The sequence below is a fragment of the Mobula hypostoma genome, chromosome 3 (assembly GCF_963921235.1).
Source record: "Mobula hypostoma chromosome 3, sMobHyp1.1, whole genome shotgun sequence".
Taxonomy (NCBI): domain Eukaryota; kingdom Metazoa; phylum Chordata; class Chondrichthyes; order Myliobatiformes; family Myliobatidae; genus Mobula; species Mobula hypostoma.
The window spans coordinates 128,625,920-128,770,098 of record NC_086099.1 but is presented as its reverse complement, the minus strand read 5'-3'; the positions used below and the strand labels follow the sequence as shown (position 1 = coordinate 128,770,098).

Below are 144,179 nucleotides of genomic sequence, written 5' to 3'. Positions count from 1 at the left end.
GCCAGCTGAGCCCAGGACTTGTGTAAGGCAGCATCGACATGCCCTGTAGTAGTGACATATGGAGCCACTACCCCCTCTTAGAGGACATCTATAGAGAGGAATAAACAGTTGACGCTTTGGACCGAGACCCTTTGTCAGGACTGATGACAGTCTATTCCTCCCCATGGATGCTGCCTGACTTGCTGGGTCCCTCCAGCAGTGCATGTGTTACTCTGGATTGCCATGGGTAGCTGGGTGGTGTTACGTCTCTACCAAAGAAGGTATAAGGCACTCCTTCCCTCTGCTAGCCTACAGGTTACCCTTAGGCAAGGTGTAGCACCTGCTTAGCCCCCTGATCAAGGTCACATGGAGGCATAGGATCAGGTGCTGGATGGTCGTATGAGCAACTGGTGCATAGCACAATTCCTGGTTATGTGACCACTGACGCCAGGCAGGCAATCTCTGAAGAGTATTGATAATGGCTGGGGTCACCCGTCTTGTAAAAACACCGCCCAGAAGCAGGCAATGGCAAACCACTTGTGTAGAAAAACTTCCCAAGAAGAATCATGATCAAAGACCATGATTGCCCACGTCATATGACACAGCACATACTGATGATGATGACTTTTCGTGATCTCCAGTATCTGCAGAATCTCCTGTGTTTATAACAGCAGAGCAGATAGGAGCAGGTTTGGGATATGTACCCTCTCAGTCAGATTGTGCTTACTCTGAAGACACATGCTGCAACACATACGGGAACCTGGAGAAACAAACATCTAGAAGGAGGACTTCTGATGCAGGTTTTTGACCCAAAACATCGAAAATTCTTTTCCTCACACACATGATGGTTTCTTCCAGTAGAGGTTTATTTACTCTGAACTTGGCCTCCACCCCATTTCGCTGCCTGTTCCTTATAATACCTACATCCACTATGTGTCCAGTAGGACTTACAAAAAGTAATGGATACAGCCCAGTCCATCACAGGAAATTCCTCATCATTATTGAGCACATCTACACAGATCGCTGTCACAGGAAATTCCTCATCATTATTGAGCACATCTACACAGATCGCTGTCACAGGAAAGCAGATCCATCATTCACGGACCCCCACCATCCAGGCCATGCTCTCTTCTCACTGCTGCCATCAGGAAGAATGTACAGGAGCCTCAGGAATCACACCACCAGGTTCAGGAGCAGTTATTACCCCTCAACCATCAGGCTCTTGGACCAGAGGGGATAAATTCTCTTGCCCCATCACTGAAATGTTCGCACAACCAATGGACTCACTTTCAAGGATTCATTATCTCATGTTCTTGATATTTATTGCTTATTTAATTTTTATTATTATTATTATTATTATTGGATTTATATGGTTTATTGTCTTTTGCACACTGTATGTTTGTCCATTCTGTTGGGTGTGGACTTTAAATGATTCTATTGTGTTTCTTGGATTTATTGAGTATCCCCACAAAAAAATGAATCTCGGTGTTACTATATATGTATTTTGATAATAAATTTACTTTGAACTTTGAACTTTAATCCTCTAGCATAAAATGCCATCTATCTTGGCCTTAAGTTCAAAGACTCAGTTTATCGGCTCTCTGGTGTAGAGAGTTGCAGGGATTCACGACCCCCTGGGAGAAGACATTCCTCCTCATAAGATCATAAGACTATAACACATAGGAGCAAAATTAGGCCATTCAGCCCATTGAGTCTGCTCCACCATTCCATCATAGTTGATCCCGGATCCCACTCAATCCCATATATCTGCCTTCTCTCCATATCCTTTGATGCCTGACCAGTCAGGAAGTAGCCAACTTCCACCTTAGATATACCCACAGACTTGACCTCCACTGCAGTCTGTGGCAGAGCATTCAACAGATTCACCACTCTCTGGCGAAAAAAATCCTCATTACCTCTGTTCTAAAGGGTTGTCCCTCAATTTTGAAGCTGTGCCCTCTAGTTCTGGATACCCCCCACCACAGGAAACATCCCCTCTACATCTACCCTGTCTATTCCTTTCAACATTCGGTAGGTTTCAAAGGGATCCCCCACCCCCACCGCCCCGCATTCTTCTAAATTCCAGTGAGTACAGGCCCAAGGCTGCCAAGCACTCCTCATATGTTAACCCCTTCATTTCTGGAATCATCTTTGTGAACCTCCTCTGGACTCTCTCCAATGACAACACATCCTTTCTGAGATGTGGCGCCCAAGACTGTTGACAATACTCCAAACGCGGTCTCACTAGTGTCTTATAAAGGCTTAGCATTTTCTCCTTGTTTTTATATTCTATTCCCCTTGAAATAAATGCCAACAATGTATTTGCCTTCTTTACCACAGACTCAACCTGTGTAAATTAACCTTCTGGGAGTCTTGCACGAGGATTCCCAAGTCCCTCTGCACCTCTGATATTTGAACCTTCTCCCCAATTAGATTATAGCCAGCTCCATCTTAAATGAGACAGCCTTTTAATTCCGAAAGTAGCCCCCCCCCCACCCCGATACTAAACTCCTCAGGAAAGTGAGACATCCCCTCCTCGCAGCATCTAAAACCCTGGCATTTTCAGGTGCCATCCGTTTGTCCCCATCCAATGAGAGGTAGTTAGGAGAGGGATGGAGGGGAGACATCAAATGCAGTTGGTCACTGTACAACGATAAAGAACAGAATAGTTGTTCCCTTCTGACACATTTCCTCATGAAATGACACGCAGCAGCTATATTTCATTAGGTCCATCATGGGCACCAACCTCCCCAGCATTGAGGACATCTTCAAAAGGCGGTACCTCAAAAAGGTGGCATCCAACGTTAAGGTCCCCCGTCACCCAGGACATCCTCTTGTCTCATTGCTACCATCAGAGAGGAGGCACAGGAATCTGAAGACACACACTCAACGTTTTAGGAACAGTTTCTTCACCTCTGCCATCAGATTTCAGAATGGACGATGAACACAACCTCTCTATTTTTGCTCTCTTTTTGTACTATTTAATGTACTGAAATATACAGTGGCTTCCAGTTAATTAAGCTATCGGTTAATTGGGGCAGCCACTTACTTGCGACAACTCATGAAGGACAAAAACTAATCGAGAAAATAGCCAAGATTCCTTTCATTTATTTGGGACTCTATACCACTTAATAGGGGCAGGAGACTGCTGCCGAACATCTTCTAACTTGAGTCTATCGCATGTCTGCCGTGTGGCTGTTAGACACTACACCCTGCTATAGTGAACAGTTTTTAAATACCATCTCTACATGTTTGAGTTTAAAACGCAGTGATTTTGTCACTGATAATTTGCTAGTAATAAACAGTAAAACAATTGTCTTTTTAACTATTTCCATGAAACTTTGGATAATTGGGTCAGCCACCTAATTGGGCCAAAATGTACTGGTCCTGATGTGTCCCAATTAACGGAAATCCACTTTGTATGTATTCCATCCTCTGAGCTTATTTGAAGGTTACTAAGACCTTTTAATAAAAATTTACTGCTATTTTATCGATGTAATTTTCTCTTGAAAAGGGCAGAATCATGATGTCTACCAGTCCCTTATCAAGCTCTCGAATAGACCTCTCATACACTAAAAGATACACATTTCAACTGCTAGTCTACCTTAATGAGACCATTGGACCTAATCTGTCTACTTGCACAGCACTTCCAGCATAGGTGTAACAGTATATTATACATTCTGTTTTCCTATAGGTACTAAACAAGTACCGAAGATCTGTGCTGATCAACAGGCTGAGGTGTTCTCTGAGATCTTCGGCAGTCTGAGGTACCCACCTGCTTCAAGCAGACTTCAATTACACTTACTGGTGCCTAAGAAGAACGTGGTAACCTGCCTCAGTGACTATCGTCCAGCATCACTTGCATCCACAGTGATGAGGTGTTTTGAGAGGCTGGTGATGAAGTGTATCAACTCTTGCCTGAGAAGCTACTTAGATCTGCTCCAATTTGCCTATTGGCATAACAGGTCCGCAGAGGATGCCATTTCATTGGCTCTTCACTCAGCCCTGGAACATCTGGATAGCAATGACACATACATCAGGATGCTCTTTATCAAGTACAGCTTGGCATTTAATACTAACATTCCCTCAACACCAATCAATGAGCTTCAAGACCTCAGCCTCAATACCCCCTTGTCCAATTGGATTCCCGATTTCCTCATATAAAGACCCCTGTCATTTTGGATTGGCAACAACATTTCCTCCACAATCTCCATCAACACAGTGCACCATAAGGCTGTGTGCATAGCCCCTGCTCGATTCAGTTTGCAATTATGACTGTGTGGCTAAACACAGCTCGAATGCCATATTCAGGTTTGCTGACAACAACAGTGTTGTGGGCCAAGTCAAAGGTGGTGAAGAATCAACATTTAGGAGGGAGATTGAAAATCTGGCTAAGTGGTGCAACGACAACAAACTCTTGCTCAATGTCAGCAAGACCAAGGAGCTGATTGTTGACTTCAGGAGGAGGAATTGGAGGTCCATGAGCCAGTCCTCGCCAGGAGATCAGAGGTAAAGAGAGTCAGCAACTTTAAATTTCTTGGTGTTATCATTTCAGAGGATCTGTCCTGAGCCCAGAATGTAAGTGTAATTACAAATTAAGCACAGCAGTGCCTCTACTTCCTTTGACGTTTTATGAAGTTTCAGTATGATGTCTAAAACTCTGACAAACTTCTATGGTAGTGCGGTGGAGAGTATATTGGTTGGCTGCATCACAGCCTGGTATGGAAATACCCATGCCCATGAATGAAAAAGAATCCTACAAAAAGTGGTGAATACAGCCCAGTCCATCATGGGTAAAGCCCACCCAATCATTGAGCATATTGACACAGTGTAGTGTCACAGGAAATCTGTATCCATCATCAGGGAACTTCACCACCAGGTCATGCTCTCTTTACTTGCTACTGCCATCAGGAAGTGGGTACAGGAGCCTCAGGACTCATATCAGCAGGTTCAGGAACAGTTATTATCCCTCAACCATCAGCCTCTTGAACCAAAGGGTTAACTTCACTCCACTTCACTCATCCCATCACTGAAATGTTCCCAAAACCTAGGGACTCACTTCCAGTGACCATTTATCTCATGTTCTCAATATTTATTGCTTATATACTTGATATTACTATAATTATATATTTTTTTCTCTTTCTTTTTGTATTAGCACGGTTTGTTGTCTTTTGCACACTGCTATCTTTAATTGATTCATTTATGATTATTGGATACAATGAGTATGCCTGTATGAAAATGAATCCCAGGATTGTATAGGGTGAGATATATTCAATAATGAATTTACTACAAACTTTTGAACTTGAATAAACCATTCATAAGCTAAAAGATGAACTTTTGACCTCCCAGTCAACCTCACCATGGCCATTGTACCTAATCTGTCAACCCTCTCTGCACATCCTCCATAACTGTAACGCTGTATTAGGCATTCTCTTTTCCTTTCCACGATGCACCTCTATATGTATTATCTGTCTGGATGACCATGTAGCACAAAAGATTTTCAGTGCATTTTGGAACGTGTGACAAAAAATAAACCAATATCAATACCTTTCTCAGTTTTCTCCACGAGTCATTCTTCCTGTTGGCCCTGTGGGCACTGAGATGTCACTGTTGAAATGCAATTGAAATCAGGGGAGACAGACGAAACATTGGGAAAAGAATCCCACCCAACTGTGGTGGCTGAAATCAGCTAACTCAGCAGATGGAATCATAGAGTCGTAGAGCACTATACCACAAGCAGAGGCTCTTCGGCCCATCTAGTCCATGCTGAACTATTGCTTTGCCTTGTCCCATCGACCTGCACCTGGACAATAGCCCTCCATACCCGTCTCATCCACGTATTTATCCAAACTTCTCTCAAATGTTGCAATTGAACCCGCATTCACCACTTCCACTGGCAATTTGTTCCACACTTGCACCACCCTCTGAGTGAAGAACTATCCCATAAGGTTCCCCCTAATTGTTTCACCTTTCACCCATAAAGGTAGTCATAGCCGAAGGGTGGTAGTGGTAGTGGGGACGAGCTCCCACTGCTAAACAAATGCTCTTCATGGTGTGCGTCTCAAACAGTCTCTGACGCTCAAGTCCAACTCCTGGCCTTCACGTGTGGCATAGTTCTTATGCCCGTTGGAGCTGTTCTCACTGACAGGAGAAGGGGCAAAGGCGGGCCACTGGTACCTTAAAACCAGCTGCTCCGGGCTCTTTAACCATGGATGGTAGCTCATCTAGGAGAGGGAAAACTCCGATTTCAAACCTCCGCTGCCTTGTGGCAATACCCGCTCACGGGAAAGGCTTTGGGAAGAAACCCTGAGGAAAACTCCGGAGTCGGAGACCCGAAGGCGGCTGACTGCTGTACCCAGCACCGGCACGGCAACTCCTGCGATGCTGCTGGCACCAAACTGTACCAACTTTCGTCGTTCCTTTGGACCTGTCATCAGCATGGGGGGGGGTGTCCCACTGCATGGGCAACAGATGGGTCTCCATATCAACTCTGCCCTGGGTTGCGCCCTGGAGAAGCCACTCCCCAGAGACTTCCAGAGGCGCAATACCTATGGTCGACCACAACCGACGGAGGCCACACACACCCTTAACCCATGACCTCTAGTTCTAATCTCACCCAACCTCAGTGGAAAAAGCCTGCTTGTATTTATCCAATCAATAGAAACATTGAAAACTTACAGCACAATACAGGCCCTTTGGCCTGTAAAGCTGTGCCGAACATGTCCTTACTTGAAAAATTACCTACAGTTACCCATAACCCTCTATTTTTCTAAGCTCCATGTACCTATCCAGGAGTCTCTTAAAAGACTCTACCGTATCCCCCTCCACCACCATCACTGGCAGCCCATTCCACACACTCACCACTCTCTGCATAAAAAACTTACCCCCGACATCTCCTCAGTACCTACTTCCAAGCACCTTAAAACTGTGCCCTCTCATGCTAGCCATTTCAGCCCTGGGAAAAAGCCTCTGACTATCCACACAATCAATGCCTCTCATTATCTTGTACAACTCTATCAGGTCACATCTCATCCTGCGTCACTCCAAGGAGAAAAGGCCGAGGTCACTCAACCTACTCTCATAAGGCATGCTCCCTAATCCAGCCAAGATCCTTGTAAATCTCCTCTGCACACTTTGTATTCCTCTATCCAATCTCCCGTCATTTTCCTATGCACCAGCTGCTGTGGAAGGAGCTGAGCGAGTGGGTCAACTTACTGTGTGGCTCCTTCAATGATCAGATTGGAGGACCGTGAAAGGAACTACAGAAGGAGTGGGAAGCAAATGTAGATCAGAGTGAGTCCTTCGAATCTGCTGAGGTACTCCTTCAGACTGGGAGACAACTTGCTTCCACGACAGGTCTGTGGGCCATGTTGGTGATGGGCTAAGTACTTCAGGGGTTTTCAGTCCCAGTGCTCTTGGTGTAGAGATTTGATCTGCTCGATTCCCCTCCAGTCTGAGTCCGCAGGGAACAAGAATTTTGATGGGCCAGTCAGGAGTCACTTTTCCAGGCACTTTCCCTGTCCTGCTTATTAAGAAGGAAAGAGAAACCTTTGTCTAATGGATGGTTAGTGTGGACTCCATCCTCTTGTACTCTTCAGTGATGAATGGTAGCTAACTTTTTGAATGTTCATACACACAAACATTGTCTGCTTGCTCTAATGACTGTGTCAGACTTATACAGCACAGAAATAGGCCCTTCAGCCCATCTAGTCCATGCTGACTGAGGATCCTTCTCAAGGGAGTCCTAGTTCTCTACATTTGGTCCATAATATTTCCTATCCTTGAACCAGTCCAAATGCTTTTACAAGTTGTAATGAGTAGTGTAAAAATATAAATATAAATAAAAAAGTAATGAGGTACTGCTCGTGGATTCAATGTCCATTAAGAAATTCTGTTCCTCCTCCCTGATGGTAGCAGTGAGCAGAAAGCATGTCCTGGGTGATGGGAGTCTCCAATGATGGACGCCACCTTTTTGAGGCATCCCTCCCTGAAGATGTCCTGGATGATGAGAAGGCTAGTGCCCATGAAGAAGCTGACTGAGTTCACAACTTTCTTCAGCTTCTTTCGATCTTGTGCAGTAGCAACACCCCCCGCCAACGCCCCCCCCCACCCATACCTGACCATGATGCAGCCAGTTAGAAAGCTCTCTATGGTGCACCTGTAGAAATTTGTGAGTGTCTTTGGTGACAAACCAAACCTTCTCAAACTCCAAATGAAATAAAGCTACTATCATGCCTTCTTTGTAACTGCAATAATGTGCTGGACCCAGGATAGATCCTCAGAGATGTTGACATCCAGCAACTTGAAATTGCTCACTCTCTCAGCTTCTGATCCCTCTCTGAGTACTGGTGGGTGTCCCCTCATCTTACCATTTCTGAAGTCCACAATCAATTCTTTGTCTTACTGACATTGAGTGCAAGGTGGTTGCTGCGACACCACTCAGCTAGCTGGTCTGTCTCACTCTTGTACGCCTTCTCGTCGCCATCTGAAATTCTGCCAACAATAGCTGTGTCATCAGCAAATTTACAGATGACATTTGAGCTGTGCCTAGCCACACAGTCATGGGTGTAGAGAGAGTAGAGCAGTGGGCTAAGCACACACCCCTGAGGTGCACCAGCAATGATTGTCAATGAGGTGGAGATGTTATTTCCTGTCCACACTGACTATGGTCTTTCAGTGAGGAAGTTGAAGATGAAGTTGCAGAGGGAGGTACAAAGACCTAGCTCTGGCAGAACCGTAGGAATAATTGTGTTAAACACTGAGCTGTAGTCAATAAAACAGCATCCTGATATCGGTGTTTATATTGCCCAGGTGAACCCAGGCTGCGTAAAGAGCCATTCAGATTGCATCCACAGTAGACATTTTGTGGCTTTAGGCAAATTGCAGTGGGTCCAGGTCCTTGCTGAGACAGGAGTTGATTCTAGTCATAGCCAACCTCTCAAAGCACTTCATCACCATAGAAGTTAATGCTAATGAATGGTAGTTGATAAGTCAGCTCACCCTGCTCTTCTTGGACACTGGCATGAATGTTGCTATTTTGAATCATGTGGGAACTTCAGACAGTAGCAATGACAGATTGAAAATGTCTTTGAGCACACCCACCAGTTGGTTGGCACAGATTTTCAGAGCCCTACCAGGTACTCCATCGGAGCCTGTCAACTTGCAAAGGTTCTCTCTCTTGAAAGACAATCGGGTGTTGGCCTCCAAGACAGAGATCACAGGGTCACCAGATGCTGCAGGGATCCTCATCATAGTCACAGTCATAGTCATAGTCATACTTTATTGATCCCAGGGGAAATTGGTTTCCATTACAGTTGCACCATAAATAATTAAATAGCAATAAATCCATAAATAATTAAATAGTATTATGTAAATTATGCCAGGAAATAAGTCCAGGACCAGCCTATTGGCTCAGGATGTCTGACCCTCCAAGGGAGGAGTTGTAAAGTTTGATGGCCACAGGCAGGAATGACTTCCTATGACGCTCTGTGCTGCATCTCGGTGGAATGAGTCTCTGGCTGAAAGTACTCCTGTGCCCAACCAGTACATTGTGTAGTGAGATGGGAGACATTGTCCAAGATGGCATGCAACTTGGACAGCATCCTCTTTTCAGACACCTCCGTGAGAGAGTCCAGTTCCATCCCCACAACATCACTGGCCTTACGAATGAGTTTGTTGATTCTGTTGGTGTTTGCTACCCTCAGCCTGCTGCCCCAGCACACAACAGCAAACATGATAGCACTGGCCACCACAGACTCATAGAATATCCTCAGCATCGTCCAGCAGATGTTAAAGGACCTCAGTCTCCTCAGGAAATAGACATGGCTCTGACCCTTCTTGTAGACAGCCTCAGTGTTCCTTGACCAGTCCAGTTTACTGTCAATTCGTATCCCCAGGTATTTGTAATCCTCCACCATGGCCACACTGACCCCCTGGATGGAAACAGGGGTCACTGGTACCTTAGCTCTCCTCAGATCTACTACCAGCTCCTTAGTCTTTTTCACATTAAGCTGCAGATAATTCTGCTCACACCATGTGACAAAGTTTCCTACCGTAGCCCTGTACTCAGCCTCATCTCCCTTGCTGATGCATCCAACTATGGCAGAGTCATCAGAAAACTTCTGAAGATGACAAGACTCTGTGCAGTAGTTGAAGTCCGAGGTGTAAATGGTGAAGAGAAAGGGAGACAAGACAATCCCCTGTGGAGCCCCAGTGCTGCTGATCACTCTGTCGGACACACAGTGTTGCAAGCACACATACTGTGGTCTGCCAGTCAGGTAATCAAGAATCCATGACACCAGGAAAACATCCACCTGCATCGCTGTCAGTTTTAGCTGTAGTTTTATTCTCTCTTTCAAAGCGAGCATAAAAGGCGTTGAGCTTGTCTGAGAGTGAAGTATCACAGACATGTTAGATTTCGCTTTACCCTTGGAAAATGACTACGGGAAATCACCTTATCAATGCCCCTCATAATTTTATAAACTTTTGTGAGCTCAGACCTCAGCCTCCTTCCCTCCAAGTAAACAGCCTCAGCCTGTACGAGCACAAGAACCTCTGCAGATGCTGGAGATATTGAGCAACGCACACAAAAAGCTGGCCCAAAACATCGACCATTTATTCCCTTCCATAAATACTTTATAATTGGGGCCAAGACATTTCTCCAGCATTTTGTATGTGGTGCCCAGCGTGTAGATTCTCTCATAACCCAATCCCACCTGTCTGTTAACCACATCCTTCCTATCGGAATTGCGCACAATATCCCATGTGCAGTCTCACCTATGTCCCATGCAGTTGTAACATTATGTCCCAGCTGTTGTACTCAGTGCCCCCTTCATCTCCCCTTCACACCCTCTGATGAAAGCAGGCATGCCATATCCCTCCTTCATCACTTCAACCTGTGTCGCCACTTTCAGGGAATTATGTCCTGAGTTTAGGTGGTCGTGGTTCCCGAGGAGAGGCGATGAAGGCTGTTCAATTTCAATTTCCCTTTCATCCTGTAGATTAACCCCGTTCCACTGGGAAGCCTGCTGAAATGGCGTGACTGTCAAATCAGGTGTTGAGGGGGAAATCAAAAGAGAACAAAAGGCCAGCTGTAAGCATTTAAAATCTCAATGACATTTAAACCTGAAGGAATAAGATCTACATGTCCCACAGCTAATTGATAGAGAGTTTCGACCTGAAACTTCAACGATTTCTTTCTTTCCAGATTGTTTGCTGCTGCAGATAACTTTCCGTGTGAGATATTATTTTGGCAAAAGTATGCCCTACCCTGTGGCAATGTGTTGACTTTGCACTTAGCACACAAACATCATGTCAGTTATTGCATTTCTGCACTGGGTCAGACAGCAAGGTGCCTCTTTCACCAATGTAACAAATGTCACTAACTATTGCAAATGCCCTCTGGAGACATGGCACTGTTATTGCAAACACACTGGTGAACTCCGTTAGTCTCATCATCGTTCCTACCATTCATTGTTCAACTTGTTGCTCTTTGTGGATCATGCCTATGCACAAACTTATGTTTGTTTACTTGGCAAAAGATATTTCGTGTCAAAGTAATTAATGCGTTCCTGTACATGGTTCTAGCTCCATAATCAAGTTTGCAGATGACACCACGGTGGTTGGCCTGATCAGAGGGGATGACGAGGTCCAGCACCTGGCCGCGTAGTGTGCCGACAACAACCTGGCCCTTAACACCCAGAAGACCAAGGAGATCATTGTGGACTTCAGGCATGCTAGGAGCCACACTCACGTCCCCATCTACATCAACGGAGCTGTTGTGGAGCGTGTATCAAGCTTCAAATTCCTTGGTGTCCAGATTTCCGAGGATCTCACCTGGTCTCTGAATTCCTCCATCTTGATCAAAAAGGTGCAACAGTGCCTTTATTTCCTGCGGAGCATCAAGAAAGCTCACCTCTGTCCCAGGATACTGACAGACTTTTACCGCTGTACCATTGAAAGCATGCTCTCCAACTGCATCTCAGTGTGGTGTGGCAATTGTCCTGTATCGGACCGCAAAGTGTGTGATGAAAACTGTCTAGCGGATTATCGGCACCCAATTGCCCACTATTGAGAACATCTACCATAAACGCTGCCTGGGCAGGGCAAAAAGCATTATCAAAGATTCATCTCACCCTAACCATGGACTTTTTACTCTCCTCCCATCCGGTAGGCGCTACAGGAGCCTCCGCTCCCACACCAGCATGCACAGGAAGAGCTTCTTCCCTGAGGCTGTGACCCTGCTGAACCTCACGTCACAGCGCTAAGCAGTATTGCACCCATATTGTACTGTCTCAGTACTTTTATATTTGTGTGCTGTAGCACTTACTTTTTATTCGCAGTTATTTTGTAAATAACACTATTCTTTGCATTTCTGGTCAGATGCTAACTGCATTTCATTGGCTTTGTATCTGTACTCGGCACAATGACAATAAAGTTGAATCTGATCTAATCTAATTACAGTAGTTCTGTAGTTCTATTTGAAGTGCTCTAGGAGGTTTCTAATAAGAGGTAGAGGCTTATTTGAGGCAGATAATTAAAGTCTAAAGCTTCAGTGTATGTTATGATTGAATGACAATGTATTCCTGGTGTCTGAAAGTTCTAAGGTTTTCTGTAAAAACTCTTCATAGACAGTATCAATAAATTGGAGTTTCAGTTTGAATGGACTGGACAAGTTGGCCTGTTTGATTATTGGTGAAGAAAGCAGTTTGGTGAGTGGCTCACTGTAGGAATGCGTTCACTGATGTGGTTTGTGTGTTTAATACTCTGTAAACTCACTGCCAGAGAGTCAGATTTCCCTTTTCTAATTTGGTGCCCTCTGAATGATGCGGTGAACGTGAACTGTTGCCGGATACATCCTCCTATTTTGACAGCAGCAATCCGGGTCCCATTTTCTCCACACGTACCCCATGGAAGCGACCATGGGGAGAAGGAAGAATGACGGACCGAGCAGAGGTCCCCAGAATGGCGTCCATGGACCTTTCGGGTTAACGGTAGGGGTCCAAGGCATAAAAAAAGGTTGGGCACCCCGGAATAGGGCAAGCAATATAGACAAGTCCTCACAAAACACATCTAGAGCTCACAGTATTTCCCTGAAGAGCTAGTCTTAGTAAAGACACGATAGTAAAACTCTAATAACTGGATGGTGGGCAGCCGTGCTTCCCTTTACCATACCACTGCTTCCTTTAAACTCATCCAGTGCACTGCTGAATGTATGATACTATAGTGTGACAGCTAATAGACAGTGAGTTAAAAGTGTATTCGGGTATGAATAGCAGGAATATCCAATGGTCCAGAAAGTGTCGAGTCCAGCTCCACCAAAGTCCCAAGGGCGTCAGATTATTGTTGCTTTATTGCAGTCAGAGCCCGTGCCTCACGTACTGGGTAATGCTGAATTATGGATCTCTGCTCTGAGTATTAGTGAAATATGGCCACTGTCCATCAGCACGGGTTAGAAAGAGTGAGAGTATAAAAACAAGATGGTTATGACGAGCCTGTTTAAATCATTAGATAATCTCAGCTTCCGTGCACTATTCTTAGCACCAGACCTTGGGAAAAAATGTCACAACCTTAAAAATGATGCAAAGGTGATTATACAATTATTAGAACGGGGACCAGGTAGTGGTTACAGAGTCAGAGAAAGGTATGGCACAATAACAGGCCCTTTGGCCCATCTAGTCCATGCTGAGCCATTTAAACTGCCTAGTCCCATTGACCTGCAGCCTGACCATAGCTCTCCATACCCTTCCCATACGGCAGAAGATGAGGAAAGATGTGATAGAGGGAGTGAGGGCATTCTTTTCTGGCAGGAAGATTGATATCAAAGCCTTTGAGGTAATTGCCCAAAGAACCAAGGAGGGATGAAAAAATAGTAGCACAAGTTCTTATGATCCATTGTACACCATTGGAAAAATAGGCAAAAACAGATGAGACCACAGAATGGAAAGGAAAAGAAAATCATTGCAAGGCTCAGCAAGGATTCCTGTCAAAGAGTTAGGATCTGTACAATGGTCAGAATTGTGTCTTTGTGAGCTGCAAGTTCTACAGGGACTCCTTGGTTTCAGTAATGAAAAAGCATCTGGAGATGAACTTACCACAGTGAAAACTCAGCCAACAACACTGTTAGCTGGCATTTTCGATTTTCCTGTCAGATTTGCAGCATCTCTAGTTTTTTTTTGTTTCCTTCAACAACTGGAACCCACGGCTTTCAATTCAGTGAGCATTCATCAGTGCAACCACGGTATTCAAAACATATGATAGCACGGTGGCAGAGTTAGTTTATAAAGTGAAGCCTAGCATTACTGGAAGCGAATTCAGCAATTTACTCACTTAAACCATGTCCCTGAGACAAAGGGACGCAACCATAAATTAATGAAAGTTAACTCTGGGGCAGATACTAGAGAGTGTTCAAGATTTGGAATAAAATTCGGTCAAAAAAGTGACAGGAGAGTTCAGAAAAGTTCAGGTAGATTGGGAAAATTAATCAGAATGTGAAGACGATCCCATATTACAGTGGGTTTGCCTTCCCAGAAACCGCCATAAAAGAGAAAGCTACATCGTTCACAAAGGAATGCAAGATTAAAATTAAATGAGAAATAAACATTGAAAAACAATCTGTGAGATCGAGTTTTATTCCGTAACTCACATTTAGGACAGTGATATGTGAATTCCGTAAAGGTGAATTTCCACTACCCAACTGGCTGATATACGTTATTTGGTTACCTGGCAGAAGTTATTACAGGAGTGCGTCATGTGGGACATTCAAGTGAAATGGAAGTAATGAAGTTCACTAGTATGAGGCTGGTTGAATTCCTCTTTCATCTCCTCCCTGAAACCTCGCTGACTTTGTACAGTGCTTATGTACTCAATTAGATTGGTCAGTCAGAGTGCTGAAGATTTGGAATAAACTTCGGTCAATGAGGTGTCAGAAGGGAGTCTGAGGGCTGTTCTGTAAAGTTTGGATAGATTGGCGAAATTAAGTGTCTTCACTTACGGCACTGTAACCACTTTGGGTGGTTGTTGGCTTCAATGGCAAGACATTTGTCAAAAGGGATTGGAAAAACTAGTATGTTTCCTTCAGGGAGGAGAATGGAACAGAATCAATGGAGTGTCTTTACTATTGTAAATTTCTTCCTTTTTTAAGCTTAATGGGCATCAGTTTATTTTTCCTGAGTGGGTGAGGGGGGGAACTTGGTCTCTTATCAGTGGGGACTGAGGTCAGAAGTTGTCGGCCTCTTTACCACAGCTTTTCACATCACAGAGATCAGTAGTCCCTCTAGCCAACATGGGATTTCAGATAATTAGCGCTAATGTTTGACTTCCTACGTTTGGGCAATAACATATCCTGTTTGTGTTCCACCCTGAGATCAGTCAGAGTTCTATCTGATGGACTGGGTGAGTTATATTCCAGTTGTTTACTCCATAACCCCGTTTAATTTGAACAGTGTCTCTAAGGTTTGAGTCACGCAGAACAAACAGGTTTCCAGTGTTGGTCCCTATCTACAATCAATGGGATCTCAGTTGAATGAGGAGTCAGAGCCTCAAAGGTGACATGCCTGGCTTTGGAATCTGCATTTGAGGGATTTCCAGAGCAAGCACAAAGGGGCTAGAAACTGTACAACTCATTTAACAGCAGTAAAATAAAAAAATTAGCAAAATCATAGCAAAGCCATTTCCCTCCTTTCATGTTGTCATACTTGTTCCTTCAAGCATTCTGTTTCTTGCTTCATCTCAAAGTATCTGCAGTTTCTTGTGTCTCTTCCGACTTCTGCACCTTGGCTTTAAAATGCTTATTCAAGCACTTACTGAGTACTGGCCTCTGTGAACCCCTCAGGTTATGTGTTCCGGGTTTTCAACCATCCTCTGGGTGAAAATGTTCTTCCTCAGATACCCCCAGTTTGCCCCCTCTCTGATCTTAAACTGACGCCATCGGATTACAGACACCTCTGCTCAGGGCAAGAGGTTCATCACCATCTCTCTTATCTAAATCCTTCACAAACTTGAAGACATTAATTTGGTCAGCCTCAGCCTTCTCCGTAGCAAAGTGCAGGAGGAAGTGCCTGGTCTGGCCGGAGCCTTAAAACATGGAACAATACTGTCATGGTCCTATCTGGCAATTCCCCATCTTGCTATTACCTCCTTAATTGGGCCTTAAATCCCCTCATCTGATTTCCAATCATTCCCAGTTCCACTAATTACAACACACCTGGTTCCCATGAGCGAACGTAGGATAAAACTCGGGCAGCACAGCCATGCTTTGCCAGTTTGTTGGTCGACTCTAGTGAGAGTAAATCTCGTTTCCTGATTCCTTGGAACTGTCAGTTCTACGCTCTGTATCATTTCCTGGATACTCTATGTAAACCTTGTCTCTGTGTAAAGACTCGCCTGGATACCGGTTCCCCGTTCGCGGCGGTGCTAACGCCTCACGGCTCTGCCTCCACACCTGTGTCGATGCAGCTGGGTCGGAACCGACTCTCCCTGGCCGAACCACTTCCGAGGCGGAGAGCTGGGGATTGTTACTATTGCAGCCAGCCGGGACATTTCCGGGATACCTGTCCTCTGCGGCCAAAAGAGAGCTCACCAGTAGAAAGGGGGGCCTTGGTGAGCCGGATAACACTCCCTTCAGTCCCCCAAACCCGGATGCAGATCCCAGCTACCGTGAATTATCAACAACAGTCCCTGTCCCTATCCGCCTTGGTGGATACCGGTGCCGAGGAAAATCCGGGCCTCCCAGGCCGGAATACCTTAGGAGCCATAAAGTAGCCCTCTGGAGGCCCAGGCGCTGGACGAAAAACTGCTGGCTCAAGTTACCCACCTTATGCCACCCCTGACCTTGATTCGGTCATCGAGAGGAGGTACGATTTAATCTCATCCATTCTCCTCAAGCCCCTATAGTTCAAGGATATCCCTGGCTGAACCACCACAACCCCTACATCGACTGGTGTACCAGGAGGAAAGCCAGCTGGAGCCCGTTTTGCCACGCCACCTGTCTGTGGTCGGCTCCATCCCCTAGGGAGGCTACCGTGACCCCGCCAATACAACTCCAAGGAGGACACTTCCAGCCCAGAGACTGTCCTCCCACCATCCTTTGTGGTGGCAATCCTCACTTGGGAGATTGAATCCATAGTAAAGGAAGCCCAAAGGGGTGACCCTGACCCCGGCAATGGACCTGCCGATCGCCTTTTTGTGCCCGATTCCGTCAGACCTCAGGTTCTCCGGTGGGGGCACACAGCTCAGTTCGCCTGCCACCCCAGGAGTGATCAAACCCTGGCTCTCCTGAAAAGACACTTTTGGTGGCCTTCCATGGAGGCAGATACCCATTCCTATGTCTCTGCATATTCCGTCTGTGCCCGTGGAAAAGCCTCCCATTGGCCACCTGTGGGATTACTTCATCCCCTGCCTCTCCCTGGTCGTCCTTGGTCGCACACCACCCTAGACTTCGTCACCGGTCTACACCCGTCACACGGAAACACCACCGTACTCACTGGGTAGACTGTTTCTCCAAGACAGTACACTTTGTAGCCCTCCTTAATCTCCCTTCTGCTCAGGAACCGCAGAACTTCTCGTCCGCTATCTCTTCCGCCTTCACGGAATCCCCATGGACATCATCTCCAATCGAGGTCTCCAATTCGTCCCACAGGTATGGAAGGACTTCTGTCAAGCCTTGGGTGCCTCTGTCAGCCTGTCATCCGGCTTCCACCCACAGACGAACGGGCAAACGGAACGAGCCAACCAGGACTTGGAGATGATGCTACATTGTATTATAACCAACAACCCGTCTACCTGGAGTGACCACCTCGCATGGGTTGAGTACGCCCACAACTCTCTGGTTAGTACTGTGATCAGAAGGTCTCCCTTCAAGTGCTCCATTGGGTACCAACCCCCGCTGTTCCCTGCGGAAGAACAGGAGATTGCGGTGCCATCTGTTCAAGCCCATTTCGATCGGTGCCGCAAGGTTTGGGAGGACACACGCACGGCCCTGTTCAGATCAGCCGATCACAATAAGGGGATTGCTGATCGACACCGGACTCCTGCGCCTGAGTATCGACCTGGGCAGATGGTGTGGCTCTCATCCAAGGACATCCCTCTCAAAAACAAGCCTAAGAAACCTGCCCCTCACTTCCTGGGACCTTTCAAGGTCGAAAGTATCATCAACCACACAGCAGTCGGACTTAAACTACGAAGATCTATGCACATCAACCCTACTTTTCATGTTTCCCAATTAAAACCACTTTCCGTCAGCCCCTTGTGTCCTCCGACCGAAACCCCTCCACCCGCCCGGATCATCGTCAATGATCCGGCATACACCGTCCGGCGGCTACTAGATGTGCGCTGTCAGGGCAGGGGTCTCCAATACCTGGAAGACTGGGAAGGGTATGGCCCAGAGGTGCATTCCTGGATTCCCCGCTCCTTCATCCTGGACCCCTCCCTCATCCAAGACTTCCATCAGGACCATCCAAACAAGCCTGGAGATTCACCTGGAGACTCCCATTTGGTGGGGCGGGGGGGGGGGTACTTTCATGATCCCATCTGGCAATTCCCCATCTTACTATTCCCTCCTTAATTGGGCCTTAATCCCCTCATCTGATTTCCAATCATTCCCAGTCCCACTAATTGCAACACACCTAGTTCCCATGAGTGAACGTAGGATAAAACTCAGGCGACACAGCCATGCTTTGCCAGTTCGTTGGTCAACTCTAGTGAGAGTTAACCTTGTTTCCTGATTCCTTGGGACTGTCAGTTCTAAGCTCCACATCATTTCCTGGATACTCTATGTAAACCTTGCCTCCATGTAAAGACTCTCCTGGATACCGGTTCCCCATTCGCAGTGGTGCTAACACCTCACAAGTCTGCCTCCACACCTGAGTCCTGCACTTGGGTTCGTCCTCAGCCTCATCTTTGCAACAAATACAGCACAGGAAGAAACCTTTTGGCCTACAAAGTCTGCGCCAACCATGATGCTAAATTAACTGAACGTATCTGCGCGTGATCGATGTCCCTCCATTCCCTGCACGTTCACGGGCCCGTCTCAGTTTTTCTGCTGTATCAGTTTCCACCACCACTCCTGGCAGAATGTTCCAGCTACAAACTACCCTCTGTGTAAAAACCTTACCCTGCTCGTCTCCTTTAAACTGTCCCCTTTCATCTTAAAAAAAGATTATTTCCCTCATTTCACCAGAAAACTTATGGGAATACTTCATAAAATTCCCTGATGCATTTTCTGTACCATTTGGTTTATTATTGGCTTATTTGGGTGGCAGTGTGGAGATTTGTCTCTACCAAAGGAAGTGTAAGGTGCTCCTTCCCTCTACTAGCCTGTAGGTCACCCTTGGGCAAGGTGTGGCAGCCGCTTAGACCCCGATCAGGGTCACGTGAAGCCATGGGAACAGATGGCAGATGGTTGTATGAGTGTCTGGAGCATATCTCAAGTCCTGGTTATGCGACCACTGACACCAGGCAGACAATCTCTGAAGAGTATTGATAATGTCTGGAGTCACCTGTCTTGTTTAGACACCGCTCAGAAGAAGACAATGGCAAACCACTTCCACAGAAAAATTTGCCAAGGAAAATTACAATCGCGTAAAGACCATGATCGCCCACATCATACGGCAAGGTACGTAACAGTCATGATGAGTATAGATTTAAGATGTCAGAAATCTTTTCGCCTTACATGACCCTAATCAGTGGGCTAAGCAGGTGCTACACCTTGTCCAAGGGTGAGCGCAGGCTAGCAGAGGTAAGGAGCACCCTACACCTCCTTTAGTAGAGACATATCTCCACCCTACTACCCAGATATAGCTCCACCCCCACCACCCAGAATTTGAGCTACAGTCCACATTCAGCCAGTGTATCCTTTGAAGTAGTTTGTCACTGACTCACACACCAGAAGAGTGGGCCTCAGTCAGGACAGTATAACAACTATCCTCCCACTGATGTTGTGAAATCTAATGGGAACCGAGACCAGGAAGATGTACAGTAAAGCAGCCGACAATGGCTTATTGGTCTGAACAGCTTGTCAACACTCAACTGGGGACTTCTTCAATTCACAACAACGTCAAATTACAGTCGTTAACTTTCATTCATTACCTCAAGAAAGACATTAATCGTTGTTCAAGTCACTCCTTAATGACTAATTACAAGGCAAGTGCCATTTTTGTTCAGCATGAGTAATGATTGGCAAATGAACACAGCTCTGTGTGGGAAACTTTCTCACATTAATCACCAGTTTGTCACAGTGTTTTCTTAAATAAGCATTCTGACTGTCAACATTGCAATAAATTATCTCTAATTTAGTTTTCCAAGCTGTTAGTGTATTTTCAGTTTAAAAGATGGCAAAAGGCTAATTATAGCACAATTATTTCTCTTTATTAAAAGAAAATTGCAGATGAAATTTACTTGCTGCATTTTAAATGACAGGGTAACACAGTGTAACGAATCAATGCGTGATGTGAGCTTCAGTTGCCTGCTTTTGTTATTTGCAAAATCTGTTTTTTTTTCCCTTGTACATCAGGTGTTTGATGGTCTTTTTTAATGGGTTCTATCGGGTTTCTTTGTTTCGTGGCTGCCTGTAAGGAGATGAATCTGAGGTTCTATGTAATGTACACCCTTTGATAATAAATGTACTTTGATTTTATGAAGAAGAAATGTAACATCGACATCAACAATTGGGAAACCAGTGCCAAGGACAGGAAACTCTGGCAAGCCATCATCTGAGAAGGAACAGCAACTTTCGAAGCCAACAGATGTGCAGAATTAGAAGAAAAGAGAAGAACATGGAAAGAGAGGCAGCAGCAACCAAAGCCCGATCTGCCATCTGGAAATACCTGTCCTGAATGCGGAAGAACTTTCAAAGCCAAGATTGCACTCATAAGCGACTTGAGAGCCCATAAGTAGATCAACACAACGAAAACCATCATCCTCAACCTCGAGGGATGGCCACGACGACGACTTTGATTTTCGCTTTGATTCACAACAAGGGGTGGGGGAGGGGAAGCAGGGAGGTGATAGGCAGGAAAGGTGAAGAAGGAATAGGGGAAAACACAATGGGTAGTAGAAGGAGGCGGAACCATGAGGGAGGTGGTAGGCAGCTGGGGGAGGGGGCAGAGTGACATAGGGATAGAAGAAGGGAGGGGGAGGGAATTACCGGAAGTTGGAGAATTCTATGTTCATACCAAGGGGCTGGAAACTACCTAGACAGTATATGAGGTGTTGCTCCTCCAACATGAGTTTAGCCTCATCATGGCAGTAGAGGAGCCCATGTATGGACATACCTGAATGGGAGTGGGAAGCAGAGTTCTCTCCTGCCATGATGAGGCTAAACTCAGGTTGGAGGAGCAACACCTCATATACCGTCTAGGTAGTCTCCAGCATCTTGGTATGAACATAGAATTCTCCAACTTCCGGTAATTCCCTCCCCCTCCCTTCCCCAACCCCTATGTCACTCTGCCCCCTCCCCCAGCTGCCTATCACCTCCCTCATGGTTCCGCCTCCTTCTACTACCCATTGTGTTTTCCCCTATTCCTTCTTCACCTTTCCTGCCTATCACCTCCCTGCTGCCCCTCCCTCACCCCTTTATCTTTCCCCTTACTGGTTTTTCACCTGGAACCTACCAGCCTTCTCCTTCCCACCCTCCACCCACCTTCTTTATAGGGCCTCTGCCCCTTCCCTCTACAGTCCTGAAGAAGGGTTCCGGCCCGAAACGTTGACTCATCGTTTCCACGGATGCTGGCCATCCTGCTGAGTTCCTCCAGCGTGTTGTGAGTGTTGCTTTGACCCCAGCATCTGCAGATTATTTTGTGTTTTTGACTCTGACTATTTGTTGGAAGTGGGCAGAACAGGGAGAAACCCAGTTTCATCTATTATGTACTGTACATAAATCGTCTTTCATCTACTTCTGTCAGCTTAGAGTGTTGATAATTAGTTGACTGTGGTAAGCAGAAATACTCAATTCACTCAACTACAATATCTGTCTATCAGAATAATCAGAGTTTCTGACCAAGGAAGAGGCACTGAACCTTGCTAGAAATTGAGAGCATCAAAATACTGAAAGTGAAACTATCAAGTTTGCCTACAACTTACCTGCACAACAACCACGAGGAAATCTGCAGACCGTCCTGTCTCCATTTCTGTTCACACTGCACACGTCAGACTTTCAGTACAAATCTGAGTCTTGTCGCTTGCAGAAGTTCTTTGATGGCTCTGCTGTGGTCAGGTGTACCAGAGATGGGCAGGAATCGGAGTGCAGAGAAGTGATGGACAAGTTTTTGGAGTGCAACAGGAGGACACCCATCATAGTACAATAGTCTCTGTTTTATTAGTACATTATTATTGTACATTACTACAAATTATCATGCATTGATACATTATTATTGTGTATATTATGCTGTGCTTTATTATTAGTTAAGTCTGCACATGTTGCTGTGACAACAGAAATTACCATTTGGGATCAATAAAGTATTTTTTTATTATTGGATGCTAGAAATCCAAAGCAACAGACATGAAATGCTGGAGGAACTTAGCAGGCCAGGCAGCATCTATTGCAAAGAGTAAACAGTCAATGTTTTAGACTGAGTCCTTTCTTCTCCTGGTCCCACCTTGTTAGAGATAAGGTTCTGATGAAGAGTCTCAGACTGAAGTCCACAGGACTATAAGGCCATAAACAATAGGAGCAGAATTAGGCCATCTTGTCCATCACGTCTGTTCTGCCAAATTGACTGTTTTTTCCTTTCTGTAGATGCTGCTTGACTTGCTGCAGACTTCCCCAGCAGTTTTGTGTGTTAGTCAAGATTTCTACACTCTGCAGAATCTCTTGTGTTAGAGATAATCCCTCCCTCCCCACCCTCTCTACCATTTAAAGCGATTTGTCTTCTCCAATTCCCATTCTGAAAAACATCCTTTTTTTCTCTTTCCACTGCCTGACCTACTGAGTGTTTCCAACATTTCTGCTCTCATTAAACTATAATTCTGCATAGACTAGGTGAGGTAAGTAAGCAATTTATGGTTATGGTCTAAATTTTGATGGCACAATTTAACAGTGCGTGTACTTCTGCTAAGTTTTATTGGTTATAACAAATTTATACATCGTTGTGGGTGGCAAGATTTCTCTACCAAAGGAGGTGCAAGGTCATCCTTGGGCAAGCTGTAGTACCTGCTTAGCCACCTCCCTCAGGGTCACGTGAAGCCATGGGATGAGGTGGTGAATGGTCGTATGAGCAGCTGGTGCATATCACAAGTCGTGGTTATGTGACCACTGACGCCAGGCAGACAGTCTCTGAAGAGTACTGATAATGCCTGGGGTCACCCGTCTTGGAAAGACACCACTCAGAAGAAGGCAATGGCAAACTGCTTCTTTATAAAAACTAGCTAAGAACAATCATGGTCATGGAAAGACCATGATCACCTACATCTTACAGCACAGCACATACGAATGAATGAATGATACGTCCCAAAGTCAAAATAAAATATTCAGTCCAAAAATAAATCTGGACTAGAGGAGTTAACCTCTGAAGTTATCTTTCATTCCTTAATAAAAACAGGCAATGCTTGAAATACTCAGCAGGTCAGGCAGCATCCATGGAAATGAACAAACAGACGTTTCAGGCCAAGACCCTTCATCAAGACGCAGTCAATGGAGGGAGGCTGGTTTCATACTGGACAGATCTGGACCTAAAACATGAACTCTGTTCTTCTCTCCACAGATATTACCTAACCTGCTGAGCATTTCAACCATTGTCTATTTTTAGAGACACAGGAGACTGCAAATGCTGGAATCTGGAGCAACATATTAGAAGCTGGAAGAACTCAGTAAGCACCTATGCAAGGAAATGAACAGCTGCTGTTTTGGGACAAGACCCTTCATCCGGACAGCTTATACTTCGGATTTTGAACATCTGCTGCGTTTTTCGTATGTTGGTGTCTCTTGTCTTCTCCACACCCCAAGGCTGCATTAAACTGGAACTATACACTCAGTGGTCAGTTTATGAGGTACCTCTAGTCTGTGGTCTTCTGCCGCTGTGTGCCAGCCTCTTCAAGGTTTGATGTGTTGTGCACTCGGAGATGATCTTCTGCACACCACTGTTGTAATGCATGGTATTTGAGTTGTTGTTGCCTTCCTGTCAGTTTGAATCAATCTGGCCATCTCATCTGACCTTTCTCATTAACAAGACTTTTTCACGCACAGAACTGCCACTCACTGGATGTTTATTGTTCTTCACATCAACCTCTGTAAACTCCAGAGACTGTTGTGCATGAAAATCCCAGGAGATCAGCAGTTTCTGAGATACTCAAACCACCCCGTCTAGCATGTGGGGATACAGCATCTCATTGAAACCTACCGAATGTTGAAAGGACTAGATAAGGTGGATGTGGAGAAGATGTTTCCTATGGTGGGGGTATCCAGAACTAGAGGGCACAGCCTCAAAATTGAAGGGTGACCTTTTAGAACAGAGGTAAGGAGGAATTTTTTTTAGCCGGGGGTAGTAAATCTGTGGAATGCTCTACCACAGACTGCAGTAGAGGCCAAGTCCGTGGGTATATTTAAAGCAGAAATTGATAGTTTCCCGATCGGTCAGGACATCAAAGATATGGCAAGAAGGCAGGTGTGTGGGATTGGGTGCGATCTGGGATCAGCCATAATGGAATGGCGGATCAGACTCATTGGGCTGAATGGCCCGATTGCGCTCCTATGTCTTATGGTCTTATGGCATCCACAATCAATCCAGGGTCAAATTCACTTAGATCACATTTATTCACCATTCTGATGTTTGGTCTGAACAACAACTGAACCTCTTGGCCATGTCTGCAGGTTTTTATGCATTGAGTTGCTGCCACATGATTGGCTGATGAGATAATGAGCAGGTGTACAGGTGTACCTAAAAAAGCGGCCACTGGGTGTAACTGCTACACTGTAAACGGATCAAAGTGCTGGCTGTAAGGAATGAAGCAGAAATCCACACAAACTTCTGGAGGAACTCAGTAGGTCAGGCAGCATCCATGGAAATGAACGAGCAGGCGACGTTTTGGGCTGACACCCTTCACCAGGTCTGGAAAGGAAGGGGGAAGGAGCAGAAATCCAGCCGGGAATTGCTAGAAGGAAGGACATCAGTGAACAAATGAAGGAGGAAGAGTCCATGCAGCCTAAATGAGGCTCAGTGAGCAGTACTGACAGCTCCTATTGCCATTGTCACAGCAGTACTCTCGTTCCTCCAGAGGACAAAGCAGCATTTGAAGTGATTCACTCCCTCTCCCTCACCTTAGCCCTCACATCCCGACAGCCTAACCCATCCACCCAGATGTTACAGCAAAGACCAGGGGCGGGAACAGACCTGTCTGACTCAGGACAATAATAGTTTTAAAACCAAACATTTCCTGCTAATACCTTCCTAACCACACACACCCCTCCACCCCCACTGTCCTCTTTCCCTTCTCCCTGAGTGCTCACATAACCTGAGGGAGCAGTGAAAGAAAACTATGAAAATGACATCCATCATTAAGGACCCCCGTCACCCTGGACATGCCCTCTTCTCATTGCTACCATCAGGAAGGAGGTACAGGAGCCTGACAGCCCACAGTCAATGATTCAGGAACAGCTTCTTCCCCACAGCCATCAGATTTTTGAATGAACATCGAACCCCTTGTCCATTCGTCCCCCCCCATCCCTCCCCACCATTCTCCCCCACCCCCCCCCGGCACTTACCCTTGTAAGCGGAACAAATGCTACACATGCCCTTACACTTCCTCCCTCACCACCATTCAGGGCTCCAGACAGTCCTTCCAGGTGAGGCAACACTTCACCTGTGAGTCAGCTGGGGTGATTAACTGCGTCGGGTCTCCCAATGCGGCCTTCTATATATTGGCGAGACACGACGCAAGATGGGAGACCGTTTCGCTGAACACCTACGCTCTGTCCGCCAAAGAAAGCAGGATCTCCCAGTGTCCACACATTTTAATTCCATGTCCTATTCCCATTCTGATATGTCTATCCACGGCCTCCTCTACTCTCAAGATGAAGCCACACTCAGGTTGGAGGAACAACACCTTGTATTCCGTCTGGGTAGCCTCCAACCTGATGGCATGAACATCGTCTTCTCTAACTTCCGTTAATGCCCCACCTCCCTCTCGTACCCCATCCGTTATTTATTTATTATTATTATTTTTTATTTCTCTCTCTCTTTTTTCTCCCTCTGTCCCTCTGAATATACCCCTTGCCCTGGTTCCCCCCCCCCCGGTCTCTCTCCCCGGACCTCCTGTCCCATGATCCTCTCATATCCCTTTTGCCTATCACCTGTCCAGCTCTTGGCTCCATCCCTCCCCCTCCTGTCTTCTCCTATCATTTTGGATCTCCCCCTCCCCCTCCCACTTTCAAATCTCTTACTAACTCTTCCTTCAGTTAGTCCTGACGAAGGGTGTCGGCCTGAAACGTTGACTGTACCTCTTCCTACAGATGCTGCCTGGCCTGCTGTGTTCACCAGCATTTTTTGTGTGTGTTGCTTGAATTTCCAGCATCTGCAGATTTCCTTGTATCGAACCACTCTGTAGTTATTCTCTGTTTGCACTACTTAATTTAATTTTTTATATATATATATATATATATATATATATACTTCTCACTGTAATTTACAGTTTATGTATTGCAGTGTACTGCTGCTACATAACAAGAAATTTCATCACATATGCCAACGATATTAAATCTGATTCAGATTCTAAATCTGACCCTGTGCCGAGGAGGATCAACGGTTCCTCGCCAACTCCCTCGGTCATCAGAACTAATCCAGGAGATTACGTTTACTGCATGCACTTTAGCCATTAATCCATGGCCCTTGTACATTAAGTGATCACTGGTGCAGCCAAACACAGTGCCAGCTGCCCTTTGTAAGCAGGCAATGTGTCACCACCCACATCCACATGGGGCTGACTCACAGCTGCTACCAAAACCCCCTATCCCTGGAAGAAAACTCCCTATTATCTAATTTATTTCCAATCAGGCATAGTCTAATTCCCTGGAACTCCTCCAGTCTGTTAACCTGAATTAACCCAAACCAGCAGGCAATTCAGTCCTACAAGTATCCTTCCTACTGTTTCTGATTACCTCCATGTCCAGAGAAGGTGGAGGGATCAGATACAATTTATAGGAAGGATGTGGAAGTTTAGAGAGGGTGCAGAGGAGATTTACCAGGATGCTACCTGGATTAGAGAGCATCTCTCATGAGGATAGGTTGAGAGAGCTAGGGCAGGGGTCCCCAACCTTTTTTGCACCACGGACCAGTTTAATATTGACAATATTCTTGTGGACCGGCCAACCGGCGGTGGAGGGGGGGGAGAGATGTTCAAGCAGGGTTGCCAACTTTCTCACTCCCAAATAAGGTCAAAAAAGTAGCATCAAATGCGGGACACTTGTGTTTACCCCGGGAAAGACTACCATGACCATGAAGCTTTGTGTGGGCACCTGTGTGTGCATGCGTGACGTGTGCATAAATGATGTGCACATGTGTGTACGTGCTGATTTTTTCTACAAATCGGTTTTGGCTTAATCTTCCCGATTCTGTTAAGTGAAACTACGCTGTACATACATTATTTCTGCTTTATATAGGCTGTGTATTTATCATATTATTCCTGCTTTTACCATATGTTCGTATTATTTTAGGTTTTATGTGTTATTTGGTATGATTTGGTAGGTTATTTTTTGGGTCTGGGAATGCCCAAAAATTTTTCCCACATAAATTAATGGTAATTGCTTCTTCGCTTTACGCCATTTCGGCTTTAGCAGGGGAAATACAGGACAAGGGCGGTCTGTATGGGACAAACCAATTTAGCCCAATATACGGGATGTCCCGGCTAATACTGAACAGTTCGCAACCCTATGTTCAAGTTCAACAGTGTGTGACAGGGAATGAGGAAGGGTGCAGCTGACTCATATCATCAAATCATATTGTTTCCTCGCAGCCCGGTAGCACATGCTTTGTGGCCCAGTGGTTGGGGACGGCTTTTTCTCTTTGGAGTGAATGAAAATGAGATGTGCAAAATGATAAGAGGCATAGACCAAGTGAGTAACCAGAGACTTTTATCCAGGGTGATAATCCAGGGGGCATAATTTTAAGGTGATTAGAGGAAAGTATAGAAGGGATGTCAATAGTAAGGTTTTTACACAGAGTGGTGGAGAAGGCAGATACATTAGGGACATTTAAGGGGAGGGGGGTTAAAGGCAGATACATTAAGGACATTTAAGAGACTCTTAGGTAGGCACATGGATGATAGAAAAATGGAGGGCTCTGTAGGAGGTAAGGGTTAGATTGATCTTAGCATAGGTAAGACATGGCAGGCATCACGGATCGAAGGGCTTATACTGTGCTATAATGTTCTATGTTCATTTAACAGAAATTTAGACAGTCAATTAAATAGGTAAGGTATAGAAGGATACTGTGCTAATATACGCAAATGAGATGGGTTTAGATGGACAAGAAAATTGGAATGATTCTGGAGATCAAAGAGCCTGTTTCTGAGCAATACTGCTCTATGATTTTATAATGTTATGACAATGCCGAAAGGCACCCAGAATTAATATAAAAGACAAAGATGATACTTTGCTTAATTGTTGGATGGAGTAATGGCACAGATGTGACCTGCCAAAGGGAAATGAGAGCAAAAACAAAAGAGACAAGAGGATCAAATGAGTCATTGAATCATACAACAAGGAAACAAACCAGTTAGCCCAGTGAATCCACACTGATGAGCAAGCATCATTTATTCCAATGCATAGGGGACAGGGCATTGCCTAGAACAGTTCAAAGTTCCAAGTAAGTTTATTATCAAAGCACATATATACAACCTTGAGATTCATTTTCTTGTGGGCATCTTCTGATGAGGACCGTCTCATGGACCTCTGGTTTCATCCTCCTGAAGTCAATAATCAGCTCCTTGGTCTTACTGACATTGAGTGAGAAGTTGTTATGGCACCAGACAGTTCCTATATTGGGCACAGAGTACAGGAGTTAATGATGCAGTTGTATAAAACATTGATGAGGCTGTACTTGGAGAATTGTGTACAGTTTTGTTCACGTGTTTTAGGAAAGATTTACCTGGATGCTCTCTGGTCTTAGGGTGCCTGAATTACAAGCAGGGGTTGTTTAGACACGTGCTTTATTCCGTGGAACATAAGAGATTGAGGGGTGACATGATCGAGATAGCTAAGATGATGAGACACATAAACAGGCTGAAAGAACATAGTCTTTTTCCCAGGGAAGTGGTGCTAAAACAAAAGGACAAGGTTTAAAATTAGACATCGGGGAAAGCTTCCTCATGCCAAGTGGGGGACGGACTTGGAAAGAGCTGCCAGAAATAGTGGTTAAGGCACATTAGCAGAAACATTTAAAAGTCATCTAGGTAAATACTTGGATAGGAGAGGTTTCCTTAAGCAACCCCATTGACTTCCTCCGCTCACTCTCTCCCACCCCTGAGGCACAATCCACCCACCTACACCAAGAGGAGTTCACAGGAATCAATTAACCAATCAGCCAGTTTGTCTTTGGGATGAGGGAGGAAACCCACACTTGTACTGAGAATGTGAAACCCTACATGCGAGCACCTGACGACAGGTTTGAATCCGCTTTGTTGAAGCCAGAAGGCTGTAATAATGTTGCCCTTGTTATTAATCTGCAAAGTACTGAATAAGGGCTGGAAGCCAATTCAGTTGTAACAACAAAGGGGATTAAACATTTATTATAAAGGATTCACTTCCAGGAAGGGAGTGGGGGGCACAAATGAGGTCCTTGGGAATGTGAGTAGCTTTTGGTGGGCTACAATCAGTGCAAGAGGTCGTTCGTTGGTGATACAGTGCAAGGTTTAAAAAAGTTCGGGTGCTTTCAAGACTTTTCAGTGGGCTGCAATCATAGGAATTACACCTGACAACAAAGATCGTGCTTCCTGAATACTTTAGGGTGTATTGTATCTTATGGATTTTGGGCTGTCATTCATGAAACTCACCATGAAATTTCCTTATCACGCACAGTTCTTTTGAAATTGCCTATATTTGTTGTTTCAATTCATAATTCAAGTCAATTAAAATGTTGCCCACAACGTAAGCTGAAGAGTATTCTATCTTGTCCAGGTGTGCCTGGGCATGACAGGACAGGTCTTAATAGGCTATAAAAGCATCATGTACACACTATTCTATACATTGCATTCACATGTATATTGGTTTGTGATCATGTCGATGCCTATGCTTATTGTATAGCAAATTGGGTGTGGTTATTATAATAAAGTATTTGTATTTTCAGGAGTACTTGTGATAGCAAAATGTATTGCCAATGTTGCAACAGCTGCAATTCTTTCTGTTATATTTGTGCTGAGTTTACGCTTAAATCTGAAAGACAGGGCATGAAAAATGATCCAGCGCTTTCCTGGTGTATATGACAAATAATTTTTTTTCAGTCTTCCTGCCAGGTACGGGTATCAATTTTAGCCAACATTTCGATGACAAACTCTGCCATCTTCATCAGGGATGATGCCTGGACATGTCTAGTCTGGTGGTATTTATGCCCCCATTGTCTGTCTCTCCTGATTGGTTAGTCCTCAAACAATCAGGTTTCTGCTGTTCCATCTTGTTTACAATTGAATTCCAGTTCTTACTTAGAGAAAAACCTTTGTCTTTGTTAAATATTTTTTTCCTCTCGTTTTATTTCAATATGAAGTCCTAGAAGAGTTTATTCATGACACTTTGTATTAGGAAAGATAATAAGTTCTACTTTTGGTGTTAAATTGGCGACCAAGACAAAACCTGAGCTCCTCATATTTGTAGTGCAACATGCACTGTCGATCTTAGAGCTTGGCTCAGAGGTATTTGGAAGTCAATGCTGTTCACTGTCCCAATGATATGGCAAGAGATATGTGACAGGCTGCTACTTGTCCTGATGCACGAGCCATGAATGGAAAATGACACTGATGCTGATCTAGTTTTGAACCCTTTACGTTGAGTGAGCTCATCTGATAACTCACTCCGAATTAACTGACCTGGCCAGAGACTTGGGTTTGTCAAAATCAAAAACAGAATTACTGGGTTTGAGACCGCAAGGATGGAAACTCCTGTCACTAGCCACAAACATTTCCGGGAAGGATTTCAATATTCCATGAAGAATGTTTCCCAGAATAATTGATGCCAAAGTTAAGGAAGGCATTTTTGTTGGTCCACAATCAATCAGGTCATCAATAACAGACAATTTGAAGAACTTCTAGTGGGACTGAAGAAAATTGCATGGAAGGTATTCAAGGATGTTGAAAATTTTACAGAGCACCAAACTATGTGCAGCTAGTTGACAACATGCTTCAAGCATACAAAACCATGAAGTACAACATGTTACTCCTGCATTTTCTGCATTCTCATTTAGACTTCTTGGCACTGTCAGTAAGCATAGTTGAATGCTTAGATGCAAAGCATCATTATGCAATTAAACACATTATATTCAATAAAAGTTAATTTATTGTTTCTCCAAATTCCTACATGATACAGGTAGTCTGAAATTATATTTGTGTTCAGCTTCAAGGGGAGAAAAAACCCAGAGGACATGGGTTAAGGGTGAAGGGGGAAAAGTTTAAAGGGAACATTAGGGGGGCTTCTTCACACAGAGAGTGGTGGGAGTGTAGAATGAGCTGCCAGACGGGGTGGTAAATGCGGGTTCATTTTTAACATTTAAGAATAAATTGGACAGATACATGGATGGGAGGTGTATGGAGGGATATGGTCCGTGTGCAGGTCAGTGGGACTAGGCAGAAAATAGTTCGGCACAGCCGAGAAGGGCCAAAAGGCCTGCACAGTGCTGTAGTTTATCTATGGTTTCTATGGCATATTATAAACAAAAAAAAATTCTGAGGAAGCAACACTTTCGAACAAAACTGTTGTCCAGTGTTATTAGACACTTGGCAGTGGCCAATAAGAGGAAGTGATATGTAAGTGGAATGGTCATTGTGTGAGTGAACAGTGATAGTTTGGTGAAGCTTTCACTTAACAGGCTTAAGTGAGAACAGGCTTCGACAAGCACAGGCGGAGATGTAAGTATTCAGTAAGTATTTTTTTTCTGTTAGTACATAGCTAGTGTGCTGAGAAAGGGGACCAGAGTTAGTGGCGTGTTCCTCATGTGAGATGTGAGAACCCTGAGAGGTCTACAGTCTCCCTGGTAACTACACCTGCGTAAAGTGCACTGAGCTCCTTAGAGACCGTGGTAAAGAACTGAAGCTGCAACTCAATGACCTTTGGCTCATATGGGAAAATACTGAGGTGAAAGATCAGCGCCACAGGGAGGTAGTCATCCCTAAGTAGCAAAAGGCAGCTAGTTACCTGGGTGACTGTCAGGACAGGGAAAGGAACAGCCAGCCAGTGCAGAGTAACCCGAGGCCATTTTCCTCAAAAGTAAGTATACCACTTTGGAGACGGTTGGGTGGGGGCGGGGGGTCAACCTGCCAGGGAGAAGCCGCAGTGACTGGGTCTCTGGCACTGAGTGTGTGGCTCAGAAGGGAAGGGGCGTGGAGAAGATGAGTGCTGTAGTGATAGGGGATTCCATAATTAGAGGAGCAGACAGCTGATTCTGTAGCTGTGAAAGAGACATCCAGATGGTACGTTGGCTCCCAGGTGTCAGGGTCAAGGTTGTCCCGGATCAGACCTACGCCATTCTAAAGAATGAGAGTGAACAGCTGGAAATCGTAGTATCTGCAGTATTGATACCAACAACATAGGTCAGAAAAGGGAGGAGGTCCTGAAGAGAAAATATAGAGAGTCAGATAGAAACTCCAGGGTAGTAATCTCTGGACTGCTGCCTGTGCCATCCGCCACTGAGGGCAAGAATAGGATGATTTGGCAGATGAATGTGTGGCCGAGGAATTGGTACAGAGGGGCAGGGCTTCAGATTTCTGGATCATTGGGATCTCTGTTGCAGAATGTGTGACCTGTACAGAAAGGACAGGTAACACCTGAACCCAATGGGGACCAATATCTTTGTGGGCTGAAAGAAGCAGCAGAAGGTTGTAAATCCAGTCAGCTCCATCTTGGGTACTAGCATACAAAGTACCCAGGACATCTTTAGGGAGCAGTGTCTCAGAAAGGCAGCGTCCATTACTAAAGACCTCCAGCACCCAGGGCATGTCCTTTTCTCACTGTTACCATCAGGTAGGAGATACAGAAGCCTGAAGGCACACTCTCAGTGATTCAGGAACAGCTTCTTCCCCTCTGCCATCCAATTCCCAAATAGACATTGAAGCTTTGGACACTACCTCACTTTTTTAAATATACAGCATTTCTGTTTATACACATTTTTAAATAATCTATTCAATATACGTAATTGATGTACCTGTTTATTTATTATTATGTTTTATTTTATTTATTATTAATTTTTTCTCTCTCTGTTAGATTATGTATTGCATTGAACTGCTGCTGCTATGTTAACAATGCCGGTGATAATAAACCTGATTCTGATTCTGATTTTGATTCTGATTTGCTAGAGTTGTTGGGTTTGGTTTCAGCTAATTTGACAGGGGGATGAGAACCGGAGTGATAGGGTTGATGATGGGGCAGTTGGTATACAACTAGATGCAGTGTGTAGTGAAACTGTGAGGAAGAACAGGCAGATGACAGGGCAAAATTGCAGTCAGTGGGATGTGTTAAAGTGTAACGGGGGGGATTTCAAAAAGGTGATCAATACAGGACTGTTATGTTTGAGTGCACGCAGTTTACGCAGTAAGGTCGATGATCTTGTAGCGCAGTTACAGATTGGCAAGGTATAATGTTGTTGGTATCACTTGAGTTGTGGCTGAAAGAAGATCACAGTTAGGAGCTTAACATTCAAGGATACACACTTCAATGAAAGGACAGGCAAGTAGGCGGAGGGGGTGTGGTGCTCTACTGGTAAAAATGAAATCAAATCCTTAGAAAGAGGTGACATAGAATTGGAAGATGTAGGTTGAGTTAAGACACTGCAAGTGTAAAAAGACTTATATATAAGCCTCTGAAAAGTAGCCAGGACATGGGTTAGAAATTACAATGGGAGATAGAAAAGGCATGTCAAAAGAGCAATGTTGAGATAATCACGGGGGATTTCAATATGCAGGTAGATTGGGCCTATTTTTGTGCTGAGTATGACCCTATGAATCTTGCAAGGACATCAGAACCAGGCTAAGTGAATTGTCATGTGTTCAAGAGCTCTGACTCAAAGGGCCCAGATACCTGCAAGCACCCACAATCTCCCACCTCACCACAACGAGATACCAGAAGCTGTGCAAGGTTAATTGCACCATTTGCACCTATTCAAATGCAAATTCATAAATGATTCATATGAAAGAAGGTCACTGAAATATTTAGCATTTCAATAGCTGTGGTTTACATCCCCCATCCCAGTCCATGGAAAATATTGAGCCTATTTCTATGGGTGTTAATGTTTGTTGAGTTTTTTTTCCCTCATACAGCAGTGGTGATCTTCCACTGATGTTAATGCCAAGCTGAAGAATATCAATTGGTGCTTAAAAAGATAGAAGACAGCATAGAACAGACCATATTTGTTATCATTAACACAGGAGATTCTACAGACGTTAGTAATCTTGAGTAACGCACACAATATGCTGGAGGAATTCAGCAGGTCAGGCAGCATCTATGGGGAGGAATAAACAGTCAAAATTTTATCAGGTTGGAGACTACCCAGACAGAATAAGATCTCATATTCCGTCTGGGTACTCTCTAACCTGACTGCATGAACATCGATTTCTCCAGCTTTTCTGGTAATCTCTCCCTCTTTCTGCTTCTCCCCTTTTCCATTCCACATTCTGCACCCCTCATGATTTTATATACCTCAACCATGGCCCATTCTTCTCTTCTTCATGTCCAGGAAAAACAGACCATGATTTCTGATCTCTCTGCATAACTAAAACACCAGGCAAAATCCTGATGAATCTTCACTGTACCCTCTCCAGCAGTGTCAGGTCTTTCCTATAGCATTGACAAGAACAGCAGACCCGTAATGGTTCAAAGTGGAAAAGAAGATAGATAGATAAATATGTTATTGATCCCAAAGAGAAATTACAGTGTCACAAGTATTACAAGTTCACAGATATAAATATTAGAAGAGAAGTAAGAAGAATAAGTGGGCATATGGCCTAGTGGTTAAGGCATTCGACTAGCGATCTGAAGGTCATGAGTTCAAGCCCCAGCCGAGGCAGCGTGTTGTGACCTTCAACAAGGCACTTAATCACACAGTGCTCTGCAATGACACCGGTGCCAAGCTGTATGGGTCCTAATGCCCTTCTCTTGGACAACATCGGTGTTGTGGAGAGGGGAGACTTGCAACATGGGCAACTGCCGGTCTTCCATACAACCTTGCCCAGGCCTGTGTCCTGGAGAGTGAAGACTTTCCAGGCACAGATCCATGGTCTTGCAAGACTAACAGATGCCCTTATTTATTTAAGAAGAATAAACAAAAAGTAAGTTATCTTAAACAGTCTAACAGGAGGGGGTTGTCACTTCCCCAGCTATAAGTTGACTCATTATAAAGCCTAATGTCCGAGGGTAAGAGTGACCTCATGTAGCACTCTTTGGAGCAGCCCAGTTGTCTTAGTCTATTACTGAAGGCAGCTGTGATGATATTGTGGACGTTGAGGTCATGTGTTGGGGGCACACAGACACAGCAGAAGGAACGAAACACATCACAAACCAGCCAGCCAAATGTCCCATTAAGGACCTCCTGCTCCAACCGTGGAAGAGTCATCATTTCCATGAGAACCCCCAAAACAAGAGAGGAAATAAAATAGAAAAACAGGAGAAACAGCAGATGCAGACTGCATCCTCAATTCTGAAACTGACTCCTTTCACCTTGGGCCATGAACTTATCAATCACCCCTCGTAAAGGTAGTAGCTCATTTCCCCACAGCGAGTTCCTGGAAACAGTAATGAAATAATGACCAGTTTATTTCAATGGTACCAGCCAGGATAATGGCAGAAGTCTTTGGATTGTATTGGACTGCCAGTCTACGTTTTGGGCTTCAGTCTTTGGAGTGTGCCTTGAGCTTCTGATTCAGATGTGAATTTTTTTATTACCTACAAAGTGTGGCATAATAAAACACCAATCTCGTGAAATAGGCAGATCGGGTTCTAGTAAAATTATTTGTAAACTTTTTCCAATGTGCATAAGTTTAGAGTTCAAAGAACATGCATGCCACCATATACTACCCCCGGATTCATTTTCTTGTGGGCATTCACAGTAAGTACAAAGAAACACAACAGAATCAATGAAAAACCAAACACAGCAAAGGCAGACTAACAACCAATGTGCAAAAACAACAAAGAGCAAATGCAAAAAGAAAAAGCAAAATAATAATAATAAATATATAAGCCATAAATATCGAGAACATGAGATGAATAGTCCTTGAAAGTGAGGCCATAGGTTATGGAATCAGTTCAGTGTTGGGGTGAGTGAAGTTGAGTGAAGTTATACCCTCTGGTTCAAGAGCTTGATGGTTGAGGGATAATAACTGTCCCTGAACCTGGTGGTGTGGGACCTGAGATTCCGGTTTCTCCTTCCTGATGGCAGTAGTGAGAAGAGAGCTTGCTGCTTTCCTGCAAATGCACTCCTTGTAGATGTGCTCAATGGTGGGGAAGCTTTACCTGTGATGGACCGGGCTGTTTCCATGTTCAAGGGCATTGGTATTTCCATACCAGACTGTGATTCAACCAGCCAGTAGACTCTCCACTATGCATATATAGAAGTTTTTCGAAGTTCTATATGACATGCCACACCTTCACTAACAATTGAGAAAGTAGAGGTGCTGCTGTAGTACTTTGCAATGGCAGTTATGTGCTGGACCCAAAATAGATCTCCTGAAATGATAATCAAGTCAAGTCAAGTCACTTTTTATTGTCATTTCAACCAGAAACTGCTGCTACAGTACACAGTAAAAATGAAACAACGTTCCTCCAGGACCATGAGGATTTTAAAGTTGCTGACCTGTTCCACCTCTGAACCCCTCATGAGGACTGGCTCACGGGCTTCTGGTTTCCTCCACCTGTAGTCAACAAGCTGCTCCTTAATCTTGCTGGCATTGAGTAAGAGGCTGCTGTGGCACCACTCCACCAGATTTTTAATTTCCCTCCTATATGCTGACTTGTCGCCACCTTTTATTCTACTAACAAGAGTGTTGTCATCTGCAAACTTAAGTACTGCATTGGAGCTGTACACAGCCACACAGTCATAAGTGTAAAGCAAGTAGACCCGGGGTCTAAGCACACAGCCTTGTGGTGCACCTGTGCTGATGGAGATTGTAGAGGAGACGCTGTTGCCAATCTGAACTGACTGGGGTCTGCAAGTGAGGAAATTGAGGTATTGAGGCCTCGATCTTGGAGCTTATTGCGTAGTCTTGAGAGTATGATAGTGCTGAATGCTGAGCTGTAGTCGTTGAAGAGCATCCTGATGTATGCATCTTCACTGTCCAAGTATTCCAGGGTTGAGCGAAGAGTCAATGAAATGACATCTGCTGTTGACCTGTTGTGACAGTAGGCAAATTGGAGTGGATCTAAGTTGCTCCTTAGGTAGGTTTTGATATGTTTCATGACCAACCTCTCAGAACACTTCATCATCGCTGATGTAAGTGCTGCTGGATGATAGTCATTGGGGCAGGTTGCCACATTGTTTTGGGGCACCGGTACAATTGTAGCCTGCTTGATGCAGGTGGGTACCTCAGACTAGCGCAGCGAGGGGCTAAAGACATCAATAAACACTCCATGAGTTGATTAGCACAGGTCTTCAATATTCGGCAGGTACCCCGTCTGGGCCAGAACTTTCCGTGGGTTTACCCTCCTGAAGGATGCTCTCAAGTCATAGGGTTGCTGGGGGCTGGGCTGTGGGAGTTTGTGAGGGCTCCTCCATGTTTCGATGGTTAAGCAAGCATAAAAGGCGTTGAGCTGCAACCTGGTTGTCACATATGTCACTTGGTTCCACTGTAGGAGATATTAGATTGTAAACCCTGCCACAGCTTTGGTGATTCAAGTTTAATCTGGAATTGCCACTTCATATGTGAGATGGCTTTCTGGTGATCGTACCTGGATCTCTTGTACTTTACTTGGTTGGCAGACCTGAACACCACTGACGTGGCCCTCATCAGATTGCGACCTCTTGGTTCATCCAGGACTTCTGGTTGAGGAATACTGAATGATATAAAGTCCATAACACCATGGGGTACTCATTCAGATCTTCTGATGAGCCTTGAACATGTCCTTGACCGACTCAAAGCAATCCCGTGGCCACCCCTGTGTTCACATAACATAGTAAATAAAAGCAGGATTTAATTCATCCGGCCCTACGTACCTGCTTTACTATTTAGCAAGGTGGGGGCTGATCTCCATCAACATCACATTCCCTTGCAATGAAATCCAGAAGTGCTGGAAACATTCAGCACGTCAGTGCTCATCTGTGGAAGAGAAACAGAGTCAATGAATGCTTCAGGTCAAAGAACCTTCATCAGCACTTCACGCCTGTTCTGTTTGTTTTTAGATATTCAGCGTCTGCATTTCTAATTTTGACTTCTACCATTTTTGTTGCCCTCCCCACATCCGTTCAGCGGAACGGCACTGGGGTCTGGTGACTCGTTGCAGGATGCTCTCACCAGATCCACTCCTTCTTTCTATAATAATTCCAATTTCTGGTGCCCTTAATCTCCAGAAGTCTATCTATCTGTAGAACTGATACAACAAATGAGCTCGCATAGGCTTCCAAATATTCACCACCTTCAACATGAAGAAATTGCTCGTGTCAGCTCTGAACAGTCCTACTCCTTATTCTCCTTGGTCCCAGGCCCCTAAATCAGGCTCACATCTACCCCGAGAAGGCATCTTTAATCTTCCTACATCCCAGTGTGGGCCAATGGTTCAGCACAGAAAGGGTTAACAAATGCAATTAGATTGCCCACCTCATTTTACTGATAAAGCACAGTCAGAGTACTTAATGGGTTAAGGCCGTTTATTCCTGTTTAGGCTGCAGAAGGGAGCGCTCTCAATCTGTAATTCCTGCTAATTACTCTTGCGGGCCAACCCACTACTGTCACTGGATTGAATGCGTGCAACTGGCTTTAAGCCAGCAAACCACCTCAGCCCCGGTCGCAGACACAACAGGCATTTAGTTCAGATAGTTCTCTCTTCACTAAATGTCAGCTCTATAGGAGCCACCTTGCTGCACAGAGCAGGGTGAGCTGAGGGGTTAGTGAAGCTCTTAAATAAATGAGGAAGCTGCTGATTATCCCTGGTCATGGCTGCAGCCTAGGATTCTCTCTGCTGCATCAAGGGTACATGGCAGTAGTCAGTGTGGAACAGTTGTGCCACACTGCAGTCACACAGAGAAGGAGCCCGTCACAGAGCCAGACCTTCAAGTTGAGCCCTCTTCGCCTGTCAGTTCACCGGCTGGATAGCCTAACATTGTGAAGAGATCTCTCCTGGGACTCTCAGCACGCCGGGTAGGTACAGACAGCATGTCATTCTAAAAAATCTCTTCTTGGTAAAACGCATCCCATTTATTTACAAGGTTCGGACCGAAAGGGATTTCAGTCTCCCGACTGGAAAGACAGTTTTCATTGTATGTCTGAAAATATTGCCAATATTTGGATCACTGCAAAATGTTTAAGATTTAATTTTCTCATAAAGTGCTTAACAAGGTTGTAAAGGAGGTGCTGGAGTTGCAGTGGCATGTATGATAAACATGAGAAATTCTGCGGATGCTGGAAACCCAAAGTTAACACACAGATAATGCTGCAGGAACTCAGCAGGTCAGGTAGCATCTGTGCAAATGAACAAAACTGTCAACTTTTCAGGCTGAAACCCTTCTTCAGGACTGGGAGAAGGGTCTCGGCCTGAAATATCAACTGTTTATTCATCCTCATAGATGCCGCCTGACCGATCGAGTTCCTCCAGTATTTTGTGTGTGACACATATGATGTTGCTGACTGGAATGTCTATGTGTACTGCAACAAGAACATGGTGAAACACAAGCAGAACACCACATTGATTTAATGGGAAGCACAGGCTTAATGAGAAATGGCAGGAGACAGACTGAATGCTGCGCATTGTTGGGAGGTACAGGAGCACAGATTGAGTCATACACTGCTTCATTGGGATGCAGGGTGAAGAATGGTTAACCTCAAACTGAGGAAAAGGGTTTGGTGCTTGTGGGATTGTCTATAAAGTGAATATCAGGTGATTGGTGTAAGTGGGAAGACTGTGGGAAGCTTTTAGGCTGTGGGTATAGGAGTACCTCTCTGTACAGTGTGTGTTTACACAGGAGTACCTCTCTGTGCAGTGTGTTTACACAGGAGTACCTCACTGTGCAGTGTGTTTACACAGGAGTACCTCTCTGTTCTGTGTGTGTTTACACAGGAGTACCTCTCTGTTCTGTGTGTGTTTACACAGGAGTATCTCTCTGTACTGTGTGTGTTTACACAGGAGTACCTCTCTGTACTGTGTGTTTACTCAGGAGTACCTCTCTGTACATGAGTACCTCTCTGTACTGTGTGTGTTTACACAGGAGTACCTCTCTGTACAGTGTGTGTTTACACAGGAGTACCTCTCTGTTCTGTGTGTGTTTACACAGGAGTACCTCTCTGTTCTGTGTGTTTACAAAGGAGTACCTCTCTCTACTGTGCATGTTTGCACAGGAGTACCTCTCTGTACTGTGTGTTTACACAGGAGTACCTCTCTGTACTGTGTGTGTTTACACAGGAGTACCTCTTTGTACTGTGTGTTTACTCAGGAGTACCTCTCTGTACATGAGTACCTCTCTGTTCTGTGCGTGTTTACACAGGAGTACCTCTCTGTTCTGTGTGTTTACACAGGAGTACCTCTCTGTTCTGTGTGTGTTTACACAGGAGTACCTCTCTGTTCTGTGTGTGTTTACACAGGAGTACCTCTCTGTACAGTGTGTGTTTACACAGGAGTACCTCCCTGTTCTGTGTGTGTTTACACAGGAGTACCTCTCTGTACTGTGTGTGTTTACACAGGAGTACCTCTCTGTACTGTGTGTTTACTCAGGAGTACCTCTCTGTACATGAGTACCTCTCTGTTCTGTGCGTGTTTACATAGGAGTACCTCTCTGTTCTGTGTGTGTTTACACAGGAGTACCTCTCTGTACTGTGTGTGTTTACACAGGAGTACCTCTCTGTACTGTGTGTTTACTCAGGAGTACCTCTCTGTACATGAGTACCTCTCTGTTCTGTGCGTGTTTACATAGGAGTACCTCTCTGTTCTGTGTGTTTACACAGGAGTACCTCTCTGTTCTGTGTGTTTACAAAGGAGTACCTCTCTCTACTGTGCATGTTTGCACAGGAGTACCTCTCTGTACTGTGTGTTTACACAGGAGTACCTCTCTGTTCTGTGTGTGTTTACACAGGAGTACCTCTCTGTACTGTGTGTGTTTACACAGGAGTACCTCTTTGTACTGTGTGTTTACTCAGGAGTACCTCTCTGTACATGAGTACCTCTCTGTTCTGTGCGTGTTTACACAGGAGTACCTCTCTGTTCTGTGTGTTTACACAGGAGTACCTCTCTGTTCTGTGTGTGTTTACACAGGAGTACCTCTCTGTTCTGTGTGTGTTTACACAGGAGTACCTCTCTGTACAGTGTGTGTTTACACAGGAGTACCTCCCTGTTCTGTGTGTGTTTACACAGGAGTACCTCTCTGTACTGTGTGTGTTTACACAGGAGTACCTCTCTGTACTGTGTGTTTACTCAGGAGTACCTCTCTGTACATGAGTACCTCTCTGTTCTGTGCGTGTTTACATAGGAGTACCTCTCTGTTCTGTGTGTTTACACAGGAGTACCTCTCTGTTCTGTGTGTGTTTACACAGGAGTACCTCTCTGTTCTGTGTGTTTACAAAGGAGTACCTCTCTCTACTGTGCATGTTTGCACAGGAGTACCTCTCTGTACTGTGTGTTTACACAGGAGTACCTCTCTGTACTGTGTGTTTACACAGGAGTACCTCTCTGTTCTGTGTGTGTTTACACAGGAGTACCTCTCTGTACTGTGTATTTACACAGGAGTACCTCTCTGTTCTGTGTGTTTACACAGGAGTACCTCTCTGTTCTGTGTGTGTTTACACAGGAGTACCTCTCTGTACTGTGTGTTTATTCAGGAGTACCTCTCTGTACTGTGTGTTTACACAGGAGTACCTCTCTGTACTGTGTGTGTTTACACAGGAGTACCTCTCTGTACTGTGTATTTACACAGGAGTACCTCTCTGTTCTGTGTGTTTACACAGGAGTACCTCTCTGTACTGTGTGTGTTTACACAGGAGTACCTCTCTGTACTGTGTGTTTACTCAGGAGTACCTCTCTGTACATGAGTACCTCTCTGTTCTGTGCGTGTTTACACAGGAGTACCTCTCTGTTCTGTGTGTTTACACAGGAGTACCTCTCTCTACTGTGTGTGTTTACACAGGAGTACCTCTCTGTACTGTGTGTTTACACAGGAGTACCTCTCTACTGTGCGTGTTTACACAGGAGTACTTCTCTGTACAGTGTGTGTTTACACAGGAGTACCTCTCTGTACAGTGTGTATTTACACAGGAGTACCTCTCTGTTCTGTGTGTGTTTACACAGGAGTACCTCTCTGTCCTGTGTGTGTTTACGCAGGAGTACCTCTCTGTACTGTGTGTTTACTCAGGAGTACCTCTCTGTACATGAGTACCTCTCTGTTCTGTGCGTGTTTACACAGGGGTACCTCTCAGTACTGTGTGTTTACACAGGAGTACCTCTCTACTGTGCGTGTTTACACAGGAGTACTTCTCTGTACAGTGTGTGTTTACACAGGAGTACCTCTCTGTCCTGTGTGTGTTTACACAGGAGTACCTCTCCGTTCTGTGTGTTTACACAGGAGTACCTCTCTGTACTGTGTGTTTACTCAGGAGTACCTCTCTGTACATGAGTACCTCTCTGTACATGAGTACCTCTCTGTTCTGTGCGTGTTTACACAGGGGTACCTCTCAGTACTGTGTGTTTACACAGGAGTACCTCTCTACTGTGCGTGTTTACACAGGAGTACTTCTCTGTACAGTGTGTGTTTACACAGGAGTACTTCTCTGTACAGTGTGTGTTTACACAGGAGTACCTCTCTGTTCTGTGTGTTTACACAGGAGTACCTCTCTGTACAGTGTGTATTTACACAGGAGTACCTCTCTGTTCTGTGTGTGTTTACTCAGGAGTACCTCTCTGTACATGAGTACCTCTCTGTTCTGTGCGTGTTTACACAGGGGTACCTCTCAGTACTGTGTGTTTACACAGGAGTACCTCTCCGTTCTGTGTGTTTACACAGGAGTACCTCTCTGTACAGTGTGTTTACACAGGAGTACCTCTCTGTACAGTGTGTGTTTACACAGGAGTACCTCTCTGTACAGTGTGTGTTTACACAAGGGTACCTCTCTGTACAGTGTGTGTTTACACAGGGGTACCTCTCTGTCCTGTGTGTGTTTACACAGGAGTACCTCTCTGTACTGTGTGCATTTATGTCAAATTCGCCTCCACCCTCTATTTTAATCAGGTTTTGGGGATCAGGACATCGCCGTCTGTGGCTCAAGATATATTGTCCATCCTTAAGTCCTCTTCAGAAGCTGGCAGTGAGACATCTTCCTGAAATGTTGCATTTCTTCTGCAGTGTTGATGTGTAGAAAATCTCAGGACTTAGTCACTGCCATAAGAGTGGTAATTTTACCCTGAGACAGTGAATTTTCCTGACGAAATTGCCTATATCTGTTGGAAGAATTGACACAGTAGGCTTCAAGGCTGAAACAATGAAGGTCATCTAAATCCAGAGGGGGGAGTTAAAATTTGTTACACAAGGAAGCATAATGCAGGTTGGGCCTGTTGTCTGAAAATAATGGATTGGCTACTCAGACTGAGATGAGAAGAAACTTCTTTACCCAGAGGATAGTCCATCTCTACCTCAGGGGAATGCGAAGGCTCAGATTATTGAGTACATCCAAAGGAAAGGTTGATTGGCTTTTCAAAAAAAATATATTGAGGGAATGAAAAGATGTGAGGTTACTGCAGGGAAGTCGTGCCGAGGTCAGAGACCAGCCGTGAATGTCGAACAGGAATAAGGGAGTGAGCAGCTTCCTTTGCTTCTTGGCTTACATTCTGATAAGACCAGTCAATATCCTGTTTGCATCAGCCCCTCTTGCTTTAACGTGTGCAGATCCAAAGAGCCTTTCAGGTGAGCTGTGCGCACATTTCCAGGTTTACACACCAGCCATGCCTGCTTGTCATCATTAACAGTGTCCCCCAACTGGATTTCTTGCCGCTTTCCAAATCACATCTCGCTCTCCTGGGAGCTCCCCCCCTTAAGCAGCTCATCCTGTTCTGTAGTTTAACCAATGGTGGGGTCAGATTAAAGTTTAAGCACTTCAGACCATGACCATCTGCTCCAGATGAACTTGGAGCCACTGGAGAAGATATCCATATTTCATTGGGTTGAAGGAAGGGGCATTTGGAGGGAATGAGATGTCCTTGGGGCCAGGCAGCTCCAGAAGACAATTATTTATTCCCAGCCAATGTACTGTTCCTGCTGAAATGACACAACAATCAAATGAAAATGATGCAAACTTCGTATATGTGGAAGAAAAACAGAAAATGCTAGAAACACTTAGCATGCTAGGCAGTATCTGTTAATGTTTTAGGTCAAGGACACTTAAAATCTAAAGTTGAATGGCCAGCAGACTTTGCAGTAAAGGTCAGACAGGTGAAGGACCAGGAATCATGGCAGAATATTTTTCTGCTTATTGACTGCTGTGTTTGGTGAGAAATTGCCACACTTTGAGTATAAGACAAACGTGGTTTCAGGAACTTGAAATAGCACGCGGGATTATGCCCTGAATTTGTGCTGTATACCCATGAGGAGTGGCAGAGGCAGGGCTACTCTTTGACAGAGTTCTTTTCACTCCAGTGAGGCAGCTCCGAACCCTTGCCCACGTGGTGAATGACCAGGGTAAAGGAAGACATTTGGGGTGGGAGAAGTGTTGGCTTGAGGGTGGCATCAAAGGGAGATAAATCATGAGGAACCAAGCCTAATTCTTGATAGAAAAGTAAAGGAGAGGGGAATCATGATTGGGGAAAGAGGAGAGGGAGTGGGAAGTACCAGAGAGACATTCTGTAATGATCAATAAACCAATTGTTTGTAATCAAATAACCTTGTCTGACATCTCAGGGCTGGATATGTCTGCACCCGCATCACCCTCTGCCCCTGGCACTCCTTATCTGCCACCTGTCCCAAATCCACCCAACCCTCCCGCCCCCACAGCACTCCCCCCTCACCATTCCTGACATTGAAATTTACATACTTGCTCTCCACCCTATGCTGACAAATACAGTACAGTGCAAAGGTCTTAGCTATATATATGTGCTTAAGACTTTTGCACAGTACTGTAGTGTTAGTGATCTACCAGTCAGAGCTACAAGCAGGTGAAACTCAGAAATAAGCCTTTTTGTATGCTGTCCGCAATGAAGAGTTTCACGGGACATTAGGAAGAGGGTCAGAGTGATTGCTTGTTCACAGGCCAGGTCCATATTTACCCTGACTGCTTCCCCCATCCACTAATTAATGTCATTAATTTTGCAAACTCAAACATATTATGTTGCTTGTTAAAAGAAAATCAACATCTCACAGCTGTTCCAGTGAGTGATCACAGGCTTGTTTCTCCGGAAGTACCCACCCTGTACAATTAATGAACAATCTGTCTTCTCCACTCAACAAAATGCAGGCTCTGTAGCGTTTAGAAAGATAAGGAGCCTCATATGATTCAGAATACCCCCAGTTTATTACAACTAATGTGAAGTCTTAGAAAATTTGTAGTGTAAGAAATTTGCCATATTCACATTCAGAATTAGCCAGTGAGTGGTGAATCTGTGGAGTATGTTGTCACTGGCAGCTGCAGGGGTCAAGTCATTGGGTGTATTTAAGGTAGAGGTTGGTAGATTATTGATTATTCAGGACATGAAGGGATATGGGGAGAAGGCAGGAGAGTGAGGCATGATGAAATGACAGAGCAGACTCGATGGGCCAAATGGCCCAATTCTGCTCCTATATCTTTTGGCCTTATGGTCTAAATGGCAGATGTTGTGTTCCTTGTAAAGAATTGTAGGCTATGTGTATTTTTAGTGATTTTACCTATTGAAACCCATTAATTTCAATAACAGGTGAAAAGTAGTGGAACTTTGAAGACTACTGATAAGTCTGCAATCTTTCTTTGGAGCTCTCCGTTTATCTAATGTGAATAGAGATGGTGGAGCCGTGATGTGAACAATGGCTTCCCACCAGCCAGTAATGCACACCTAGCCATCATGCCTGGGATCTGCATCCCCATAGGGAGAAACAGTCACCCACCCCTTTGCAGACTGTGGATGTGGAGACAGGTGCGAGGGCCCTTGTCTCAGTTTACCTCCAGCAGCTGCATAACAAAAGACTGATTTACGGGCTGCTTCAAGGGACACACACCAAGACAGACATCAAATGTTGCTGGAAGGTCATTCGCTCGATGAAAGACGCCCGTTGGTCTGCCTGAAACTTGCTGGTCTTCAAGCACAGAGACATGTCCTTTAGGAAATTCGGCCGACTAACACAGTCTCGGCTGCTGGAGTGCAAGCTGAGGGATGCACTGAAGGAAAGGCCCACAGTGTTGGCTCCTTCTGCTTCCTCACAGGGAGGGGTTGTTTCAGATGGGAATGCCACTCAAGCATTGAAATAGTTTATCATTCCAGGGGGCCACATGAGTACCTATGGTACTATGGTTTCAAAAGAAAATAAGTGTGTTATGCTTTGTAGCTTCAAAACATTAAACTAATTCAAAGGAAATGAAGAGAGCTGGGAATGTGAGTCTTTACTTTAAATGAGGTGCGTGTGTATCACATGGTAGTGTGATGACATATGCAATTCATGTATTTATACATATAAGCTGTAATGAATTACTTAAATGAACAAGAATGCTGACTCAAACAATATATTTACAATATTACTCAAATACTACTAAAATATTGAAAATGCAACAAAGTAAACACTATTGAATACATTGACCACAAATGCAAAGGTTTTTTCACTGTTTCTATTTTTGTATATTTATTTTTTATTCTGATTAGTTTGATTTTTGATAAAATTTCATTCACACATGTTGGAGCACGAGTGCAACAAGATCTTCAGAGTGTGTGTGAGGCTGTTTTCAGAGGACAGAAAGGGACCCTGCCCGACAAGTTTCTAGCCCACTTCTGGGGGCTTGTTTAATCCTCCTTTAATTTCTACACCCTTCCCCACATGCCCGGTGCCAGCCCTTATCACACCCTGCGAACTCAAAACCATTCCTTGATCCTTTAAGTACACCTCTTTTCCAATTGTCCATCCCCTAAATTTCGGGCAGCACAGTAGAGTACTTGTTAACACAACACTTTTACAGTACCAGCGACCCCGGTTCAATTTCCGCCACTGCTTGTAAAGAGCTTGTATGTCCTCTCCGTGACCAAGTGGGTTTCCTCTGGGTGCTCCAGTTTCCTCCCACAGTCCAAAGATTGGTCGGTTAATTGGTCATTGTAAATTGTCCTATTCTACACTGTATCAAATAAAATACATAAAAACACATTAATAAAGGTATCTCCATCGTCAGATAGCAGCACCTACCTACCTACCCAGCCTCCCAAAAATTGCAAGGTACATGAAGGATAGAACTTCGACTCATCTGTGGGTCTATTCAGTAATACCTTACTTGTATTACATAACTTCCCTTTGACATTAAGAGTCTATTCAGCCCATCAAGTCTGTGCCAGCCCTTAGGAGGACTCCCATTCATACTATAGCCTGCTATTTCCCTGTAACCTATTCTCTTCTCACTTGTCCTCACTCTCCACCCACCTGTACCGGAGGGAAACCTAAAGTGGCCAATTAACTTTCTAATCCGCAGGTTTTTGGGAAGGTCATGGGAACTCCACCCAGTCACAGGAAGAGTGCGCAATCTGTACACAGACAGGACACAAGGTCAGGATAAGATTGCCAAGGCAACGAGGCAGCTACAATTAGAGCTGTGCCTCTGTGATACAACCTTCACTCCTCCCCCGTAGCCCATGCGTATTATACACCCTTGATGACAAAATTTAAAGGAATATTTTGTCTTGTATGTTTTACCCTCCATGTAACATAATTATCTCTGAGCGTCCTTCATATGATAATAGTTATCAGAGCTAAACATGTTGATCCCAGCGTGTGATCAACATTCTGTTAGGTTGTTAGAAAGCATCAAAACAGATCGGACAGATTTTGACACGGCATTCATTTTCTCCTAATAAATTCTATGTGTCATGTAGAAGTGTAAATTTATTCCTGAATCATTATCTTTTTTTTGCTGACTTTACTCGGTCATGCCCTGTAGTTTTTACAATTGCTTCAGAAATTACCATATGATTTTTGCATTGAAATGTCTTTACTAAAGACCTGCAAATGATTATCAAGCAAGAGAAAATCTGCAGGTACTGGAATCCAAGCAACACACACAAAATGCTGGAGGAAAAGGGTGAACAGTCAAGGTTTTGGGCTGAAACCCTTCGTCAGGACAGACTATGATCACTTTAATGTCCTGCTTTAAATTGGGCAATTGAATTCATGAGGCCCTTGATAAGGGCCTCCTCAAGGTTTTTTTGGTAATTTATCTCCCTTCCTCTCCTTTATCTTTTTTACCCTCACCTTCTAGCTATTCGCCTCCACGCCCCCCTCACCTCTTTATTCTGACATCGTCCACTTTCTTTTCCAGTCCTGACAAGGGGTCTCAGCTCAAAACATTGACTGTGTTCATTTCAACACATGCTGCCTGATCTGCTGAGTTCCTTGTGTGTGTTGCTGTGGATTTCCAGCAGACTAGCAGACTTTCTGGTGTTTAAGATAAAATCATTCCATTTAATGATTGTCACCAATTGCTTGCGTAATGTGATTGGCATTTCAATTAATTTGCTTTTCACTAATTTGCTTTGGCTACCTGGACCAATCAATATTGTAATAAAAATAGAAGTTAGGGGAATCATTCAGCAGTCCAGGCAGCACCAGGGTGAAGTGAAACACAGATAATGCAGACGTAGAGGTTTTCAGCCGATCATTAATGGGTTGATTATAGAGCTTGTTCCCGCACTGTGTTAGTCTCTGACTTTATGACGCTGAGTGTGTCCTGCAATTCCTGTTCTATCTACACTTCTCATTGCCTCAATAAAACAGTCAGCATAATCAAAGACATAGACATCACCCATCCCAGATGTTCTCTCTTCTCCCCTCTTCCACGGGGCAGAAGATACACTGGTCCGAAAGCACGGATCACTTGGATCAACCCTGCTGTTATAAGAATTTAAAATTGATAAGATGGAATCTTAATTTCACAAGCTACCTCATTTTGATCTTGCATCATATTGTTTACCTGCACTGCCCTTCCTCTGTAGCTGTATTTTGCATTCCATACATTTTTACCTTGTTCTTCCTCAATGTTTGGGTGGCAGGGTGGAGATACAAGTCTACCAAAGGAGGTGTAAGGTGCTCCTTCCCTCTGCTAGCCTACAGGTCACCCTTGGGCAAGGCGCAGCACCTGCTCAGCCTCCCAATCAGGGTCGCATGAAGCCATGGGAGCAGGTGGTGGACGGCCGTATGAACAGATGGTGCATATCATAAGTCCTGGTTATGTGACCACTGACACCAGGCAGACAATCTCTGAAGAGTATTGATAATGGCTGGGTTCTCCTGTCTGGTAAAGACACTGCCCAGAAGAAGGCAATGGCAAACTACTTCCACAGAAAATTTTGCCAAGAACAATTATGGTCAAAGACCATAATTGCTTACATCATATGACAACTTGACTTTCCTCTGTGTGCTCCAGATACCTCCACCTTCCAAAAATCTACAGTTAGGTGGGTAAGCTATGTTGGCAGCAGAAAATTAATGGCAATTGCAGGCTGCCCAGCAAAATCCTCACTGATTTGACTTGATGCATTTCACTCTGTTTCAATATACAGGTGATCTTTAAAGACCTTTTTATCTTTTTTCAGTAGCTAGCATTGTACTTCTTTTTGCACAAGAGATCCTGCAGATGCTGGAAATCCAAAGCAAAACACATAAAATGCTGGAGGAACTTGTCAAGCCAGGCAGCACTTATAGAAAAGAGTAAACAGTTGACGTTTCAGGCTGAGACCCTTCTTCAGGACTGAAAAGAAAGGGAGAAAATTCCAGAATGAAAAGTTGGGGGGAGAGAAAGGATGATAGCTAGAAGATAATAGGTGAAGCCAGGAGAAGAAAGGTAAAGGGCTGGAGAAGAAGAAATCTGATGTGAGTGGACCATGGGAGAAAGTGAAGTAGGAGGGGCACCAGGGAGGTGACCGGCAGGTGAAGAGAAGAGACAGGAGGCCAGCGTGGGGAATAGAACAAGAAGGAAGGGGCAGGGTTTTTTTTACCAGAAGGAGAATTAAAAGTTCATACCATCATTATACTTCTATTGCCAGACTGCTTCCTGAACGGATCCTTAGTCCTGGTCCCCAGCAAGTTGTGGGAGGAGAGAGACAACAGGATGGATGACTGAGCCACAGAGAGATGGAAACAGGTTCTTTCTGTCCATCAAGTCCATACTGACCATCTACACCAATCCTACATTTGTCCTATATTTTATCCTCCCCAGAATATACTGGAGGAAATCTTCAGCCAATTAACTTACCAATTTACACATCTTTTGAGTGAGTGTGAAAACAGAACCGCAGGAACCCTGCGTGGTCACATGGTACAAGCTCCACACAGCCAGCAGCCAAGGTCAGAATTCAAAACATGTGTCATGCGTGCGCAGCTCTACAAGCTGTTCCACACAACGGAGAAATAGTGTGGGGGAAAGCATCACCCATAATATTACCATACACGTTACCTGGAGCAAGCAATGCATACAGAATTCTGGAGGAACTCAGCAGGTAAGGCCACATCTATGGAAATGAATAAACAGTCAATATTTTGGACCGAAGAATCTCAGCCCAAAACGTTGACTGTTCATTCATTTCCGCAGGTGCTGCCTGACCTGCTGAGTTCCTCCAGCGTTGTGTTGCTTTGTATTTCCAGCGCTTACAGAATTTCTCATGTTTAGAACAAGTAAATGCAGCTCTGGACCATTAAACAATAATTGTTTATGTCTGACAGGAAGTGCTTTACTCTAGGAGTGATCTTACACATGGCAACTGAAGATAGTTGGTGAAGTCAAAAAGCCTGCAATTGATTACCTGTGGTAATGGAAAGGTCAACAGGGTCAGTTCTGAATGGATCAATTAAGACGTGTTGATTGACCTTCCTCACGTTATCAGTACTTCTAATCTGTTTTGTGGTTTTAACATTACAACAGCCCATACAGTTCACATTGCACTGTCCAAATGCAAATTCACTCTTGAAGAAATGCAGACCCCAGGAACTCCGATGGCAATGAAACCCTACTTTTGCACAGGAGATCAGGTCCTTTAATCTGATCACACCTCAAGTATGTCTGCACTGCTTGCTTTCCATTGCAGGCTGCTGATAATCTTTACAACTGCTATGTGTGTGCCCTTTAAAGTTTAAAAGCTCAGATACAAGACAGATCCTCTTCAACTCACCATGACTCTTGAGCCATTAGAAAATGCAATGGTCCATATATTATCCCCCCGAGTATAAGTGGAGGGGTGTGTGTTGGGAGGGGCGGACGAGGTGGTGTTCGGGAGGGCTGCAGCTGACTATTAGCTGGAACCGGAGGCCCTGTTCACCTGGTGGAAGGGGGAGGGCAGAGACAAGGCCTGGTCCCGTTTCAGAAAGCATTCCACAGTCCACATGCAGTGAACGCCTGCCTGTCGGTACTTGCAGGCTGGCCTGTCATTTTAACATGCAGCAGACACGCAGAGATACAACTCAGGATGGATTGAGGGAGAATGCTTTCCCAGGTGCTTGCTGTTGCTAAAACAGCACAGTTTCACCAAGGCCATCACATCGGACGGGCAGGGTCTGTACCCAATATTGAACCTTAGACTTGTACTGTCTACTAAAGGAAGAGGGTGTTGTGCTGGCAGAGGTTGCCGTTCATTTGCATTCCAAATTTTTCTTCAAAGGTAATAAAGCTTCCACAATCCTTTCACATAATGCATTCCAGTTCATAATACCTCTCGGTGTAATTTCAATAATTGTTGTCTGGTCACTCATCCTCTTACTACTGAAACCAGTTTCTCCTCCAATATTCTTTCACAGGCTTTTCTTGACATACCCTACACAAGGATTAAGTTGAACATTGCATCCAGTTTTCTCACCATCATTATGTGCTGTGCCGTGTGACGTGGGCGATCATGGTCCCATGACCATGATTGTTCTTGGCAAATTTTCCAACAGAAGTGCGGCCATTGTCTTCTTCTGGGAAGTGCCTTTACAAGACAGGTGATCTCCAGCCATTATCAATACTCTTCAGAGATTGCCTGCCTGGTATCAGTGGTCACATAACCAGGACTTGTGATATGCACCACCTGCTCATACGACCATCCACCACCAGCTCCCATGGTTTCACATGACCCTGATCATGGGGATAAGCAGGTGCTACAGCTTGCCCAAGGTGATCTGCAGGCTAGTGGAGGGAAGGCGCAACTTACACCTCCTTTGGTAGAGACGAATCTCCACCCCACCACCCAGTTTTCGAGTCAAAGTGAAAAGTGGAGTTTATTGTCATGTATGCACAGGGGCTATGGTACAGCCTGCCTCACTCTACCTCACACACCACCAGCTCCACCTCTGACATCAATCAGCTGTGTGTGGCTCCGTCGGTCGCAGTCGACCATGGATTCTGCACCTCTGGTAGTCACTGGTTTGTCGAGCAGCATCGTCTGTGGCTACTGAGGCTGATCCTGGGACGGCAGGCTCTGCCACGGTTGCTGCATGTGTAGGGTGTCGTGGAATTGTTGTCCACTGTGCTCTCCGTTTAGCTCTCCACTCCTCAGACTGACTCTGGATCACTCTTTCGCCTTGCTCTAGGTATTGCTGAGGAGTACCTCGCCATTTGTTGCGGTCATCTGCTGTATCCTCCCAGCACTCTGTGTTGATTTTTAAGGCTTTCATGTCACGCTTGCAGAGGTCCTTGAAGCGAAGCTGGGGTCTACCAACGTTCCTCTTGCCTGTTGCTAGTTCTCTGTAGAGGATGTCCTTTGGCAGTCTACCATCCTTCATATGACAGACGTGGCCCAGCCAGCGCAGTCTGTGTTGTCTTAAAAGCATGAACATATTGGGAAGTCCAGTGTAGGAGAGGACCTCGGAGTTTGGGACTTTGTCTCTCCAGGTGATACCGAGGATGTGGCGATGTTTTCACCTGCGCAGACTATCGAGTTTCCTCTCCTGCTTGGAGTAGATGGTCCAAGTCTCGCTACAATACAGGAGGGTGCTGATAATGCATGCATTGTGCACTGCAGTCTTGGTCTTTGTAGCGAGTTTAGGATTCTCCCAGACCCACAAGGAGGGTCAAGCAAGGATCAATGCTGCTTTGCCAATACGCCTATTGATCTCAGCATCGAGGGAGAGAGTGTCGCTAATGGTCGACCCCAGTATGTGAACTCGTGGACCACTTCTAGATCGTAATTGTCGATGGTAATGACTGGTGTCTCCACAACGTTCTGGGCAAGGACACTTGTTTTCTTTCGGCTGATGATAAGCCCGAAGTCCTTGCATGCCTTAGAGAAGCGGTCCATGAGAGTTTGTAGTTGTTGTTTGGTGTGCGAGGTTATAGCAGCATCATCGGCAAAGAGCATGTCACTATTAAGATCGTTCACAGCTTTGTTCTTGCTGTCAGGTGCGCAGGGTTGAACAGCCGCCCATCAGACCTGGTGTGCATGCAGATGCCTTCTGTCAACGTCCCAAACGCGTGCTTCAATAGCAGAGAAATGAAGATACTGAATAATGTTGGGGCCAACACGCATCCTTTTTTGACTCCACTACGAATAGCGAAGGGTTCTGATGAGCTGCTATCATACTGAACAGTAGCCCTCATGTTGTCACTTGATGATACTTTGGAGTTTCAGGGGACAGCCAATCTTGAGGAGAATCTGAAAGAGCCCATCCCTGCTGACTAGGTCGAACGCCTTGGTCAAGTCGATGAAAGCATAGAGGAGTTTCTGTTGTTCCCTGCACTTCTCCTGGAGTTGACAGAGTGAGAAAGTCATGTCGACAGTTGACCTCCTTGCGTGAAAACCACATTGGGACTCAGGGTAGACCCGTTCTGCTAGAGTTTGTAGAACGTACCAGAGTTACACGGTCAAAGACTTTGCCAACAATACTCAGGAGGGAGATACCCCTGTCGTTGTTGCAGTCACTCCTATCATCCTTGTTCTTGTACAAAGTGACGACTTTGGAGTCGTGCATATCCTGCCTTCTTTCCTTCCAGCACTGACGGAGGACCTCGTGTAAAGGTTGGAGGAGTGAGCTCTTGCAGTGTTTGATCAGGTCTGGAGGAATCCCATCATTGCCAGGAGCTTTCCCTGGGGCCAGACTATCAATTGCCTTGCCGAGGTCTTCAATGGTTGGTTTGGAGTCGAGTTCATCCATGACTGGTAGACAATCGATGGCATCAATGGCTGAGCTAACAACAACATTCTCCCTCGAGTAGAGCTCAGAGTAGTGTTCTACCCAGCATTCCATCTGCTTGCTTTTATCGGTGATTATTTCACCGCTGGATGACTTCAGGGGTGCTGTCTTGCTCTGCAATGGGCCAAGGGCCTTCTTGATGCCATTACACATTGATCTGATGTTGCCTGTCACAGCTGCTGTCTGAACGTCCTCACTGAGCTGGAGTCAGTACTCATTTGTGTACTGCCTTGCAGTCTGCTGCACTTTGCTTCTAGCAGCCTGAAGTGCCTGGAGTGTTTGGTTGGATGGTGAGCACTTGTACTCTGTGAGAGCTGCACGCTTGGCTTCGATGACAGGAGTCATGATGTTGGACTTTGCCTCCAACCAGTCACTGCTCTTTGTGGTCTTTCTTCCAAAGACAGAGAGTGCTGATTCGTGGATGGCGTTGCAAAGGTATGACCATTGTTCTGTTGCAGTATCTCCTTGTGAGGAGGTAGTTATAGCACCCCGTATGGACTTGGCAAACTGGTCAACCTTTTCTGACTGTTTCATCTCTGTTGTGTTGATGTGAGGTTTTCCAGTTTGTTTGGAGTGGTGGATTTTCTTCAGACATAGTTCGACCTTGCAGCATACCAAAGCTTGATCCATATCGTAGTCTGCACCATGGTATGAGCGGGTGATTAGTACAGAGTTGATGAAAGAGTGCCTGGTGACGATGGTGTCTAGTTGGTGCCAGTGTTTAGACCATGGATGTCGCCATGAGACCTTGTACTGCGACTTCGTCTGAAAGTAGGAGTTACACACATGTCATAGATAGATAGATACATACATACATACATATACTGTATTAATCCCCAGGGAAATTTGGTTTTGTTACAGCCACACCAACCAAGAATAGAGCGTAAGTATAGCAATACAAAACCCCCCAACAATCAAACAACAAAATGCAAACTATGCCAGATGGAAAATAAGGCCAGGACCAGTCTATTGGCTCAGGGTGTCTGACCCTAGTGACGATCATGTCTAGTTGGTGCCAGTGTTTAGACCGTGGATGTCGCCATGAGACCTTGTACTATGACTTCGTCTGAAAGTAGGAGTTAGTTACACACATGTCATGATAGGAGCAGAACTCCAGGAGACGTTGTCCATTGTCATTTATTTTGCCAATTCCAAAGTGGCCAAGACAAGACGGCCAGGAATCGTTATCGGTTCCCACTCTGGCGTTAAAGTCACCAAGGAGAACGAGGTGCTCATCACTGGGAATATTCCTGACAACAGCTTCTAATTTGTCGTAGAACATGTCTTTTGCCTCAGGGGTGGAGTTCAAGGTTGGGGTATACACACTGATGAGAGATACTGGGCCATGGCTGGTGTGTAGGCGGGGAGTCATAAGTCGTTCTGATCCATTTTCTGGTGGCTCCACCATTTGCAACAAAGAGTTCCTAACTGCAAAACCCACTCCATGCTCGTGGGGCTCGTCTTGGTTCTTTCACTGCCAGAAAAATGTGTAATCCCTTTCCTTCAGTGTACCTGAATCCGCAAAACATGTTTCTTGTAGGGTAGCTATATCTACCTTAAGCTTTAGTAGCTCATTGTTAATGACCGCTGTTTCTCGTGCATCTTCGATATCCTTGAGTTTTTGGTCAAGTCCAGTCACCATTGTGCGGACATTCCAACATTCCAACTTGAGAAGTGTTGTCTTATTTGATTTGTTTTCTTTCTTGTCTGGTGCAGTAGTCACAGTCAGCTCTTCGTGGAATAATCCATTATCCCCATGCACCCAATGAGGAAGACTGACTGTGGTGGGCAGCACCTTATTGGCTGGGGGCTGCCCAGTTTGAGGTGGGCGGTAGCTGTCCAGTGAAATGCAATGGTCTCTCCCACCGTCGGAAGCAACCCCTGACGCCATGCTCTACGCCAAATAAGCATTATGACTTATAACCGGTAACTACTGCTTCCCGTGTTTGTCCGACGCTATAAAGTGAAGCTGGAGTGGCCTCTCCAGGGCGCAAGCCAGGGCAGAGTTGATATGGAGACCCGTCTGTTGCCTGTGCAGTGGTACTCCCCTCTCCATGCTAATGACAGGTCCAAAGGAACAACGAAAGTCTATACAGTTTGGTGCCAGCAGCATCGCAGGAGTTGCCGTGCCGGTGCTGGATACAGCAGTCAGCCGCCTTTGGGACTCCCACTCTGGAGTTTTCCCTTGGTTTACTGCCAAAGCCTTTCCCATGAGAGGGTATAGCTGTAAGGCAGCGATGGTTTGAAATCAGAGTTTTCCTCTCCTAGATGAGCTACCATCCATGGCTATGACTACCTTTGGAACGTAACTTCAGCTACCAATGCAAATATCCTGTGCTGTCCATATCCTGTCTCACAAGTCACGATCAGAGTCCTTTATCTCATACTGCATTGTCTCTCAGTTCAGAAAAAGTTCAGGTCTAAAATTTGTGGACATGCACTCCCTAATTCAGTATCCTTCAGCCCTCTTATGGACCCTGGGCTTTGGGATTCCCTCCTCTATCTCTCTTTCCTCCTGAAAGGCCCATCTATAACCCAATTGTTCATCAATTTCCCTCATCTTTCCAAAAATAGCTCAATGACAAATTTTCTTTGAATCACTCCCCAGGTCCATGTTACCATAGTAAGTGGATTTGCATAACCACAAGCTGTTGTATGGATTTAACACGCAGATTCATTCCAGCACCTTTTCCTTCTGGTTTGTCTGACACTGTTTAGTTATTTTCACATGCAGACTTGACAAACCATCAAATAGAACATCAGACAGCGGTTCCCAACCATTTTTATGCCATGGACCCCGACCATTAACCCCATGAACCCCAGGTTGGGACCCTCTGACATAGAGCAGTACAGCACAGGCTTTTGACCCACGGTGTTGTGCTATCAATTAAATTAGTAATCTAATGGCTAACTAAACTCATCTTTTTTGTGCACACCATTGCCATATCCCTCCATTGCCCTCACATTCATATGCCTATCTAAAGGTCCCTAAAGTATCTGCTAATCCTGGCAGGGTCCTAGTAAATCTCTTCTGTACCTGCTCCAAAGCCTTGTCATCCTTCCTATAATGGGGTGACCAGAACTGCATGCAATACTCCAGATGCTGTCAAACTAGAGTTTTATAAAGCTGCAACATAACTTCCTGACTTTTGAACTCAGTGCCTCAACTAGTAAAGGCAAGCATGTCCTCTGCCTTCTTCACCAGCCTATCACCTGTGTAGCCACTTTCAGGGAAGTATGAACTTGGAACCCAAGATCTCTCTGCTCAGTGACTTTGCTAAGAGCCTTGCCCTTAATAAATGTACCATCTCTTTACACTTGACCTCATGAGGTGTAGCACTTCACATTTAGCTGGGTTAAACTCTTTCTGCAATTTCTCTGCCCATGTCTGCAACCGATCAATATCCTTTTGTATTCTTTGCTAATCTTCTATGCTATCCAGAACACCACCAATAGTAGTATCATCTGCAAACTTATTAACCAACCCACCTACAATTTCATCCAGATCATTTATAGAAATCACTAAGAGCAGAGGTTCTAGTTCGGATACCCGAGGGACACCATTAATTGCAGACCTCCAGCTAGAGTAAGTCCCTTCAACCACCGCCCCCTGTCTTCTGTGGACAAGCCAATTCTGAATCCAAGCAGCCAATTCATTATTAGTCCCATGCATCTTAATTTTCTGGATGAGCCTCCCAAGAGGGTCCTTGTCAGATGCATGTAGGCATCATCCACGGCTTTACCTTCATCAATCACCTTATCAATAAAACTCAGGTCAAGTTTGTAAGACACAACCTATCTGCACAAAGCCATGCTGGTGCTCCTATCCAATCCCTAAGAATTCTCTCCAGCAACTTCCCTACCACTGACATGAGACTCACCAGTGTATAGTTTCCACAATTATCCCTGGTTTCCTTTTTGCATAATAAAACAACATTAGCTCCTTGCCGATCCTCCGCGATCTCACCTATGGCTAGAGAGCACACAAAAGTATTGGTCAAGGCCTTCAATCTTATCTGTTGCCTCTCTCAATAACCTGGGGATATCCCATTAGTTCCCAAGGACTTATCCACCTTAATGTTCTTTAAAAGACTCTACACTACTTCGAAATGTATATATATATATATACGCACTACTTATGCTGAGCACTGATCTTCCTATCCTCCACATCCTCCTCTTGGTAAATACTGATGTAAATTACTCATTAATGACCTCTCCCACATCCTTTGCATCCAAGCAAATATTCCCCCCTTATCTCTGAGTGGTCTACCCTCTCCCTAGCTGTCCTCTTGCTCTTGATGTATGTAAAGAATGCCTTGGAATTCACCTTAATCCCATTTGCGAAGGACTTTTCATGGTCCCTCCTGGCTTTTCTAATTTTCTTTCATTCTTTTCTGGTTTCTTTATAATCATCAAGAGTTCTGTTTGGTTCTGGCTTCCTAAGTTTGACATAATTTTCCTTTTTCTTGACTAAATTCATCACCTCCCTTGAAATCCAAGGTTCTCTTACCTTGCCATCTTTATCTTTCCTTCTGACTGGAACATGCCTGTCATGTTGGTCTTAGAGACCAGTTGGTCTTAAACACCTTCTGCATGTCAGATGTGGACTTGCTCAAAAACAGCTATTCCCAATTAACTCTCTCTAGTTCCTGCCTAATACTGTTTTAATTTACCCAGCTCCAATTTAATGCTCTCCTGCAAGGTCCATCCTTAACCTTATCCATATCTATCTTAAAATTTAAGGAGTTGTGGTCACTGCTCCCTAAGTGTTCACTCACTGAAAGGTCGGTCACCTGGCCAGGCTCATTACCCAACACCAAGTCCAGTACGGCCCCTCCTCTCATTGAACCATCCACAGATTGATTTAAGAAACCTTCTCGGATACATGGAGCAATTTTTTCCCCCATCTAAACCCCTTACACTAAGAAGGTCTCAGTTTAGAAACATAGAAAACCTACAGCACAATATAGGCCCTTAGGCCCACAAAGCTGCGGCGAACACGTCCTTACCTTAGAAATTACCTAGGGTTACCAACTGTCCTCTGTTTTTCTGAGCTCCATGTACCTGTCTAGGAATCTCTTAAGAGACCCTATCGTATCCGCCTCCACCACCGTGGCCGGCAGCCCATTCCACGCACTCACCGCACTCTGCGTAAAAAAAAAACTTACTCCTGACATTTCCTCTGTACCTACTTCCAAGCACCTTAGAACTGTGCCCTTTCATGCTAGTCATTTCAGCCCTGGGGAAAAGCCTCTGACTATCCACATGATCAATGCCTCTCATCATCTTATATACCTCTATCAGGTCACCTCTCATCCTCCGTCACCCCAAGGAGAAAAGTCCAAGTTCACTCAACCTGTTCTCATAAGGCATGCTCCCTAATCCAGGCAACATCCTCTGCACCCTTTCAGAAGTTGAAGCCCCCATGTCAATAACCCTATTATTTTTACACATTTTCTTAACCTGCTTGCATATTTGTTCCTCAGTGTCCTGGTGCCTATTGGGCCTCTGTAGTACAATCCCATCAGAGTGATTGCCGTCTTCCTGTTTTTGAGTTCTACCCACATAGACTTAGTAAACAAGCCCTCTATTATGTCCCCTCTGAGAGAAGCTGTGATATTGTCCCTGATTAGTAATTCAACCCCACTCCTCTTTTCCCTCCCTCTCTTTTTTTTCCCCTAAATTATTGAAACCCTGGAACATTAGGCAGCCATTCCTGTCCCTCTCTCAACCACATCTCTGTAATGGCCACAATATCACAATTCCATGTACGGATCCATGCTCAAAGTTTGTCACCTCAACCCATAATCCTCCTAGTATTAAAATACACACATTTCAAACGATTGTATCTTAAGATCATTTATTTTGCTCCTGCCTATTTTTACTGGCCCTAACATCTACCTTCCTCTCCATCTCTCCACTTTCTGAACGGGTTGTCTGGTTCCCATTCCCCTGCCAATCTAGTTTAAGCCCTCCTGAGCAGCACTAGCGAACCTCCTGGCCAGGATATTGGTTCCCCTCAAGTTTAGGTGCAACCCATTCTTTTTGTACAGGTCATCCCTGCCCTAGAAGGGGTTCCAGTGAGCCACAAATCTGAAATGCTGCCCCCTTCACCCGTTCCTCAGTCACTCATTCATCTGCACCAGGAGTCATCCAGGGATTACTACACTGGAGGTCTTGCTCTTCAGTGTCTTTCCTGAGCTCCTATAGTCACTGCGCAGGAGCTCTTCATACTTATTATCTGTGTCATTGGTGCCAATGTGCACCACGACTATTGGCTGTTCACCCTTCCCAGGCATCTCTTTCTTGGCCGTAGAATCTTCCCTCTGTCCGCTTAATCGTTGAGTCCCCTATCCCCTATCACTACCACACTGCCTGACTTTACCCTTCCCTGCTAAGTCTAAGAGCTGGACACAGTGTCACCGGTCTGGCTGTTGCTGCTGTGCCCTGATGCCATTCCCCTCCAGCATATCCAAAGGGGTATATCTGTGGCTGAGGGGAATGGCTACAGGGGAACCCTGCACTGACTGTTTACTCCCCTTACATCTCCTAGTGGTCGCCCACCTGCTATCTGAAGCCTGTACTCCAAGTGTGACCACCCCAGTAAAAGTTTCATCCATGAGGTCTTCAGCCTCCCAGATGGTTCTGACATCCATCTCCAGTTCCTTGATCTTGTCAGTCAGGAGCTGAAGATGGGTGCACTTCCTGCAGATGCAGTCATCAGGAAGGCTGTCAGATACCTTGAAATCCCACATCTCACAGGAAGAGCATTCCGCTGCCTTATCCATCCTGCCTACACTGAGCTAAGGACTAAGGATTTACAGACAATAAAAAAAGCTTGCCTCCAGCATCTTGTGTGTGTTGCATTGGATTTCCAGCATCTGCTTACTTTCTCGTGTTTATAAAAGTATACCTGTGCCTTCTCTCTCAAACCTTTGTTTGCCAAATTTTTTTGTCATTTTATGAGCTGCTCCCCTTTAATTATCCCTTTCTCTTTAAGTTTCACCTATATTCCAGTCTTCACTTCCAGTGTAGCTGATCTTACTGCCTCAGGCATTTAGGTACAATCCATCTGAGATTGACTAGGACAGGGCATCCCAACCTTCTTATGCTATAGACTCCTGCTATTAACTGAGGGTCTGTGGACGCCAGGTTGGGCACCCCTGCTCTAGGAACATGGCAGGACCCTTTTAAGTAACTCATAACCAAACCTCACAAGTATTGTGAATCTGTTCCTGCAGCTGGTTTGAAACAATAGCTCAGATGGGCTTTGGACCTTCCAGCTTCTAAAAGCCGGGAGGTAAATGAGAGGAAGTGTTTACAAACCGAATGATTAATTTAAGTTACTCTTACTACAGCACAATAAGTGGCCTTGCAGCCCATCAGGTCCATGCTAGCTCCCATGGGATCACCCCCAATGCTGCCATTCCCCCTCCTCATTATCTTGTTCTCCTGGTTGCACGTGCCCCTCAACTCCCCCGTTGCTTCTTTTGCCGTGAACTTCCCCTATGTAGCAAGCAACCCTCCAGCACCTTTTTAGGATGTGGGAAGAAACCTGATCATCCAGCAAGAACCGCCATGGTCACAGGAAGAACACGCAAGCTCCACACGATCAGTACCCACATTCATGATTGGACCTGGGTTAATCAGTTTAGTAAGTTTCAATCCACACTGGAGTTTGAGGGCCTACTAAACTGATCAGGGTTTTCAATTAGGAGGTGCTGGACATTTGATAAGAGGGCATACCTAATTTTTAAAATCAAAATATATTTTATTCATAACAAAATTATATATACAAAAGGAAGAAAAAGTCCTTTACATTTGTGATTCGTACATTCAGCCGTGTAAACTTTGAAAAGATTTTAATAACCACAAATCGATGCTGCACCATTGCCCTTCATTGCTTCCTGAGATGATACCCCTTCCACTGCCTGAGGGATTTCCCCACCCTGCTCTGTCCCTCCGGGTGTGGTGGTAGACGGAGCCCTGACTGAAGTCCTGCCCTGCAGAATTCAATGTGGAATTTGTTGATTACTCTGTTGGAACCACCATCTCCCACTGTGTGAGGCTGACTTGTCTTTCTCCTAGGTATTCACCAGACTCCACTCACACTGTTTCACGCTGACTTTCTCTCTCCCATTACAATGAGAGAAAATCCTGGGGATGCTCAGTTCTCCAGAAAGGTCATCTCAGTGGATGTCATTGTCATCTTTAACAATTTCCTTGCCCTGAGCCCACGACTGATATATAAGCCTCTGTGTGTCCATCGGGTGATAAGCAGTCTGTCAATTTGAACAAAAGGCTTTGAACATTCTGAATCCATTAGCTCAGGAAATTCAGTGTAATCTATTCCTCTGAGGGATATTGTAAAGGATCTTCCCAAAGAGCAGTATCACTCACACAGAACAAGGGGACATCAGAGCATAACTTTACTTTAATAGTGTGGCTGGGACTCCAGGGAATGCCCATATTTGGAAACTTTGCAGGGAAGGCCAAGAAATGCTGGTTCAGACCTTTAAACCAAATATTGTACCTCTTGCCACTGTTGTTGCCAGCAATATATTACACATCTTCCTGTAAAAATGACAGTACATTCAGTGTTGCAGTTTATTAAACAGTTGCTTTGATATGTACATCCTCTCTGCTGCCATTTCAGTGCCAGGGTAATGATGTCTTCTGAAGGCGCTGATTTATACCAGTGATTCCCAAAAGATCACAGCTGAATCACTTGTGAAGTATCTGCTCATTAAACTGGAAATTCCTAAAACCCCTTGGAGAAAGAACGGATTTCCTAAAGTTCAAACAGTCTTTCTTTATCACTGTGCTCAGGTCAGATTGGTGTAATATAGTATCTCGGCCCTTGTTCATGTGTCACCTTTTAAATTCATGAGCTTCTGCTTCAGTCCACAAGGGAACTTTTCAGGCCTGTTCAACAATGAGATACCAATCTGTATAGGGTTTTGGTAAGAGAGTAAAACACAGTAGGCATGGTTGTTACAAGAATCTTCCCTAGCTACCTCCCCCCAGTGTCCGAAGAGCTGTGGATTCTGTCCAGACAGGCATAACTTATTTTCACTATGTGTCAAATCCAAGGAAAATGTACAGGGCAGAAAGGACCATGGAATATGCTTTCTATGACCTCACAAAAATCTTCAACTCTACTATTCATTCTCAAATTTGGCTGCCTTAGAATCCTGCTGGATTAATTCCATAAAGTCTCCTTGGACTTCTCCATTGTCTTGATTCTCTATCTAATAGTCCGTTCCCCATCCCTCAATATCTCTATCCATTAATCTCTCTCATCGGGTCCGTGTACCCATCAACCACACAAATGTTGGCCTATGCTTCTCATCCTTTACCTCCCTCCCTAGCCTGTCTACATCTGCCCATTCTCCCTCGTTTATCTGGTTCCACTTGTGATTCTGTCTCCAGCCTTTGCCTCCACCTGCTCCCCTCTCCTGGTCCAATCTAGCCCTATCCTCCCCCACCTCATTGTCCTCCACCTCGCTTGATCTGGTTTCTCACCTACCAGCCCCTGCTTCACCCCTCCCTCTCATCTCTTCATACTGCCTATCCTCTCTACACTCTCGGTCCAGACCCAGAACATTGATGGTCCCATTGCCTCCACAGATACTGCTTGAAATGCTGTTGCAGGAAAGCAGCATCCATCGTCGGGGAACCCCACCACCCAGAATGTGCTCTCTTCTTGCTGCTGCCATCAGGAAGAAGCTTCAGGAGCTTCAGGACTTACACCACCAGGAACAGTTATTACTCCTCAACCATCAGGCTCTTGTACCAGAGGGGATAACTTCACTTGCCCCATCATTGAAATGTTCCCACAATCTATGGACTCAGTTTCAAGGACTCTTAATCTCATGTTCTCAATATTTATTGCTTATTGATTTATTATTTCTTTATTTTCCATTTTGCACAGTTGGTTGTCTTTTGCACATTGGTTGAACGCCCAGGCTGGTGCAGTCTTTCATTTAATTTTATTATGGTTATTGGATGTATTGAGTATGCCCACAAGAAAATGAATCTCAGGGTTGTATATTGTGACAGAAATGTACTTTTGTAGCGGCGTGCTACACACAGCGCTAGAGTAACGACACGTAGTCGGTGAATTGGAGTTGTGATAAAAGAGATTTATTCAAACTTTGCGGCCTTCTTTAAAGCCTTCCCGTTCCCGCCCTCCCTGGGCGGGACTGCTGTGGGGAATGCATATTCGCAGACCCTTCCCGCGCGCGGGATTTTCCCCCTGCTGGTGAAGATAGCCTGGCGCCCCTTTTGGGGCCGGCCTCTCTGCCGGCGCGCGCCGGTTCGTGTGTGCTAGAAAGTGGGTCGCCACACTTTGATAATTTTCTTCGGCTTTAAAGCTGTACAGTCAATTTTGTGTACACTCCATGAATTCTTCCTCCATAATACTACCTGGAATTCATGTAGGTTAAAGTCCCTTATGATCTTTATTGTATTAACTTGTTAAAGCCTTTCTTCCTTTATCTTACTCAGGGCTACTGCACCTTGCATCAATTTTACTGGTCTGCTCTAAAGCTTAAGTATTCTGGAACATATAATTCCCAACTGAGGTTTCTTTGCAACTACATTGTTGTAATAGCTGTTAGATTGTGCCGTTTATTTCAAATTATGTTATTAATTTACCTATTTTAGGAAAGCTTTACACATCTAGGTAAAGAACCATCAATCTTGTCATTTCACTACCTTCTGTTCTGTGTTTGCTTGGGGATGTTCCCTTATGCATTCACCATCACTTCCTGTTCTGAGTCTGGTTTGAGATGTTCCTTATGTTGCTCCATCACTTTCTGACAGATTCTGATTATCACTACCTATTTCACATCCCTGCTCTGTGGCCTTTACCTTTCACTTTAATATGGGACCTCATTTGTTTTTGTGTGATAGTTTTCAAGGCAGCTTATAGTTCAGAAATTAGAAGGGGCAGAGGACAGTCTTTCAGATGGTCGCCAGTGATAACTGTGAAGGAAAGGGAAGGAGTTCGCCAGCTATGCTGAACAGTTAGTATGGATACAGGAATATGACAATGGCTGGACAATGGAGGAGCGTCATTGAGTTCAATCTCAGACTACTGACAGCTGAGAGCAGTGAAAAGAATTTTCTGTTTCACATTCTCCACCATTTTAAGTTCACCCGGTCTGTCCCAATTTATGTCACTCTCCTCACATGGTCTGATGTTCACACCCTTCACCTGGTCTGTTCCAGTTTAAAAACACAAACACGAGGAAATCTGCAGGTGCTGGAATTTCAAGCAACACACATAAAAATTGCTGGTGAATGCAGTAGGCCAGGCAGCATCTATAAGAAGAGGTACAGTCGACGTTTCAGGCCGACACCCTTCGTCCTGACTGTACCTCTTCCTATAGATGCTGCCTGGCCTGTGTTCACCAGCGATTTTAATGTGTGTTGCTGTTCTAGTTTATATTGGCACCCCTCACCCAATCTGTCCTACTTTATATTGGCACTGGTCTGTCCCAGTTTATATTGGTACTGATTACCCAGTCAGTCCCAGTTTATGTTGGTATTGTTTACCCGGTCTGTCCCAGTTTATGTTCACACCTCTCACCCGGTCTGTTCCAGTTTATATTGGTACTCTTTGTACCTTCGCTGAGCTTATACCAGAACTTTTATCTTGTTTATCGAGCTGCTTAGTTCTTTGCTGACATCCTACCCTCACTTCTTTGTCCTTTCAGCCACATACTGATTTCTTGAATCTATCATAGTACTCCGGCAAATTGTCAATCCTGAAATAGCAGGATGGAGCAGTGAAGACTCCAGATACTCATATCTGGATGAAAAACCTATGGGACAAATTATCCACGATCAGCACTCCTGATGCTGAGCCCCGCCCTCTGCGCATGTGCATGTGTGTGTGTGTGTGTGTGTGTGTGTGTGTGTGTGTGTGTGTAGTTTACCCCAGAGTTTCAATAAAACAATGGATGATTCCAGACTCTGCTCCTGCAGCCTGTTTAAAGCTTTAAAGCCTTTGGATAACCACTGTGTTACCTTTGTAGGTTTTCTTTCACACTTGTAATCCCAGCTATTTACAATTTATACCACAAAGAGACAGAGAGCTTTGAGAGTCAAAGGTCAGTCAGCGGAAAACAAATCTGCTTTTTCTTTGTTAATCTCTTGACAGCTGGGTTTAAAAAAAGATTTAAATCCCGGATGGTTTTGTCTCTGAGACAGGGCAGTGAAAAAAAGGTTTAAATATTGGAGAGTCGCAGAATCCACAATTGGACATGCATCAATTAGACAATGCATGTCTGTTGACAAGTTAAGCCCCGGCTTTGATACAAACCCAGTCAAAAGCTAGGGATGCATTTGTATTATTCCGTTGCTCTCACTGTGACATCTTGACCGACTGATGCTTTCATTATTTTGCACAATACAAGGTGGACATCCCAAATCCAGAGGCTCTAAAAGGCTGCAAATCCTGGGACTCATTGACATTGCCATGAGTTCTTGAGACTTGCTTCCAAACCAAGCGAACTGAAGGAAATGGGTCAGGGGCTGATACAAAACATTGGGTAGATTAACAATGATCTGACAGGTGGAACAGACTCAGAAATCAGGTTTAATATCACTGGCATATGCTGTGAAATTTGTCGTTATGCCACAGCACTACAGTGCATTACATAATAATAGAAACCTGTAAATTACAGTGAAAAGTATTATATTTTTAAGAAGTTAAATGAAGTAAGTAGTGCAAAAAGAGAAAACAAAAGTAGAGAGGGAGTGTCCATTCAGAAATTGGATGGCAGAGGGGAAGAAGCTGTTCCTGAATCACTGAGTGTGTGCCTTTAGGCTCCGGTACCTGCAATGAGAAAAGGGCATGTCCTGGGTGACAGTGGTCCTTAGTGATAGATGTCAAGGGGTTGAATGGCCTCTCCCCTCTTCTATGATTTCTTGATCATATATCAGTTCTGATCTACTGGTGTAATCAGCTTTTCTATGTAAGTTCTCATATGCGAATGATGTGCATCTGTAAAAGCGGATCTGCATGGCTGATGAAATTTCAGATTAGAAAGAGGGCACCTTTTTGTAATTAATGAGATGTCTGCCCAGGGAATGTGGGGGAGGCAGACTGTGTCAGCATAGACCACCACTTCATTAATTCCCCGACGAGGGAGGAAAGCTGATGCAGAGTTGAAGAATAATGACTTTCTTTGGAGATAGGTAGTAACCTCAAGATCTGTTCAGTCCTCTGGACAGCTTTTCAGGGGACTGTCACCTGACACCATGCTGAAGTTAACCACATTCTACAGAACAAACATGAACCGTACTGTTACCTCATGAGTAATTCTTGCTTTGCTGAATAATTAACTATTCTGCAACTACAGAGGGAATAAGCACATTTTCCCTCACTAACTCAAACAGAAAATCTCCACATTCAGAAATCCCAGTGGTTTGGCAGCCAGCTTCCCTGCTTTGGACTCAGCTTTCTCCCTTGCATTCACTGCGATTCAGGTTTCACACTTCTGTTCACAAACTCGGGCCCCAGCTCCCACACTCCCTTTAAACTAACCTGGGTCTGTTTCCCATGAAAATTACCCAGGCCTTGATTCCCACGCTCTCTTCAAATTTACTGGTTAACTGGTCAATTTATTATTCTACCAGGAAGCATATGAAAGAAAAAAAAGTGTTGGATAATTAACAGAAAGTAACATCCAATAGCTTGTAAAATCTACTAGCCCACCAGATTAATAGAGCTTTGCTTTACTGTACTCCGTATATTGAGCAAAAAGATCAGCTTTATTTTTCACGCGTACATCGAAACTAGCAGTCAAGTGCGTCATTTGGTGTCAGACTAAATCAGCGAGGATTGTGCTGGGGGGAGCCCACAAGTGTACCCATGCTTCTGGTGCGAGCATAACATTCTCACAACTTACTAACTTGATTAGCCCACTGCTCTACTCCCTCTGCACCCATGACTGTGTGGCTAGGCACAGCTCAATTGCCGCCTATAAATTTGTCGATGATACAACCATTCTTGGCAAAATCTCAGATTAGATTAGATTATGAGGACACTCAGTCCTCATTTATTGTCATTTAGAAATGCATGCATGAAAAAATGATACAACGTTCCTCCGGTATGATATCAGATGGTGACAAGAGGCCATACGAGAGCGAGATATACCTGCTGGTTGAGTGGTGTCGCAGCAGCAACCTTGCACTCAAGGTCAGTAAGACCGAAGAACTGATTGCGGATTTGAGAGAGGGGAGGATGAGGGAATACGCAGCAGTCCTCATGGAGGGATCAGAGGTGGAGAAAGTGAACAATTTCAAGTTCCTGGGTGTCAATTTCTCTGAGGATCTAACCTGGCCCCAACATATTGATACAGCTACAAAGAAGGCACAACAGTGGCTATATTTCATTAGGAGTTTGAGGAGATTTGGTATGTCACTAAAAACACTCACAAGTTTCAACAGATGTACCATGGAGAGCGTTCTAACTGGCTGCATCACTGTCTGGTATGGGGGGGGGCACGGGTTGGTGCTGCACAGGATTTGTGTAAGTTGCAGAGGGTCGTAAATTAGTCAGCTGCAGCATGGGCACCAGCTTCCATCATATCCAGGGCATCTTCAAGGAGCGATGCCTCAAAAAGGCGGCATCCATCACCCCGGGCATGCCCTCTTCTCATTGCTACTATCAGGAAGTGGGTGCAGGAGCCTGAAAACACTCATTTAATGATTCAGGAACAGCCTTTTCCCCTTTGCCATCAGATTTCTGAATGGACATTGAACCCATGAACACTACCCCATTACTTTTTTGTTTCTATTTTTTTGCATTACCTATTTAATTGAACCATTTAATATATACATACTATATTTACTGTAATTCAGTTTTTTCTCTATTATGTATTGCATTGTACTCTATTGCAAAGTAATTCACAGTTTTTTTCTCTATTATGTATTGCATTGTACTGCTATTGCAAAGTTAACAAATTTCATGACATATGCCGGTGATGTTAAACCTGATTCTGACAACCCAAACCGTACATTTTTGGACTGTGGGAAGAAACCGGAGCACCTTTAGGAAACCCATGTGGTCACAGGCATTCAACTTCCTTACAGACAGCAAGTGGCAGGAATTGAACCCCAAACTTACAGCCAGCACTGCAAAGTGTTGCACTAATTGCTACCCTACCGTGCCACCCATTAATAATTGGTCTTCTGAGTAAACAGCTAGCTAACAATAATGAGAAAACTCAGTACAGTTCCAATGAATAGTTGTGTAGAATTAATAACTCTTCAGCAGTAAGTGTTATTGAGCATGCAAACAGAACCTTGTGCCCAACTCATCCTTCCCATCCAAAATGTCTTCATAAGCTAGTCTTATTTGCAAGAGGAAGTCTGCACCTGCTGCAACATATACAAAAGAAACCCAGCAGGTGAGGCAGCGTTAATGGAAATGAATAAACAGTCGACATTTTGGGCCAAGACCCTTTTTCAGGACTGAGAAGGAAGGAGGAGGATGCCAGAATAAAAAGGAGGAGGGAGGGGAAGGAGAATTATTGAAAGATGATGGGTGAAGTCAGGTGGGTAGGAAAGGTATAGGGCTGGAGAGGAAAGAATCTGATAGGAGAGGGGAATGGACCATAGGAGAAAGGGAAGGAGGTCCATTTTGCCTGTTTGACCCATATCCATCTCAACATTTTTTATCCACATATGTGTTTCAATACCTTTCAAACATTGTAATTGTACCTCAGAATCAGAATCAGGTTTATTATCACCGGTATGTGACGTGAAATTTATTAACAGCAACAGCAGTTCAATGCAATACATAATATAGAAGATAAATAAATAAATAAATAAGACATCAATTACAGTAGACGTATATTGAATAGATTAAAATATGTTAAATATGTTATCACCAATCCACACAGATTGTGGTCTCCCGGTTAGGAAGTCAAGGATCCAATTGCAGACGGAGGTACAGAGGCCCAGGTTCTGTAACTTCTCAATCAGGATTGTGGCAATGATGGTATTATAAATGCTGAGCTACAATCGAAGAACAGCATCCTGACATAAGTGTTTGTGTTGTCCAGGTGGTCTAAAGCAGTGTGAAGAGCCATTGAGATTGTCTGCTATTGACCTATTGTGGCGAAAGTCAAATTGCAATGGATCCAGGTCCTTGCTGAGGCAGGAGTTCAGTCTAGTCATGACCAACCTCTCAAAGCATTTCATCACTGTCGATGTGAGTGCTACCGGGTGATAGTCCTTAGGCAGCTCATACTATTCTTCTTAGGCACTGGTATAATTGTTGCCTTTTTGAAGCAAGTGGGAACTTCCGCCCATAGCAGTGAGAGGTTGAATATGTCCTTGAGTACTCCTGCTAGTTGGTTGACACAGGTTTTCAGAGCCTTACCAGATACTCCATCAGGACCTCCCGCCTGTGAGGGTTCACTCTCTTCAACGACAGCCCAAGATCGCCTCAAGAATGTCCCCTGGAAGCTAGCTCCGTATGTGAAAGCTTCCCTTTCAAATCGTTCTCCCACCTCACTTTAAATACATGTCCTCCATTGTGGAAGCAACACATACAAAATGCTGGAGGAACTCAGCAGGGCAGGCAGCATCTATGGAAAAAAAAAGTACAGTCAAAGTTTTGGGCCGAGACGCTTTGGTAGGACTGGAGAAAAAAAAAATAAGTAGATTTAAAAAGGTGGGGGGAGTGGAGCCTGAAGGTATTGGTTTACTGAGTCAGGAGGGCTCCCAGTTTTGTTTTTCTGTTTGTAAAACAGATGGTTCTTCACTAGTAACACAGACAAAATGCTGGAGGAACTCAGCAGGTCAGGCAGCATCTATGGAAATGAATAAAGAGTCATTGTTTCAGGCTGAGACTCTTATTCGATCGGCTATGATTTATAATATTATTATGAAACTTAGGAAAGCTCCATTTGATAAGATTAGGGTAGATTGGGAACAGGAATTGGGGCTTACCATTTCTGTGGATGATTGGGGGCAGATTTTACAATTAGTTAATACTTCCTCTATTTGTGCTAAACATTCCCTAATTCAATTTAAAGTGGTTCATAGAGCACATATGTCCAAAGATAAGTTAGCGCGTTTTTACTCGCATATTAATCCTTTCTGTGATAGATGTTCGGGGCAGATAGCCTCTTTAACTCATATGTTTTGGTCTTGCCCTACTTTGGAAACTTTTTGGAGAGATATTTTCAATATTATTTCTAAGGTATTAAATATAGATATCTCTCCTCACCCTATTACTGCTATCTTTGGACTACCTAAAATTTCTAGTAATCTTTCCCCTTCAGCCCGTAGAATGATTGCATTTCTTACTTTAATGGCGAAAAGATGTATTTTACAACATTGGAAAGAGCTTAATGCTCCAACTACCTTTTTTTGGTTTTCTCAGACGATTTTATGTTTGAATCTGGAGAAAATTAGAAGTAATCTTTATGATTCTTCATTTAAATTTGAACAGATTTGGGGACCTTTTATTCGATATTTTCATTTAATGTAATATTTACCCTTCTTGTTTTTTTTTCACTGTTTTAATGGAGGTCGGGATTGAGGACGTGATTTTAAGTTTAACTCTGTTTGGTTTCAAGTTAGCCCATTGCTTTGCTTTGCTTTTAGTTAGTTGCACGGTGGGTTTTTTTTTGGGGGTTTTTTTTTCTTTTTTTTTCCATTGATATATATAAAATCTAGTATACTATTATGTTATCTTGCTTTCTTATGCTTAAATTACATTGTTTGTAGTATTTTCTTTTTGGTATTGTTATCTTTTGGAATTTTATTATACTTTAACATTGTATTAATGTTTATATGGCTTACCTTTTTTGTATACTTACTCAATAAAAAGATTTAAAAAGAAAGAGACTCTTATTCGTGAGTCCTGATGAAGGGTCTCAGCTCAAAACATTGATTCTTTATTCATTTCCACAGATGCTGCCTGACTTGCTGAGTTCCTCGAGCATTTTGTCTGTGTTGCTCTGGACATGCAGCATCTGCACAATCTCTTGTGTTCATGTTGTTCACTGGAAGGTGATTGCACTCCTGCACAGAATACAGATGGGCTTGTGTTGATGTGACATCATCATCATCATCATCATTATGTGCCATGTCATATGACATCATCATTATGTGGTGTGTTGTATGACATCATCATTATCTGCTATGTCATATGATGTTGGCAATCATGGTCTCCATCACTGTTCTTGGCAATTTTTACTACAGAAGTGGTTTCTTCTGGGCAGTGTCTTTAAAAGATGGATGAACCCAGCCATTATTAATACTCTTCAGAGACTGTCTGCCTGGTATAACCAGGGCTTGTGATATGCACCTGCTGCACATATGACCATCCACTACCTGATCCCATGGCTTCACGTGACCCTGCCTGGGGGGAGGGGGGAGGAAGTAGGTGCTACACCTTGCATAAGGGTGACCTGCAGGCTGGCGGGAATCAAGTAGCAGCTTGGACCAGGACGATTATCTGATTTAGCATGAAAACAACCCCATCTTCATTCTTCTGTGAACCCAACATCACCAAATGTCATCAGTGACACTTATTGACGGGGATGAGGTGTTATCATCCTTAGTGTCTTCACTAAGGAGGACATAAATAATCTTCCAGAAATAGTAGGGGACAGAGGGTCCAGTGAGATGGAGGAACTGAGCGAAATACTTGTTAGTAGGGAAGTGGTGTTAGGTAAATTGAAGGGATTGAAGGCAGATAAATCCCCAGGGCCAGATGGTCTGCATCCCAGAGTGCTTAAGGAAGTAGCCCAAGAAATAGTGGATGCATTAGTGATAATTTTTCAAAACTCGTTAGATTCTGGACTAGTTCCTGAGGATTGGAGGGTGGCTAATGTAACCCCACTTTTTAAAAAAGGAGGGAGAGAGAAACCAGGGAATTATAGACCGGTTAACCTAACATCGGTGGTGGGGAAACTGCTGGAGTCAGTTATCAAGGATGTGATAACAGCACATTTGGAAAGCGGTGAAATGATCGGACAAAGTCAGCATGGATTTGTGAAAGGAAAATCATGTCTGACGAATCTCATAGAATTTTTTGAGGATGTAACTAGTAGAGTGATAGGGGAGAAACAGTGGATGTGGTATATTTGGATTTTCAAAAGGCTTTTGACAAGGTCCCACACAGGAGATTAGTGTGCAAACTTAAAGCACACGGTATTGGGGGTAAGGTATTGATGTGGATAGAGAATTGGTTAGCAGACAGGAAGCAAAGAGTGGGAATAAACGGGACCTTTTCAGAATGGCAGGCGGTGACTAGTGGGGTACCGCAAGGCTCAGTGCTGGGACCCCATTTGTTTACAATATATATTAATGACTTGGATGAGGGAATTAAATGCAGCATCTCCAAGTCTGCGGATGACACGAAGCTGGGTGGCAGTGTTAGCTGTGAGGAGGATGCTAAGAGGATGCAGAGTGACTTAGATAGGTTGCGTGAGTGGGCAAACTCATGGCAGATGCAATTTAATGTGGATAAATGTGAAGTTATCCACTTTGGTGGCAAAAATAGGAAAACAGATTATTATCTGAATGGTGGCCGATTAGGAAAAGGGGAGGTGCAACGAGACCTGGGTGTCATTATACACCAGTCATTGAAAGTGGGCATGCAGGTACAGCAGGCGGTGAAAAAGGCGAATGGTATGCTGGCATTTATAGCGAGAGGATTGGAGTACAGGAGCAGGGAGGTACTACTGCAGTTGTACAAGGTCTTGGTGAGACCACACCTGGAGTATTGTGTGCAGTTTTGGTCCTCTAATCTGAGGAAAGACATCCTTGCCATAGAGGGAATACAAAGAAGGTTCACCAGATTGATTCCTGGGATGGCAGGACTTTCATATGAAGAAAGACTGGATGAACTGGGCTTGTACTCATTGGAATTTAGAAGATTGAGGGGGGATCTGATTGAAACGTATAAAATCCTAAAGGGATTGGACAGGCTAGATGCAGGAAGATTGTTCCCGATGTTGGAGAAGTCCAGAACGAGGGGTCACAGTTTGAGGATAAAGGGGAAGCCTTTTAGGACTGAGATTAGGAAAAACTTCTTCACACAGAGAGTGGTGAATCTGTGGAATTCTCTGCCACAGGAAACAGTTGAGGCCAGTTCATTGGCTATATTTAAGAGGGAGTTAGATATGGCCCTTGTGGCTACGGGGATCAGGGGGTATGGAGGGAAGGCTGGGGCAGGGTTCTGAGTTGGATGATCAGCCATGATCATAATAAATGGCGGTGCAGGCTCGAAGGGCCAAATGGCCTACTCCTGCACCTATTTTCTATGTTTTCTATGTTTCTATCCTCAAGTATTGCACCTTAGTGGTCAGATTATACATACATAGCTATGGTGCCAGAGGAGGTGGTGAAATCAGACTTTCCAATGTATTTAGACAGACATTTCAACAAGCATAGCCCACAACATATATGTTGAACATAAACTGAATTAAACTAAAGCAACACACAAAAAACACTGGAGGAATGCAGCAGGTCAGGCAGCACCTATGGAATGAATAAACATTTGATGTTTTGGGCCTAGACCCTTCATCAGGACTGGAAAGGAAGGGGGAAGATGCCGGAGTGAAAAAGATGGGGGGGGGGAGGAGGAGGAGGAGGATAGCTGGAAGGTAATAGGTGAAGCCAGATAGGTGGGAAAGGTAAAGGGCTGGGAAGGAAGAAATCTGATAGGAGAGGAGAGTGGACCACAATTCCCAGACTTACAGAGTTGTTATTAATGAAGACACAGGAGACCACAGCTAGTGCAGCCTGAAAAACAAACTGCTGGAGGAACCCAGCAGGTCAAGTTTGTGCTCAGCAGGTAATTTGCCCCCTGACTTTCCAATGGGATTTATGTTTCCACATGTAGAATTCCTTCTAATGACATCAACAGTGACACAAAGATTAACGCAAGAGAGATTTTCAACCACGGTGATCTGCTCTGATAGATGACCAACGTATGTCTGCAGAACCATCACATTTTACCTGCCCCTTTCACTTACGGGCCAACAATTTTTTTATCTGCATTGTTTGATTACTAAATGGGAAAAAAAACAACCTGGCCTGTCTCTATCAGCCCAAATTTTAACCCCACATTTCTTCTCTTTTCCCAGATTCGGTCTTCACACAGCAAGAGTGACCTCAACATCTGGACTGATGATCTTCATGAAGGTCTGACATCAGGTCTTCCCTTCCTCCCTTCTCGCTCCCCACTGCTGGTGGGAGCTTCAGATGATGGAACTGAAAGTGTGGGTGGACGGGGTTCAGCGAGTGGTCTGTGGCGTCAGTGAGAAGACAACATGCCAGGAGGTGGTCATTGCTTTGGCTCAGGCCATGGGTAAGGACAAGGCCTTTCCGGCTGGTTGCAGCCAACATAATCCTGAATACCAAATGTACAGGATCTCCCTCTCAAAAGGCGTGTGGAGTGGGGGCTTTTTGTACCTCAGAAAGGAATGTTGCACTGGATTCCTGTGGATTTTATTCCAGCCTGCAGTGTGTTTTGCGGGGGATGGGATAGGGTGGAGAAAGTATGAAATTTAAGCTGAGTGGGCACCAACAAATAATCATCCATTTACACTATCAATTCCGTTTTAAGATTCCCATGTTCCCGTAACTCTCCCTCCCCACCATTTTCTACCTTTCTTGAAAAATTTAACCACGGCCAATTTACTTATGGGTCTCCACCCACATGGTCACATGCAACCTTTACACAAGCAGCAGCCAAGGTCACGATTGAACTAGGATCATCAGATCTGCGAGGCAGCTGCCTCACTGCGCTTGGAACCCCTTTGGAAATTCCAGGGAAAGACAGCTGAAGAAAAAAATCAGTCATGTGGCACAGAAGAGGCCATTTAGCCCACTCGTGCTAGTTAACTATTTCAAAGTTCCTTCCAGTTTATCCCATTTCCTTACTATCCCCACAGTAGTTCAAGCATAATATCCAGCCCGAACTGCAGTGCCTTAACTTGATCTCAATTTGCAAAGTGAAGCACAGAGAGTTTAAGAATCTGGTGACAAGCTAAGGAGTGAGTGGAGAATGAGATTAGGGTGGATGGTTATTGAAAGGGAAGAAAATGAGGAGAAAGTGAAATTAAATAAGACAGAGTTGCAGTCAAACTGGGAACATCTCCATAGAGAGTGAAGTGTAAGCAAAATGCTTGCAGAAGTGAGAGAGCAGCCTGAATGAATGTATACTCATTGTTTGGTCCAAATGCCATCAGATGATGTGTAGGGCTACAGGGAGACAGAGAGACAGCTGACTGCCTATCCTCATACAGAATCCAAATCAGCTTCATTACCACTGGTGTGGGTCGTGAAATTTGTTGTTTTGTGGTAGAAATACATTGCAATACATAAAAATATTACTGCAAGCTACAATAAAAATAAATAAAATCAATAAATAGTGAAAAGATGAATAATGAGGTGGTGTACGTGGGTTCATGGCCCATACAGAAATCTGATTGCTGAGGGAAAGAAGCTGTTCCTAAAATATTGATCGTGGGTCTTCAGGCTCCTGTACCTTCCCCCCTCCCGATGGTAGCAATGAGAAGAGGTCATGTCCTAGATGGTGAGGATCTTCAATGATTGATGCTGCCTTTTTGAGGCTCCACCTTTTGAAGATATCCTTAATTACAGGGCATGATAATGATCTTTCTTCATATAGTCCCTCATGAATAAGTCCAGGGATTTTATTATAGTTTGCAGCCTCACTGTGGCCTAAACTGTGGTCTTTGTCCTTAAAGCCTATGTAATGGCAGCAACAAGCAGCAGTGTATCCCTCAGCACCTAGGCCTGGTACATGCCGGTGCCAATCAGTCCAGTGAGCTTCAGACAAACCACAGTGTCTCCTTCACGGAGGTGATCATCTTCGTGCAGTCACTGATGTTTGTTCAGTGTGTGTCCCTCGGAAGAGCTCACAGAACAGTCCTGTGTCACACAGCTCCATGGGATGAACCTCAATGAGACCATGGTGTGTCTCTCACCCAAAGTTTTGGCAAATGCATATTCCAGTAAAAGAAGATTGATAGTCCTCGGTATTGACAACCAGACTGAGGCTTGTAGTGGCACCGGGAAGATGGCTGTGCATGAACATTCTAATGGGGGAGGGCCTTCCTCACCACCGGTACGTATGTCAAGGTCTCGGTGCTTGTTTGGAAATTCTGGAGAAGGTAAAATTGTTAATTATCATGATCAGTTGCTACTACAGGCACCACAGAGAAACAGTAGTGAGATCATGGACCATATATGATTACAGAGGATGAGCTGTGCGCTGTGTTGAGACAAATTAGGGTGGATGAAGCAATGGGGCCTGACAAAGTGTTCCATTGGACCCTGTGGGTGGTTAGTGCAGAAATTGCAGGGGCTCTAGCTGAGATATTTAAAATGTCCTTGGCCACAAGTGAGGTGCCAGAGGATTGGCAGATAGCTAATGTCGATCCGTTGTTTAAGAAAGGCTCTGGAATAAGCCAAAGAAATTACAGACTGGTGAGCCTGATATCAGTAGCAGTAAAGTTATTGGAAGATATTCTAAGGGACTGGATATATAATATTTGAACTAATAGGGCCTGATTAGGGATAGTCAACCTGGCTTTGTGCGTGATAGGTCACATCCAACCAATCTTATAATTTTTTTTGAAGAGGTTACCAGGAAAGCTGATGAAGGAAAGGCAGTTGAGGCCAGTTCATTGGCTATATTTAAGAGGGAGTTAGATATGGCCCTTGTGGCTACGGGGGTCAGGGGGTATGGAGGGAAGGCTGGGGCGGGGTTCTGAGTTGGATGATCAGCCATGATCATAATAAATGGCGGTGCAGGCTCCACTCCTGCACCTATTTTCTATGTTTCTATGTTTCTACATGGACTTTGAACAAGACCTTTGACAAGGTACCATATGTGAGATCGGTCAGGAAGGTTCAGTCACGTGGCATTCAGGATGAGTAATAAATCAGATTAGACATTGGCTTCATGGGAGAAGTGAGAAAGCGATAGTAAATGGTTTCCTCTCTAACTGGAGGTCGGTGACTAGTGGTGTGTCACAGGGATGATAATGTGGTTAACTGGATCAGCATATTCGCAGATGACACCAACATCAGGACAACAAGGAAGACGATCAAAGCTGGCAGCCTAATTTGGACCAGCTGTGAAAATGAGCTGAGAAATAGCAGATGGAATTTAATGCAGACAAGTGTGAGGTGTTGCATTTTCGGCAGACAAACAAGGATAGGGATAACACAGTAAACGGTAAGGTACTGAGAAATGCAGTAGAACAAAGGGATCTGGGAACACAGATCCATAATTCATTGAAAGTTGTGTCACAGGTAGATAGGGTAGCAAAGGTACATTGGCAATCGGCCTTCATAAATCAATGTATTGAGTACAGGAGATGGGATGTTACGTTGAAGTTGTATAAGATGTTGGTGAGGCCTAATTTGGAGTATTGTGTGCAGCTCTGGTCACCTAGCAACAGGAAAGATACCAAAAGATTGAAAGAGTATAGAGAAAATTTGCCTGGACTTGAGGATCTGATCTATAGGGAAAGGTTAGGATTTTTTTCCCCCTGGAGCCATGGAGAATGAGGGAAGATTTGATAGAAGTGTACAAAATGATGAAGGGCATAAATAGGGCAAATGTAAGCAAGCTTTTTCTACTGAGATTAGGTGAGACTAGAACTAGAGATCATGGGTTAAGGGTGAAAGATGAAATGTTTACACAGAACACAAAGGGGAACTTCTTCACAAAAGGTTGGGAACTCCTGACTTAGAGGTTGGTGAGAGAGTGGAATGAAGTGGTGGGTGCAGGTTCAATTTCAACATTGAAGAGAAGTTTGGATAAGTACATGGATGGGAGGGGTATGGAGAGCTATGTTTCAAGTGCAGGTCGATGGGAAGGGTCTGTTTCTGTGTGTTAGTGCTCTGTGAGTTCATGGCTCTATAACAGCTAATTGCTGTGATGAACATTGTAGCCAATACAATTCTGGGCACACTTGCAGTTTGCCTCAAGGATTAGTATAGTCAGCCACTAAGGTGAGCATTACTGTGTGAGACCAGCTACCTGAAGCTTCACCAGGACTTGTTATCGAGGTAGTTGTAATCAGCGCTACAGGCAATACAGTTAAGAACATATTGGAAGCACCATGCTCAGTGCTCACTTTGGATTCTACAGCATGTTCACAAAGGCAGCAACAACATCAGTTCACTACAGCTAAACATCCAGTTGTCAGCTATAGTCTGTTATCATAAGGTGAAATAGGACCCGTTGTGTAGTTCCACATTCTAATCATTCTTCCTTCTCTGTTGTTATACATTTTTGTTATTTCTCTCTCTTGGTTTGACTGTTTTCTGTCCTTCGGTTTATCATCAGTGCCTGAAGCACAATCGCTGATTTGAAAGCAAAAGTCCCAACAATCTGCAGATGCTGGAAATCTGAAAAACTTATCATGTGGGACAACATCTTGCAAAGGATAAATAGTCAATGTTTGAATCTGTGACACTTCATCAGAATTGGCACCAACTGGTTAAGAGATGAGATCCACTTTCTCTCAAACAGAAATCCTGTCTGATACCCAGCAAGGGATGAAGCCCCATAGGGCAGCCAGCACGCACTTTGTCAGAATTGCTGACTAAACAGTACATACAGCTAATGTTGGGAGGATACTCCCTGGCCTATTAACTGATTATGGAACAAACACTTCAGTTGGAATCCCCACAGATGAACAGGCAATGAAAACTTGCCTTACTCCTTCCCCTACCCCTCCTACCCCCGGTCTTCTTATTCTGGCTTATTCCCCCTTCTTTCCCAGTCCTGATGAAGGGCTTCAGCCTGAAACATCAACTGTTTATTCATTTCTATGGATGCTGCCTGACCTGCAGAGTTCCTGCAGTATGTTTTGTGTGTGTTGCTCTGGATTTCCAGCATCTGCAGAATCTCTTGCGTTGATGACTCCACTGCGAAGTCTCCTCAAGGGATGCCTTCCTTTCTCTCTGATGAGAGTTCAGTGAAACTCTCTCTTGCTGCTCTCCAATTCTTACTCCTTCCTCTCCCCACACCTTTTTGGTCTGGCTTCTTCCCACTTCCCTTCTAGTCCTGATGAAGGGTCTCACTCTGAAAGGTCAACTATTTTGAGAAGTCTCCTCAGGCCCCTGTACCCCCTCCCTGGTGGTGGAAATGAGAAGAGGACATGTCCCAGATGGTGAGGGTCCATAATGATGGGCCCTCCTGAGGCGCCAACTTTGGAAGATGTCCTCAATGGTGGGGAGACGTGCCTAAAATGGAGGGGGATGAGTCTACAACCCTGTGCAGACTCTTTCGACCAGTAGGGACAGACCGTATCTCTGAACTCTTTCAACCAGTAGGGACAGACTGTATCTCTGAAGGTCTAGTTCCAGACTGGCATGATGACTCTGGGAGAGCACTCAGCAAGGGAAGTTGGAGTAGGGACAGAGGCAACTTTGTGGACAAGTGATTCATCATTGAGCCAACCTCAGCCCTCACTCAGATGACTCTTTAATAAGTACCCCATCTGGTTTGATTCACATCAACGCCAGACACAGGATAATGCCTTGCATGGCGTAACCATTGGAAGGGTGGGCACTAAGAGATCTGTGCAATTCTGGACCACAATGTAATCAGCAAAATGCTTTTGATAGTGTAACCACTAAAACGCCGGCCATGATATAACCATTGCAATGGGAGGACATCAAACATAGAAGAGTACAGCCCAGAAACCTGCCCTTCAGCCCAGCATGTTTGTCCCACCTTGATGCCAATTTAAACTAATCCCATCAACCTGCGCATGGTTCATATCTGTCCAACCCCTGTTTATTCTTGCACAGCACTAAATGCCTCTTAAGTTTAGTATCTGTTTCCCCCACCTCCCCTAGCAGTGCATTCTTAGCACCTGGCACTCTCTGTGTAATTTTCCTTTAAATCCTACCGCACCCCCCCCCCCACCCCATGTTAAACCCATGCCCTCTAATGTTTGACATTTCCACTCTGGACAAAAGACCAGGCTAACTTCGAAGATTCAAAATACATTCATTATCAAAGTATGTACACAGCTTACAAATCTGAGATTTGTCCTCCCACAGGCAGCCACAAAACAAAGAAACACCATGGAACCTGTCAAGAAAACATCAAACACCCAACGCTCCAAAAAAAATTTGCGCAAACAGCAGACAGGGAGTGGAGAACACATAGAAAGTCAAACATCAAACCAGGAGCGCTGCAGTGTTCAGTTCAGTGTTCCACCACTGCAGGCCGCAGGGCAAGGCATTCTTTGCTGAACCCCCCCCCCCCAGACTGAACCAATCCCCCTGATCAAACTGCTCAAAAACAGCAAATAAAAGAGTAACTAGAATCCAGGAACACATGCAACATGAACCCCAAGGACCCCAAAATGAGTCCACAGCCTTTCCAATCAATCCATGTGACATGGATTCCAAGACTCCCGCACTTTCCTCTGACAGCAGCTCGTGAGAGGGAGAGGGAGAGCGGTCAAACGCAGGCAGCTGGGACCGAGCACCAGCTCGTCCTCCGCTCCCATCCTTGTCGACTTCAACCTCGCCTGCCACCTCAGTGGGAGAAAAGCAATGGAGTCAATCACTTTGAACCCAGAATAGAGGCCGTTCATTCCAAACACGCATCGCATGAATGGTGATGCAGATTGAGAATAAGCTGCCAGAAGCAGTGGATAGGAATGGTTTGGAGGGCTTCGGGCCATATGTGGGCAGGTGGGACTAGTTCACTGGACAAGACATTTGGCATGGCTGGTGAATTGAAGGACCTTGTTCCATTCTGTATGACCCCGTGACTGACAAGTACCTGTGAATCCCATGTGCCTTAATCTTCCAGGTTAGACTACTATGAGGGACCTTGTCAGATGCTTTACTGAAATCCTTGAAAACCACAGTCACTGTTGTACATTCATCAATGACCTTTGTCTCCTCTTAAAAAGACCCAGTCAATTTCAACCTCCCCTGCCCAAAGCCATGCTGGTGGCCCATTTTCCTCAGGTTAGAGTAGGGTTCTTTCCAATCCTGACAAGAATGGCAAATAGAAACTTGCCATTCTTTATAACAAAGCTGGTATTGACAAATTTTGGCAAAGGCTATGTCCATTAATAATAATATTTCTTAAAATATTATTTCATTGTAGGTAAGGTTTTAAATACTATTGATGGTCTTAAAATAAACACAGCTGCTACAGGATTCACAAAACTAGAGTGTGTGTGTGATTTGGCAAAATTGTAGCTGGCGGAAGGTTACAGTGAGAAGGCCGGCAAATGGAGTTGAGAGAGAAAATAAATACGTCATGGTTAAATGGCAGAGCAGACTCGATGGGCTGAATGGCTTAATTCTGTTCCTATGCCTATGGTCAATTGATAAGAACAATTGCCTGCAGCTGGTAAATCCATTTTGCCGGTCTCCCGAGCACTTGTTCATATGTGCGGACTGTTCCTAAGGTAGGGAGGACCTGCATCACTCCTGTAACCAGCTCATTGTTGGACACCGTTTAACCAGTAAAACGTTGGACACAGTGTACCAATTGCAGTTTGTTCATTCATTCGTTATCTGCCGTGTCGTATGATGTGGGTGATCATGGTCTTTCTATGACCATGATTGTTCTTGGCAAATTTTTCTACACAAGTGGCTTGCCATTGCCTTCTTCTGAGCAGTGTCTTTACAAGACAGGCGATCCCAGCCATGACCAATACTCTTCAGAGATTGTCTACTTGGTGTCACTGGTCACATAACCAGGACTTGTGATCTGCACCAGCTACTCATATGACCATCCACCACCTGCTTTCATGTCTCCACGTGACCCTGATCGGGGGGCTAAGCAGGTGCTACAAGGATGACCTGCAGGCTAGCAGAGGGAAGGAGTGCATACACTTCCTTTGATGGAGACGTATCTCCACCCCGCCACCCAAATTGCAGTACTGAACGTTATGAGACCAGGTCAATTCTGGACACAGATTGTTCAATGCAATCGCCTACACAGGGCTATGCTGGACACAGAGTAACCAACACCTTCCAACCTCTTCCCTCTACAGGAACCTGATTTGTAGCAACAGCACCAGGTCCCTCGCCCTCATGTACAGTAAATGTCCGTTCCCATCTTGCCAAGTTACGCACAACTTTTAGGCTGTTTGAATGGCAAAGTACTGTAAATGGCCATTTACCTCAACTTCTTACTTGCGGTCTGCTTGATCCTTTCCAGTGAAGCCTCTAGGGCTGTAAAACTGCCTTGTGGGCCCAAAGAGGCCCAGGCCAGGTCGCCTCTGAAATTATACATGCCCCACGATGTACTTACATGTTCACTCATCGCAGAAACAAAATAAACAAGAAAACGCTAGAATCTCTCAGGTCGACAGGCAGCATCTGTGCTGAAAAAGCGGAGGTAACATTTCAAATTGAGGAAGGTTCTGACAAAGGGTCTTCTATATGAAATATTATCTCTGTTTCTCTTCTCACACATGCTGCCTAAACTGCTGAGTATTGGCAGTAATTTCTGTTTTTGTTTCAGATTTCCAACATGGCAGTTGTTTTGGGTTTGACCTGGACAGAAATGTGGCTGCAGGGCTTGTTCATGGGGAAGGAACCTTAATGCAAAACTTCGATACTGAGCATCTGGGCCATTGATGGGGGACATCTAACATTTAAATACTTCCCTGGTGCTTCCTTCTGGTGGACTGGCTTGGGCAATCTATTCTACTTCTGACTACCTCCCAGAAACTGGCCATCGGTTTTCTTATCCTTCAATACTCTGACAACTGGGCTACAGTCACTCACGAACCAACCCAGTTCTATTATGTTAAGGAAGTATCCGATGAGAAAATTGCCTCTGTTGTCACGGCAGGAGGGGTGTAAAATGGTGAACAAAAGAGTTCTGTAGTGTCCCTGCCTCCCAAGTCACAAAAATGTATCCAACCTCATATTTCATACTGTCTGTGTGTTTGGAGTGGAATTGGAATTGGCTTATTATTGTCACCTGTAACAAGATAGAGTGAAAAGCACAGTGTTCATACAGATCAATCATTACACAGTACATTGAGGCAGAACAAAGTAAAACGATAACTGAATGTAGAATAAAGTGTAACAGGAAGTGCAGAGCAGGTAAACCAGGTGCAAGATTATAATGAGGTAGAGTGAGAGGTCAACAGTCCATCTTTTTGTACTAGGGAACTATTTAACATTTTGATAACAAGCAGGTAAAAGCTGCCTGGTGGTACGTGCTTCATATCTTCTGCCCAATGGAAGGGAAAATGTCTGGGGTGGGTGGGACCATTGAATATGGTGGCTCTTTTACTGAGGCAGTGAGAAGCATAGACCGAAACCATAGAAGGTAGGCTGGTGTTGATGGTGTTCTGAGCAGAGTCCTCAACTTTCTGCCGTTTATTCCAGTCACAAGCAGAGCAGTTGCCAGACCAAACTCTACTGCACCCAGACAGGATGCCTTCTACGATGCATCAATAAAAAAATGGGTTGCAGAGATTTGCTAGATTTCTTCAGCTTCCTGAGGAAGTTGTTGCAATGTGTGGATCTATTTCTTTTCGAGCAATGACCACCCCCCCCCCCACCCTTAGCACTGCATATTGATCTGTTTCCTGCTCAGGCGCATTGTTCTCTCTCTCTCTTTTGCTACAATGTGAACACACCAGTTAAAGCCATCTCCTGAGTGCATGTTTTTATTTAATCAATTACAACAAATTGGCAACGAGTATGAACCTAAATGTCAGAAGATATCATGAACTGCACCGACAGTTATGGCACGATTACGGGACGAGATTACAAGAGTTAAACAGCACAAGGAGGCTGTCACAGATGCTCACAAATGTGAGTGCAGTGGAGAGTAACAGGGACAGACGGGCTGCATTTAAAGTGAAAATAACGTGCCAGTGGCTTCATTTGGGAGAGTTGATGAATTTGATTTGATAGTGCTAATGAAGGCTGGGAGGCGTATATCAAGAGAGTTGAACTGTATTATAACGCTAACAATGTGGAGGAGCAAAAGAAAGCCCCTACACTTCTCGGCTTAATGGGTGCAGGAACGTACAGTCTCTTACGCAACCTAGTAATCCCTGAAAAGTGAGCAAGCAAGGAATTTGATGAAATTGTTATTATTTTACAAAATCACATGAGTCCTAAACCACTTGTAATAGCTGAGAGATTTAAATTTTGCAAAAGGAACCAGTCGAAAGATGAAAGCATTTCTGGGAGATGTAGTTGTGCACAGACACAACAGTTGCCTTGACGTAAGTATGGTTGGACCAGGTCAGGCTGTTGGAGATGTTCAGCAAAGGGCTGTCCATTCTGGGTGGTGTCCAGCTGCTTCACTATTCCAGGGTCACTGGCTCAATCTAGACCAGTGTGCAGTTTACACATTCTCTTTGGGTCTTCCTTTTCAGAGAGATATAAAGTTAAAAATAAATTTATTATCAATATACCTAAACAGTATGGCACCATATACTACCCTGAGATTCATTTTCTTGCAGACATTTACAGTAGAACAAAGAAGTACAATAGAATCAATGAAAAGCGAGACACAAAGACTGACAAATAACCAAGGTACAAGAGAAAACAAACTGCAAATACAAAAAACTAATTAATAGTAATAAATAAATGAATAATACTGAGAACATAAGCTGTGGATTCCTTGAAAGTGAGTCCATAGGTTGTGAACTCATTTCAGTGTTGAGGTGAGTGAAGTTTTCCTGGTGACTGAAGAGTAGTAACTGTTCCTGAACCTGGTGGTGTGAGACCTGAGACTCCTGTACCTCCTTAGCTTGGGGGGGTGGGGAGTACTTGATGATGGATGCTGCTGTTTTGTGGAAGTTCTCCTTGTAGATGTGTTCAGTGGTGGAGAGAGCTTTTCCTGTGATGGACTGGGCCATGCCCACCACTGTAGGCTTTTTTCATTCTTGGGCATTGGTGTTTCCATACTAGGCTGTGATGTAACTAGTCGGCAGCAAGCCCAAGCTGTTTCCTGGCAAGCTAAGTTAAGATGACCCTCTTGAAACCTCAAGTTTCACAAAGGTGCCCCTGTCCCATGGGGTAGAGGTGGAATGGTGAGCAAAAATGCGTTAAAAGGGAACTCAAGGCAGTGTTGATGCGCAATGACTGGGCAAGGTGGCATGTGCTCCATCTGCTGGAAACAAGAGCTACTGCAACTCCCATAACCTTGGAGAAAGTGGATAGGAACTAGGTAGGGAAGAAATTGTTAATAACTGTGAGCTGGAATCACCAGCAGTGTTAATAGCCAAGAGGACATATGACATTCATTTAACCATCACTCGTATGCTAGTATTGAGGTATTTATTTTGAATGCATCTGTACATCAGCTGAATTTAAGGACAATCCATTGCCAAGAGTTATTCCTGAAAGACTGTGTGGCAGAGTCGTAAATTCATAAAGAAAACGTTCGTTTATAATAATTAAAATAACAGTCAAATAGATTACTCCCCAAAGTCTTTGTACTTGCATAATGACAAAGCAAGAAAAGGCAGGGAAATTCATCCAGTCAGACCACATCATCTGTTGTGAAGCAACTGCTGCATACTTGGTGGTGTCATAGAGTCAGAGAGTAATCTAGCACTGAAACAAGCCCTTCAGCCCAACTTCCTCCTGCAGTCCCCTTGTAAACCTCTTCTGGACTCCCTCCAGTGACAACACATTCTTTCTGAGATATGTGGCCCAAAACTGTTAACAATACTCTAAGTGTGGTCTGACTAGAGTCTGACAAAACCTCAGCATTATCTGCTTGCTTTTATATTCTATTCCCCTTGAAATAAATGCCAACATTGCATTTGCCTTCTTCACCGCAGACTCAACCTGTAAATTAACCTTCTGGGAGTTTTGTACAAGGATTCCCAAGTCCCTCTACACCTCCGATGTTTGAATTTTTTCCCCATTCAGATAATAATCTACGCTATCGTTCCTTTTACAAAAATACATTATCATACATTTCCCAACACTGTATTCCATCTACCACTTTTTGCCCTTTCTCCTATTTGTCTAAGTCCTGCTGCAATCACATTGCTTCCTCAATACTATCTCCCCCTTCCACCTATCTTTGTATCATCTGTACCTTGCCTCAAAGCCATCAATTCCATTATCCAAAACATTGACAAACAATGTGAAAAGTAGCGGTCCAAATACTGACCCTAAGGAACACCACTAGTCACCAGCAGCCAACCATTAAAGGGCCCCTTTATTTCCACTCACCGCCTCCTGCTTGTCAGCCATTCCTCTATCCATGCCAGTATCTTTCCTGTAATGCCATGGGATGTTATGTTGTTAAGCAGTCTCATATGTGACACCTTGGCAAATGCCTTTTAAAAATCCAAGTAAATGACATCCACTGCCTCTCCTTTTTCCACCCTGCTGGTTACTTCCTCAAAGAACTCTAATAGATTTGTCAGGCAAGATTTCCATTTACAGGAACCATGCTGACTTTGACTTATTTTGTCATTAATGTCCAAGTACCTCAAAACCTTGTCCTTAATAATAGATTCCAACACTTTCCCAACCACTGAGGTAGGCTAACTGGCCAATAATTTCCTTTCTTTTGCCTTCCTCCCTTCTAAGAGAGTGGAGTGACATTTGCAATCTCCCAGTCCTCTGGAACTACGCCAGAATCAAGTGGTTCTTGAAAGATCATGATCAATGCATCCATTATCACTTCAGCAACCTCTCTCAGGACTCTGGGATGCAGTTCATCTGCTCCAGGTGATTTATCCACCCAAAGAGCTTTCAGGTTGCCTAGCACTTTTTCCTTTGTGATAGCAATGGCACTCACTCCTGCTCCCTGACACTCACAGACCTCTGGCACACTGGTAGTGTCTTCCACAGTGAAGGCAGATGAAGGCAGATGCAAAGTACCTATTAAGTTCATCTGCCATTTCTTTGGCCCCCATTGCTACCTCACCGGTATCATTTTCCAGTGGTCCAATATCAATTCTCACCTCCCTTTTACTCTTTATATAACTGAAAAACTTTAAGTATCCTGTTTTACATTATTGGCTAGTTTCCACTCATATTTCATCGTTTCCCTTCTTATAGCTTTTTCTCGTTGCATTTTTTTGGATTTTAAAAGCTTCTCAATCATCTAACTTCCCACTCACTTTTGCTACCTTATACGCCCTTTCCGTGGCTTTTATGCAGTCCTTAACTTACCTTGTCCGCCACAGTTGGCTACCCCTGCCATTTGAGAACTTCTTCCTCTGTAGGACATATCTATCCTGCACCTTGTGAACTATTCCCAGAAACTTCAGACATCTCTGCTCTGCCCTCATCCTCCCCAGTATCCCATTTCAATCCACTCCAAGCTCCTTTCACATGCCTCTGTAATTTCCTTTATTCCATTACGATACTGATCCATCTGACTTATGCTTCTCCCTCTCAGATTGTAAACACTCGAAATATAAAATTAAATTGGAAAATGCTGGAAACACTCAGCAGGTCAGCCCACATTGTTCAGAAGAGAAACCGAATTAATGCTTCCAGGCAAAGACACTTCTTCATCAGAATAGTTCAAAGTAAATTTATTATCATATTACACATACGTCACCAAATACAACCCTGAGATTTGTTTTCTTGTGGGCATGCTCAGTAAATCCATTGAATAATAACTATAACAAAATCAATGAAAGACCACACCAATTTGGGCGTTTAACTGGTGTGTAAAAGACAACAAGCTGTGCAAATACAAGAATAAAGAAATAATAATTAAATAAATAAATAAACAGATAGATAGATAGATAGATAAATAGATTGTTTAAATAAGCAATAAATATCGAGAACATGAGATGGAAGAGTACTTGAAAGTGAGTCCATAGGTTGTGGCAACATTTCAAGGATGGGGTAAGTGAAGTTTTCCCTTTTAGTTCAGGAGCCTGAAGGCTGAAGGTTATTAACTGCCCCTGACCCTGGTAGTGTGAGTCCTGAGATTCCTGTACCTACTTGCTGATGGAAACAGCAAGAAGACAGCATGTTCTGGGTGGTGGGAGTTCTTGATGATGGTTGCTGCTTTCCTACGACAGTGGTTCATGTGCTCAGTGGAGGGTGGGGGAGGGGATTGGCCCGTGATGGACTATTCTGCCTGATGAGAACATTGAGTTCTGATGCAGGATCTTTGACCTGAAACATGAGCTCTGTTTGTGTTCCTACAGGTGTGGCCTGACCTGCTCAGTGTTTCCTGTATATATTCACCTCAGAGACTTGATCGATGCTGATGGTTGAAGTAGAGTACTGAGGAAAAGCTGAACTCTTAAGTTTAAAAAAGATCCCAGCCACCTGTAATCACTCCCATGGCATCTTTCTGAGGAAGGGCAGCATAGGTTTCTATTTCATCTTGGTCAATGTTTACCCCTCTGTCAAAATCATAACAACAGATGAATGGACATTTATCACATCGCTGTTTCTGTGGCCTTGCATTACAAAAAAATGTAATGTTACAAGTAAAGCATACTTGAAAAATACTTCCCTTTCCATAAATCATATTGGGTCATCAGAAATGGTGCGGTAAAGTTCCAAAAATTCGCAATTCAATTGTTCAAAAATTCCAATAATTCAGTAATTGTCCAGTTCCCTCTCTCTCCTGAATATCACCTGGATATGTTCACCGCATTCTATTGACACCTCCCAGATTTGCTGGAAAAATTATTATTCTACTATTTAATACCTAAATAAAACAGTAAAGTGGGTTGGAATGTGAATTGGAATTACACCTAACAGCTCAAAAAATCTGCTGGACCAGCACCATCGAAGTCCTAAGTGTGCGGATTAATTAAGTTTTTGTGTGTGTAACAGTGCACTTCCCTTCTTCTCTCTTGGAAGAATCAGCCTTTGGGAGGGACATGCCACTATTCTCAGGAGAGGGTCATCCCACCATCCCTTTGTGGGGGACATTCCACCATCCACTGTTGAGGGACATCCCACTGTACTCTTGTGGGGGCAAACCCACTGCCTTCTGCTGGGTGACATCCCTCTGTCCTGGTGAAGACATCTCACATGGAGAAATATCTCACTGCCCTTTGGTAGGGATAACCCACTGGCTTCTAGGGATATCCCACTATGATCTGATAGAGATATCCCACTATCCTCTTGTAGCAACATTCTCCCACTCTTCTTTTCAGGTCGCACTGGGCGCTACATATTGAAGGAGAAGTGGAAAGATGTTGAAAGGCATTTGACACCAGATGAAAAGCTCTTGATGTCCCTGAGCAAGTGGGGCCAGCAAGCCAAGGATGTCCAGCTGATTCTCAACCGCACTGGCCCCTCCCTTGGCCTCCAGCCTGTTCCAGAGAAGATCCAAGGGCCTGAGAGGAACATCCATCGCCAGAGTCTCCCACCACTGGCAAAGCTGAGGAATAAAGGTGACCGAAGCAGGCACTTGAAAGAAGCCAAGAGGAAGTCCCTGAACTTTGCCGAAGGAGCTCGAGAGTGGCTGGAGTCCTTTGGAAAGAGCAAGGAAGCCAAAGCCAAAGTCAAAGAGGCAGACACTGAGAAAGGAGCCACAGGCGTCACTCAGTCCACAGGAGAAGACTTGAATGATCTGCTCTACCATCAAGAGGAGAAGCTACAGAGCCTCCAAGCTGACCTTGAGTCAACTGAGGCGGAGATCAAACAGCTGGTGGAGGACAGCCAGCCCGAGGTCAGCAAAGAGATTCACAGGCTGCAGGAAGTGGTAGAGCAGAGGAGTGCAGAGGCTGAGGAGGTGGAGTACTGGGAGAATGAGCTGAAAGCCGAGGAGCTTCACGGGGAAGAGCTGAAGGAACAGCTGGATGAAATGAAGAAGAAGCTGGAAGAGTGTGAGGAGAAGCTCAGAGACTTCCTGCTGAAAGCCCAGAGCCTGGAAGCCAGTGCTAAGGTGGCTCAGTGCCAGAGGGAAAAGCAGCAGGCCAAAGCCTGCCCTGACCTAAGGGACAAGGTTCAGAAACTGAAAGAGGAGATAACCGCAAAGTCCCATGAGGCTGAACAGCTGGAGGAGGACATGAGGCTGGTGGAGACGGCCATTGGGAAGGTGGAAGATGAAATTCAGGTCAGTCTGTGGAAGGACGTGGGGCAGTGGCAGTGCCAGTGACTGTTCCGTGTTTGTAGCAAAACACTAAAGAGCTCTGTCAGGGATTTCTTCTGGTTGGACTTTCATATCGGTGTTGTGTCCAGGCAGTGTTTTTTCCCTATAATGCTGCACACTGTCCCATGCTAAGAGTGCCCGTATCTCCTAAAGATGTGTGCACGCTCATAGTTGTCAAGTCCTCGTTATCTCTAAGGCATGGAATTCCTGCAGGTAACAAATGTTACCAATATGGTCCTCTCCTTTGTACTCAGTATCATCCCTAAGTCAGCAGAAATATGCCCTACAATATTCTAAAGTTTTTAGCAATCAGTAATAACCACAATAAAAAGTTTAAGTATGAAAAGATAATTATGTTAGTTACCAAACTACATTCACCAAATGTATTGAAACTGATAAGCAGTTGGCTCTGGAATCACAAGGTGAAGATGTGTAAATATCAGCCGACCTCTATTGGAACAGCACAGAGCAAGGAGACACTTGACGCAAGTGGTTTGGAAATTGATCATGATATTTACGCAGTCAGTGACTGGATCGTCATGTACTGAGCTACAACTGTCAGGGAAATTTGGGGTGGGTCAGTCTTGTGAAGGCTTGGATCCACGGGTTTCCTCCGGTTAGAGACAAAGAGTACAGCACAAGAGCAGGTCCCTTGGCTCACCTAGTCCAGCCGATCCATTTAAACTGCAAGGTCCCAATTTAAGTGTACCTGGGCTGTAGCTTTACATACCCGTCCCTTCCATGTGCCTATCTGAGCTTCTCTTAAATGTTGAAATCGAAATTACGTCCGTCACTTTGCACTGGCAACTCGTTTCACACTCTCATCACCTTAAGGGTAACATGAGACGTTTCCTCTCATGTTCCCCTTAAACATTTCACCTTTCACCCTTAACCCATGACCTCTGATTATAGTCTCACCCAACCTCAGTGGGAAAAGCCTGCTTGCATTTACCCTGTCTATGCCCCTCATAATTTTGTATTCCTCTACCAAATCTCCTCTCAATCTTCTACATTCTAGGAATAAAGTTCTAACCTTTCCTTAAAACTCAGGTCCTCCAGTCCCAGCAACATCATTGTAAATTTTCTCAGTACTCTTACAATCTTATTTACATCTTTCTGTAGGTAGGAGACCAAAACTACACACAATGCTCCAAATTAAGCCTCACGAACATCTTATAAAACTTCAACATAACATCACAACTCCTGTACTCAATACTTTGATCTAGGAAGGCCAATGTGCCAAAAGCTTTCTTTACGATCCTATCTACCTGTGACACTACTGTCAATGAACTATGGACTTGTATTCCATGGTCCCTTTGTTCCACTCCACTCCTACATGCGCTACTGCTCACTGCGTAAGACTTACCCTGGTTGGTCCTCCCAAAGTGCAACACCTCACAACTGTCTGCATTAAATTCAGTCTGCCATTTTCCCAGCTGGTCCAGATCCCACTGCAAACTTTGATAGTCTTCTTCAATGTCCACTACACCCCCAATCTTGCTGTCATCCGCAAATGTGCTGATCCAGTTAACCGTGTTATCACCCAGATATAGATAACAAGCAACAATGGACCCAGCACCGATCACTGCAGCACTCTATTGGGTGCTCCAGTTTCCTCACAGATCCTAAGATGTTCAGGTTGATAGATTAAATGGCCGCTGCAAATTGACCCTAGTTTGTAAGTGACAGGCAGAATCTGGGGCAAAAATGGGAATGTGGGAAGAATGAAATGGGATTAGTATAGACCTGGTCGAAATGAAAATGGCCTGAGTAGGGCGAAGGCCTGTTTCCATGTCGTATGACTTTAAAACACTCAGGACCGGTGATCGTGCAGCAAATTCAAACCAGTTCAGTCCTGATGCCTACAGGGTTTTTTGGAACTGATTCCCATCCACTCCTCCTTGGCCCAGGGATGGCCACAACTCTCCCCCAGTTTAGAACAACCAACACAAGGTTACTGGCAACTGAGGCTACAGCCATGTTGCTCCCTTTGGCCAATTAGACCCTGTTACACTTCTACATGCAAAGTCCAATGAGAAAAGGCTCTAGCTATCTAATGCAATAACAGATAGATGATTTTGATAGCATTGTTAGCATCTTGCAAATAAATTTGATTGTTCTGGATACATTCCCTCAATGAATGAATAGCCCTGACTTGAGTATTGTAATAAGCTTGCCCCTGAGCTCTGGATAAGGTGCTTTGGAAGTTGTAGGTTGGTTGACGGTTAAATGTAAGCACTGGGCCTTTTCATTTCATACCCTTGACACAGTAATTAATGCCCATTGGGGTGGGGGGTTCACAGCTGACCTTATGTACTTCAAATCGATGCACAATTATTCTACAGTAATTAAGAGTTTGTATAATGTCAACCAATGGCTTTTCAGCAGTCTGTATTGCTTTCAAAGTTTGTTTATGACAACTGTTTTGTAATGATCCCTTTATGTGCTAATAAAGCAGTGCTTCTTTATTTTTAAGTCATCAAATCATCAATTCTTTTCCATTTACAATTTAAAAGCTCATGAAACTTTTTGCTTAGATTGGATCCTCCACCGATGTAAGAAATATTGGGGGCTGGTGTCTCTGCACAGGTGACTTAAAGGTGGTTCCACCATCCTCACAGCCTTCGGCTGCTGTTATAGAAACTGTGCTCCAGTCTCGGCATGTGCCGGCCATTCCACAAGGTGCTTGTTCCTTCCGTAGCAGTCTCCTGATGGTGTATGGTGAGGCAGTGACACCAAGAACTGAACACACAAGATCATTTCCCAAAGTGGAAGCCCTTACTTTCTCCATCCCTGCCTTCCTCTCTTTCACACCTTCGATGCAAACGACACATTTCACAGTATGTTTCGATGTACGTGTGACAAATGAAGTTAATCTTTAAAATCTTTAAATCAAGATTTCATTTCTCAGCTGGGCTATCGGGGGGAGATGGGAATGCAGAAATGAAATTATAATCAGATAGGCCAATTATCTTATTAAATAGTGGGAGTCAGTTTGAGAGAACATAGCTAATTTTTGCCCCTTTGTATACCATGTACCCAAAACACATTGAATTTAGTTTATGGAAATGTCTGCCATATTATTACTATATTGGCTACTTTAACATAAAGCACAAGAATCAGAAATATCAGTTCTGTTATTTATTGAGATCATATTTGGTTACTTAACCCATTGGCACTTTCTTGCACCAATCTTATATCCCCTGATTCCCCCAATATCTTAATTATCAGAGAATAACTGAGCCTACCTGTTTTCCAGGACTGGTGTCCTGAGTCTTCTGAGCCAAGCCAGGCTGCTAGAAGTGGCCTTGGCACAGGGAAGAGAATGTTGGCTGGTATTCCCACTCAAGTGGGAAGGTTCTGTGTGGACGTTGGAAGAGACAGGGTGAGCAAATATACCGCGACACACTGGTGTCACGCTTTTCCATCCCTGTACTCAAGTATGTGTGCATCCAGCTTCCTGGACTCACTTTCTTGAAAGGAACATTAACCCGAGGCCACATCTGCCCTCTCAGGAGATTCTGATGACAATTCTCTTTCCTGAAAGGCACGATATTCTCCCATTGTCATGGTCAGCACCCATTCTTCAGTTGGCCACTGTAAGCTGCCCCTGGTATGTGGGTGAGTGGTAGATTCGGGGACAGGGGAGTGGAGAAGTGCTAAACCATGGAGAGTGACAGTTCACTCAGTGAAGAGTGCTTGAAGACTGGGGATAGCTCAACACCACAAGTCGCTGAAGATCAACAACCTGGCTGGAAAATATTTATGGATGAAGGATAGTGAGAAGATGGGGTAATCAGTAACTAGTTAGGGGTGCAAATGGTAACTGAGAGGGGCTACACTTGGGGACAAAGATGGGAGAGAAATTAGTAGTGTCCTGCATTCCTCTAATGTGAAGTTAAGTGAACATCCAGTTAAGTATCTTTCAAAACATAAATCAATATTGTCAGGTTAAAGATCCTTGATCAGAACTGGGGATAAAGGTATCCTTAGGTAGATATAAATGGTAGTTTTAAGTCCATAATTTAAAATGCACTAAAACTTCTTGTTACACCTGGCAGATGGCCTTCAAAGTCAGCTTGGCTTTCCACCAATTACATTGATTAGCCTTAAGGGTTTCTCAGGCCGTCTACAGCTACTGTGTGGGCCTGTTTTGCAGATTTGTATTTGTCATTTGCCTTCATACTGGGCAACATAACACTGACATTTACCCTCAGAAAATGCAGCCAAGCTTCTAGGCCTCTGTCTCTAAGCTTGTTTCTCAGTACTACACAGGACAGACATCCTGAAACACCCAAGAGTCTTGGAGCATGATGGAAAACCCACTTCTTTTCACCGTAGAAGTGAAACCGAGCTAAGCTGACACCTAAGCAATGTCCAGAGAATGTCAGCCCTGCCATTTAACACAGTCCAGTTCTTGTGGGTTAGTAGTACTTAACTGATTTAAAACTCTCCTGAAAATCCCAAAACTTATAGAAATCTAAACATTGTTTTGGTTTAAAGCAGGGGTTCCCAACCTTTTTTGTGCAATGGACCAATACCTTTAAGCAAGGGGTCTGTAAGCCAGGGGCTGGGAGCATCTGGCTTAAAGTGATGCTTCCATATAATGTGGCACATACATCAATTTCCTATAGTGTCCACTTTAACACAGGTCGTAAAAACAGAACCTGGTTTATGTGCTAAAAATACAATAGACCCAGCTTACTCAGCACTATTATGTTCTATGATCTTTTGTCATCATCGTGTTGTGTATTCATTGATTACTTGCCAAGATTCTCATGTCTCTTACAATGTTCAAGGAAGACAATTGTTCCATCGAGTTTATGCCAACTCATTGACCAACCTCCATCAACCTCATTGCACAGGGTCATAGGAAAGATATGGGTGGTGGGTGGAGGTACGGCTTTACCAGAGGAGGTGTAGGTGCTCCTTCCCTCTGTTAGGCTGCAGGTCACCCTTGGGCAAGGTGTAACACCTGCTGAGCCCCTCATCAGGCTCATGTGAAGCCATGGGAGCAGGTGGTGGATGGTCGTATGAGCAGCTGGTGTTTCTCACAAGTTCTGGTTATGCAGCCATTGACGTCAGACAGTTTCTGAAGAGTATTGATAATGGCTGGGTCACCCGTCTTGTAAAGACACTGCCCAGAAGAATGCAATGGCAAACCACTTCTGTGCAAAAGTTTGCCAAGAACAATCCTAGTCATGAGACCATGATCGCACACATCATATGACACGGCAGATAATGATGATGATGATGATGATGCAGAATAGGAAAGATAAAAGAAAGGACCTCAGGCAATCTCAGAACATTGTACCACTAAGAAACTACTAGATTGCTATCATTTCTACATTGTAGGAAAGCCAATAGTCAATTTTTGCACAGCATTAAAGCAATGACTTGGTCACCTGCCTTTAGTGATTTTCAATTAGAAAGAGCCATTACCACTTTTCATCAGCGTGTGTTTTACTTACCCAACTCAACCCACCAATGGCAGTGAGAATAAAATCGGGCCTTTGATTGATTTTCTTTCAGTACTGCCTTTCTGGAATAAGTGCATGTGGGCCACAGTTGGAACCACAATCTGTCCTATCAGAAAGCTGTAAGTTAACCATTATCTTAGTGATTACCATTTGGATTATGATACTCCACTGCAGCACCAAGGGGAGTTGCAATATATGTGATCCCCTTGTTTTAACTGTCCAGACAACAAAAATTACTACCAAAAATTTGTGATACAGAAAAAAATTCACTTTCAGTGTATTCATGTGAAGAAAAATGTAAATAAGTAATCACAGTCTCATTTTAATTCATGCTTTTTGAAGAATGCACAGTTGATGTGGCTTTGCATTACAGAAAGTCATGTTAAAGACTGTTTTCTAGAAAGGCCATCCCTCTGTAACACAAGGGTTACCTGTATGGTCAGACAGCCTCGTTCCAAAAGAAATGTGCACAGTTGTCCATCTGTTTATTGAGGCAAATGAAAAATCTAAATTTGGCTTCTCTGAGCAGGAGCTGAGAGAATAGTGTGGAGCTGTGTCCAAACTTCTTCCAAAAACAAATTAACCAGTCACTTTCATAGTAGGTGACCTGCTGTGTGCAAAGTGGCTGCGCTTGCTAATGTTAGGACAGATTTGACTCTTCAAATGTGAATCGTTGGCTGTGAGCTTTGTGATGTCCTGTTATCCTCAGAGGAAAGTACACAAACATATAATTACTTCTTTCAAGAGTAACACACACAAAATACTGAAGAAACTCAGCAGGTCAGGCGGCCTCCAAGGAGAGGAATAAAGAGTTGATGTTTTGGACCGAGACTCTTCATCAGGAACTCTAATTCAGTGGAAACAAATGTGGTAAATAATCTCACACAGCTTTCTCAACATTTCCAGCCAGTTCTGCCAACATCCAGCCATTCCGAAATCTCGGTCTGCCTTCCCCATCTGGGGATTAAATGGACTCATTATCCAGTAGATGCTGGTACCCTTTGCCCTTCTGCAATAATGTCAATAATCAGCCACTCCAAGTCGGAATATATCAAGCAGCAGCACTGATTGCTCACTGCTCACAGCCCTTCAGATTAAAGGATGCCATTGAAAGGCTTCTCCCATCTTATGAGGAGCCCTGTAACAGATCTGTAATTAGCCCATGATATCAGACACTTTAGTATGATATATTTATATATTGTAATGGGCAGAAGTTTTAAATCCAATGCGTGATTTTAAAAGGCGATTAAAGTGCTTAGTTGATTAGGTCTGAGATGTTGTGCTCAGGTTCTCATTAGGCTAATGGCCCTATTCACTGATGTGAGGATTGCATTCAAGGCCATTTTCACAGTCAGTTAAATGATAATGTAATCAGACCCTTATTATATACATGATGAACAACTCCTGTGCCACACCAAGATTAAATGCGGTCATTCTGAATTCAGATAAAGTCCGTGTACATTTTCTAGTCCCTCTCTGTTCTACCATCAGTACTCCTCTAATCTCTCTTATTTTGACACTCTAGATTGTCTGCTCCATTGAAGTGACTATATTAGCTACTGCGATGGCTGCCAGCCCAGAATGATTACAGATGGCCAAACAAGTGGCCATTGAAGTCCTCCTGTGACGTCAAGGGGGCTCCCAACTGCAAGTAAGCCTTCAATGGCATTTCTTCATAGGCTGTCCCAAGGTGCCCTGAAGGCTTTCGACAGTTTACATAAAAGTAAAGTAAGATGGGATAAAATGACTCAAATTATTTTTACCCAGAGTGTGGAGAACCACACAGAAATTTGTGGCATTACTGTCCATAAGACAGCCCTGATGGTCTATGAGGGTTAAGATATCACACTGAATAGCACAGGGACACACTTGGTGGAGCTGCTGCCTCCAAGGTCCAGCAGTCCATCTTCAATCCTGGCCACCACAGGTTCCTGGTGCTCCCTGTGATAATGTGAGTTTCCTCCAGGGCCTCCAATTTTCCGACACATCCCAAAGATGTACGGGTTAAATGTCTTGTATAACTCGTGTGTAAATGAATAGTGATGAGACTATAGGGAGAATAAAATGTGGTGAGTTCGGGATTAGAGGTAGTTAGGGTCTGACAAATTCAACGAGCTGAAGAGCCACTTCCCACGCTACACAACTCTGACGCAATGAATTGTAGTTTGTGTCCCTCCTCAGTAGGCCCTGTACTACTGCTGAGCTCAGCACCAGTAGGCAGCGCTGAAACCCTGCGCGGCTCACACATGTCCATCTGCCTGGGAGCGGGTGGAAAGTGAAGATGAGCTGCATTGAATACCTCCCACTATTACTGAGGTCAGACCTGCACCATGGTCTTGCTTCTCTCTGCTTCTTCACTGTGTTCAAATAATACTGACGGCTGGCGTTTAATACAACTCATTTAATACTGTAGGATAATTAGAAAAGGAGCCTTAGTCCTTGAGACACTTCCACCATTCAGTGGATGAATACAGCTGCTTTCTTGTCTGAGCCCCATTACTCATTATCCCTGAGGTGCTTCACACGACGATAATCAGAAGTCAACCAATCAAGTCAAGGAAGGGGATATTAAGACGGAGAACAAAGTCTGAGCTAAGGTGGTTTTAAAAAGTGCCTGAAAAGGATAGTATGAGATAGATCAGAAAGAGAATTCAGGGAGAGAATGCTTAAAATGATGGTGGTATGACTGTGTCACCATAATAGATACATATGAGGCTAGGCCCAAGAAAATCGACTAATCTAAGATCAATCCATTCCTTTCCTCCCACATTGCCCTTCATTTTTCTATCATCCATGTGCCTAAAAATAACCCCTAATGTATCTGCATCTACCACCAACCCGGCAGAGAGTTCCATGCACCCACAACTCTCTGTGTTAAAAAAAAGACTTCTGACACCACCCCCACCCCCCACATGCTTGTTTATGGGGTCCAAGACATTACCTCTTCAGGAATGAGGATTGATCTCCAAGATAGTGCTAACTGCAACTCAAAAAATAAAATTCAAGTGGATAAATTATTTTTCAAAGTTTATATATTTGGATCCTTTTGCTTTATACTTATAAAAGTATTGAAATTGGGAGAACTGTCATTTGACTGAGAGTAGTTGGAGGCAGAAGGTCATTGCAATGATGACCCATTGGAGAACATTGAGACTGAATTATAGTACTGTGCAAAAATCTTAAGCACGTGTATATATAGCTAGAGTGCTATTGTTTTACACAGTACTACACATAATGCCAACTCAGTAAAACAAATTTGCCAATATTTAATAAATTGCTACCTTTAAAAGCTATGTGGTGTCATCATCACCTGCTGTGCTTAATGATTATAAATATTTCACAGTATGAGTTCACCCAGTTGTATGTGCTGTGGTGGTGCTGCTCAATGCCAAAAGGCTAGGCACCTGGCTGGTGTTATACAACCTCAGAGAATGCTTAAATAATAGGATTCCAGTTCACAATTCTCCCATAGTAGCTGACAACCTCTAGACCAGGGGTTCCCAATCCTTCTTATGCCATGGACCCCACTAGGGAGTCTGTGGACCCAAGGTTGGGAACCCCTGCCCTAGAGTAAACTCTCCAGATTCACTTGAAGTGTCCTTTTAGGGAGACAGGATTCTGGTACCCATGGAAAAGAAAATCATCTGGTGTGAAGGAACTTATCATTTGGTTTAGTCCACTGGAAAAACTGACTGCATTCCCACTGACTTTGGAAATACTTGGCAAATCATGATTGACTCCAGGGGCTTTCAGCATAAGAAAGATTCCAAAGCCAATGAAAAGTCTGAATATTGTAAAATCTAATCCAGTGAGGCAGGTATTGTCATAGGGACTGGAGTTTACCATTCAGCCTCTTGAGCTGATTCCATCATTGTAAGAGATTCCATCTAGTCTTACACAATTTACCATCTCTGTTCCATACCTCTTGAGGTTATCATTCTTTTTTTAGTTTGAAATTTCCAAGTTTCCCTTCCATTCGCAGCCCCATGGAGAGAGTCCCACATTTCCTTGAGCCCTAGCAGGAAGAAATGTAGTGCTATTCTCCTTATGAGAGGATTGCTCCTAATAAGAGCTCCTCCCCTAGTTCTTAATTTAAGCAAGGTGGCAGTTGTAGCTCAGTGGGAGCACCATCATTTCTGTCAGAACCTTGTCAATATAAACCCCAACATAAGACAAGAAATGAAGTGTTGCCTTCCTGAAGGTGTAAAAAGAAAGTCTGTGTTCTAACTTAGATTCAGCATTAGCATTATGTGCCGTGTCATATGACAGTTCTCAGCAGATTTTGCCATTGCCCTCTTCTGGGCAGTGCCTTCTTTACAAGTTGGGTGACCCCAGCCATTGTCTGCCTGGTGTTGGTGGTCACATAACCGGAACTATGATATGCATCAGCTGCTCATATGACCATCCACCATCAAGAAGGCAGCTCATCACCACCTCCTCAAGGGAAACTAGTAATGGGCAATAAATGTTGGCTTAGCTGGCAATGCCCGCATCCCGTAAATGAATAAATAAGAAAAACAAACAAAAAAAAATCTCCCATGGCCTCACATAGCCCTCATTGGGGTGCTAAACAGATGCTGCACCTTGCCCAAGGGTGACCTGCAGGCTAGTGGAGGGAAGGAGTGCCTTACACCTTCTTTTAGTAGAAATGTATCTCCACCCCTCCACTTAGTTCAGGGGTCCACAGGCCTCTTGGTTAATAGTAGTGGGCCATGCCATTAAAAAGGTTGGGATCCCCTGACTTAGATTAAGGTAACCAATCCTATGTATTTCCAGGAAGAGCAGGGAATGTGGTTGCTATGCTGATCAATATTTATACTTTGTTGAGCATTTGTGAGAGCTTGCTGTGTGCTAACTGGATGCTTTGTTCCTTACATTATATACTTTGGCTGTTAAGCATTTTGCGAAAGCCCAGAGGCTGTGTCGTAGCAATTCCCATAAATAAAATAATTTCTCTACATCTACTCCTAGTGAATCCTTCTGAAACTTACACACTTCAATAACAATTCTCTTAAATTTCTAATTGTCTGCTCCCTTTAGTAATCCTTTATTTTATTTATTTAGAGATACAGTACATTAACAGGTCCTCCTGGCCCAGTGAGCCTACACTACACAATTACACCCATGTTGCTGATTAATCTACCAACCCATACCTCTTTGGAACATGGGAAGAAACCAGAGCACCCTGAGGAAACCTACGTGTCATTGGGAGCATTGAACTTGAGTCATTGAGGCTGTAAACAATGTTGCACTAACCGCCACACTACCATCCTGCCCCAATCATCTAGAATATTTCTGATGCAACGTCTTACCTACCCCACCTGCTGTCCTGCTATCATTCTGGTGATGAGAGGCTTTGCCTACCCCAGCAGATGATACCAACGTAGCGGGCTGCATCTCAAATAACAAAGAGTTGGGGTACAGGAAGAAGACAGACAGCTGAGTGACATGGTGACATGGCAACAACCTCTCCCTCAATGTCAACAAAACAAACGAGCTGATCATTGACTTCAGAAAGGGAGGGCGTTGCACACTGTTTACATCACAGTGTTGAGGTTGAGAGTTGAGAGCTTTAAGAGATGTGAACTTAGCCAAAAGCCTGTCCTGGTCCAACACGTTGATGTCACACCCAAGAAAGCTCACCAATTTCTTCAGAAGCCTAACAAATTGGCATATTCTCATCAAACTTTACCAATTTTCATTGGTGCACCATAGAAAGGCTTCCGTCTGGGTGCATGGTTGCTTGGTATGGTAACTGCTCTGCACAAGAAACTTCAGAAAGTTATTGATGTAGTTCAGTACATCACAGCAATCAGCCTCCCCTCTCTGAAGCAACACTCACAAAATGCTGGAGGAACTCACCAGATCAGGCAGCAAAATGAATAAACAGTTAATGTTTTGGTCAAGACTCTTCATCAGGACTGAAAAGGAAGGGGGAAGAAGCCAGAATATGAATCTTAAGGGTCTTGACCCAAGATGCTGACTGTTTATTCATTTCCATTGACGCTGCCTGGCCTGTTGAGTTCTTCCAGTATTGTGTGTGTTGCTGTGGATTTCCAGCATCTGCAGAATCTCCTGTGTTCCCCTCTGTGGACTCAGTCTATACAAATCCGCGTCTCAGTAAAGGTGTCAACATAATTGAAGACCCCACCCATCAGAGTCTCTCCCTTTTCACATCGGGCAGAAGATACAGAAGCCTGAAATTGCACACCACCAAGCTGAAGGACAGCTTCTATCCCATTGACATCAGACAGTTATATGATAAGATGTAATCTTGACTTCTCAATCTATCTCGTCAAGATCTTGCACTTTATCATTCACCTGCACTGTACTTTATCAGTAGCTTTTACACTTTGTACATTGTGATTGTTTTACCATATTCGAGATCAGTGTACTATTGTAATGATCTGATCTGTATGAACAGTATGACAAGCTTTTCACTGTATCTCAATACATGTGACAATAATAAACCAACACCAAATGCTCTCTTTCCCTCATGCAGAGGAAACAATGTGAAGTGGAAGATCTGACCAAGGATCTGCGCCAGGCAAACCTCCTCCAGTTCATTCAAAGGACTGGCAGTAAGGTCAGCATCCTCCCTGCACAGGAGGGCTCAGCTGAGGTAGCAGGTGAGTGAGAAATATGCCTTACGTGTCGTAGTGCTTGCTGTACTCTTTTATATTGCTCGATCAAATCCTCCTTCACACTATTTTTATACCCCTCAATTTCTAAGTGTTCGAAATCTAACATCTCAGTCTTCAATATAACTAATGGCTGAACATCCATTGTCCTGAGTATACAGAATTCTAGAGATTTACAAACCTCTGCACAGAGAAATTTCTCCTCATCTAAGTGCTAAGTGGTAGATCTTTTGAACTATTCTGCTCCCCACCCCCGTTCTGAATTCCTCAGCTGGAGGAGACAACATTCATTATCTACCCTGAAAGTCACTCTCAGAAGCTCATAAACCTCAATATGACACGAGTTTACTGCAACATCTTTGTAACCCGGGCTCAGGCCAGGCACCGAACCACTGTGTGCATCAACGTTGAGGTCAGTATATCCTTTCACAGGTATGGAGATCTAAATTGCACACAGTTCTCCAGTAGAAGTGCTGTCCAATCATTGAAATCGAGATGCTGTACAATCTCAGCAGGACCTTCCCACTAAGTATCTAAAACACCCTTGCAATGAAAGCCTTTCTATTCCAATCAGTCTCATTTTGCCTTCCTAACCACTTGCTGACTCTGCAAGTCCATATCCTGTAAACCAGACCACCAAGATCCCCCTGCAGGATGGCATTAATCAGTTTCTCACAATTTAAGAAATATTTTCCTGTTTATTCTTACTAGAGTGCTTTTTGCTTCTCACACTGTGCCTGATCTACCCCTTCTTACTCTTCCACAAAATCCTTGTTCTTGCACACTCTTTGTGTCCTCCACACAGCTCAATTTCTTTCTTAGCTTTATGTCATCCGAACCTTGGAAATATTATATTTCATCGTTTCCAATGTAAATTGTGAATAAGCGAGAGTCCAGAATAATCCTCGTGGCACTCCACTCATCAAAGGCTGAAACCAACACACCTGTGTCCACTTCTTTTTCTAGTACTTTATCTAGGCTCATGGCTTACCCTGTCCCAACCCTGGTAAGCACTTATTTAAGGTAACAACCTGCCTGTGGGGCTTGCATCTTCTCCCAGGATCAGGTGGGTTTCCTCTGGATGCTCTGCTGTCCAATGACATGTGGATTAGTCGGTTAGATGGCCACTGTAATTGGCCCTAGTGTGCTGCTGAGTGTGAGTGGTCGAATGTGGCGAAAGTCGATGAGAATGTGGAGAGAGTGAAATTGGAGTAATATGGGACTAGTTTCGATGGGTGGTGGATAGTCAGTGCAGACTTGATGGACTGATGGTGGAAATCTGCAGATGCTGGAAATCCAAGCAACACACACAAAATGCTGGAGGAACTCAGCAGGCCAGGCAGCATCTATGGGAAAGAGTACAGTCGACATTTCGGCAGGACTTGGCCCGAAATGTCAACTGTACTTTTTACCATAAATGGTGCCTCATCTGAGGAGATCCTCCAGCATTTTGTGTGTGTCTGATGGGTTGATGGGCTTCTTTCTGTTTTGTGTCTCTCTGTGACTCTATGGTACCATTTGAAAATCCAAACATACGAGATCCTCTGGTTCCCCTGAACCACTCTCCTCATTACATCCTGAAAAAATGTTAAGGTTTCCTTCATAAAAACATTCTATCCCTCCATTAATTTGTCCTTAAAACAGAACTCCAGCATTTTAATGCAATGGGTGTTAGGGGAATCTCATTAGTTCTTTCCTTTCTTCCTTTATATTATCTATAGACTTTGCCTGTCTGTAGGACCTACTGTTTTTTGACTATGATCCTGCCCCTTTAAGGGGTGTTCTTGTGATTCAGTTGCACATATTCGGGTTCTGACTAACTGTTGTACCTCAAAAAATACAAGAGCATGCACAAGGGGGTAAAGAGCACAAAGACCAGTGCAGTGGTTATTTGAAAACAAAGCAAAACCGCTGAGAGGTTAAACCAGGGTACTCAACACAGTATGGTGTGCTTCCAAATAATGACCTTCCAAATTGGAAAAAGGTACGTTCGATCCTTTATGAAACCAGCAAAGATGAAAGATCTTATAACAGTAAAAAAAACTAACAAAACTAAATTAATGATATAACGATCTTAGCGTTCTAATCACCGAAACTAAGCATTCTAATTAGCAATACTAAGCATAATTAGTGGTGGAACTAAATTCATGTAACTAATTTGGTTCGACTGTTGTCAACAAGAGACTGTCATTCCCCGCAGCTCACTCTCTCAACTAACTAACTCAGGTAAATACGTAACTATAGTCATTTGCTTCCACCACGCCCCAAACACATGGTAAGTTACCATAATAAATGCACCACAAAATACAATACAGACAGAAAATAGATACATGGCTCCTACAAGCAACAGTAGGTCTTAGGAAACAGGCATCCTCACAGAGTCTCTACTAAGATCAGGTCAGGAACCTTTGCCACAGTTGGGGAAAGAAAGGAAAGCAATTCAAGCAAAGGGACCCCTGTACTTGTTCAGTCTTGGGGTCATAGTACAATTTGACCTGTGGTATATTCTGAAAAGTCCATGTGATTGTCTCACTGTCTTCCTCCAATGTCCAATGCCAATACCAATTTCATTGCCTACACTCTGATCGAAGGTAGCAAGTCCACACATGTCACTTGTTACTTGTTCTGTTTGAGCTTGAACATTTGAATGTAATCTGTGCTTCTGAATGTAAAGCGCTGAAATCCATGGTCCACCTGATAGTAAGTCACCTAGCCCACGATCAGAGCTACTCAAACTTCTACTAGTGGTACTGAGTTTGCCTTTACCTTCTTACTCTGTGAGTTGTAATGACTTGGGTGTTTTGAACCATACCTGCAGTGTCCATGATCTCTAAGTACTAAATTTGACTAAGGTCATCTAACAGACCCCAGGTCTATGTAGAAAATTACTACTGTTATATCCTGGCTGCCTGTATGTGCTTTTAGTTAGGGTATTCATTTACGTGAATGGGATGGAAATGCAACTGGACACTTAGAGTGAATCAGTGCATGCCTAATGGCAATACCATGTTTGTTTTATCGTGCAGAAGACATGAGCAGAATAACAGTCCATTTACAAGGGCCTGGCTTTAAACTGCTCTCAGTCTGATTTACATACAGATCACTGTAATTAATCCCAGTTTCTCCTGCCTGGTGAATGATTACTGGGGCCAGGTTTACTTTCCTGCATCCTGTTATTTAGGAGGAGGTGTGTGTAGTGTATTTAATATTTGAGTAATATTGTAAATATATTGTTTGATTACGCATTCTTTGTTGTTTCCATAATTCATTGCGGACTTGATGTGAGAAGTATGCCACCACCTCATATCTCAGCACCTCACTGAAGTAAAAACGAAGTAGACATGTTTTCCCTGGCTCCCGTGTTCTTCTTCTGATTAATTTCTGGAGTTATAAGTTGGTAAAGGTGCTGAGGAAGAGGATTTCTTGGAATGTATGCGGGATGGTTTTTTGAACCAACATGTCGAGGAACCAACTAGAGAGCAGGCTATTCTGGACTGGGTTTTGAGCAATGAGGAAGGGTTAATTAGCAATCTTGTCGTGAGAGGCCCCTTGGGTAAGAGTGACCATAATATGGTGGAATTCTTCATTAATATGGAGAGTGACATAGTTAATTCAGAAACAAAGATTCTGAACTTAAAGAGGGGTAACTTTGAAGGTATGAGACGTGAATTAGCTAAGATAGACTGGCAAATGACACTTAAAGCATTGACGGTGGATATGCAATGTCAAGCATTTAAAGGTTGCATGGATGAACTACAACAATTGTTCATCCCAGTTTGGCAAAAGAATAAATCAAGGAAGGTAGTGCACCCGTGGCTGACAAGAGAAATTAGGGATAGTATCAATTCCGAAGAAGTAGCATACAAATTAGCCAGAGAAAGTGGCTCACCTGAGGACTGGGAGAAATTCAGAGTTCAGCAGAGGAGGACAAAGGGCTTAATTAGGAAGGGGAAAAAAGATTATGAGAGAAAACTGGCGGGGAACATAAAAACGAACTGTAAAAGCTTTTATAGATATGTAAAAAGGAAAAGACTGGCAAAGACAAATGTAGGTCCCCTGCAGACAGAAACAGGTGAATTGATTATGGGGAGCAAGGACATGGCAGACCAATTGAATAATTACTTTGGTTCTGTCTTCACTAAGGAGGACATAAATAATCTTCCAGAAATAGTAGGGGACAGAGGGTCCAGTGAGATGGAGGAACTGAGCGAAATACTTGTTAGTAGAGAAGTGGTGTTAGGTAAATTGAAGGGATTGAAGGCAGATAAATCCCCAGGGCCAGATGGTCTGCATCCCAGAGTGCTTAAGGAAGTAGCCCAAGAAATAGTGGATGCATTAGTGATAATTTTTCAAAACTCGTTAGATTCTGGACTAGTTCCTGAGGATTGGAGGGTGGCTAATGTAACCCCACTTTTTAAAAAAGTTGGGAGAGAGAAACCAGGGAATTATAGACCAGTTAGCCTAACATCGGTGGTGGGGAAACTGCTGGAGTCAGTTATCAAGGATGTGATAACAGCACATTTGGAAAGCGGTGAAATCATCGGACAAAGTCAGCATGGATTTGTGAAAGGAAAATCATGTCTGACGAATCTCATAGAATTTTTTGAGGATGTAACTAGTAGAGTGGATAGGGGAGAACCAGTGGATGTGGTATATTTGGATTTTCAAAAGGCTTTTGACAAGGTCCCACACAGGAGATTAGTGTGCAAACTTAAAGCACACGGTATTGGGGGTAAGGTATTGGTGTGGGTGGAGAATTGGTTAGCAGACAGGAGCAAAGAGTGGGAATAAACGGGACCTTTTCAGAATGGCAGGCGGTGACTAGTGGGGTACCGCAAGGCTCAGTGCTGGGACCCCAGTTGTTTACAATATATATTAATGACTTGGATGAGGGAATTAAATGCAGCATCTCCAAGTTTGCGGATGACACGAAGCTGGGTGGCAGTGTTAGCAGTGAGGAGGATGCTAAGAGGATGCAGGGTGACTTGGATAGGTTGGGTGAGTGGGCAAATTCATGGCAGATGCAATTTAATGTGGATAAATGTGAAATTATCCACTTTGGTGGCAAAAATAGGAAAACAGATTATTATCTGAATGGTGGCCGATTAGGAAAAGGGGAGGTGCAACGAGACCTGGGTGTCATTATACACCAGTCATTGAAAGTGGGCATGCAGGTACAGCAGGCGGTGAAAAAGGCGAATGGTATGCTGGCATTTATAGCGAGAGGATTCGAGTACAGGAGCAGGGAGGTACTACTGCAGTTGTACAAGGCCTTGGTGAGACCACACCTAGAGTATTGTGTGCAGTTTTGGTCCCCTAATCTGAGGAAAGACATCCTTGCCATAGAGGGAGTACAAAGAAGGTTCACCAGATTGATTCCTGGGATGGCAGGACTTTCATATGAAGAAAGACTGGATGAACTGGGCTTGTACTCGTTGGAATTTAGAAGATTGAGGGGGGATCTGATTGAAACGTATAAGATCCTAAAGGGATTGGACAGGCTAGATGCAGGAAGATTGTTCCCGATGTTGGGGAAGTCCAGAACGAGGGTTCACAGTTTGAGGATAGAGGGGAAGCCTTTTAGGACCGAGATTAGGAAAAACTTCTTCACACAGAGAGTGGTGAATCTGTGGAATTCTCTGCCACAGCAAACTGTTGAGGCCAGTTCATTGGCTATGTTTAAGAGGGAGTTAGATGTGGCCCTTGTGGCTACAGGGGTCGGGGGTATGGAGGGAAGGCTGGGGCGGGGTTCTGAGTTGGATGATCAGCCATGATCATAATAAATGGCGGTGCAGGCTCGAAGGGCCGAATGGCCTACTTCTGCACCTATTTTCTATGTTTCTATGTTTATGTTTCTATAACAGTGGTGATGAGGAAGTTTTGAAACAAACCCAAGACAACTACCTACTTGTTGAAGCGCAGTGAGATGGTTGAGTTAAAAAAAAAACAGCATATTATTTTCTTTGGGGAGAGAGAGAGAGAGAGAGAGAGAGAGAGATGGTTGAGTTAAAAAAAAGGGCAGAAAAAGGGCAAAATTCACAGGTTCATAAACAATGAGTGCCGGGTGATAATAATCATTAAAAAAACAGAAATAGCTCACTACGTCAGAAAGATAGATGTGTTCAATTGCACAACAGATAACTGGATGATATATACTGAATGATTTGAGCTGTATTTTGAAGCAAATGAAATAGCCAATGAAAAATGAGTGCCAAAGTTGCTGAGTGCAATAGGTGGCAAAGCATCGTTTGCTTAGAGGTTTAACTGCTCCAAACCAAACCAGCCAAAATGAGCTTGGTGATATCCTCAACATAAGGTGGGAACATTTCATACCAAAACCATTGTCGATTGCCAGTTTAGGTTTCAAAATCATGCTCAAAAGGAAGGGCGTTTCAATTTACATGGCTGAATTCCTCACCATAAACAAGTACAAATGGCTTTATCACTATGATGGGCTTATTTTGGCAGAAAGCTATGGACCAGGAGCTGCAAGGCTGCCCAGGCTCTCAATCTTACTTGGATGACATCATTGTTACCAGTAAGGATGAAAATCTCAAAACAGCATTAAAAAGATTAGAAGATTGTGGGCTCAGAGCATGACACAACAAATGTGAATTTTTAAACCAAGCATCACTTACTGCGGTTACATGATTGATGTGCGAGATTTACGCAAGTGTGCTGAGAAAATTTAAACAGTAGTTGATGCTCCAAGGCCAAAAGATATACACAGTTGTGATCCTTTTAGGATTTGTCTACTACCATAACAGGTTGCTGCACACACATCTTTTGCTACTAGTGCAAAGGAGTTTAAACAGCGCACAAAAGGTTGTCACCCACTACCTCATTGGCATGTTAAGTACATTTCAGAATTGTATACAATCACATTTTCTTTTTCCGGTTTCTGATGTAGACGGTGTTGACAACATGGAATCTACAGATTTTAGGACTGGCTTATTTATACTATTTTTATTGAAGAAATTATTGATTCACTACGTCGAATTCCAAAGAAGCAAAGGGCATGAAGCGCAAAAGAATTGCTAGTTCATTTAAAGAGGAATGGCTGAATGAAACAGGAGAAACTGCTACATTAAGAGCTCATGAGGTCAGGAGCATGCAGCTACGAGAAATATTTATGTACAATATAGAAACTGGTGTTACGTGTGTGTATTGTCATGATACAAAAGTTACTGGAGAATTTGCAAGTGGGAAGAAGTGGAGTGATATTTAGAAACTTGACATTTTATGCTGTCATTTAGCAAGCATATCACATATGGACGGTGTGCAAAAGCTCTGGCAAGAAAATTCTTCATTACCTACTATAGGCTTGCTATGTATATTTTGTGAGCATGCAGATGAATGAGGGCAAAAATGATCAAACCTAGAGGAGATCAAAGTTCTTATTGACAGTGTTTTGCTAGTTGTTAGGATGAATACCTCTATATATAAAATTCAGTGTGCACACATTGTTGTCACTGGGCAAAAAATTGCACAACAGGAGTTTCGCGCACACTAGCCATTATAAATTAGAGGGAACATTGGTGGTGACATCAGAGACTGTACTCACAAATTTTGATCTGCATCCTCCAGTGAAGCTTGCCTATGATGCCATGCCTTATGGTATAGGTGCAATCACATCACACGTTATGAGGATGGAAATGAACACTTCATAGCCTTTGCATCAACTTCTTCACCACTGTAGAGAAAAATTATGCTCAGATTGACAGAGAGGCCTTGAGTCTGGTTTGGGGTGTAAGGTGTTTCAACCAGTCCTTCTATGGGACAGGGTTTATTCTCATTACTGATCATCAACCATTTGTGTCCATTGTCAATTAACAGAAGGGTGTCCCAATAACAGCAGCAGCACTAATGCCAAAATAGCTGTTTCTTGGATGGCACAAGATTAATTCAAGAGGACAACTGATCATGGAAATGCAGTTGGATTGTTCCCTTTACTCTTGGAAAAGGAATTGTCTGAAAAATTTACAAAAGAGGACACTCCTCGTGCTGTATTCTCCCTAATGCAAATTAAAAATCTCTCTTACAGCAGAGATGATTGGAAGGAAACTAGTAAAGACCTCACACTGTCTCAGGTCTATATGGCAACCCAAAATGGCTGGAAAGTGCAGCAGAAATTCCATTCCCCCCATTTTTACCAGCACCAAGATGAACTTGCCGTTGACGGGGTTTGCTGATGTGGGGATTGAGAGCTGTTGAGAGCAACAGTGTTGGAGGAGCTACATGCCGGTCACCAATGCATTATCAAAATGTAAGTGCTGGCTCGAAGCTTTGTCTGGTGGCCTGACATAGGCCCGCAGATCGAGCAGCTGGCCATGCACTGTTCACAATCTCTAATTGTTTCCTTACTGCCGCAGAGGAAAATTATGCTCAGATTGACAGAGGAGTCTTGAGTCTGGTTTTGGGTGTAAAATTTTTCAACCAGTACCTGTGCAGGAGAAAGCTTACCCTCATTACTGATCATCAACCACTAGTGCCCATTTTCAATCCACAGAAGAGAGTACCACTAACAGCAGCAGCACAAGTAAAGGGATGAGCTCTGCTTCTTAGAGAGCACAATTACTACATTGGATTCAAGAGGACAACCAATCAAGGAAATGCTGATAGATTGTCCCATTTACCCTTGGAAAAGGAAATATTTACAAAAGATGATAATCTTCTTGACATATTCTCCCTAATGCAAATCAAAAGCCTCCCTATTATGCCACAGATGATCCAAAGGGAAATCAGTAAAGACCCCACACTGTCTCAGGGCTACATGGCAACCCAAAATGGCTGGAATGTGCAGCAGAAATTTCAATTCCCCCATTTTTACCAGTGCCTTATGTGATTGCTTTCTGGATAGTAACCAGATGGACAACGGGAGACAATAAAGCCAGTGAAAGAAGGCTGGGGTTATGGCTGTCTGAAAGCAAATAGCTTTTAAACAGGTCTCCCAAATACAACAGTGGCTTTCCTACATACAGGGCTCAAGACAGCATTACACCCTTTTAATACCAATACAGTTCATAGAAGTTGCATAATGAAAATGGTGTCCATTGGGAGATTCTTGGAATCGCACAGAGATTTCCCTGTGTAATTCTGCATTGAGAGAGACTGTTATATAGATGGTTTTAGTGTGGTGCTCTCAATTCTCAGCATTTAGCCCAGCAGGTGTCAACTTCGCAGCCAGCCCAATAAAAATGACACTCTTCCAGTCTTGAGGGAGCATTGGCACTGAATGTGTAGCCCCCACAATGATGAGGGGGAGAAATGAGAGAATGTAATTCAGTATGAGATGGACACGGACTGGCTGAGGGTAACATGTTCTTCTTGTATTGGGGTCACGACACACTCAGATCAGCAGTCAGGCGCTCCTAGGACAAGCACTACAGGCTCCACAAGGATATGAATGCGATCTCTGAATTCCTGCTGCCCAGCCAAACACCTACACCAGCGGTGCCACTTCCTGGGGCTGGTGACGGGAGCTTGGATGATTCCCACAGAGGGCAGAGTGAGCTGTAGTTTTGAGAGTGCGAGCTGTGGCAGAGGTCAGCAGCAGCAGGCTGCGATGATCTTGACCTTCAGTGACAGCACGATGTCTGCTGGAAGTAGTGTCAAAGGACAAAGAATGCAGTTTGAGGGAGACAAGCTTATTAAAATCTAGCCGTTCTGAGTAAGTCAGATTGAAAATATCCTTGCAAGTGAATTCTGTGCTGTATTTTCGATATCAGTTTGGGTGTATTTAGCTATAGAAAAATAAATCTAGTGGCAATCAACATTTTATTATTTATTTACAGGCCTTTCTGGCCCTTCCATCCACGCCACTCAGCAACCCCCTGATTTAATCCCAGCCTAATCACGGGACAGTTTACAATGGCCACTTAACCTACCAACCGGTATGTCTTTGGACATCGGGAGGGAGCCCACTCGATTATGGGGAGAACATGCTAACTCATTACAGGCAGCGTCGGGAATTGAACCTGGATTGCTGGTACTGTAAAGCGTCGTGCTAACCTGTACGCTACCATGCTGCCCTGTGAGCCACTGAAGCTCCCAATGGGCAGGAAGGTACCAGAAGCCATTGCAAATGAGCTCTTCTCTAACTCTGATTCCAACTGTGCGATGCTCTGTCAGTGTGTTGTAGAAATAAAATGTTATTTCTGTAATCCTTCAAGCTCAGAGGTTCAGCTCCATGGAGCATAAGGAGGTATCTTCCATGAGAATCCACAGCAATCCAGCAAATAATCAAAAATCCCTTTAAACACCAGGCCAGTTTCAGAATAGATTCATTGTGTGCAGCAGACGCAAGATGTTAGGTGTACATATGTGATCCAGAATGGCAGGGCAGAAACCAAATGAGCAATGCCAGAAATCTGATGTGAATACTGGTTGTTCTATGAACTTTGGGGCATGCACGGGACAAGTGTGTAGAATCACACAGTTCAATGTAATCAGAAAAATCAAGGGATTCCATGATGAAAATCATAGTAAAAGTCACTCACATGTGAGGACCCATAGGGAATCTGTTTGAGTTTCTGTCTCTTGGTGCTACTGGTCCATCATTAACTGGAGGTTTCTGGCAACAGGCTCTGAAATTACACCTTTATGTTTCTACAACTAACTTCTTTGTCTACCTGAGCATTATAAATGCATTCTGAACTTTTAAGTTTGCTAATGTCTGGTTGCAAGTTCTGAGAAACATGGCCTGAAAGGCAACTTGTTTTTGATTAAATAGACTTGGGCAGAAATGAAAACCCTAGGGAGCCTGTGACTGGGTTGGGACTATACTGACATTCTCTATGTTGCTTAACTGTGCATTTCCTTCAAAGAGCAATGTCATTCACCTCTACCATTTCCTACACGGGGTCCACAGTGACGTTCGGGAGGGTCAGTAGTGTGGTAGGCTGTGGGAGTGGGAGCGAGTCTTGGCATTTATAGCAAGAGGATTCGAGTACAGGAGCAGGGAGGTACTACTGCAGTTGTACAAGACCTTGGTGAGACCACACCTGGAGTATTGTGTGCAGTTTTGGTTCCCTAATCTGAGGAAAGACATCCTTGCCATAGAGGGAGTACAAAGAAGGTTCACCAGATTGATTCCTGGGATGGCAGGTCTTTCATATGATGAAAAACTGGATGAACTAGGCTTATACTCGTTGGAATTTAGAAGATTGAGGGGGGATCTGATTGAAACGTATAAAATCCTAAAGGGATTGGACAGGCTAGATGCAGGAAGATTGCTCCCGATGTTGGGGAAGTCCAGAACGAGGGGTCACAGTTTGAGGATAAAGGGGAAGCCTTTTAGGACCGAGATTAGGAAAAACTTCTTCACACAGAGAGTGGTGAATCTGTGGAATTCTCTGCCACAGGAAACAGTTGAGGCCAGTTCATTGGCTATATTTAAGAGGGAGTTAGATATGGCCCTTGTGGCTAAAGGGATCGGGGGTATGGAGGGAAGGCTGGTACAGGGTTCTGAGTTGGATGATCAGCCATGATCATACTGAATGGCGGTGCAGGCTTGAAGGGCCGAATGGCCTACTCCTGCACCTATTTTCTATGTGTTTCTATGTGTTATGCATCTACTCTGGGGACACTAGAAAGTCAAAGCTCTCACCCATTTTCAGTTTTTAACAGATGGGTGTTACACATTAGTGATGAAAGAGCAATCTTCTCTTATGTGGTTCAACACTGTAAGAAGGATGCATGTTATACTTTAACCAGACTTTTACACATCAGTGTGAACTAGCATCCAATTACCTCAGGAATTCCAGCAAAACGTTACCGGTGCTGAATTCATAAATTGTCTACTTTTGTACTGCTTGTAGACTTGAAGGAGCAGGAGAATTTATTCAGCCACAGCGAGCTTCCTTTTCGATCTCTGCATTCTGACGATACCCCCATCCCATTGTGTGATGTCCCACAATCAGAAATGGATCCATCACATCAGAAATGGATCAAGTGAATGGTGGAGAGGAGGGGAAAGAGCAAGGAAAACTGAAAAACACAGTGGTGGGGCTGATGGAGATGCTGCCTTGTGGTGCCAGTAATTTGGATTCAATTATAACTTCTGTCACTTTCTGCATGTCTCCTCCTGATGCTCCAGTTTCCATTCACATCCCAAAGACATGTTGTAACGCAGCGGTCCCCAACCACCGGGCCGTAAAGCATGTGCTACCGGGCCATGAGGAAACAACATGATTTGGTGATATAGGTGAGCTGCACCTTTCCTCATTCCCTGTCACGCCCACTGTTGGAACTTGAACGCACGTGAGGTCATTATACACGCGTCATCCACGTCAACGTGGGAAGAAGATCAACTCCTCGAGCTTGCAAATGACAGCGGGCTAAAAAGTATGTTTGACATAACATCTCTGCCGGCATTCTGGATCAAAGTCAAGGCTAAGTATCCTGAGATAGCCACGAAAGCACTGAAAACGTTGCTTCCATTTCCAACATCATATCGCTGGAATGAATGCAGCAAAAACTAAATTGCGGAATAGACTGGACAAAAGGAACCCCCTTCGAGTATCGCTGTCTCCCATCACCCCTCGATAGGACCGTCTTGTTGTGGGAAAACAAGTATTCAGCCAAGGGCTCCCACTGATTCAGCGATATTGCTGCGTTGCAATGATTTTATATATTCATACCAGGAAAATATGCGCTGTGCGTTTAATATTAAATTCGTTAGAGAAACCCTTTTAGAAACGAAATTGAGTGTATTAGCCACTTACCACCTATATTCTGGTCGTGATTAACCACCCCCGCCCCGAACAGAATGGCCAAAAACGATTTGTAGAGAAAAAAATCGGCACGTACACGCACGCGCATTGGTGCCTGCGCAAGGCTTCATGGTCATTGTAGTCTTTCTCGGGATAAACACAATGTATTTGAATGCTACTCTTGTCCGTTGGCAACCCTACCCCCCCTCCCCACCCCCGGTCGGCCGGTCCGCAAAAATATTGTCAATATTAAACCAGTCCGCAGCGCAGAAAAGGTTGGGGACCCCTGTTGTAACGTGCCCCTTGTGCAGGGGTTCCCAACCTTTTTTATGCCTTGGAGCCTTACCATTAACTAAGAAGGTCCATGAACCCCTGGATGGGAACCCCTTCTCTAGTATGTGGGTGAGTGGTAGTATCTGGGAGGAGCTGGTGGAAATGTGGGGCGAATGAAATGGGATTTGTGCAAATGGTTGGTTCTTGGTTAGAACAGGCTTGTGGGTTGAAGGGCCTTGGTGTGTGCTGCATCTCTCTACAGCTCTGTGAAATATAAAATCTGACGGTTAGGAAGTTCTTTCAACTCTTCAACAATAAAGGGAAATCAAATGAAAATGAAAATCACAAAAGATTCAAGTGGTATTGAAAGAAAATGGGCAGATTCAATCATTTCCTAACTGATTAGGATGGAACAGAAGCGTAGTGGTTGTCACACCACTTTACAGTACAGTTGATCCAGATTCAATTCCCAGCACTGTCTGTAAGGAGTTTATATGTTCTCCCCATGACTGTGTGGGTTTCCTCCAAGTGCTCCAGTTTCCTCCCACAGCCCAAAGGGAGGAAATCTGAAATGACTCAAAATGAAACTTGGGTGTTATATCAGGCAGTTCTACTCCAGCAAAGACTGATCAGTTTGTGGAATGGTGTGCTAGAGGTGAAAATCACCCAGTCATTTGTGGATTGTGAAAGGGTGCGGGGAAGAGATTTCTTTACAGCTGTATGCCTGGAGTTTAGGGCCTGGATGGATAACAACACTCTTGCAGTGAAGGAAATGCAAGGCGTGCAAAAGACCTAAGCATAGCTAAAAGACTATGTCTTTGTCTTTAATGTTTGCTGTATCTGTACTGCATTGAAACCAAACAGACACAAAATGCTGGAGGGACTCAGCTGGTCAGGCAGCATCCTTGGGAATGAATAAACAGTCGATGTTTTGAGCCGAGACCGTTCTTCAGGAAGGGAGAAGACGCTGGGGGGAGGGGAAGGAGGATAGCTAGAAGGTGATAGGCGAAGCCAGGTGGTTGAGAAAGGTAAAGGGCTGGAGAGGTAGGAATCTGATGGGAGAGGAGAGTGGACACAGGAGAAAGCAAAGAAGGAGGGGACCTAAGGGGAGACACCACTTTCTCCCTTATTAGGGAGAGAGAGGGAGCCTGTGGTATGTCGAATATTGGGTGAATGAGTAGTCTTTGAGTTAATGTGGCCTTCCTGCCAGCTTGAACTTGTTTAGCTATTCTCCTCTAACCTCCCTTATAACGAGGCATTTTCTCCAACAGGACTGCCACTCAGTGTATGTTTTTTATTTTTCACACCATTCTCTGTAAACTCTAGAGACTGTTGTGCATGTTGGTTCCCCTCTTGCTGTGCGACACCTCTCTGCCCCGTTCCTGTGGTATGTCGAATTGGTTGGGTGAATGATTGGTTTTTCTGTACTGCAGATCATGGTCTCTCTTGAGGGCTTAGGATTTGCTTGCTTGGTGTGTGGTGGGTGCTGATGCTTTTTTTTGCTGAACTAAATGGGAGAGGGGAGCGTTGATACTTTACTGCTGCTTGTATGTGGGGTGAGGAGTAGGGGAGCTTTGGGGTTCTAACTTTTTACTGTCATTCACTCTTGGATACTCCTGTTTTTATGGATGTCTGCGAAGAGTAAGAATTTCAGGTTGTGTATTGTATACATTCTCTGATATTAAATGGAACTGTGGAACATTTGAAAATCCCAGGAGCTCAGCAGATACTCAAACCACCCTGTCTGGCATCAACAATCATTCCACGGTCAAAGTCACTTCCATCACATTTCTTCCCCCATTCTGATGTTTGCTCTGAACAACAACTGAACCTCTTGACCATGTCTGCATGCTTTCATGCATTGAATTGCTGCCACATGATTGGCCAATTAGATATTTGCATTAAGGAGCAAGTGTCCAGGTGTACCTAATAAGGTGGCCACTGAATGTATTTCATTGGTGATCAGAGGAGTATTTGGGGTGCCATAGTGATCCAATCAGTAAGCAGTGTTTAATTAGTTGTTTACAATTTACTTCCAATCAAATTTTAATTACTGATCAAGGAAGTTATTGACATTTTCTTTTTTGATTCTTTGATGCACCTTACACTAAGGTAACTTGTATTTTTTATCCATCTTTCTTCTCTTCTTCCTCAGATCCTCTGCTCTATCTAGACTCGCTGAACCATGGAACATCTCGAGCCAAAACAAAAGATCTTCCCATCACATTGATTTCTGTCTTCAACCAAGAAGGCATTTATGTGTAACTGCTTCATCTTACGATGACATGGATTCTCTTAAGTTCAACTGGTTACTACAATGTGCATGCCTTACTCTGACAGATTTAGCTCTGGTGATGCTGACCAGTATTAGATAAGAAAAAAAATCACTGAAGCACTGGAGGTATTACAAAGGGGCTTGCTATTGTATGAGTATGAATCTAGCTTTAACACTCCCACCACAAGAAGGTGACCTGCATCCAGTTGTTTCATGGATTTTGATCTGGGTCTTAGATTGGAACTGAAATTCTTACATTGACTGTATTTACAGTGTCTTAAAATGGTTTTATCACACATATATGGATATGATACTGAAAATTATATTGCATATAACATGTGTATATTGAAAATGTCCAATGCCAAATGCCAGCAAGAGTATATGGATCTGTTCCTATATCTTATGGTCTTGTGTACTGATCCCAACAGTATGTGGACACCATGCCTAATAATTAATTTAATTACTTTATAGAGATATGGAATTGCATGTGGTAAGATGCACATCATACGAGCAAAATTTTACAATTTGTAAAATGCTGGACTTGGCAGTGTACCTGGTTAATTCAATTGGTACTTGAATATGTATTTGGAAACAAAAAGAACATTTATGTCAATGTGGTAACAATCTATCTAGTAGCTAGTAGTTTCAAGGCGGTTAGTTCACCTCTGGTCCCCACCTGGCACTCAGCTCTCACCTGTGGCTCCCCGTAGCTGTTTGCATGTGACAGCGGCCACACCCCGGGCAACGGCTTTGACAAGCCGGCTAAACCAGGTGAGGGTAGCTGACGGGTCTCAAACTCTCGGTGAGATAAGTAGTTATCTATCCCAGCATGTGAAGACAGACTCCGGCTGATTGAGCGGATGGGACCAATGGAAGGTCCAACGGTCAAGAAGGCAGTCTCTGCAAGCGTCGTGGAACGTGTAGAGCATGACAAGACACAGAAGATGTCCTGGTTATCCACTGCTCCTAGTCCCATCTCCAGCCATCTCGACCCTGTCTTGCCACTGGATCCAGATGGGAATTGGGAAGAGAGAGTGAGGCTGACGCTGCACAACTCTCCCTCACTTAAATCCAAATCAAGCGCTAGTCTCGACACCATCAGAGCCAGCTGGTGGTGCAGTGACATCAGCACCGAACTCCGGAGTGAAAGTTCCCGAGTTCAAATCCAATCGGGCCGCTCCCACGCACGCTTTCCATCCTGCCAGGTTGAGTGTCGAGCTGGCAACTCAACCTCGTAAAAAAGTACTAATGGTGTTGAGGTCTTCGTCAGTAATGATGGACAAACCTTAGTAGCTAGCTGTTATATATAGACCTGATATGAGAATTGTGTTTAATAGGATGCATACTATACTTGAATACCCATAGGCCTGACACTGTCATTAACCGGCAAATTGTCTGTTGCTGTACAGTGGAATGAAATCTCTTTCATATATATGGTTCAATGGTTCCATTTAATATCAGAGAATGTATAGAGTATACAACCTGAAATTCTTACTCTGCGCAGACATCCACAAAAACAGAAAAGAAGCCCAAAGAATGAACGAAAGAAAGAAGAACCCCAAAGCCCCCTCTCCCTGCCTCCCAAGCACAAGCAGCAGCAAAGCATCAACCTCCCACTCTCCCTCCCCACCCATTTCAGCAGGAAGCATCAGCACCCACCACCCAGCAAGCAAGCAACAGCAAAGCCCCCAAAGAGAGACCATGATCTGCAGTCCAACAAAGGCCATTGTTTCCCCACCAATTCAACATGCCACAGGCTCTCTCTCTCTCACTAACAAGGGTTTGAGAGGTATCACCCATCCCACAGTAAGCGGGGAGACCAACAAACAGTCGCTGTTATGATGTTACAGACTGCCGCGTTGCTTTTTTATTCCGAGATTCTCCAACTCCAGAATCGGCAGCAAAAGAGACATTAAAGAGAAGAATTTAATGTCGCTTGGATCAGTGCTGAGATTGCAGCCAATCTTTTTGTTCAGCACCTAGAGAGGCAGCACTGGTGATACATTCAGTACATTTAGAAAACATTGCAAATACTGAAGTGTTGATTAATTAGAGTTAAAGCATTTATTTTTTCATAAATAAACTCCAAAGATTTCCAACAGCATTTGCTTAATGTTATTGGCTCAGAAAGAACACAAACGGACTTGCAAACAGAAAGGTAGAAGGTTTATAATCACCTCTTTATATTCAGCATTTTAGAATTAATTTATTACTATAGTGCAAGGAGGTTTACGAAATTGATTCCAGGATTGAGCGTTTCACGGCTCTGGGCTCACTGGATTTTAGAAGAATGAGGGTGACCTCATTGAAACCTATCGAATGTAAAAAGGCCTCAAGAGAGTGGATGTGGAGAGGGTGTTTCCTATAATGGGGGAGTCCGAGACCGGAGGACATAGCCTCAGAATAGAGGGGCGTCTTTTTAGAATAGAGTTGAGAAATTCCTTTAGCCAGAGTGTGGTGAATCAGTGGAGTTTGTTGCCACAGGCAGAGGCTGGTAGGTTCTTGATTAGTCAGGGCATGAAGGGGTACAGGGAGAAGGCAGGAGATTGGGGCTGAGAGGGAAAATGAATCAACCATGATGAAATAACAGAGCAGCCTCGATGGGCCAAATAGCCTAATCCAGCTCCCATATCCTATGGTCTAATGAACAGGACCAGAAAGCACTGCCATGGGTCGTGTAAGTGGCCGAGCAGTTCACAACCATACTTTCAACTAATTGTCCAATTGATTGTCAGACTCCTTCTGAAAACCACTTTATTATTAACCCTGTCTACCTCACAGAGCAGCAGGTTTGTCTAAATTGCTAGCTTTGTCAGGATTGTCCTGATGTCTTCAGGATTTAAAGATTGCAAGACTGGGCACTGGCACATGCAGCTGAAAAAATCATTGGGGAATCAATAGAAATTGCATATTTTGAACATTGCCATTTTAGTCATAAAAATATTGAATGTAGGAAGAGGAAAGTCTTTTTGACCAGATGGGATGGACAGACAAAGGAGGTTATTAGGGTGAACCATTCGGATTTTCATGGAGTAACCTTGATCATCACCCACATGAATATCAGTGACACATAAACCACATTACTTCACCTAATTAACACACACACAAAATGCTGGAGGATCTCAGCAAGGCAGGCAGCATCTATTGAAATGAGGAAGCAGTTGATGTTTCAGGCCGAGACACTTCTTCAGGACTGGAAAGGAAGGGGGAAGATGCCCAAATAAAAGGGTGGGGGGAGGGGAAGAGGATAGCCAGAAGGTGATAGGTGAAGCCAGGTAGGTAGGAAAGGTCAAGGGCTGGAGAGGAAGGAATCTGATAGGAGAGGAAGTAAGTGAAATATACTCAGGAGTCACCTAGTCACATTCATAGTGTCCTCCTGAACATCCTGTATGTCCCACAGGTATTCTGGGCATTTGCAATGAACCCCAAGTGTTGCCCACATTATTTTGACTCAACAATACAAAACACTGGGATGAACGTTATACAGAGCATTCTCAGCTGTTGACATACACAACAGGTATCCAGGTCTCAACACAAGCACAGACATTTCTAAGCACCATTTAAAAATCAACAGTGTCCTAGGATCTTTGCTTGAGTGGCAGCCCGCTGCTGCTCTGTTCAGTGAAAGGCATTCAGCTCCCCTCATTAGCAGTTCATCAAAGGCCTGCACTCATTTGGGACAAGGCTGATTGACAGATTGCCGCATGATCACTGGAGCCTGCTGAAACCTAGTAGGGTTGACAACTGTGACAGTGGTGTCACTCAATGACAGCAGAAAAGCAGAACGATTCAGCAAGGCTGCTGTCCGAGCCCAAAACCTTACAGTGATGATCAAAAGCAAAAGAAGGCACCTATTATCTGGAGAAAGAATCTGTTTCTCAGCACGACAGACAGGAAGGATATGTTTACTTTGGGGAACTGCAGTACTTGTTCATCAGGGCTAAAATAGTTAAATTACTAGGCCAGGCTGCACAGACAAGGCATTGGTTTCATTTTCATCTACAAAGGATGAGCTATTTGAGGTGTTCTGCTGATCCCATTGGATGAAGTAAATGAACAGAAAACAAAACTGTGATTCATAAATTTTTGTTCAGCGTGGGCATTAATGTTTATGGAGCCATCACAAATAAATGGAGTTGAAACAAATCAAGCCATGATTTAATGTTGGAAGAGACTAAAAGGTCTCAAAGCTTATTCCTGTTTTATCTATGCTTCCTTTGTTCCACGCTTTATCTCGCAAACCTTATTGTTCTGTGCGGTTCAGCTCACATTTGTTATGCACACTAGAGATTAGAACTGTAGTCCAGTATATCATTTAAATTGTACACTGCCACATCTGTGTCTGTGTTCAACTGCACTACCATTCCAACCTGTTTAAAAATAAACCTGTAGGTTGTGCCATATGGAGTTAGCACATAGCCAAAGCATAAAACTTATTTTGTCTAAAGAAGACTAGAATGTAGTCAAGCCATGTCATGCTCATATGTAATCCAGGGCAACACACACAAAATGCTGGAGGACCTCGGCAGGCCGGGCGGCGTCTATGAAAAGAGTAAACAGTCAATGTTTCGGGCTGAGATGCATTGCTTGGAAACTAAAAAAACACTCCTGAAAGCAAACAGTCCAGGTTGAGCTGAACACTCTCTCTCAGAAAGCCTGCTAATGACATGGGCTTGTTCTTGCTGTGAGCTGTAGCGAGGACAATAGGCTCCTACTCCATGCAGCTAATTAAAGATGGCAGAGGACCTAAAAGGTCCCAAAATCTGACAATGCACTTGATGCAAATCTATTGGGATCAATTTAAAACAATCCAATGTAAACTGACGGTCAAATTTTTCCTGAATGATGTGCCCTGAATCACGATGGTTCACAGACATTCTTATCCCCGCAGTACACAAAGTCATCGAATCCACAGGGCTCTGGCATGCCTTCTACTAGAGATAGCTGTGCAAATGAGGTGCTGAATTGTGGATCTGAACGGAGGAAACAATATGAGGCACGATGTACCTACTTTGAATAGTGAATGGACTTGTGATTGAACCATTGAAGTTGTAACTGAGAAATATAGAAGTTTTTGTTCACACAGTGAATGGTCAGGGAAAGAATCCAAGAAAATCTCACTCTCATTCTTCAACACAAAGATAACAATCAATTTCTAACTTTTAATTGCTCTAATCACTTACTTAAATTTAACATTTAGAACATAGATAAATATACAAAACTACAATGGTAGCACATCCCAGCAAGCAGACTTTGACTATTCAATACTGGTGTCTGTTCCAAAAAAGACAGGCACCTAAAACATACCCCTTTTGTTATGGAGCTGAGGGATGGCGCCATGAATATACAACTAACCAGAAGGTTAAGCGACAAAAGAGATCTGTCCTGCACTGTGGAAGTGTTTTATTTCTTGAAGACTTGTTCTTATTTTAGTTCATCCATAAATATCTTATCCTATACTCTTGGCAAAATTTCAGATGGTGTCAAGAGGGCGTACAGAAGCGAGGTAGATCAGCTAGTTGAGTGGTGTCAAAAAAAAACAATCTTGCACTCAACGTTGGTAAAACCAAGGGATTGATTGTGGGTTTCAGAAAGAGTAAGACAAGGGCACACACGGCAGTCCTCATCAGTGGATCAGCAGTGGAAAGGGTGAGCAGATTCAAGTGCCTGGGTGTCAATATCTCTGAGGATCTATCCTGGGCCCAACATATTGATGCAGCTACAAAGAAGGCACAACAGCATCTATATTTCATTAGGAATTTGAGGAGATTTGGTGTTCCATCAAAGACACCTGCAACTTTCCACAGATGTGCTGTGGAGAACGTTCTAACTGGCTGCATCACCGTTTGGTATGGAAGGAGGTGGGCCTACTGCACATGATTGAAATAAACAGCCAAAAATTGTGAACACTCAGCTCCATCATGGGCACTAGACTCCCCAGCATCCAGGACATCTTCAAGCAGCGATGCCTCAAAAAGATGGCATCCATCTTTGAAGGACCCCCACCACCTAGGACATGCCCTCTTCTCATTGCTACCATCAAGGAGGAGGTACAGGAGCCTGAAGACACACATGCAATGATTCAGGAACAGCACCTTTCCCTCTGTCATCAGATTTCTGAATGGACCCTGAATCCATGAACTTGACCTCACCACTCTGTTTTTTCTCTTTCTGCACTATTTATTTAATTTTATTTAATTTAACATTTTTAATAAACATATACTTACACCAATTTAGTTTTTATTATTATGTATTGTAATGTACTGCTGCAGCAAAACAACAAATTTCATGACATATACCAGTGATATTAAACCTGATTCTGATTCATGTCAGGAGCTAGTTGTGGACCACAGGAGGAAGGAGACAGACATCAATGGATCTGGGGTTGAGAGGATAAACAGCTTTAAATTCCTCGGCATACACATCACCAAGGATCTCACGTGATCTGTACATACCAGCTGTATAGTGAAAAAAGCACAACAGTGCCTCTTTCACCTCAGACGGTTGAAGAAGATTGGTATGAGCCCCCAAGTCCTAAGAACTTTCTACTGGGGCACAATTGAGAGCATCCTGACTGGTTGCATCACTGCCTGGTATGGGAACTGTATTTCCCTCAATCGCAGGACTCTGCAGAGAGTGGTGCAGACAGCCCAGCACATCTGTAGATGTGGACTTCCCACTATTCAGGACATTCACAAAGACAGGTGTGTAAAAAGGGCCCAAAGGATCATTGAGGACCCAAGTCACCCCAACCACAAACCGTTCCAGCTGCTCCCATCCCAGAAACGGTACCACAGCATAAAAGCCAGGAACAAGAAGCTCCAAGACAGCTTCTGCCACCAGGCCATCAGACTGATTAACTCACGCTGATAAAATTGTATTTCTAAGTTGTTGTACGTGCTATTTATTACAAATTACTATAAATTGCACATTGCACATTGAGGCGGAGACATAACGTAAAGACTTTTACTCCTCATGTCAGTCAAGGATGTAAGTAATAAAGAAAATTCAATTCAACTCTAGAATGATCCCTAACAAAACCACTCAGCACGAGACCATCATTAGGTCAATCCATGAATCTATAATATTCCAGCACCTCGTACCTGCCTTTCATCATTTTATCATCTATAATTTATAATTAACTAAATTTAATGAATATCCACACCTTCTGCTTCCATCTACATGCATTAAATTGGCAAGATTTAACATAACCTGTGTACTTTTACCATGGTACTGTTCAGTTGTTATCTAACCAGTGTGGGGGAGAAGGACAACTCCTCACAAGCTGCTCCTAGGATATGGAAGAAGGTCAGAATCTTGGCTAGTTATCTTGTTACCTAGCCCAGCTACACTCTAACCACTGATTTAGAAGATTCTGCATCAAGATGATGCCATAAATATACTTCATTCATAAAATTTTCCAATCTATAATATGATGGGGTGGCAAACTTATGACACACACAAACATTTTGTTGGCACACGCATGCAGTGTCGCCCATTTATTCTTTAAACCTCATCTATGCTAAAAAGATACACAATGATTATTGCCAAATGAAGCAGTAGGTGATTTTTTACAACCAGAAAGCAGGGAGATGTCTTCATAAGAAACATCTTACGCTGGTTAGTAACAGCCAGACAACTGGAAGAACATACGACTTTGGATGATATGTTTTAAAGTCCTTGCAGACCTGGTGTACACATCAGTATTTGGATAATAAATGGTTACAATGACAATACTATTTAAAAATATTCCAACTCCAACGAGATCCCACCACCAAGCACATCTTTCCTTCACCTCACTTTCTGCATTCCGCAGGGATCACTCCCTACGCAACTCCTTTGCCCATTCGTCCCTCCCCGCTGATGTCCCTCCTGGTACTTATCCTTGCAAGGGGAAAAAATGCTACACCTGCCCCTACACCCCCTCCCTCACTACCATTCAGCGCCCCAAACAGTCCTTCCATGTGAGGCGATACTTCAACTTTGAGTCTGTTAGGGTCATCTACTGTATCTGGTGCTCCCGGGTGGCCCTCTACATATTCATGAGACCCGACATAGATTGGGAGACTGATTCGCTGAGCACCTACGCTAGTGGCCATCCATTTTAATTCTACTTCCCATTCCCATTTTGATACGTCTATCTATGGCCTCCTCTACTGCCGCGACGAGGCCACACTCAGGTTGGAGGAACAACACTTTGTATTCTGTCTGGGTAGCCTCCAACCTGATACCATGAACATCAATTTCTCAAACTTCTGGTAATGTCCCCCCTGACCTCCCTTTCACCATTCCTCACCCCCTTCTCCTTCTCTCATCTTATCTCTTTACCTGCCCATCACTTCCCTCCTTTTCTTTCTTCCATGGCCTTCTGTCCTCTCCTATCAGACTCCCCCTTCTTTAGCCCTGTATCTCTTTCACCAATCAACTTTCCAGCTCATTACTTCACCGCTCCCCTCCCGGTTACACCTATCACCTTGTGTTTCTCCCTTCTCTCCCCCCATCTTTTAACACTACCCCTCACCTTTTTTTCTCCAGTCCTGCTGAAGGGTCTCAGCCGGAAATGTCGACTGTACTTTTTTCCATAGACACAACCCTGGCCTGCTGAGTTCCTCCAGCATTTTGTGTGTGTTTTTTAAAAATGATGTTATCTTTCAATTGTATTTTAAAAAGATTAATATGAATAATTTTTGAATATGATTTCTGAATGCCTCATTTATTACAATCTGACTCATACTTTTATTCATTGTAAAACAATAAAATCGTAAGTAGGAACATGATCATCTTTTTTCCTTAAAAATGTCTATAATTATTATTACCAATTCATTAATCACTGATAATCGCTGTTCAAAATTGCCATGGCATGTGAGAGAATTGTTAAAGATGATCACAGAACACCCTCCAGATGTTTTGTCAGCCCTGTGATAGACCATACTACAGTACTGCACCAGACAGCTAATCAGGCAACTGTGCCAATCATGATGCCACTTTATATTAAATGTCCCCTTCTTGTGTATCACTACATTCCCTTCATGTATGTATATGTGTCTATATAAATGCCTCTTATATCCATCAACTATTTACTTCCTCTACCTGCCCTAGCAATCTATTCCAGACAGCTAACACTCTGCATAAAAAAAACTTCAAAGTTCAAAGTAAAGTTACTATCAAAGTACAAATATATCACCATATACACCCCTGAGATTCAATTTCTTGAGGGTATAGTCAATAAATCCAATGACTATAATAGAATCAATGAAAGACCACACCAGCTGTGCATTTAACCTGTGTGCAAAAGACAATAAACTGTGCAGGTACAAAAAGAAAGATGAAGCAATAATAATAATAATAATAAAAAATAAGCAATAAATATCGAGAACATGAGATGAAGAGTCCTTGACACTGAGTCCATATGTTGTGGGAACATTTCAGCGATGGGGCAAGTGAAGTTGAGAGAAGTTATCTCCTTTTATTCAAGTGTCTGATGATTGAGGGGTAATAACTGTTCCTGAACCCTTGCCCCTATTTCACCTTTAAACTTCCTTTAATATTAAAAGCATATTCTCTGGCATTTAAAGTTTGCTACCCTAGGGTAAAGATCCTGATCGTCTACTGTATGCCTCTCTGAATATTTAAAACCTCTAGCAGGTGGCCCTTAGCCTCCAGAGCCTTGGGAGAATAACCTAACTGTTGCAATTGTACGCATCCAGATTTTCTTGTGTTTGTGTCAGTACACATCCATTCTGTTTGCATTAAGTCAGCACGACAAACACTTTACTTCACATGCATTCCTTGAGCAAATAGCTGCCAGGGAATTTTACATGGGTTTCTGCCCCTCAGTATGTACTCGCGTCAGGATCTTCAATTATGCCTTTGAAGGGGCTACACCAAGCTTCCGTCCCTCAGCACATTGCCAAGACTTTGGAATGTGCCTCTCTAGACAGCTCCTCACTTTATTTCAGGCTGATCAGAGGCCACCTTTCACTGAGCTGAATATTTTCAGTAGCTTGTGATGTTTGTCCTGGAATTTGTCCCTGGGAACAACCCATATAAACTGGTGCCCCACGTTTCACACCTGTTCAGTATGAACCTCAACATGAAAATCAAAAAGAAGCTGCAGACACAGGAAATCTGAAACAAGAAAATGTAAAAATGATGGACACACTCAGCAGGGCAGAATGCATCTATGGAATGAGAAAGTACCAATGTTTTAGCTCACAAGCACTTTGTTAGACCAGAGTCAATCTTCTGCAGCATGTGGTATTTGCCTTAATATTTGAAGGGTTTCTGGCAAAGACTTGAAATATCAATTCTGTTTCATTTTCCACAGATGCTGACTAACCTGCTGAATGCTCCCAATATTTTCTTTCTCAGAGGTGGACAGAAAGTGATGGATGACAATCTCATCTTCACTGCAAGAAGCCTGGGGTCACAGTGAGACTGGCTACACATGAAAGATCTGAGATGCGGGATAGAGAGGAAGAGGTTACCTTTTTCCACCACCAGCCCAGCAAGATCTCAATGGTTTCCTATAGCTCTGATGATGAGGCATTCTGCCAAGTGATTTTTAGTCTCTAATCGAATCCGCCACTTCTTTGTTCCCCAAAGCCTCAAGCCATTCCATGAAAACTTCTGCCCGATTGGCTTTAAACAAAGATGCTTTTCCCATGTGGGAAATGTGGCCGTGCATGATTCAAATGAAAGAAATGTTCCGTGGCCACATACCCAGACCCATGTTCAACTGGGACTCAAGCACTAATTACCACCATCTACATGAGGTTCTCTTGGTTGCACACACCAGAGATTTAATATAAAGAGACTGCTGCAATGCTGTATCAACATGAAATATTCCATGACAAATATTTTTAAGAGGATTAAGGCAAATATCTTGGTATATATACCCTTCAAATGTTATTGAAGCAGTTTATCAGGTCATTGTAACCCATTGTGTGCTAGCTGTCTGCTATGTGTGCCACATTATAAAAATGATTATTTTTCAAAAGTACAATATGAAAGGCACTGTGTGCATTATATCTTCCTTTTCTGATACTATTTCATTGAGGGAGGCCAGTTGAGGTGTTTCGTTTCGTAATTGTAGTCCAATTCCTAAAATAAGCAGGAGGGACTTTTGCAACACATCTAATATGAATAAGTTTATTGCGCTTTCTGTTGGTCCGTAAGAAGCTAACAGAGATGATAACACTTTGCATGTGGTCTCCATGCTCAAACAGTAGAGATAATTATTGCTAAAGTCATCATCGGGAAACATGCAAAATAAACCTGACATTTTGTAAATCAGATCTGGCCGCTTATCCTGTTCAGCAACTACATACAGTATATTATCAGACCTGTAAGTAACTTAGCGATTGCCTATCACAGGCCTTCACTGGTTGAAGGTGATAGCTATATGCTGGCTTGGTAGATTGTAACTACTGAAGGCACGTGCACATGTTGCTGTGATCTATGTTATCACAATTTGATGTGCAATGTTACACCGCCATGCTTGGCCTTTCCTACAGTGATTACACAAGAAGACAACTTAAAGTAGTGCAAGACATGCATAATTTCGGGACAGTATATTACAGAAGGTGGCGATGTTCAAAGCACATTTATTATCAAAATACATATATAGATATGTCACCGTATGCCACCCTGAGATTCATTCTTTTGCAGGCATGTCAATAAATCCAATAACCGCAATGGAATCAATGAAAAACAGCACCCAGCAGGGCAGACAACCACTGTGCAAAAGACAACAAACTGTGCAAGTATAGTAGTCATAGTCATACTTTATTGATCCCGAGGGAAACTGGTTTTGTTACAGTTGCACCAACCAAGAATAGAGTATAAATATAGCAATATAAAACTATAAATAATTAAATAGTAATATGTAAATTATGCCAGGAAATAAGTCCAGGACCAACCTATTGGCTCAGGGTGTCTGACCCTCCAAGGGAGGAGTTGTAAAGTTTGATGGTCACAGGCAGGAATGGCTTCCTATGACGCTCTGTGCTGCATCTCAGAGGAATGAGTCTCTGGCTGAATGTACTCCTGTGCCCAGCCAGTACATTATGTAGTGGATGGGAGACATTGTCCAAGATGGCATGCAACTTAGACAGTATCCTCTTTTCAGACACCACCGTCAGAGAGTCCAGTTCCATCCCTACAACATCACTGGCCTTACGAATGAGTTTGTTGATTCTGTTGGTGTCTGCTACCCTCAGCCTGCTGCCCCAGCACGCAACAGCAAACATGATCGCACTGGTCGCCACAGACTTGTAGTATAAAAGAAAAATAAGTAAATAATAAAAAAGCATCAAGAACATGAAATGAAGAGTCCTTGAAAGTGAGTCCATTGATGATGGGAGCATTTCAATGATGGGACAAGTGAAATTAAGTGAAGTTATCCGCTTTGGTCCAAGGGTCTGATGGCTGAGGGATTAAACTGTTCCTGGACCTGGTGGTGTGAGTCCTGAGGCTTCCGTACCTTCCTCCTGATGGCAGCAGCGAGAAGAGAACATGACCTGTGTGGTGGGGGTCCCAGATGATGGATGCTGCTTTCCTGTGACAGCATTTCATATAGATGAGTTCAATGGTGGGGAGGGCTTTACCTGTGGGGGCTGTATTCATGACTTTTTGTAGGATTTTCCATTCAAGGGCATTGGTATTTCCATACCAAGCTGTGATGTAGCCAGTCAATATACTCTCCACCACACATCTATAGAAGTTTGTCAAAGTTTTAGATGTCATGGCGAATCTTTGCAAACATCTAAGGAAGTAGAGGGGCTGACGTGTTTCCCTCGTAGTTGCACTTATGTGCTGCACCTAGGACAAGTCCTCCGAAATGATAACATTGAGGAATTTAAAGTGCTGACCCTGTCCATGTCTGCACACCCGGTGATGACACTAGTTTCCTTTTCCTGAAGTCAGTAATCAGCTCCTTGGTCTTGCTGGCATTGAGTTGATGTGGTACCGCACAGCCAGATTTTCACTCTCCCTCCAATTGATGAGTTGTCACCACCTTCGATTCCGTCAGCAAACTTGAACATGGCATTGGAGCTGTGCTCAGCCACACAGTCGTATGTGTAAAGCGAGTAGAGCGGGGGGCTCAGCACACAGCCTTGTGGTGTACCTGTGCTGACGGAGATTGTGGAGGAGATGTTGCTGCCAATCCAAACTGACTGAATTACATCTTAACAGATTTAAAACCCCATGGAAGTCAGTTGTTGTGAAATTCTATATGATTCATGGAAAGTCATTATTTTCTTGCATTAAGTTACCTGCATTCTTCTGGAATTCCTTTGTAGATCTGAAGAGAGCAAAAAAAATGTTGGGATGGTGAGAGTGGAGTGCCGCGAGTGGGTTTAGGGACAGGTGGCAGAGAAGGAGTGCTAGGGGCAGGGGGTGGTGCAGGTCCAGACACACCCAACATGTTTCCTTGTCCACCTTTCCTCTTTTCATGGTCTTAAAAACCACCTATTTGACTGATTATGGTCAACCCTCACAATGTCTCTGTCTTTGGCAACATTTCTACTCAGCCTGAATACAAATCTGCTAAACACTATGTGACATTGTGCTATTGTTAAAGGTAATGTAAAGGTAAATTTCTGTTGTAAACTGAACCCATTTTTTGGTGATTTGTTGTTGTAATGCAGGATCAGAATAGCACCCAGACCTTCCCCAGGTTATGACCGCCTGACTTGCAGCCACCCCAACGTACGAGTGAGCTCTCTCAACACTACCATATTCAGAAGTCCAACATACTGCTAAAAACTGCCAGTTTCCTTTCTCTATACTTTTTGAACAGTACTGTATTTGTCAACAGGGAGACAGACAGCGAGTTTGTAAATCTGAAGGGAGCAAAAAAATGTTGGGAATAGCGAGAGTGGGGTGCCGCAGGAGGGTTACGGGACATGTGGCAGAGAGGGATTGCTAGTGGCAGGGGGGTGGTGGAGGTGCAGACACATCCAGCCCTGGGACACCAGGCAAGGTCATTTGATTCCAAACAATTGGTTTATTGATCAATTGGGTCCAGTGCTTCCCAATCCCTTCCCTCTCCCTTCCCCTTTCCCCAACCGTGATTCCCCTCTCCCTGCCCCCTTCCCACTTTCAGTGCTCAACGGAGACCCATATCAGAATCAGGTTTATCATCACTGCGCAAAAGTCTGAGGCACCCTAGCTACATATATGTACATAGGACTTTTGCACAGTGCTGTACTTGCTCTTTCATAACATTCATCACAAGACTGTGGAGGTATGTCTACAATATCAAGTGTTTTTTATGTAACTTTCTACTTCTGGGCAAACAACATGTCCCTGAAGGTCAGCAATCCTAGAGATCAGGTCAGCAGATGCTGAGGGAACCAGCAGTCCCCAGATGGGATGTCCTAGATCATCTATAGAGGTAGAAGTCACAAGGGTCTGTGGTCCTTCCAGGTTACCGAGGTTGGAAAAGTCATGCCTGAAGATCAAACCCGTGATTGTTGAGTTCTGTGTTTGATAGAGATCAGACAAGACTGGAGGGCAAAGCTGAAGTTCAAAGACCAGAACTCGGCAGGCCCTGAGGTAGAAGCTCAAAGGTCAAAGACCAAAGATGGTAAGTACAGAAATGCAAACAACAGGAATTCTGCGGATGCTGGAAATTCAAGCAACATACATCAAAGTTGCTGGTGAACGCAGCAGGCCAAGCAGCATCTATAGGAAGAGGCGCAGTCGACATTTCAGGCCGAGACCCTTCGTTAGTCCTGACGAAGGGTCTCGGCCTGAAACGTCGACTGCGCCTCTTCCTATAGATGCTGCTTGGCCTGCTGCGTTCACCAGCAACTTTGATGTAAGTACAGAAATGGTATGTTTTGTGACATGTGATAAATAAATCTGAAATCTGAAACCTGTTCATTAAACAAAAGAAAACTGGACACTGGAGCAACAATCTGCAGGAAGAACTCAGCATCTGTAAATATGGAATGAATGTGAACAATCTGTTATCTACATGCTGATGGAAGCTGGTTTGGAAAGTACATTGTGTGAACTTATATGATAAATTTAACTTCCAAACTAATAATTTCATGGTGGACAGCACAAAGTTCTTCAGAACTTCTACTATGTACAACAGGACATAGGATCCTCTATTATAAACATGAGAAAGTATACAGATGCTGGAAATCCAAAGCACATAAAATGCTGGAGAAACTCAGCAGGTCAGGCAACATTTATGGAAATGAACAGATGGTTAACGTTTTGGGTGGAGACCCTTCTTCATGACTGAGAAGCAAGGGAAATATGCCAGAATAAAATGTGGGCAGAGGGGAAGGAGGCTAGCTGGAAAGTGATAGGTGAAGCCAGGTGGATGGGAAAGGTCAAGGGCTGGAGAAGAAGGAATCCTCCATTTCCTCACATGCAGACCGCAGTTGGTTTGGATTGGCAGCAACATCCCTTTCACAATCACCATCAGCACAGGTACACAAAAAGGCTGTGTGCTTAACCCCCTAGTCTACTCATTTTGTATGTATGACTGTGAGGCTAAGCACAGCTCCAACGGCAGATTTAAGTTTGCTGACAACATCACTGTCGCCAACTTAAAGCTGGTGACGAATCAGCATACAGGAGGGAGATTGAAAATCTGGCTGAGAGGTGCTACATTAACAACCTTTTAGTCAATGGCAGGAAGAAGAAACCGGAGGTCCATGAGCCAGCCCTCATCGGGGGATTGGAGATGCAGAGGATCAGCAACATTAAATTCGGTATTATCATTCCGGAGGATCTGTCCTGTGTCCGGAATGTGAGTGCTATTACAAAGAAAGCAAGGCAGTGCTCTCTTCTTGCTGCTGCCATCAGGAAGGAGGTTCAGGAACAGTTATTACCCCTCAACCATCAGGCTCTTGAACCAGAGGAGATAACTTCACTCAATTTCACTCGCTCCAACACTGAACTCTTCCCAACCAATGGACTCACTTTCAGTGATTCTTCATCTCGTGTTCCTGCTCTTATTTTACTTGTATTTTTGTTGTATCTTTGTATTTACAGTGAATGCCCACAAAAAAATGAATCTCAAGGTTGTATATGGTGATATACAGTACCTGTACTTTGATAATACATTTACTTTGAACTTTGAACATGTTTGTCAACAGCCCCACATAGCCAACCAAAAATTAGAGAAAGAGCATCTTATATTCTGTCTGGCCGGTCTCCAACCTGATGGCATGAATATTGCATTCTCAAACTCCTGGTAACACAAAGAGCTCTGGAAACACCCAGCAGATAATAGGTGGGTCCAGGTGGGGGATTTGATACGTAGATGGGGGCGGAATGACGTCAGGAACTGGGAAATGAAAGATGGAAGTGACAAAGGCCGAAGATGATGAAATATGAGGTCGGTAGATGTTGAATGTAAGTAATAGCACCTACTGTGGTGGAAAAGGTAAAGGTTTTCTCTGTGGGGGGGGAGGGGGGAGGAAACATGTATGGCATTCATTCAATTGCACAATATCTCTGCTTAACCGTCAAGGATGGACTGCAATAATTGGGCAAATGTTCTTCAGGAATTGCAGTTAAAGTTGTCATTATCTTATTGTATTCAACCTGTGCTTGTAGAGGCAAATACAAAGGTGGAGTCTTCTACTCAGAGCAGTGTTCGTGGAGTCCAGTACAGAATGTACTTTTTAAAGGTTGCCAAGATTACTCCTACATTTGAACACTAGAACAATGATACAAAAATATTAAGATTAGTAGTGGCGCCTCTTACAGTCCTGATGAAGTGTTTCAGCCCGAAATGTCAACTGTTTATTCCCCTCCATAGCTGCTGCCTGACCTATTGAGTTCCTCCAGCACTTGTGTGTGTTGCTCAAAATTTCCACCATTTGCAGATTCTCTTGTATTTAAGATGTCATTCACAGCCTGTTTGATATCCTTTCAGTTCAAAAACGATCTACAAAATGCTTTCCAGTGCAAAATAGACACTGGTCATACCGCTAAGTGGCAGCATCTCTTTCACTTGAATGAGATGATTATTGTTAGAGATTAGTCTATCACCATAGCAACTTGTCAGATTAAGCTCTTTGGTGATACAATCAGGTAGCATTGGATGAGAAAAGGCCTCTGTGGTTGCAGAACCAGTGAATGAGATCATCAAGGATATCCCTGATGTAAGAAGTGCACCCTGATAATATATCTAGAGAGGACATCTTCTCATTGCCATCTGCCAATATCCTCCTCCTCCTCTTCCTCCTCTTAAAGACTTGTGCTCTCATAATAACCAAGTTATGGAGCATTCAGCAGACAATAATGTTCATTAATGCAAGGCACAATCTAGGCACTGGAATCACATCTTGAGGATTGTGCAGAATTATAACTCAAAGTTTAAAATAAATTTATTATCAAAGTACATACAGTATATGTCACTATATACAACCCTGAGACTTATACTCAATAAATCCATAATAGAATCATAAACATAAGGGAATCGATGAAAGACCATGACAACTTGGACGTTCAACTACTGTGCAAATACAAAAACAAAGAATTAATAATAATAAATAAATAAGCAATAAATATTTAGAACATGAGATGAAGAGTCCTCGAAATAGAATCCATATGTTCTGGGAACATTTCAATGATGGGGCAAGTGAAGTTGAGTGAAGTTATCCCCTTTGGCTCAAGAGCCTGATGGTTGAGGGGTAATAACTCTTCCTGATCCTGGTGGTGTGAGTCCTGAGGCTCCTGTACATTGTCTTCCAGAGAGAAGGGAGCATGACATGGTTGATGGGGGTCCCTGATGATGGATGCTGCTTTTTTGCGACAACATTTCATGTACTTGTGCACAACGGTGGGGACAGTTTCATCCATGATGCACAGGGTCATATGCACTATTTTTTGAAGGATTTTCCATTCGGGGGCATTAGTGCTTCCATTCCAAGCTATGATGCAGCCAGTCAATATACCTCCACCACACATCGAAAGAAGCTTGTCAAAGTTTTAGAAGTCATGCTGAATCTTTGCGAACTCCTAAGGTAGTAGAGGTGCTGCTGTGATTTCTTCATGTGCTGGGCCCATCAGGAGACATCCACTTGACATTTTGTAAATCAGGTCTGGATTTTTAACCTACACATATCACTATATGTTTAAAGAACCTGTTGCTTCCTACTGGGCCTTTTTCTGCAATTTTAAGTTAACTTGCAGCATGACTGAGACTGTAGATAGAGGTGAAAAGCCATATTGAAAAGCAAAATGCCTTGTTCCCTAAAACATAAACCTCTGCTCAGTACAATGGGCAAAGTAAGACAGACACCAAATACTGCCTGGGAATAATGGAGTTCATAGAATCAGAACAGCGTGAATGTAGTTTGTGGAAGAATAGAGTACAAACCTCACAATGAACACAAATTGAACAGAACGTGAAATTCTGAAAATGAAAGTTGAAATGAGTAAGTGATTCTCTTCCTGAAATTTAATGCAGCTTTATATTTATATTCTCATATACTTCAATGTGGAACCTTCGCCCCTGGTTGCAGGTTTTCCCCAGTAACTAAAGATGGTCCACAGAAAGTACATGGGAAAACACTACACGGCATGGTTGGTGGTGAACGCATGTTTAACGCACCAAAGATCAGAAGTTAGGGAAGTGGGAATTTCCAGTATATAAGTATTTGCCTAAGGCATACTGCTCAGTAATATTGTTTGAGATTGTGGTCACACAGAGGAACCTTTTCAAAGAACTAACCCAAGAGACCTTTCAGAATGCAGACCACAGTTTCAGTTTATATGAACACAAGAATAACGTGTGGTTTGCTGTCTCCACACAGACCTACTTCACTACTCCATATGACAATTTGACCCTCTCCCTCAAATTTACCATCACATCTTAGCTTAAGCCAAACTCATGTCTCATTACAATCTAATGTAACTCTCAAGGCAGATTGACTCAGGTGACCCTTGAGAGTTACAGTCCCTACATTCAGTTGAAACGTTAAGTGAATAGCTAATCTATTCCCTCTGGAAACTGAGGGGAATAGACTAGCTATTCACTTAACATTCCAACTGAATGTAGGGATTGCAAAGCTGTCTGGCCTGGTAGGTAAGTCCTTTAGCCTGTGTGTCCACCATCAAGCACACATTTACACTCATAGAGTCATGGAACACTTCAACACAGGAACAGGTCCATCTAACCCAGGGGTGGCCAACCTTTTATATTCCATGCATCATTTTTTTCACTCACGTTCAGATGTGCCATACAACTCTTGTACCCCCATTCAATTCTTGTAAAAATGTTAATATAGAACTCGTGAGTGAAAAAATCGCGTCTGAACTAGTGTGTGAAAAAATTGACACACGGAATATAAAAGGTTGGCCATCCCTGATCTAACCTATGCCTAAATGGACTAAATCTGGTTTTCTGCCTAGTCCCAAATATCTGCATTTGGACTTTAGTCCTTTATATCTCTCTCATCCATATACCTACCCTAACTCTCCTAAGGGTTACAATTGAACCCACCTCTAGCACTTCTGCTGTCAGCTCATTCCACACTCACACCACCCCCTGAGTGAAGTATTTCCTCCTCAGACACCCCATAAATATTTCACCTTCCACCCTAAACATATGTCTAGTTCTAGACTCACCCAACTTGAGAGAAAAAAGCCTGCGTGTATTACTCTATCTATACCCCTCATCATTTTACATACCCCTAAAAGATCTCCCCACATTCTCCAGTGTTCCTGGGAGTAAAGCCCTAACATATTCAACCTATCCCTGTAAATCAGGTCAAACCCAGCAACACCTGTGTAAATTTTCTCTGCACTCTTTCAAGCTTATTAATATCTTTCCTGCAGGTAAGTGACTAGAACTCCACACAATGCTCAAAATTTGGCCTCACCAACATCTTATAAAACTCCAACATAGCATCCCAATTCCAGTACTCAATGCCCTGATTTATGAAGACCAATGTGTCGAAGGCTCTCTTTAACCTATCTATCTGTGATACCATTTTCAATGTATTATGAATCTGGATACCCAGACCCATTTATTCTATTGCACACCTTAGTGCCTTACAGTTTACTGTATGCCTTACCCTCTTTTCTCCTCCTGTTACAAGGATCTACCCCCTTAGTAATAGCGATCAGGGAGGCACAGAGAGAATCTGTAATTACTGACAAGTACCTTTATGATCTCAATGGAAGAACATGTGATTTTACACAATCAAACACATTGTGACACCTACTAAGTTTTCCTGCCCCTCAACGAACAGTCAAAATATAGAAAAGGTAATCCCAGTAACAGGAATCAATGCTGGCCATGTATTCCTTGTGGTCCTGTTCTGTATCGCAGCATGCCCATGGGGTACTCCACATCCATGATGGTGGGTCTCTGGTGACTGGAGAATTGTCACTGCCAGCACAACCAAAGCGTCTGCTTTTATATTTCTTACCAGATCGAATGTTGCATTTAGGTGTTATTAGCCACAGGTCATCTGACTGACCTTTAACAGCTTCTTATTGGCTCTGGTCCAAGGCAGTATTCATTAATTGCCCTACTTCTATAAGTAACAATTGGTAATTTATGGCTCTTTGTTCTCTTCTACTCTGGTTCAAAGCAGTCAAGCCAAATGACCCAGACCCTGAGTCTAATGAGATTACTTCTGCAAACTTGCCATTGTACACAATACACAGTTTATCTGAGAATGATCTCAGGTTTAGCAGATTACCTGGAGCATCATTGTGTCTACTTTTAAACAGTGAACAAGCCAAGCAACTTCAGTTCACAAAATGGAGGATGTAGAGCTGCTTCACAAAATGGCAGCCTCCATCTACTTTAAGCACATGGCAAGAACAAAGACAATTCATTGGTCCGTCTGCTTCCACTGTTCTTGATTCATTCAAATTCACTGATTTGTACTCTGAAGTTCTTTCTGGCCAACACTCCCAAAGTGCAACACATCTTGCATTTGTCTGCATTAATTTCCATCTTCAATTTTCAATGTATTTTTCCAGCTGGCCCAGATCACTTTGCAAGCTTTGATGGCCTTCCTCACTGTCCACTAAGCCTCCTACCTTGTTGTAATCTACAAAATTGGAAATTGGTGATCTAATTTACCATACTATCATGTAAGTCATTTATACAGACTAAGCCAACATTGAATCCAATTGGCTAATTCATCCTGAATGCCAAGTAATTTAACTTCTGGAACAGGCTCCCATGTGGGACTTTGTCAAAAGCCTAGTTAATGTCACTGCCATTTCATCAACTCCCTTGGAATCTCCTCAAAAGAACTCTGTAAGACTGGTTGGAAATGATCTGCCATGCACAAAGCCATGTTGACTATCCCTAATTAGATCCTATCCAAATAGTTAAATATTGTGTCCCTCAGAATACCTTCCAATAATTTACTCACAACTGACGTCAGGTTCACCAGACTATTTTCTATCTTGTTATAGATCATTTCTTGAACAACGGAACAACATTAGTTATCCTCCAGTCAACTGGCACTTCACCTGTGGCTCAGGACAATTTAAATATCTCAGTCTGGGCTCCTGCAGTTTCTACACTAACCTCCCACAATGTTAGTGTGGAAGGCTAGTGCAGAAATAGCGGGGTGTCCGGCAGGCCTGGAGATTTATCCACCCTAATTTGCCTCAAGACAGAAAGCACCTTCTCCTCTGTCGTCCGTATACAGTCTATGGCTTCACTACTCCTTTGCCTCAGTTCTAGTTGTCTCCGGAGTAAATATAGGCACAAAAATCTATTTAAGAACTCCCGTCTCTTTCAGTCCATGCATAGATGACCACACTGATCTTTAAGAGGACCAGTTTTATCCCTTGCTACCTTCGGTTCTTATTATACTCTAGCTAAAGAAGTCCTTGAGTTTCTGTTTCACCTTGTCTACCATAGCAACATCATGTCCTCTTTCAGCCCTACTGACTTCTCTGTTAAGTTTTCTCCTGTATTTTATATACTCTTCAAGCACCTCACTTGATTCTAACTAATATGCACCTTCTTCTTTTCTTAATATACATCAATGATCAGTTAGCCTTGCCTTTTATTCTAACAAGAACAACTAGAACTAGGGGACAAGGCCTCAAGATTCGGGTGAGTAGATTTAGGATAGAGATAAGGAGGAACTGCTTTTCCCAGAGAGTGGTGAATCTGTGGAATTCTCAGCCCAATGAAGTAGTGGAGGCTACCATAGTAAACATATTTAACACAGGGTCAGATAGATGTTTGCATAGTTGGGAAATTAAAGGTATGGGGAAAAGGCAGATAGGTGGAGATGAGTCCATGGCCAGATCAGTCATGATCTTATTGAATGGTAGAGCAGGCTTGATGGGCCAGATGACCTACTCCTGCTCCTATTTCTTATGTTCTTATGTTCTTTATTCTCAATATTTCACTTTTGAAAGCCTCCCACCTGCCAAGGATCCCTTTGCCAAAAAACAACACCTCAGTGAACACTTGCCAGATCCTTTCTGATGCCATCAAAATTGGGTTTTCTTCAGTTTAGAATCTTAACCCGAGGAGCATTATCCTGAAACTAATGGACTAATGATCACTAGATCCAAAGTGTCCCACTACTCTCAATTCTTACACTTACCTTGTCTCATTTCCTCACGGGAGATCCAGTATCGCACAGTGGGATCCCACTACATTTTGATTAAGGAAACTTTTCAGAATGCGCTTGACGAATTCTAATCAATCCAGTCCTTCCTGGGAAGTGCGTGGTTTCCTCCGGTGTCCCTGTTTCCTCCCAGATTCCAAAGACGTACTGGTTAGTAGGTCAATTGGTCACTGTAAATTATCCTGTGATTAGACTAGGGTTAAATATGTGGCTTGCTGGGCAGCGTGGCTCAGAAAGCCGGAAGGGCCTATTCCATGCTCAATCCCTCAATTAAAAAAAGCTTGGCGAGATCCTCTAGCATCGTATTTGTTGTTCCAGATTCCAGCACCTGCAGTCCGTTGTCTTTTATCTTTTACACTTGAATGAGCTTTATGAAAATGAATATCTGTTTTTAGTTCCAGCCACAATGTGCTTGGTGACACTTTAATCTGATTTAGTCAGTTTATACTGTCACTTTCCACAAAAGACACACACAAAATCTAATATAATGCTACAGGAACGCAGCAGGTCAGGCAGCATTCATGGAAAGAAATTAATAGTGTACATTTCAGGTGAAGACCCTTCATCTGGTTGCTTTAGTTTCATCATTCCATATGAAGAATCTTGACCTGAATTTCCTCCACTATTAGTTTCCCTCCATAGATGCTGCCTGAACCACCAAGTCCCTTCAGCTTCTCAATTGTTATTTTGGGTTCCAGGGTCTATAGTCTCTTGATTTTACTCAGAATCGGAATTATTATCACTGACAAATGTCATGAAATTTATAGTTTTGCAGCAGCAGTACAGTCAACATGTAAAAGTTACTATGTTACAGTAAGAAATAATAAATATGAGTGGTGCAAAAAGATTGCAAAATAGTGAGACACAGCACTGTACAAAAGTCTTAGGCACCCTAGTTATATACGTGGTGCTAGAAAGTTTGTGAAGCCTGCAGAAATTTCTCCATTTCTGCATAAATATGACTAAAATGTGATCAGATCTTCACTTAAGTCCTAAAACTAAACAAAGAGAACCCAATTAAATAAATAACACAAACCATTATGCTTCTCATTTATATATCCAATATTACATGTATTTGTTGGAAAAGTCTAGGTTAATGCCTTCTACAAAAGTTATTTGGAGTCAGATGTCCCAATCAATGGGACAAGATTGGAGGTGTGAGTTGTAGAGGTGCCCTGCCCTATAAAAAAAGACATACAAAGTCAGGTTACTGACAGAGCCTGCTCTTCTCAAGAAAGATCTTTTTTACGTACACCAAGTCTTGATCAAAACAACTTTCAGAGGACCTTAGAAAAAGAATTGTAGAGATGCGTGAAGCTGGAAAAGGTTACAAAAGCATTTCTAAAGACCCGAGTGTTCATCATTCCACAGTAAGAAAAATTGTCTACAAATGGAGGAAACTCAGTACTGTTGCTACTCTCACTAGGAGTGAGCATCCTTCAAAGATCACACCAAGAGCACAACGTGCAATGCTGAAGGAGGTGAAAAAGAACTCAAGTGTAACAGCAAAAGACCTGCAGAGATCTCTAGAACTTAAAGTCTCTATTCATGTGCTCACTATAAGAATAACACTGAACAAGAATGATGTTCATGAGGATACCACAGAGGAAATCACTGCTCTCCAAAAAAAAAAATTGCTGCAAATTTCAAGTTTGCAAAAGACCAACTGGATGTTCCACAATGCTTCTGGGTCAACGTTCTGTGGACAGATGAGACCAAAGTTGAACTTTTTGGTAGAAATGCACATAGCTATTCTTGGAAGAAAAAGGACACTGCACACCAACACCAAAACCTCATCCCAACTGTGAAGCATGGTGGAAAGAGCATCATTATTTGGGGCTGTTTTGCTGCCTCAAGGCCAGGATAGCTTGCAATCGTTGAGGGAACAATGAATTCAAAATTGCATCAAGACATTTTACAGCAGAGTGTCAGGAAAGCAGTTCATTATTTGAAGCTTAACAGAAGTTGGATAATGCAACAAGACAATGATCCAAAAGACAAGAGTAAATCAACAACAGAATGGTTTTTAAAAAGAAGAAAATTTATGTTTTGGAATGGCCGAGTCAAAGTCCTGACCTTAATCCTATAGAAATGATGTGGAAGAACCTGAAGTAAGTAGTTCAAGTAAGGAAGGCCACCAACATCCCAGAGTTGGAGCAGTTTTGTAAGGAGGAATGGCCTAAAGTTCCTCCAAGCCGATGTGCAGGGCTGATCAACAGTTACTGGAAATGGTTGGTTGAAGTTATTGCTGTACAAGAGGTTCACACCATTTACAGAAAACAAAGTTTCGCATACTTTTTCCAACAAATACATGTAATATTGGATAATTTTTCTCAATATATAAATGAACACATAATGTTTTTGTGTTATTTATTTAATTGGGTTCTCTTTATCTAATTTTCGACTTGCATAAATATCTGATCACATTTCAAGTAGTATTTATGCAGAAATAGAGAAAATTCTACAGGATTCACAAACTTTCTAGCACCACTGTGTATGTGCCTAAGATTTTTGCACAG

At 43.7% G+C, this 144,179-nt stretch overlaps 1 protein-coding gene across 1 annotated transcript; it reads left to right on the top strand.

Annotated features, from left to right (window-relative positions):
* The first annotated feature begins 39,148 nt into the window (after window positions 1-39,148).
* On the top strand, window positions 39,149-121,153 carry LOC134343539 (ras association domain-containing protein 8-like). Its single transcript, XM_063042285.1, has 5 exons — window positions 39,149-39,444; window positions 75,722-75,945; window positions 90,740-91,644; window positions 103,663-103,789; window positions 118,943-121,153. Exons 2-5 carry the CDS (start codon window positions 75,840-75,842, stop codon window positions 119,050-119,052), a joined length of 1,248 nt encoding a protein of 415 aa, XP_062898355.1. The 5' UTR covers window positions 39,149-39,444; window positions 75,722-75,839; the 3' UTR covers window positions 119,053-121,153.
* The last annotated feature ends 23,026 nt before the right edge of the window (window positions 121,154-144,179 follow it).

What these genes read in the sequence shown, in the direction of transcription:
- LOC134343539 (XM_063042285.1), top strand. Translation starts at nt 75,840, where the DNA reads ATGATGGAACTGAAAGTGTGGGTGGACGGGGTTCAGCGAGTGGTCTGT. An exon ending in TGCTTTGGCTCAGGCCATGG is followed by an intron (nt 75,946 to 90,739) that starts GTAAGGACAAGG and finishes TCTTCTTTTCAG; the next exon opens with GTCGCACTGGGCGCTACATA. An exon ending in AGGTGGAAGATGAAATTCAG is followed by an intron (nt 91,645 to 103,662) that starts GTCAGTCTGTGG and finishes TCCCTCATGCAG; the next exon opens with AGGAAACAATGTGAAGTGGA.